This window comes from Centropristis striata, chromosome 17 (assembly GCF_030273125.1).
Source record: "Centropristis striata isolate RG_2023a ecotype Rhode Island chromosome 17, C.striata_1.0, whole genome shotgun sequence".
NCBI lineage: Eukaryota > Metazoa > Chordata > Actinopteri > Perciformes > Serranidae > Centropristis > Centropristis striata.
Genome location: NC_081533.1, coordinates 18,346,619 through 18,490,797, shown reverse-complemented (window position 1 = coordinate 18,490,797; position 144,179 = coordinate 18,346,619). Strand labels below are relative to the sequence as shown.

At 40.1% G+C, this 144,179-nt stretch overlaps 10 protein-coding genes, 1 long non-coding RNA gene, 2 other non-coding genes and 1 pseudogene across 18 annotated transcripts; 11 read left to right on the top strand and 3 right to left on the bottom strand.

The window, feature by feature from the left end:
* Positions 1–6,737: 6,737 nt before the first annotated feature.
* On the top strand, positions 6,738–8,758 carry LOC131989209 (keratin-associated protein 4-4-like; the record flags this gene model as incomplete). The annotated part of the gene is given in 3 exon segments (XM_059354407.1): positions 6,738–6,898; positions 7,301–8,067; positions 8,718–8,758. Coding segments are annotated over 3 exon segments (969 nt in total), but the record flags the coding sequence as incomplete, so codon positions are not given.
* Positions 8,759–14,033: 5,275 nt separating this feature from the next.
* On the top strand, positions 14,034–27,830 carry LOC131989208 (prestalk protein-like; annotated as a pseudogene).
* A 6-nt stretch (positions 27,831–27,836) lies between these two features.
* LOC131989207 (keratin-associated protein 4-6-like) lies at positions 27,837–30,336 on the top strand (the record flags this gene model as incomplete). The annotated part of the gene is made up of 2 exons (XM_059354406.1): positions 27,837–27,865; positions 29,373–30,336. Coding segments are annotated over exons 1-2 (993 nt in total), but the record flags the coding sequence as incomplete, so codon positions are not given.
* A 756-nt stretch (positions 30,337–31,092) lies between these two features.
* LOC131989206 (keratin-associated protein 4-9-like) lies at positions 31,093–33,162 on the top strand (the record flags this gene model as incomplete). The annotated part of the gene is made up of 4 exons (XM_059354405.1): positions 31,093–31,438; positions 31,514–31,989; positions 32,193–32,433; positions 33,122–33,162. Coding segments are annotated over 4 exons (1,104 nt in total), but the record flags the coding sequence as incomplete, so codon positions are not given.
* Positions 33,163–41,207: 8,045 nt separating this feature from the next.
* On the top strand, positions 41,208–42,718 carry LOC131989964 (uncharacterized). The gene is made up of 4 exons (XR_009396012.1): positions 41,208–41,307; positions 41,547–41,605; positions 41,695–41,843; positions 41,936–42,718. It is a non-coding gene; the product is annotated as an uncharacterized LOC131989964 (long non-coding RNA).
* A 15,228-nt stretch (positions 42,719–57,946) lies between these two features.
* LOC131989205 (integumentary mucin C.1-like) lies at positions 57,947–59,867 on the top strand. The gene is made up of 5 exons (XM_059354403.1): positions 57,947–57,974; positions 58,260–58,594; positions 58,979–59,040; positions 59,125–59,270; positions 59,368–59,867. The coding sequence occupies exons 1-5, from the start codon at positions 57,947–57,949 to the stop codon at positions 59,454–59,456; spliced, it is 660 nt and encodes a 219-aa protein (XP_059210386.1). The 3' UTR covers positions 59,457–59,867.
* Positions 59,868–61,904: 2,037 nt separating this feature from the next.
* Positions 61,905–67,192, top strand: LOC131989746 (claudin domain-containing protein 1-like). 2 transcript variants are annotated; one of them, XM_059355059.1, is made up of 4 exons: positions 61,905–62,762; positions 64,545–64,652; positions 65,453–65,590; positions 66,784–67,192. In XM_059355059.1, the coding sequence occupies exons 1-4, from the start codon at positions 62,471–62,473 to the stop codon at positions 67,002–67,004; spliced, it is 759 nt and encodes a 252-aa protein (XP_059211042.1). In that variant the 5' UTR covers positions 61,905–62,470; the 3' UTR covers positions 67,005–67,192. The 2 variants fall into 2 exon arrangements, with proteins under 2 accessions (XP_059211042.1, XP_059211043.1); XM_059355060.1 differs by lacking the exon at positions 61,905–62,762 and adding an exon at positions 63,061–63,112.
* A 3,023-nt stretch (positions 67,193–70,215) lies between these two features.
* Positions 70,216–76,829, bottom strand: LOC131989745 (N-acyl-aromatic-L-amino acid amidohydrolase (carboxylate-forming) B-like). Its single transcript, XM_059355058.1, has 7 exons — positions 76,626–76,829; positions 76,043–76,281; positions 75,766–75,961; positions 74,406–74,499; positions 74,202–74,309; positions 73,972–74,084; positions 70,216–70,514 (listed from the first exon to the last, which is right to left on the bottom strand). Exons 2-7 carry the CDS (start codon positions 76,279–76,281, stop codon positions 70,266–70,268), a joined length of 999 nt encoding a protein of 332 aa, XP_059211041.1. The 5' UTR covers positions 76,626–76,829; the 3' UTR covers positions 70,216–70,265.
* Positions 76,830–79,127: 2,298 nt separating this feature from the next.
* LOC131989827 (oxysterol-binding protein 1-like) lies at positions 79,128–94,516 on the bottom strand. Of its 2 annotated transcripts, XM_059355167.1 has the most exons (17): positions 94,167–94,516; positions 92,511–92,683; positions 92,057–92,265; positions 91,771–91,939; positions 90,910–91,021; positions 90,535–90,718; positions 89,458–89,575; positions 89,073–89,130; positions 88,224–88,388; positions 86,880–87,125; positions 85,522–85,642; positions 85,141–85,244; positions 82,910–83,005; positions 82,178–82,365; positions 81,199–81,434; positions 81,018–81,056; positions 79,128–80,898 (listed from the first exon to the last, which is right to left on the bottom strand). In XM_059355167.1, the coding sequence occupies exons 2-17, from the start codon at positions 92,645–92,647 to the stop codon at positions 80,756–80,758; spliced, it is 2,325 nt and encodes a 774-aa protein (XP_059211150.1). In that variant the 5' UTR covers positions 92,648–92,683; positions 94,167–94,516; the 3' UTR covers positions 79,128–80,755. The 2 variants fall into 2 exon arrangements, with proteins under 2 accessions (XP_059211150.1, XP_059211151.1); XM_059355168.1 differs by lacking the exon at positions 81,018–81,056 and having other exon boundaries at positions 94,167–94,515.
* A 1,039-nt stretch (positions 94,517–95,555) lies between these two features.
* trnar-ucu (transfer RNA arginine (anticodon UCU)) lies at positions 95,556–95,646 on the bottom strand. Its single transcript is given in 2 exon segments — positions 95,556–95,591; positions 95,610–95,646. It is a non-coding gene; the product is annotated as a tRNA-Arg (tRNA).
* A 953-nt stretch (positions 95,647–96,599) lies between these two features.
* Positions 96,600–111,453, top strand: coro1b (coronin, actin binding protein, 1B). Its single transcript, XM_059354971.1, has 12 exons — positions 96,600–96,773; positions 96,892–97,036; positions 100,717–100,921; positions 101,894–102,016; positions 103,944–104,073; positions 106,189–106,370; positions 106,481–106,600; positions 107,888–107,992; positions 108,101–108,246; positions 109,315–109,372; positions 109,482–109,799; positions 109,878–111,453. The coding sequence occupies exons 3-12, from the start codon at positions 100,718–100,720 to the stop codon at positions 109,998–110,000; spliced, it is 1,509 nt and encodes a 502-aa protein (XP_059210954.1). The 5' UTR covers positions 96,600–96,773; positions 96,892–97,036; position 100,717; the 3' UTR covers positions 110,001–111,453.
* Positions 111,454–114,875: 3,422 nt separating this feature from the next.
* si:ch211-119e14.1 (protein SDA1 homolog) lies at positions 114,876–118,789 on the top strand. Of its 3 annotated transcripts, none has more exons than XM_059354972.1 (4): positions 114,876–114,993; positions 115,380–115,477; positions 115,797–115,946; positions 118,074–118,789. In XM_059354972.1, exon 4 carries the CDS (start codon positions 118,076–118,078, stop codon positions 118,709–118,711), a length of 636 nt encoding a protein of 211 aa, XP_059210955.1. In that variant the 5' UTR covers positions 114,876–114,993; positions 115,380–115,477; positions 115,797–115,946; positions 118,074–118,075; the 3' UTR covers positions 118,712–118,789. The 3 variants fall into 3 exon arrangements, with proteins under 3 accessions (XP_059210955.1, XP_059210956.1, XP_059210957.1); XM_059354973.1 differs by having other exon boundaries at positions 114,904–114,989; XM_059354974.1 differs by lacking the exon at positions 114,876–114,993 and having other exon boundaries at positions 115,463–115,533.
* A 1,608-nt stretch (positions 118,790–120,397) lies between these two features.
* trnaa-cgc (transfer RNA alanine (anticodon CGC)) lies at positions 120,398–120,469 on the top strand. Its single transcript has one exon. It is a non-coding gene; the product is annotated as a tRNA-Ala (tRNA).
* Positions 120,470–120,817: 348 nt separating this feature from the next.
* dtx4a (deltex 4, E3 ubiquitin ligase a) lies at positions 120,818–141,172 on the top strand. Of its 2 annotated transcripts, none has more exons than XM_059355096.1 (9): positions 120,818–121,025; positions 121,603–121,817; positions 123,662–124,841; positions 136,567–136,628; positions 137,587–137,748; positions 137,838–137,899; positions 138,424–138,744; positions 138,827–138,916; positions 140,421–141,172. In XM_059355096.1, the coding sequence occupies exons 2-9, from the start codon at positions 121,610–121,612 to the stop codon at positions 140,649–140,651; spliced, it is 2,316 nt and encodes a 771-aa protein (XP_059211079.1). In that variant the 5' UTR covers positions 120,818–121,025; positions 121,603–121,609; the 3' UTR covers positions 140,652–141,172. The 2 variants fall into 2 exon arrangements, with proteins under 2 accessions (XP_059211079.1, XP_059211078.1); XM_059355095.1 differs by lacking the exon at positions 120,818–121,025 and adding an exon at positions 121,064–121,401.
* The last annotated feature ends 3,007 nt before the right edge of the window (positions 141,173–144,179 follow it).

Here is a 144,179-nt window from a genome sequence, read left to right as displayed (position 1 = left end):
GCAATCTCGTAAGTCTTCAATTTCCGCATGAATTGGTGATATTACTAGAATCCAGCTGCCGTGCAAGGAGATTCTTTGACTACATTCAGACACAAAGTCAAGCCTTTGTACGTTATCAATTTAGAGATATTACAAAGTTAAATTCAAGTGACCAAATGCTCAGGGTGCTATAAAAACACATTGCTCCATAGTTCTGACAATGACTGACATACTTTAAGTTTAAGACACACAAAAAAGCATTTTTTTACTGTATCAACTGGAGGATTTTCCTTAAAGAAACGTCTTCTTTTAGTATGCATGTAGTCAGAGATATCCTGAAGTCATATATATCAGATATTGTCAGGAATCTGGTCATTAATAAGGGGTATGGGTAATATGATTCATACTTTTTGCATGTAATAATATTTCCATTTATGCATGTTTCATGTACCCTTGTTAACACCTTATTTTGAATACCGTATGCAGTACATCACTGTCAGGTCGATCTGGGCCATTTGAATGCCATTAATATATTTTTTTTTAAATAGTGTAAGGAATTATTTTTTTAAGATAAGTAACTTCTTCGCTATTATCAATTTTTTTTATAGATGATATTATGTACCTGCGGTTTATTTGTATTCATAACAACAGTATGCAGCAATTTAAAAAGAAAAAAAAGCTTTTTCCATTTACAGTATTTTGAGGTTGAAGGAAAACTAAAGATTGACATTCACCATTTATTAAACATAGTGATTATAAACTGGAACATATTAACATCATGAACTTACACTCAGAAGAATATGAAAAATATTTTTTAACTTTTACTTTGTGTCCATATAAATATTTCGTTTTTTACAAAATAAGTACAAGAAAACGTTTTTCTTATTTGCCCCGAAAACTCCAAATGTCATATACAATTGTTATTCTTTGAATTTGTTATTTTTGTTTTTATAACCTTACATTTCTTCCCCAAGATAACCACGTCACTAGAAATCTATATTTATTCGCCTGACCTGACTTACTGTCATACTGGTGTACCTTCCCTCAGTGTGAACGTACATGGAATGCCTCTGCAACCTGTTTCACAGGTAAGAAGGGAGTATGCCATTAAACAGAGACAAACAACTGAAAAACAGACAGCAGGAAATCTATTCATCCCTAAGGTGGAGCAGAATTTCTCAATGATGTATCATCACTTAGTCACGTCAATATTTTTTATTCTGTTCCTCTATAAAGGCCTTAATCGTGTGAACTGACACTTTAGATGAAAGGTTTGACAGAGAGGAACTGGACAGAATTAAAAGGCATCAAGAAACTTTTAAACATTTAAAGTAGAGAGAGAGGGGACATTTATCACTCTTCATCTTGTATCATATTATTTTGGGTAAGTACTTCTTCAAGGATATAGTATATATTTATGCACTATATATGTTTATGACAGTGTACAACAGTGTTGTTATTTATTATAATAACATATTCCAAAAATAACCTCTGTTGTGTTTTTATGAAATATTTAGTATGAATGTATTTCATTATGAATTATTATTCAAAATTGTCAGATAAATAAAATGACAATAAGTGATAGTCACTTAGAGTTATTCTCTTTTCTCCATCATGGAAGCAGAGATCAGCATCAGCTTGAAGCATCTGGTACTTCAGGGCTTTGATCATAGATATTTCAGCCTGGCTGATGCCTTTGAACAGTTGCATGTATTAAGAGGTTCAGGTGGATAAAGAGCAATCTCCTCACTCAGTACATCTGTCTGTTCAAGTACTTTTCTTGGTAAGGCACAGCATACGGACATGTACAGACCATCAGCTCTAACCAGAATAAGAACTTGTAAAAACACTAGTGAAGATATACTATTGGAAGAAAAAACATGAGTCAATTAAATTAGTTCAGCAGGGAAATCGTCTTAGCAGAGAATTCTAAGAACATGATGTACTTTCTTGTTGCTTTTTAAAATTATTTGTATTGGGTTTATCAGACTGAAAGGGGGCCTTGTGTATAGAAATACACCTTCTTAAAAATATGTTATCTAGAAGAATAAGTAAGAAAGTGTTTGAAAAAAGTTTTCCATGCACCACCATACATTTTCTGAAGTTTCATGAACTTCAAAGCCATTATAGTGACTGCTGTATTTTATTTGGCTTTGTTGTGTTTTACAATAGCTTCAAAAGTAATTTATGTGTTTAAGGAAAGAGATTATTAGGTGGACAGAGACTGTTTATTTTTGTGATTGTGTTTTGTTCTGTGTATATTGAGACTTAGATTTTTTTCATTTTAAAGATTCAAAGGAAGACAAAATGGATGTGAGACGGATCCTATCAATTTTCCTGCTTCTCATAGGTAAGTTGACTGGTCCTAAAACAACTGCAATTCAAAAAAGGATAAAATCAATTGTTGGGTATGAAAAAGCAACATTAAATGAAGGTATAACTGTTGTCTCATAGAAACAAGTATGACACTATCACCTTTAGATAAAAATAAATTAATGAAAGCAAACAAAAAACTTTTTTTTCTATAATCTTGATTCTTTGTACTTTTAAGCTACAACAACAACTGCTGCACAAACAACTGCCGCACCCACAACCGCAGCAACAACTGCCGCACCTACAACTGCCGCACCTACAACTGCCGCACCTACAACTGCCGCACCAACAACTGCCGCACCCACGACCACAGCAGCAACAACTGTAGCATCCACTACTGCAGCACCCACAACCGCAGCAACAACAGCTGCACCCACTACTGCAGCACCTACAAGTGCTGCACCTACAACTGCTGCACCAACAACTGCAGCAACCACTACTGCAGCGCCTACAACTGCCGCGGCAACAACTGCCGCACCCACAACAGCAGCACCAACAACTGCTGCACCAACGACAGCAGCAGCAACAACTGCAGAACCTACAACTGCCCCACCCACAACTGCCGCACCCACAACCGCAGCAACAACAGCTGCACCCAATACTGCAGCACCTACAACTGCTGTACCTACAACTGCTGCACCTACAACTGCAGCACCTACAACTGCTGTACCTACAACTGCTGCACCTATAACTGCAGCACCTACAACTGCTGTACTTACAACTGCAGCACCTACAACTGCTGTACCCACAACTGCCGCACCCACAACCGCAGCAACAACAGCTGCACCCACTACTGCAGCACCTACAACTGCTGCACCCACAACTGCTGCACTAACATCTGCAGCACCCACTTCTGCAGCGCCTACAACTGCTGCACCAACGACAGCAGCAGCAACAACTGCAGCACCTACGACTGCCGCACCCACAACCGCAGCAGCAACAGCTGCACCCACTACTGCAGCACCTACAACTGCAGCACTTACAACTGCTGCACCTACAACTGCTGCTGCTACAACTGCTGGGGCTACAACTGCTGGGGCTTCAACTGCAGCTGCTACAACTGCTGGGGCTACAACTGCTGCGGCTACAACTGCTGGGGCTACAACTGCTGCACCTACAACTGCTGCACCAACAACTGCAGCACCCACTACTGCAGCGCCTACAACTGCCGCGGCAACAACTGCCGCACCCACAACAGCAGCACCAACAACTGCTGCACCAACGACAGCAGCAGCAACAACTGCAGCACCTACAACTGCCCCACCCACAACTGCCGCACCCACAACCGCAGCAACAACAGCTGCACCCAATACTGCAGCACCTACAACTGCTGTACCTACAACTGCTGCACCTACAACTGCAGCACCTACAACTGCTGTACCTACAACTGCTGCACCTATAACTGCAGCACCTACAACTGCTGTACTTACAACTGCAGCACCTACAACTGCTGTACCCACAACTGCCGCACCCACAACCGCAGCAACAACAGCTGCACCCACTACTGCAGCACCTACAACTGCTGCACCCACAACTGCTGCACTAACATCTGCAGCACCCACTTCTGCAGCGCCTACAACTGCTGCACCAACGACAGCAGCAGCAACAACTGCAGCACCTACGACTGCCGCACCCACAACCGCAGCAGCAACAGCTGCACCCACTACTGCAGCACCTACAACTGCAGCACTTACAACTGCTGCACCTACAACTGCTGCTGCTACAACTGCTGCTGCTACAACTGCTGGGGCTACAACTGCTGGGGCTTCAACTGCAGCTGCTACAACTGCTGGGGCTACAACTGCTGCGGCTACAACTGCTGGGGCTACAACTGCTGCTGCTACAACTGCTGCTGCTACAACTGCCGGGGCTACAACTGCTGGGGCTTCAACTGCAGCTGCTACAACTGCTGGGGCTACAACTGCTGCTGCTACAACTGCTGGGGCTACAACTGCAGCTGCTACAACTGCTGGGGCTACAACTGCTGCTGCTACAATTGCTGCTGCTACAACTGCTGGGGCTACAACTGCTACGGCTACAACTGCTGGGGCTACAACTGCAGCTGCTACAACTGCTGGGGCTCCAACTGCTGCTGCTGCTACAACTGCTGCGGCTACAACTGCTGGGGCTACAACTGCTGTGGCTACAACTGCTGCTGCTACAACTGCTGGGGCTACAACTGCTGCTGCTACAACTGCAGCTGCTACAACTGCTGCTGCTACAACTGCTGCTGCTACAACTGCAGCTGCTACAACTGCTGGGGCTACAACTGCTGCTGCTACAACTGCTGGGGCTACAACTGCAGCTGCTACAACTGCTGCGGCTACAACTGCTGCTGCTACAACTGCTGCGGCTACAACTGCAGCTGCTACAACTGCTAGGGCTACAACTGCTGCTGCTACAACTGCTACTGCTACAACTGCTGCGGCTACAACTGCTGCTGCTACATCTGCTGGGGCTACAACTGCTGGGGCTACAAGTGCTGCTGCTACAACTGCAGCTGCTACAACTGCTGCTGATACAACTGCTGCTGCTACAACTGCTGGGGCTACAACTGCTGGGGCTACAACTGCTGCTGCTACAACTGCTGGGGCTACAACTGCTGCTGCTACAACTGCTGGGGCTACAACTGCTGGGGCTACAACTGCAGCTGCTACAACTGCTGCGGCTACAACTGCTGGGGCTACAACTGCAGCTGCTACAACTGCAGCTGCTACAACTGCTGGTGCTACAACTGCTGCTGCTACAACTGCTGCTGCTACAACTGCTGGGGCTACAAGTGCTGCTGCTACAACTGCAGCTGCTACAACTGCTGCGGCTACAACTGCTGCGGCTACAACTGCTGGGGCTACAACTGCTGCTGCTTCAACTGCTGCTGCTACAACTGCTGGGGCTACAACTGCTCGGGCTACAAGTGCAGCACCCACAACTGCACCAGCAACAACTGCTGCACCAACAACTGCTGCGCCCACGACTGCCGCACCCACGACTGCCGCACCCATGACGTCAGCACCCACAACTGCAGCAGCGACAACTGCAGCAGCTACAACGGCTGCACTTACAACTGCAGCACCTACAACTGCTGTACCCACAACTGCCGCACCCACAACCGCAGCAACAACAGCTGCACCCACTACTGCAGCACCTACAACTGCTGCACCCACAACTGCTGCACTAACAACTGCAGCACCCACTACTGCAGCGCCTACAACTGCTGCACCAACGACAGCAGCAGCAACAACTGCAGCACCTACGACTGCCGCACCCACAACCGCAGCAACAACAGCTGCACCCACTACTGCAGCACCTACAACTGCAGCACTTACAACTGCTGCACCTACAACTGCTGCTGCTACAACTGCTGCTGCTACAACTGCTGGGGCTACAACTGCTGGGGCTTCAACTGCAGCTGCTACAACTGCTGGGGCTACAACTACTGCGGCTACAACTGCTGGGGCTACAACTGCTGCTGCTACAACTGCTGCTGCTACAACTACTGGGGCTACAACTGCTGGGGCTTCAACTACAGCTGCTACAACTGCTGGGGCTACAACTGCAGCTTCTACAACTGCAGCTGCTACAACTGCTGGGGCTACAACTGCTGCTGCTACAACTGCTGGGGCTACAACTGCTGCTGCTACAACTGCAGCTGCTACAACTGCAGCTGCTACAACTGCTGGGGCTACAACTGATGCTGCTACAACTGCTGCTGCTACAACTGCTGGGGCTACAACTGCTGGGGCTACAACTGCAGCTGCTACAACTGCTGGGGCTCCAACTGCTGCTGCTGCTACAACTGCTGCGGCTACAACTGCTGGGGCTACAACTGCTGTGGCTACAACTGCTGCGGCTACAACTGCTGGGGCTACAACTGCTGCTGCTACAACTGCTGGGGCTACAACTGCTGGGGCTACAAGTGCTGCTGCTACAACTGCAGCTGCTACAACTGCTGCTGATACAACTGCTGCTGCTACAACTGCTGGGGCTACAACTGCAGCTGCTACAACTGCTGGGGCTACAACTGCAGCTGCTACAACTGCTGGGGCTACAACTGCGGCTGCTACAACTGCTGGGGCTACAACTGCAGCTGCTACAACTGCTGCGGCTACAACTGCTGGGGCTACAACTGCAGCTGCTACAACTGCTGGGGCTACAACTGCTGCTGCCACAACTGCTGGGGCTACAACTGCTGGGGCTACAAGTGCTGCTGCTACAACTGCAGCTGCAACAACTGCTGCGGCTACAACTGCTGTGGCTACAACTGCTGCTGCTTCAACTGCTGCTGCTACAACTGCTGGGGCTACAACTGCTGATGCTACAAGTGCACCCACGACTGCCACACCCACAAGTGTAGCAGCAACAACTGCTGCACCTACGACTGCAGCACCCACAACTGCACCAGCAACAACTGCAGCACCTACAACTGCTGCACCAACAAATGCTGCACCCACAACTGAAGCACCCACAACTGCAGCAGCAACAACTGCTGCACCTACAACTGCAGCACCCACAACTGCACCAGCAACAACTGCTGCACCAACAACTGCTGCGCCCACGACTGCCGCACCCAAGACGTCAGCACCCACAACTGCTGCACCTACAACTGCAGCACCCACAACTGCACCAGCAAGAACTGCTGCACCAACAACTGCTGCGCCCACGACTGCCGCACCCATGACGTCAGCACCCACAACTGCAGCAGCGACAACTGCAGCAGCTACAACGGCTGCACCTACAACTGCTGCACCTACGACTGCTGCACCCACGACTGCCACACCCACAACTGAAGCACCTACGACTGCACCCACAACTGCACCAGCAACAACTGCAGCACCTACAACTGCTGCACCAACAACTGCCGCACCCACGACCTCAGCACCAACAACTGCACCGGTGACAACTGCGGCACCAACGGCCGCAGCAGAAACAACTGCTACACCCATGACGTCAGCACCCACAACTGTGGCAGCAGCAACTGCTGCACCTACAACTGCACCAGCAACAACTGCCGCACCCACGACAGCAGCAGCAACAACTGCAGCAGCAACAACGGCTGCACTTACACCTGTCGGACCTACGACCGCAGCAGCAACGTCTGCTGCACCCACTACGTCAGCACCCACAACTGCAGCAGAAACAACTGCTGCGGCCACAACTGCCGCACCCACAACGCCAGCACCCACAACTGCAGCAGTGACAACTGCTGCACCTACAACTGCTGCACCAACAACTGCTGCACCTACAACTGCTGCACAAACAACTGCTGCGCCCACAACTGCCGCGCCTACAACTGCCACACCAACGACGTCAGCACTCACAACTGCAGCAGCAACGACTGCCGCACCTACGAGTGCAGCACCCACAACTGAACCAGCAACAACTGCAGCACCTACAACTGCTGCACCAACGACTGCCGCACCCACGACCGTAGCAGCAACAACTGCACCGGCGACAACTGCAGCACCTACAACTGCTGCACCAACAACTGCAGCACTAACGGCCGCAGCAGAAACAACTGCTGCATCCACGATGTCAGCACCCACAACTGCGGCAGCAACAACTGCTGCACCTACAACTGCTGCACCAACAACCGCTGCACCCACGACTGCAGCAGCAACAACTGCAGCAGCTGCAACGGCTGCACTTACAACTGTCGGACCTACGACCGCAGCAGCAATGTCTGCTGCACCCACGACGTCAGCACCCACAACTGCAGTAGCAACAACTGCTGCACCAACAACTGCTGGGGCTACAACTGCTGCACCTACAACAGCAGCACCTGCAACTGCTGCACCTACAACAGCAGCACCAACAACTGCAACAACTGCTGCAACCAATTTGGCCCCTGAACATAAATATACTTTGGAAGTTGTAACAGAAGAACCTTACACAGATGCCCTCAGTGACCCCAGCAGCAGTGAATACAAAAATCTTGCAGAACGTGTGGAAGGTGTGGTGAGTACATTTTCAAATTATAAATTTTTCACTGACTTTGATAGTGTTTGAATGCACAGAATGTTTTGGCTTCAAGACAAATGTGTGAAGAGGAAAATTCATTATTTGAATATTTATTATCATAACCTTTAATATTATTTCAAGAAAAATGCATGCTTAAACCTACTTAAGGATTTTCAATATCATTTATTTCTGCAGTGTGCGAAAATATACAGGAAGAAACATCCTCTACACTTTCTACGCTGCACGGTGAAGGAGTTCAGGTAAGACAATTTTTGCTAACAGTGGTTCTCTGATTTTTTTAATCTATATTTCAAATTTGTGTCTTTTAATGTTGAAATTTTCATGTGTAACACATGGCAAGAAACTCACCTAATATCATGATTTATCAATTTCTTTGCATGATACAGAGCCGGACGTCTATCAAAAGAAACTTCTCCTGCTGAAGTAGAGATGGACGTTATCTTCAAGGGAACTACTCCTGTGAATGACCTCCCAACAAATGCAGCCGTTGTTGAAACCTTAGTTGATGCTGTCACCAATTCAAGCGGTAGCTTCAACGTAAGCTTCGTTCCTGCGTCAGCCACAGTAGTAGGTAAGTCAACACAACAGTTCACTTTATTAAAACATTTGGAATAACATGCAGCTATTGTTGGGTTTTTAAGTCGGTCAGTAACAAAATTATGTTGCTGCACAAGTCAATAATAGTAACAAACACTGAAAAAAAGTTTACACTTTTGTATGTTTTAAACAATATAGATATAACACAAATTATTCTTATTCCAAAAATATTTTTACAGCAAGTCCAGTTACAGATCCAACTACAGCCGCACCTACTACTGCAGCACCTGCAACCGCAGCACCTACAACCGCAGCACCTCCAACTGTAGCACTCACTACAATCAGGGTGACTTTCAGATCTCTTCAAAGCACATTCACAAGTGATTTGCTGGTCCCATCATCTACAGCTTATAAAAATCGAGCTGAAATGATAAAGAAAGAGGTGAGTCTCACACTTAGGATAAAATCTATTGGTACACCCACTGAATCATTTCATCACAGAGATGATACGATTTTAAAAATTGAATCATGCAATCATAGGAAGTCCTTGAGGATACAGTCATAAACATACACAAAAATATTAAGCTGATGGGTACAACACATGATCCTGCTCCAGGTTAATGCCTGGCAGGGATTGAAAAAATGATCATCTATTCTTTTAAAAACCTGTACTTGTGCCCATCAATTTATTCATGTCTGTTGTCTCCTTAATTGCATACATTTGTTTTCTTACAGAGAGTACAGAAAACAAAAGAAAAATACACAGAGACATTTTTGATTAATTGTTAGTCATTAAATGTTATTTATTTCCTGTTTCTGCAGCTGACACCAGTTTTCCAAAAGGCATTCCCTTCCTCCTTCGTCTCCTTGGAAGTGGTGGCATTCAGGTACTTTATTAAGATTCATTATGTTACTCCTTAATAATAGTGGCATATTGCTGATGTATCTTCAAATATATATTTTTTTTCTTCTGCAGTAATGGATCGGTCTATAACATAATGGACATTGTGTTTCAAAACCCATCTGCTCCTAATAACACTCAGATTGCAAGTGTTTTGATTAATGCAGCTTCATCTGTCACTGGTTTCGACATTGAAACCAGCAACATCATCGTGAATGGCATATGTAAGCAATACTAAGTGCTACTTGATTCAAAATTTTCAAAAGTTGCATGACTGTTTGGTAAACTAAAGTTTTGTTTTGTTTCTTTTCTCCTTATTTACAGCTTCAAGTGGAATAAGCCACAGTATCAGCCTCGTCACTGCATTCTGCCTGGTTCTGCTGTCATGGCTACTGTCAAACCAACAGTAACATCAGAGCTGAATCACCATCAGTACATCACTGCCATCACGGACATAGAACAAGGACTATGTAGTCAGATTCACTCATACGCTTAAATCTTGTACAGCTTCCAATTATCAGACTCAAGTTTAGGCACCTAGTCCATTGAGTCATTGCTAGAATAATAGGCCAAATACAGCATTAAGACTTAAGACATGCAGATTGAAAATGCAGAATTCACACTGGAATTTTTGTCTTTTTGTAAAAGACGACAATATTTAAAATGATGACTTACTTTGAACTTAAAATGATCTTAACCTTGCTGTAATGTTCAAATGTATGTCAGATTGTCAAATGTTTCACTTTTTTCACTTTATACCATCGTGTGGCATCACAGGGAAAAGCGATAACAGAACATGAGTGTCTTAACTTAAATGAAGGAACACATGCAGGTCATGGTATGCATAATTTATAATATATGTAAAGTAAAGATGCTTTTCTTATTTATCTTTTTCTTATAATCCTTAACCATTTATCCGAACTCAGATATTTTCCTATTTATACAAAGTATATTTATTTCTTCATGCATAGCTGTATTCTGTGAGATTTCCTGCAGCTTGTACATTTTCTGTGAGAAACTTTACAATGATCAGAATACAAAATCACTCATTAAAATTGTCTCTTGTGTGATGTTTTGAAATTTTGGTGGGTAAAGGAAACATATCAGGGGACATTTAATGTCAAGAGCTTTAATTAAATCACAGGTCACATTGTTTTTTAACCAAGGACCCTTTACAAGATTAAGGAAATAGTGGGGACCCGCTCATGTGTTGTCGGAAGACTAAATAAAATGTGGATTTTGATTATTTTAATTTAAAATAATAAAACAGTCTCAAATATAATAGTTGGTGTAAATAAATGATAAAATCATCCTAAAATAAATGCAGGCTAAAACAAGTGTATATATTTACAAACGCACAAATACTGAACATTTTATATGAAAGAATTATTCAAACTACATTATGTGGAAATTTTACTTAAAAGCAACAGGATGGACAAAGATTGTATTTTCTTGGTTGAGTGGTTTTATTCATGGTGAAATTCCACCAATAGACCAACTCCAAACCTTTGTGTTGAACTTTTATAATATGGCACCAAAACAACATGATGTAAACCAAATGTTTTTGTGGAAAAAGGGGATTATATAAATTGATTGAAAATTGTAACTAACTTTTTGTTAACCTTCTGTCTATATCCCTGGTGTATATATTGTTTCTGTTAATGAGGACGAGAAAAATGTGTACCAGAGTACACTTAAAATCATCAACAGGGGGAGCCATCACACCAAACTACGAGTAAAGATTCATGGCTTGTCACATGATTTTAAATGGACAACTCATTTTCAGAGGCAACATTAACCATTCAAATAAGTCCAGAAGCAGAATTCATCATAGAGGATATAGTATGTGTAAATATCTTTAACTCAACATGCTGAGGTTTACTTGAAGTAGTAAAGCAGGAAAAATAATAAAAATAGGAAATCTCTCTTCTTCTTTTTCTCAAAGGAACTCTTGAATCTTTAATCTTTAACAAGACTTAGATAAAGTGTGTGGTCCATAACACTTTTTATTGTCTGAATCAACAATAAAACAACAATACTCCCTTCATTTGCTACAAACATGTTTAATTGTATTAGTAGTTCATTAGTAGTCTCTTATATTTTGTTGTTTCTTTTATATCTTTTTTTGTGTTCAATCATATTTCCAAATAAAAAAGTAAGACAATACGATACCTAAGACTTCTATTTTTATGTTCCTAAAAAAAGCCACCGTCTATTTTTAATTTTACTAGTAGTGATGCTTTTACATTATTGGCAAGGCTGATCAGATAGAAGTGAAAAGCAATACACAACATACAATTACAACAAAATACCTAATGCATCTGCAACCCTTAGGTTGTTGTTTATACAAGTTTTGAGCTTTATCATTGTTGTTGTCAAAACTAAACTGCCACAAATTCATACGTAAGTCACAGAACCATAACAACAGTTTGATTGACAGGTTATCTCTGGGAGGAGCAATACAGAACGTCATAGCATTAGATTACGTAGTTTAAGACGTCACTGAAACTAAGAGCTATGCATCCTATTTTTAACTTTGAAATAGAATAGCAGGATAGATAGTCACTGCTTATTCATGATGCTGACGAAAAAGCTTAAATTGAAGAACAGAGGTACGTTTTTCTTTTTCTGCCCTTTCCAACTGCCAGTCTAGTTGCACCACTGTAAAACATTTTGTTCACCATGTTCACAAGAAAAACACTCTTTGCAATCCATTCATACAACACAATATCGATTTGTAGTTCAACAAGCTAAAAGCACAAAAGTCCATTCATAAATATAAAGTAGTGCTGTTGCACTGAAAAAGCTTCACGACAGGTGATTATAGGCACAGTATCCTTCTGCCAGGTACAGAAGCTGAGAATGGCCATGTTTCCAATTCTTTGTCTTTTTTCATTATTTCCAGACCACAAAATAATTAACTTTTTGTCTTAAGAAAACAAGCAGTGTTATATTGAGATAACAAAAGGTCTTTTTTTTGTGAATATGAATTTAATGTTTCGCGAAAGCTTTTCTGAATAGGGTGTTAACGTTTGTATAAAATACATATATAGAAATAAGATTAAAAGTATTATATTTACAAGAAGTATCAAACAAAGTGGCCCCTATACATTAGAATGAAAATACCACATTATCTTGATTCTTGGAATTTTGGGGTTGCTGAAAAAAAACAACATAATTATTTGTGACAATGACATCTCTGACTAACCTTTTTAGATAAAAACAAGCAATCTCGTAAGTCTTCAATTTCCGCATGAATTGGTGATATTACTAGAATCCAGCTGCCGTGCAAGGAGATTCTTTGACTACATTCAGACACAAAGTCAAGCCTTTGTACGTTATCAATTTAGAGATATTACAAAGTTAAACTCAAGTGACCAAATGCTCAGGGTGCTATAAAAACACATTGCTCCATAGTTCTGACAATGACTGACATATTTCAGTTTAAGACACACAAAAAAGCATTTTTTTACTGTATCAACTGGAGGATTTTCCTTAAAGAAACGTCTTCTTTTAGTATGCATGTAGTCAGAGATATCCTGAAGTCATATATATCAGATATTGTCAGGAATCTGGTCATTAATAAGGGGTATGGGTAATATGATTCATACTTTTTGCATGTAATAATATTTCCATTTATGCATGTTTCATGTACCCTTGTTAACACCTTATTTTGAATACCGTATGCAGTACATCACTGTCAGGTTGATCTGGGCCATTTCAATGCAATTAATATTTTATTTTTTTTAAATAGTGTAAGGAATTATTTTTTTAAGATAAGTAACTTCTTCGCTATTATCAATTTTTTTATAGATAATATTATGTACCTGCGGTTTATTTGTATTCATAACAACAGTATGCAGCAATTTAAAAAGAAAAAAAAGCTTTTTCCATTTACAGTATTTTGAGGTTGAAGGAAAACTAAAGGTTGACATTCACCATTTATTAAACATAGTGATTATAAACTGGAACATATTAACATCATGAACTTACACTCAGAAGAATATGAAAAATATCTTTTAACTTTTACTTTGTGTCCATATAAATATTTCGTTTTTTACAAAATAAGTACAAGAAAACGTTTTTCTTATTTGCCCCGAAAACTCCAAATGTCATATACAATTGTTATTCTTTGAATTTGTTATTTTTGTTTTTATAACCTTACATTTCTTCCCCAAGATAACCACGTCACTAGAAATCTATATTTATTCGCCTGACCTGACTTGCTGGCATACTGGTGTACCTTCCCTCAGTGTGAACGTACATGGAATGCCTCTGCAACCTGTTTCACAGGTAAGAAGGGAGTATGCCATTAAACAGAGACAAACAACTGAAAAACAGACAGCAGGAAATCTATTCATCCAGAATCAGAATCAGAATCAGAATCAGGATCACTTTTATTGTCACTGTACCAGGATACAATGAAATTAATAAACACCACCAAGTCAGTGCGAGAGACAATGTCTCAGAAATAATAATAATAATAATATACAAATAATATACAAACAGACATAAGGTGCACACTTTGAATTTCAGCAGTGAAAAATAAATATGGTCCATATACATGTGAGATATTGCACTTGTTTGGAGGTATTGCACAAGAGGGAAGATCAGTTCATACTGCAGTTAAGGGTGATTATGGCCTTGGGAAAGAAGCTGTTCTTGAGTCTGTTTGTTCTGGCCTTAATACACCTGTAGCGCCTCCCTGAGGGTAGCAGGTCGAACAGGGCGGAGCCAGGGTGGGAGCTGTCCTATTTTTTTTTTTATTTTTATTTTTTTTTCATCCCTAAGGTGGAGCAGAATTTCCCAATGATGTATCATCACTTAGTCACGTCAATATTTTTTATTCTGTTCCTCTATAAAGGCCTTAATCGTGTGAACTGACACTTTAGATGAAAGGTTTGACAGATCACTGAGAGGAACTGGACAGAATTAAAAGGCATCAAGACAGTTTTAAACATTAAAAGTAGAGAGAGGGGGGACATTAGTTAGTATGCACCAGCAACAACTGCAGCTACAACGGCTGCACCTACAACTGCTGCACCCACGACTGCCACACCCACAACTGCTGCACCTACAACTGCAGCACCCACAACTGCACCAGCAAAAACTGCAGCACTTACAACTGCTGCACCAACAACTGCAGCAACAACGACCGCAGCAGAAACAACTGCTGCACCTACAACTGCTGCACCAACAACTGCAGCAACCACCACATCAGAACTCACACCTGCAGCAGCAACAACTGCTGGACGTACGTCTGCAGCACCCACAACTGCACCAGCAACAACTGCAGAAGCTACAACTGCAGCAGCCACAACGGCTGCACCTACGACTGCTGCATCCACAACTGCAACAGCAACAACTGCAGCACCTACAACTGCAGCACCTACAACTGCAGAACCCACAACTGCACCAGCAACAACTGCTGCACCTACAACTGATGCACCAACAACTGTCGCACCCACGACCGCAGCACCCACAACTGCAGCAGCGACAACTGCTGCACCAACAACTGCTGAACCCACGACTGCCGGACCCACGACATCAGCACTCACAACTGCAGCAGCAACAACTGCCACACTTATGACTGCAGCACCCACAACTGCACCAGCAACAACTGCAGCAGCTACAACGGCTGCACCTACGACTGCTGCACCCACGACTGCCACACCCACGACTGCCACACCCACAACTGAAGCACCCACAACTGCAGCAGCAACAACTGCTGCACCTACGACTGCAGCACAAACAACTGCTGCACCTACAACTGCTGCACAAACAACTGCTGGACCCACAACTGCCGCGCCTACAACTGCCGCATCAACGACGTCAGCACTCACAACTGCAGCAGCAACACCTGCCGCACCTACGAGTGCAGCACCCACAACTGAACCAGCAACAACTGCAGCACCTACAACTGCTGCACCAACAACTGCCGCACCCACGACCGTAGCAGCAACAACTGCACCGGCGACAATTGCAGCACCTACAACTGCTGCACCAACAACCGCTGCACCCACGACTGCAGCAGCAACAACTGCTGCACCTACAACTGCTGCACCTACAACTGCAGCTGCCACAACTGCACCAGCAACAACTGCAGCAACAACGACCGCAGCAGAAACAACTGCTGCACCTACAACTGCTGCACCTACAACTGCTGCACCAACAACTGCAGCAACCACGACATCAGCACTCACACCTGCAGCAGCAACAACTGCCGGACTTACAACTGCAGCACCCACAACTGCACCAGCAACAACTGCAGCAGCTACAACTGTAGCAGCCACAACGGCTGCACCTACGACTGCTGCATCCACAACTGCACCAGCAACAACTGCAGCACCTACAACTGCAGCACCCACAACTGCACCAGCAACAACTGCAGCAGCTACAACTGCTGCACCAACAACTGCTGCACCCACAACTGCAGCAGCAACAACTGCTGGAGCTACGAGTGCAGCACCCACAACTGCACCAGCAACAACTGCTGCACCAACAACTGCTGCGCCCACGACTGCTCCACCCACGACGTCAGCACCCACAACTGCAGCAGCGACAACTGCAGCAGCTACAACGGCTGCACTTACAACTGCTGCACCTACGACTGCTGCACCCACGACTGCCACACCCACAAGTGCAGCAGCAACAACTGCTGCACCAACAACTGCTGCACCCACAACTGAAGCACCCACAACTGCAGCAGCAACAACTGCTGGACCTACGACTTTCGCACCCACGACCGCAGCACCCACAACTGCAGCAGCAACAACTGCTGCACCAACAACTGCTGAACCCACGACTGCCGGACCCAAGACATCAGCACTCACAACTGCAGCAGCAACAACTGCCACACTTATGACTGCAGCACCCACAACTGCACCAGCAACAACTGCAGCAGCTACAACGGCTGCACCTACGACTGCTGCACCCATGACTGCCACAGCCACAACTGAAGCACCCACAACTGCAGCAGCAACAACTGCTGCACCTACGACTGCAGCACCCACAACTTCACCAGCAATAACTGCATCACCTACAACTGCTGCACCAACAACTGCTGCACCCACAACTGCAGCAGCAACAACTGCTGGAGCTACGAGTGCAGCACCCACAACTGCACCAGCAACAACTGCTGCACCAACAACTGCTGCGCCCACGACTGCTCCACCCACGACGTCAGCACCCACAACTGCAGCAGCGACAACTGCAGCAGCTACAACGGCTGCACTTACAACTGCTGCACCTACGACTGCTGCACCCACGACTGCCACACCCACAAGTGCAGCAGCAACAACTGCTGCACCAACAACTGCTGCACCCACAACTGAAGCACCCACAACTGCAGCAGCAACAACTGCTGGACCTACGACTGCAGCACCCACAACTGCACCAGCAACAACTGCTGCACCAACAACTGCTGCGCCCACGACTGCCGCACCCACGACGTCAGCACCCACAACTGCAGCAGCGACAACTGCAGCAGCTACAATGGCTGCACCTACAACTGCTGCACCTACGACTGCTGCACCCACGACTGCCACACCCACAACTGAAGCACCTACGACTGCACCCACAACTGCACCAGCAACAACTGCAGCACCTACAACTGCTGCACCAACAACTGCCGCACCCACGACCTCAGCACCAACAACTGCACCGGTGACAACTGCAGCACCAACGGCCACAGCAGAAACAACTGTTACACCCATGACATAAGCACCCACAACTGTGGCAGCAACAACTGCTGCACCTACAACTGCTGCACCAACAACTGCTGCACCAACAACTACTGCACCTACAACTGCTGCACAAACAACTGCTGCACCCACAACTGCCGCGCCTACAACTGCCGCACCAACGACGTCAGCACTCACAACTGCAGCAGCAACAACTGCCGCACCTACGAGTGCAGCACCCACAACTGAACCAGTAACAACTGCAGCACCTACAACTACTGCACCAACAACTGCCGCACCCACGACCATAGCAGCAACAACTGCACCAGCGACAACTGCAGCACCTACAACTGCTGCACCAACAACTGCAGCACCAACGGCCGCAGCAGAAACAACTGCTGCATCCACGACGTCAGCACCCACAACTGCGGCAGCAACAACTGCTGCACCTACAACTGCTGCACCAACAACCGCTGCACCCACGACTGCAGCAGTAACAACTGCTGCACCTACATCTGCTGCACCAACAACTGCCGCACCCACGACGGCAGCAGCAACAACTGCAGCAGCTGCAACGGCTACACTTACAACTGTCGGACCTACGACCGCAGCACCCACAACTGCAGTAGCAACAACTGCTGCACCAACAACTGCTGGGGCTACAACTGCTGCACCTACAACAGCAGCACCTGCAACTGCTGCACCTACAACAGCAACACCAACAACTGCAACAACTGCTGCAACCAATTTGGCCCCTGAACATGAATATACTTTGAAAGTTGTAACAGAAAAACCTTACACAGATGCCCTCAGTGACCCCAGCAGCAGTGAATACAAAAATCTTGCAGAACGAGTGGAAGGTGTGGTGAGTACATTTTCAAATTATACATTTTTCACTGACTTTGATAGTGTTTGACTGCACAGAATGTTTTGGCTTCAAGACAAATGTGTGAAGAGGAAAATTCATTATTTGAATATTTATTATTATAACCTTTAATATTATTTTAAGAAAAATGCATGCTTAAAACCTACTTAAGGATTTTCAATATCATTTATTTCTGCAGTGTGCGAAAATATACAGGAAGAAACATCCTCTACACTTTCTACGCTGCACGGTGAAGGCGTTCAGGTAAGACAATTTTTGCTAACAGTGGTTCTCTGATTTTTTTAATCTATATTTCAAATTTGTGTCTTTTAATGTTGAAATTTTCATGTGTAACACATGGCAAGAAACTCACCTAATATCATGATTTATCAATTTCTTTGCATGATACAGAGCCCGAAGTCTATCAAAAGAAACTTCTCCTGCTGAAGTAGAGATGGACGTTATCTTCAAGGGAACTACTCCTGTGAATGACCTCCCAACAAATGCAGCCGTTGTTGAAACCTTAGTTGATGCTGTCACCAATTCAAGCGGTAGCTTCAACGTAAGCTTCGTTCCAGCGTCAGCCACAGTAAGTGAGTCAACACAACAGTTCACTTTATTAAAACATTTGGAATAACATGCAGCTATTGTTTTTAAGTCGGTCAGTAACAAAATTATGTTGCTGCACAAGACAATAATAGAAACAAACACTGAAAAAAAGTTTACACTTTTGTATGTTTTAAGCAATATAGATATAATGCAAATAATTCTCTTTCCAAAAATATTTTTACGGCAAGTCCAGTCACAAATCCAACCACAGCTGCACCTGCAACCGCAGCACCTGCAACCGCAGCACCTACAACTGCTAAACCTGCAACTGCTAAACCTGCAACTGCTAAACCTACAACTGCTAAACCTGCAACTGCTAAACCTGCAACTGCTAAACCTCCAACTGTAGCACTCACTACAATCAGGGTGACTTTCAGATCTCTTCAAAGCACATTCACAAGTGATTTGCTGGTCCCATCATCTACAGCTTATAAAAATCGAGCTGAAATGATAAAGAAAGAGGTGAGTCTCACACTTAGGATAAAATCTATTGGTACACCCACTGAATCATTTCATCACAGAGATGATAAGATTTTAAAAATTGAATCATGCAATCATAGGAAGTCCTTGAGGATACAGTCATAAACATACACAAAAATATTAAGCTGATGGGTACAACACATGATCCTGCTCCAGGTTAATGCCTGGCAGGGATTGAAAAAATGATCATCTATTCTTTTAAAAACCTGTACTTGTGCCCATCAATTTATTCATGTCTGTTGTCTCCTTAATTGCATACATTTGTTTTCTTCACCACAGAGAGTACAGAAAACAAAAGAAAAATACACAGAGACATTTTTGATTAATTGTTAGTCATTAAATGTTATTTATTTCCTGTTTCTGCAGCTGACACCAGTTTTCCAAAAGGCATTCCCTTCCTCCTTCGTCTCCTTGGAAGTGGTGGCATTCAGGTACTTTATTAAGATTCATTATGTTACTCCTTAATAATAGTGGCATATTGCTGATGTATTTTCAAATATATATATTTTTTCTTCTGCAGTAATGGATCGGTCTATAACACGATCGACATACAGTTTCAAAACCCATCTGCTCCTAATAACACTCAGATTGCAAGTGTTTTGATTAACGCAGCTTCATCTGTCATTGGTTTCGACATTGAAACCAGCAACATCATCGTGAATGGCATATGTAAGCAATACTAAGTGCTACTTGATTCAAAATTTTCAAAAGTTGCATGACTGTTTGGTACATCACTGCCATCACGGACATAGAACAAGGACTATGTAGTCAGATTCACTCATACACTTAAATCTTGTACAGCTTCCAATTATCAGACTCAAGTTTAGGCACCTAGTCCATTGAGTCATTGCTAGAATAATAGGCCAAATACAGCATTAAGACTTAAGACATGCAGATTGAGAATGCAGAATTCACACTGGAATTTTTGTCTTTTTGTAAAAGACGACAATATTTAAAATGATGACTTACTTTGAACTTAAAATGATCTTAACCTTGCTGTAATGTTCAAATGTATGTCAGATTGTCAAATGTTTCACTTTTATCCCTTTATACCATCGTGTGGCATCACAGGGAAAAGCGATAACAGAACATGAGTGTCTTAACTTAAATGAAGGAACACATGCAGGTCATGGTATGCATAATTTATAATATATGTAAAGTAAAGATGCTTTTCTTATTTATCTTTTTCTTATAATCCTTAACCATTTATCCGAACTCAGATATTTTCCTATTTATACAAAGTATATTTATTTCTTCATGCATAGCTGTATTCTGTGAGATTTCCTGCAGCTTGTACATTTTCTGTGAGAAACTTTACAATGATCAGAATACAAAATCAGTCATTAAAATTGTCTCTTGTGTGATGTTTTGAAATTTTGGTGGGTAAAGGAAACATATCAGGGGACGTTTAATGTCAAGAGCTTTAATTAAATCACAGGTCACATTGTTTTTTAACCAAGGACCCTTTACAAGATTAAGGAAATAGTGGGGACCCGCTCATGTGTTGTCGGAAGACTAAATAAAATGTGGATTTTGATTATTTTAATTTAAAATAATAAAACAGTCTCAAATATGATAGTTGGTGTAAATAAATGATAAAATCATCCTAAAATAAATGCAGGCTAAAACAAGTGTATATATTTACAAACGCACAAATACTGAACATTTTATATGAAAGAATTATTCAAACTACATTATGTGGAAATTTTACTTAAAAGCAACAGGATGGACAAAGATTGTATTTTCTTGGTTGAGTAGTTTTATTCATGGTGAAATTCCACCAATAGACCAACTCCAAACCTTTGTGTTGAACTTTTATAATATGGCACCAAAACAACAAGATGTAAACCAAATGTTTTTGTGTAAAAAGGGGATTATATAAATTGATTGAAAATTGTAACTAACTTTTTGTTAACCTTCTGTCTATATCCCTGGTGTATCTATTGTTTCTGTTAATGAGGAGGAGAACAATGCGTACCAGAGTACACTTAAAATCATCAACAGTGGGAGCCATCACACCAAACTACGAGTAAAGATTCATGGCTTGTCACATGATTTTAAATGGACAACTCATTTTCAGAGGCAACATTAACCATTTCAAATAAGTCCAGAAGCAGAATTCATCATAGAGGATATAGTATGTGTAAATATCTTTAACTCAACATGCTGAGGTTTACTTGAAGTGGTAAAGCAGGAAAAAATAATAAAAATAGGAAATCTCTCTTCTTCTTTTTCTCAAAGGAACTCTTGAATCTTTAATCTTTAACAAGACTTGTTAAAGCTAGACAAGAAGTGTGTGGTCCATAACACTTTTTATTGTCTGAATCAACAATAAAACAACAATACTCCCTTCATTTGCTACAAACATGTTTAATTGTATTAGTAGTTCATTAGAAGTCTCTTGTATTTTGTTGTTTCTTTTATATCTTTTTTTCTGTTCAATAATATTTCCAAATAAAAAAGTAAGACAATACAATACCTAAGACTTGTATTTTTATGTTCCTAAAAAAAGCCGCCGTCTATTTTTAATTTTACTAGTAGTGATGTTTTTACATTATTGGCAAGGCTGATCAGATAGAAGTGAAAAGCAATACACAACATACAATAACAATAAAATACCTAATGCATCTGCAACCCTTAGGTTGTTGTTTATACAAGTTTTGAGCTTTATCATTGTTGTTGTCAAAACTAAACTGCCACAAATTCATACGTAAGTCACAGAACCATTACAACAGTTTGATTGACAGGTTATCTCTGGGAGGAGCAATACAGAACGTCATAGCATTAGATTACGTAGTTTAAGACGTCACTGAAACTAAGAGCTATGCATCCTATTTTTAACTTTGAAATAGAATAGCAGGATAGATAGTCACTGCTTATTCATGATGCTGACGAAAAAGCTTAAATTGAAGAACAGAGGTACGTTTTTCTTTTTCTGCCCTTTCCAACTGCCAGTCTAGTTGCACCACTGTAAAACATTTTGTTCACCATGTTCACAAGAAAAACACTCTTTGCAATCCATTCATACAACACAATATCGATTTGTAGTTCAACAAGCTAAAAGCACAAAAGTCTATTCATAAATATAAAGTAGTGCTGTTGCACTGAAAAAGCTTCACGACAGGTGATTATAGGCACAGTATCCTTCTGCCAGGTACAGAAGCTGAGAATGGCCATGTTTCCAATTCTTTGTCTTTTTTCATTATTTCCAGACCACAAAATAATTAACTTGTTGTCTTAAGAAAACAAGCAGTGTTATATCGAGATAACAAAAGGTCTTTTTTTTTGTGAATATGAATTTAATGTTTAGTGAAAGCTTTTCTGAATAGGGTGTTAACGTTTGTATAAAATACATATATAGAAATAAGATTAAAAGGATTATATTTACAAGAAGTATCAAACGAAGTGGCCCTTATACATTAGAATGAAAATACCACATTATCTTGATTCTTGGAATTTTGGGGTTGCTGAATAAAAATAACATAATTATTTGTGACAATGACATCTCTGACTAACCTTTTTAGATAAAAACAAGCAATCTCGTAAGTCTTCAATTTCCGCATGAATTGGTGATATTACTAGAATCCAGCTGCCGTGCAAGGAGATTCTTTGACTTCATTCAGACACAAAGTCAAGCCTTTGTACGTTATCAATTTAGAGATATTACAAAGTTAAATTCAAGTGACCAAATGCTCAGGGTGCTATAAAAACACATTGCTCCATAGTTCTGACAATGACTGACATATTTCAGTTTAAGACATACAAAAAAGCATTTTTTTACTGTATCAATTGGAGGATTTTCCTTAAAGAAACGTCTTCTTTTAGTATGCATGTACTCAGAGATATCCTGAAGTCATATATATCAGATATTGTCAGGAATCTGGTCATTAATAAGGGGTATGGGTAATATGATTCATACTTTTTGCATGTAATAATATTTCCATTTATGCATGTTTCATGTACCCTTGTTAACACCTTATTTTGAATACCGTATGCAGTACATCACTGTCAGGTCGATCTGGGCCATTTGAATGCAATTAATATATATTTTTTTTAAATAGTGTAAGGAATTATTTTTTTAAGATAAGTAACTTCTTCGCTATTATCAATTTTTTTATAGATAATATTATGTACCTGCGGTTTATTTGTATTCATACCTTTCCCTCGCACTGACTATCATCACCAAATCATCCGCACCTGGTCAGCGCAGGTCACCACAGGAAAGCCTCCCCCTCCCCCTCCCCAACCTCCCCACACGGGGGAGCTAGCCCATACAGAGCTGGCTCCCCCGTGTGGCGAGGCGGGCTTACTACTGCTCTGCCCAAACTCCCTGTTATTTCTCCCCTACCCATTCCAGTCAGGATAACAAACAGGCGCTCAGGCCCTCTCAATAACACTCTGAGCAACTTGACCTGCCTCCTGCAGGTCCCCATCACCACACCTTGTGAGCGCACATTCGGCACGAACATCAATCTGGCCGTGCTGAATGTGCGCTCTCTCTCCAATAAAACCTACATCATAAATGACTTAATTACAGATCATAACCTGGACATTTTTTCTTCTGACAGAGACATGGCTTGGCACCGATGCACCAGCTGTTCTCACTGAGGCCTGCCCACCTAATTTTAATTTTTTATTTTCCACAAGGGGGGTTAGGAGGGGAGGCGGTACTGCGTCACTTTTAAGGGAAACGCTGAACTCAAAAGAGGTTTCTTTTAACAGTTACATATCATTTGAATACCACGCCTTTGTTTTTAGCAGCCCTCCAATTATCTGCATCACAGTTTACAGACCACCCCAATATTCTTCGTCTTTTATCAGTGAATTTTCTGAATTTTTATCAATCATCCACACAACTTATAACAGAGTTTTAATAGCTGGTGATTTTAATCTACATGTTGACAACATCTCGGACACAATGTCCAGAGAATTTTTAAACCTTTTAAGCTGCCTAGATTTTAAACAGCACGTCGCACAGCCAACTCACAACAGAGGACACACCCTGGACCTGGTCATAACCTACGGCCTGTCCGCTGGTGTGTCCTCTGTTGTGGACCTGGCTGTGTCTGACCACTACTGTGTGTATTTTAACATCGCCAGTTTTAACCTTCAGGAGGCCCCGGTGAGAACAGTGAGGAAACGTTACCTGACTTCTGAAGTGGCTGCAAATTTTATCGAGATTTTACAGAGCACCCCTGCTGAGGTTTTACCTGCACCCTGTGATTTTATTGTTGACAATTTTAATTCCAAACTAAAATCAACACTGGACTTAGTGGCTCCACTTTTAACTAAAACTGTAAGAACAAAACCTGTACCACCCTGGAGAACCGCTAACGTCAAAAAACTAAAAAGAAATTGCAGGAGTGCAGAGAGAAGGTGGAGAAAAACTAAATTAACAGTCCATTATGAAATACTACGTGAACAACTCAAAACCTACAATAACGCAGTCAAACAAGCAAGAATTTCCCATTTCTCGAAACTCATCACAGACAATAAAAACAACCCCAGGTTTCTTTTCTCCACCTTCGATCTTTTAACCAACACTAGTTTTAATAAAGCTCACATGACACCATCAGAGGTCCTCTGCGAGGACTTTGCAGACCACTTCAGAAGTAAGATCGATGGTATCAGATCCAGTCTTTTATCCCAGAATGTAACTTTTTACACACCTGAACCATCGCTCTTATCTGAGGAAACACTGGAGAGTTTTGCCCTGGTTGATGCAAGGACACTTGGTCGAGTTTTCTCCCAAGCAAACCCAACAACCTGCCAACTAGATCCTATTCCCACATCGCTCTTAAAATCATTTTATGCTTTCTTTGAGGAACAGATTTTAAATGTTGTAAATTGCTCTCTTCAGACGGGTGTCTTCCCCGCTGCCTACAAAACGGCAGTGGTGAAGCCCCTTCTGAAGAAGAGTAATTTAGACTCCAACATTTTAAATAACTACCGGCCTGTATCCAACTTATCGTTTTTAAGTAAAATTTTAGAAAAACTGGTTTTTAACCAGTTAAATTATTTTTTAAATAGAAACAACATTTTAGAGAAATATCAATCTGGTTTTAGAATGAACCACAGTACCGAGACAGCTCTTTTAAAGATTTTAAATGACTTCAGGTGTTATTTAGATTCACAGAAATTAACAGTCTTGGTTCTACTGGATCTCAGCGCCGCCTTTGATACAGTAGACCATCACATTTTATTAAACAGACTCCGAACCCTGGTCGGCCTCTCTGGTACTGTTTTTAACTGGTTCAGTTCTTATCTCTCAGATCGAAGTTTCTTTGTAAGTATGGATACATGCTCCTCCAGAACACATGAAATCAAGTGTGGGGTTCCCCAAGGGTCAATTTTAGGTCCAATTCTTTTTAATCTGTATATGCTTCCCCTTGGGGACGTCATCAGGAGACACGGCATCAGCTTCCACAGCTACGCTGATGACACACAACTGTACATCGCCGTGTCTCCTGATGACACTGAGCCAATTGATTCCCTTTTAAACTGTATTTTAGATATCAAGTCATGGATGGCAGTGAACTTCCTACAGCTCAACCAGGACAAAACAGAGGTTTTAGTCATCGGTCCTGAAGGCAAGAGAGAGAAACTACGAGATTTTAAAACCTCACAATGTGTAAAGAACCTGGGCGTCATTTTTGACTCTGAGCTAAGTTTTATTCCTCATATTAAAAATACAACAAAGATAGGTTTTTACCATCTTAAGAACATAGCCAGAGTCCGCCCGTTTCTCTCTCAGGCCAACACGGAGGTGCTGATGCATGCTTTTATCTCCTGTCGTTTAGACTATTGTAATGCCCTGCTCTCTGGTCTTCCCAAAAACAGCATCCACAACCTACAATTATTACAAAACTCAGCCGCACGCGTGCTGACGAGGACCAGAGGGCGGGAGCACATTACACCGGTTTTAAAATCACTGCATTGGCTCCCCGTGTGTTTCAGGATTGATTTTAAGGTTCTTTTACTAGTTTTTAAATGTCTTAACGGTCTTGGGCCATCTTATCTATCTGATATGCTTTTATCATATCAACCCTCGCGGGTCCTGAGGTCCTCTGGCACTGGCCTTTTAATTATTCCAAGAGTAAAAACTAAAACCTACGGGGAGGCTGCATTCAGCCATTATGGCCCGCGCCTATGGAACAGCCTGCCAGAGGACATCAGGACCGCAGAGACTGTTGATGTTTTTAAAAGGAGGCTCAAGACCCACCTGTTTGGTCTAGCTTTTAACTGATTATTTTACTATTTATTTATTTATTTATTCCCGTTGTATTTTAGTTTTTATCTTTTATTTTCTATCCTGTTGTCTTTTAGTCTTTTAGTTTTTATCTTGTCCTGTTGTCTTTTTGTTGTCTTTTAGTCTTTTAGTTTTTTATCCTGTTGTCTTCTAGTCTTTTAGTTTTTATCCTGTCCTGTTGTCTTTTAGTTTTTATCCTGATGTCTTTTAGTCTTTTAGTTTTTATCCTGTTGTCTTTTAGTCTTTTAGTCTTTTAGTCTTTAGCTCCAGTGTTTCCTCATGGGGGCCTCCTCACTGGGGGGGGGTGTTGGGTCTGCCCGTGGGGATGTGGTCTTGGGGACTCCCTGGGCCCGGGGGGCTGGGCGGCTCTCACCATGTGTGGAGTCCGCCTCGGTCTCCCCGGGTCCTTGTGGTCTCTGTGATGGCGTCCTCTATGGCTGTGGGCTCTGCCACCTCTCAGTGTGGAGGCTCCCACAGGTTGCTTTTTCCTCATCTGGATCCTCGGTGCCTTGCCATGTCTCTACACTGTCAATCAATATGTGCTGTGTGTGAGTCTGAGTGTGTTTGTGTGCGTGCGTGACTAAATGCGTGTGTGCATGTTTGTGTATGTATACTTACAGATGTGTATGTGGGGGAGGGAGGGGTGGGTTTTGTCATTTGTATTATTTATTGTTTGTTTTTTCTTATTTTTTGTAAAGCACTTTGTGTTGCATTTTTATGTATGAAAAGCGCTATATAAATAAAGTTTGATTTGATTTGATTTGATAACAACAGTATGCAGCAATTTAAAAAGAAAAAAAAGCTTTTTCCATTTACAATATTTTGAGGTTGAAGGAAAACTAAAGGTTGACATTCACCATTTATTAAACATAGTGATTATAAACTGGAACATATTAACATCATGAACTTACACTCAGAAGAATATGAAAAATATTTTTTAACTTTTACTTTGTGTCCATATAAATATTTCGTTTTTTACAAAATAAGTACAAGAAAACGTTTTTCTTATTTGCCCCGAAAACTCCAAATGTCATATACAATTGTTATTCTTTGAATTTGTTATTTTTGTTTTTATAACCTTACATTTCTTCCCCAAGATAACCACATCACTAGAAATCTATATTTATTCGCCTGACCTGACTTACTGTCATACTGGTGTACCTTCCCTCAGTGTGAACGTACATGGAATGCCTCTGCAACCTGTTTCACAGGTAAGAAGGGAGTATGCCATTAAACTGAGACAAACAACTGAAAAACAGACAGCAGGAAATCTATTCATCCCTAAGGTGGAGCAGAATTTCTCAATGATGTATCATCACTTCGTCACGTCAATATTTTTTATTCTGTTCCTCTATAAAGGCCTTAATCGTGTGAACTGACACTTTAGATGAAAGGTTTGACAGATCACTGAGAGGAACTGGACAGAATTAAAAGGCATCAAGAAACTTTTAAACATTTAAAGTAGAGAGAGACGGCACATTTATCACTCTTCATCTTGTATCATATTATTTTGGGTAAGTACTTCTTCAAGGATATAGTATATATTTATACACTATATATGTTTATGACAGTGTAAGCATATGTCTATTTAATTATTTAGTTTTGTTTTTATTGTAATAACATATTCCAAAAATAACCTCTGTTGTGTTTTTATGAAATATTTAGTATGAATGTATTCATGTATATGTATATGTATATGTAATCATGTATATTCAAAATTGTCAGATATATAAAATGACAATAAGTGATAGTCACTTAGAGTTATTCTCTTTTCTCCATCATGGAAGCAGAGATCAGCATCAGCTTGAAGCATCTGGTACTTCAGGGCTTTGATCATTGATATTTCAGCCTGGCTGATGCCTTTGAACAGTTGCATGTATTAAGAGGTTCAGGTGGATAAAGAGCAATCTCCTCACTCAGTACATCTGTCTGTTCAAGTACTTTTCTTGGTAAGGCACAGCATACGGTCATGTACAGACCATCAGCTCTAACCAGAATAAGAACTTGTAAAAACACTAGTGAAGATATACTATTGGAAGAAAAAACATGAGTCAATTAAATTAGTTCAGCAGGGAAATCGTCTTAGCAGAGAATTCTAAGAACATGATGTACTTTCTTGTTGCTTTTTAAAATTATTTGTATTGGGTTTATCAGACTGAAAGGGGGCCTTGTGTATAGAAATACACCTTCTTAAAAATATGTTACCTACAAGAATAAGTAAGAAAGTTTTTGAAAAAAGTTTTCCATGCACCACCATACATTTTCTGAAGTTTCATGAACTTCAAAGCCATTATAGTGACTGCTGTATTTTATTTGGCTTTGTTGTGTTTTACAATAGATTCAAAAGTAATTTATGTGTTTAAGGAAAGAGATTATTAGGTGGACAGAGACTGTTTATTTTTGTGATTGTGTTTTGTTCTGTGTATATTGAGACTTAGATTTTTTTTTATTTTAAAGATTCAAAGGAAGACAAAATGGATGTGAGACGGATCCTATCAATTTTCCTGCTTCTCATAGGTAAGTTGACTGGTCCTAAAACAACTGCAATTCAAAAAAGGATAAAATCAATTGTTGGGTATGAAAAAGCAACATTAAACGAAGGTATAACTGTTGTCTCATAGAAACAAATATGACACTATCACCTTTAGATAAAAATAAATTAATAAAAACAAACCAAAAACTTTTTTTTCAATAATCTTGATTCTTTGTACTTTTAAGCTACAACAACAACTGCTGCACAAACAACTGCCGCACCCACAACCGCAAGAACAACAGTTGCACCCACGACCGCAGCAACAACTGCCTCACCTACAACTGCCTCACCTACAACTGCCGCACCCACGACCACAGCAGCAACAACTGCAGCATCCACTACTGCAGCACCCACAACCGCAGCAACAACAGCTGCACCTACTACTGCTGCACCTACAACTGCTGCAGCAACAACTGCCGCACCCACGACTGCAGCAGCAACAACTGCCTCACCCACGACTGCAACAGCAACAACTGCCGCACCCACAACCGCAGCAACAACAGCTGCACCCACTACTGTAGCACCTACAAGTGCTGCACCTACAACTGCTGCACCAACAACTGCAGCACCCACTACTGCAGCGCCTACAACTGCCGCGGCAACAACTGCCGCACCCACAACAGCAGCACCAACAACTGCTGCACCAACGACAGCAGCAGCAACAACTGCAGCACCTACAACTGCCGCACCCACAACCGCAGCAACAACAGCTGCACCCAATACTGCAGCACCTACAACTGCTGTACCTACAACTGCTGCACCTACAACTGCAGCGCCTACAACTGCTGTACCTACAACTGCTGCTCCTACAACTGCAGCACCTACAACTGCTGTACTTACAACTGCAGCACCTACAACTGCTGTACCCACAACTGCCGCACCCACAACCGCAGCAACAACAGCTGCACCCACTACTGCAGCACCTACAACTGCTGCACCCACAACTGCTGCACGAACAACTGCAGCACCCACTACTGCAGCACCCACTACTGCAGCGCCTACAACTGCTGCACCAACGACAGCAGCAGCAACAACTGCAGCACCTACGACTGCCGCACCCACAACCGCAGCAACAACAGCTGCACCCACTACTGCAGCACCTACAACTGCAGCACTTACAACTGCTGCACCTACAACTGCTGCTGCTACAACTGCTGCTGCTACAACTGCTGCGGCTACAACTGCTGGGGCTTCAACTGCAGCTGCTACATCTGCTGGGGCTACAACTGCTGCGGCTACAACTGCTGGGGCTACAACTGCTGCTGCTACAACTGCTGCTGCTACAACTGCTGGGGCTACAACTGCTGGGGCTACAACTGCAGCTGCTACAACTGCTGCTGCTACAACTGCTGGGGCTACAACTGCTGGGGCTACAACTGCTGCGGCTACAACTGCAGCTGCTACAACTGCTGGGGCTACAACTGCTGCTGCTACAACTGCTACTGCTACAACTGCTGCGGCTACAACTGCTGGGGCTACAACTGCTGGGGCTACAACTGCTGCTGCTACAACTGCTGGGGCTACAACTGCTGGGGATACAAGTGCTGCTGCTACAACTGCAGCTGCTACAACTGCTGCTGCTACAACTGCTGGGGCTACAACTGCAGCTGCTACAACTGCTGGGGCTACAACTGCTGGGGCTACAACTGCAGCTGCTACAACTGCTGCGGCTACAACTGCTGGGGCTACAACTGCAGCTGCTACAACTGCAGCTGCTACAACTGCTGGGGCTACAACTGCTGCTGCTACAACTGCTGCTGCTACAAGTGCTGGGGCTACAACTGCTGGGGCTACAAGTGCTGCTGCTACAAGTGCAGCTGCAACAACTGCTGCGGCTACAACTGCTGGGGCTACAACTGTTGCTGCTTCAACTGCTGCTGCTACAACTGCTGGGGCTACAACTGCTGGGGCTACAAGTGCAGCACCCACAACTGCACCAGCAACAACTGCTGCACCAACAACTGCTGCGCCCACGACTGCCGCACCCACGACGTCAGCACCCACAACTGCAGCAGCGACAACTGCAGCAGCTACAATGGCTGCACTTACAACTGCTGCACCTACGACTGCTGCACCCACGACTGCCACACCCACAAGTGCAGCAGCAACAACTGCTGCACCTACGACTGCAGCACCCACAACTGCACCAGCAACAACTGCAGCACCTACAACTGCTACACCAACGACTGCCGCACCCACGACCGTAGCAGCAACAACTGCAGCACCTACAACTGCTGCGGCTACAACTGCTGGGGCTACAACTGCTGCTGCTTCAACTGCTGCTGCTACAACTGCTGGGGCTACAACTGCTGGGGCTACAAGTGCAGCACCCACAACTGCACCAGCAACAACTGCTGCACCAACAACTGCTGCGCCCACGACTGCCGCACCCACGACTGCCGCACCCATGACGTCAGCACCCACAACTGCAGCAGCGACAACTGCAGCAGCTACAATGGCTGCACTTACAACTGCTGCACCTACGACTGCTGCACCCACGACTGCCACACCCACAAGTGCAGCAGCAACAACTGCTGCACCTACGACTGCAGCACCCACAACTGCACCAGCAACAACTGCAGCACCTACAACTGCTGCACCAACAAATGCTGCACCCACAACTGCCACACCCACAAGTGCAGCAGCAACAACTGCTGCACCTACGACTGCAGCACCCACAACTGCAGCAGCAACAACTGCTGCACCTACAACTGCAGCACACACAACTGCACCAGCAACAACTGCTGCACCAACAACTGCTGCACCAACAACTGCTGCGCCCACGACTGCCGCACCCACGACGTCAGCACCCACAACTGCTGCACCTACAACTGCAGCACCCACAACTGCACCAGCAACAACTGCTGCACCAACAACTGCTGCGCCCACGACTGCCGCACCCACGACGTCAGCACCCACAACTGCAGCAGCGACAACTGCAGCAGCTACAACGGCTGCACCTACAACTGCTGCACCTACGACTGCTGCACCCACGACTGCCACAGCCACAACTGAAGCACCTACGACTGCACCCACAACTGCACCAGCAACAACTGCAGCACCTACAACTGCTGCACCAACAACTGCCGCACCCACGACCTCAGCACCAACAACTGCAGCACCTACAACTGCTGCACCAACGGCCGCAGCAGAAACAACTGCGGCACCCACGACAGCAGCAGCAACAACTGCAGCAGCTACAACGGCTGCACTTACACCTGTCGGACCTACGACCGCAGCAGCAACGTCTGCTGCACCCACTATGTCAGCACCCACAACTGCAGCAGAAACAACTACTGCACCAACAACTGCTGGGGCTACAACTGCTGCACCGACAACAGCAGCACCTGCAACTGCTGCACCTACAACAGCAGCACCAACAACTGCAACAACTGCTGCAACCAATTTGGCCCCTGAACATGAATATACTTTGAAAGTTGTAACAGAAGAACCTTACACAGATGCCCTCAGTGACCCCAGCAGCAGTGAATACAAAAATCTTGCAGAACGAGTGGAAGGTGTGGTGAGTACATTTTCAAATTATACATTTTTCACTGACTTTGATAGTGTTTGACTGCACAGAATGTTTTGGCTTCAAGACAAATGTGTGAAGAGGAAAATTCATTATTTGAATATTTATTATTATAACCTTTAATATTATTTCAAGAAAAATGCATGCTTAAAACCTACTTAAGGATTTTCAATGTCATTTATTTCTGCAGTGTGCGAAAATATACAGGAAGAAACATCCTCTACATTTTCTACGCTGCAAGGTGAAGGCGTTCAGGTAAGACAATTTTTGCTAACAGTGGTTCTCTGATTTTTTTAATCTATATTTCAAATTTGTGTCTTTTAATGTTGAAATTTTCATGTGTAACACATGGCAAGAAACTCACCTAATATCATGATTTATCAATTTCTTTGCATGATACAGAGCCCGACGTCTATCAAAAGAAACTTCTCCTGCTGAAGTAGAGATGGACGTTATCTTCAAGGGAACTACTCCTGTGAATGACCTCCCAACAAATGCAGCCGTTGTTGAAACCTTAGTTGATGCTGTCACCAATTCAAGCGGTAGCTTCAACGTAAGCTTCGTTCCTGCGTCAGCCACAGTAGTAGGTAAGTCAACACAACAGTTCACTTTATTAAAACATTTTGAATAACATGCAGCTATTGTTGGGTTTTTAAGTCGGTCAGTAACAAAATTATGTTGCTGCACAAGTCAATAATAGTAACAAACACTGAAAAAAAGTTTACACTTTTGTATGTTTTAAACAATATAGATATAATACAAATTATTCTTATTCCAAAAATATTTTTACAGCAAGTCCAGTTACAGATCCAACTACAGCCGCACCTACTACTGCAGCACCTGCAACCGCAGCACCTACAACCGCAGCACCTCCAACTGTAGCACTCACTACAATCAGGGTGACTTTCAGATCTCTTCAAAGCACATTCACAAGTGATTTGCTGGTCCCATCATCTACAGCTTATAAAAATCGAGCTGAAATGATAAAGAAAGAGGTGAGTCTCACACTTAAAATCTATTGGTACACCCACTGAATCATTTCATCACAGAGATGATACGATTTTAAAAATTGAATCATGCAATCATAGGAAGTCCTTGAGGATACAGTCATAAACATACACAAAAATATTAAGCTGATGGGTACAACACATGATCCTGCTCCAGGTTAATGCCTGGCAGGGATTGAAAAAATGATCATCTATTCTTTTAAAAACCTGTACTTGTGCCCATCAATTTATTCATGTCTGTTGTCTCCTTAATTGCATACATTTGTTTTCTTCACCACAGAGAGTACAGAAAACAAAAGAAAAATACACAGAGACATTTTTGATTAATTGTTAGTCATTAAATGTTATTTATTTCCTGTTTCTGCAGCTGACACCAGTTTTCCAAAAGGCATTCCCTTCCTCCTTCGTCTCCTTGGAAGTGGTGGCATTCAGGTACTTTATTAAGATTCATTATGTTACTCCTTAATAATAGTGGCATATTGCTGATGTATTTTCAAAAATATATATTTTTCTTCTGCAGTAATGGATCGGTCTATAACACGATCGACATACAGTTTCAAAACCCATCTGCTCCTAATAACACTCAGGTTGCAAGTGTTTTGATTAACGCAGCTTCATCTGTCACTGGTTTCGACATTGAAACCAGCAACATCATCGTGAATGGCATATGTAAGCAATACTAAGTGCTACTTGATTCAAAATTTTCAAAAGTTGCATGACTGTTTGGTAAACTAAAGTTTTGTTTTGTTTCTTTTCTCCTTATTTACAGCTTCAAGTGGAATAAGCCACAGTATCAGCCTCGTCACTGCATTCTGCCTGGTTCTGCTGTCATGGCTACTGTCAAACCAACAGTAACATCAGAGCTGAATCACCATCAGTACATCACTGCCATCACGGACATAGAACAAGGACTATGTAGTCAGATTCACTCATACACTTAAATCTTGTACAGCTTCCAATTATCTGGCTATCAGACTCAAGTTTAGGCACCTGGTCCACTGAGTCATTGCTAGAATAATAAGCCAAATACAGCATTAAGACTTAAGACATGCAGATTGAGAATGCAGAATTCACACTGGAATTTTTGTCTTTTTGTAAAAGACGACAATATTCTAAAAAATGATTTACTTTGAACTTAAAATGATCTTAACCTTGCTGTAGTGTTCAAATGTATGTCAGATTGTCAAAGGTTTCACTTTTATCACTTTATACCATCGTGTGGCATCACAGGGAAAAGCGATAACAGAACATGAGTGTCTTAACTTAAATGAAGGAACACATGCAGGTCATGGTATGCATCGTTTATTATATATGTAAAGTAAAGATGCTTTTCTTATTTATCTTTTTCTTATTAGCCATAACCATTTATCTGAACTCAGATATTTTCCTATTCATACAAAGTATATTTATTTCTTCATGCATAGCTGTATTCTGTGAGATTTCCTGCAGCTTGTACATTTTCTGTGAGAAACTTTACAATGATCAGAATACAAAATCAGTCATCAAAATTGTCTCTTGTGTGATGTTTTGAAATTTTGGCGGGTAAAGGAAACATATCAGGGGACGTTTAATGTCAGGAGTTTTATCTAAATCACAGGTTCAATCGTTTTTTAACCAAGGACCCTTTAGAAGATTAAGGAAATAGTGGGGACCCGCTCATGTGTTATATTAAATAAATGATAAAATCATCCTAAAATAAATGCAGGCTATAACAAACTTTACAATCACACCACCCTGACTCCAATGAAGTTGGGACACTGTAAACGTAAATGAAAACAGAATGCATCAAATTCAGAATTCAGAATGTATATATTTACAAACGCACAAATTTTATATGAAAGAATTATTCAAACTACAATATATGGAAATTTCACTTCAAGGCAACAGGATGGACAAAGATTGTACTTGGTTGAGTGGTTTTATTCATGGTGAAATTCCACCAAGAGACCAACTCCAAACCTTTGTGTAAAACTTTGGTAATATGTCACCAAAACAACATGCTAAAACTGTATAAACCAAATGTTTTTGTGGAAAAAGGGTATTATATAAATTTGTTTACATGCTATGCTTATAACTGACTTTTTTTTCTTTCTTTTTTGTTAACCCTTTGGCTACATCCCTGGTGTATATATTGTTTCTGTAAATGAGGAGGAAAAAAATGTGTATCAGAGTACATTAATAATCATGAAAAGGAGGAGCCGTCACACCAAACTATGATTAAAGTTTCATGGTTTGGCTTGTCACATGATTTTAACTGGACAACTCATTTTCAGAGGCAACATTAACCATTTCAAATAAGTCCTGAACCAAAATTCATCATAGAGGATATAGTATGTGTAAATATCTTTAACTCAACATGCTGAGGTTTACTTGCAGTGGTGAAGCAGGAAAAATACTTTAAAAAAAATAAAAAAAATTATAATTTACACTCTAAAAGCTAAATTTTTAGAAAAGGAACTTTTACTTTGTACTTTTGTAACTTCTATTACAAAATTATCAACTTTTTACTTATTTGCCCAGATAACTCCAAATGTCATATATAATATTCATTCTTTGAATTTGTTATTCTTGTTTTATCGCTACATTACCAAATCACTAGGAATCTACATTTATTCGCCTGACCTGACTTACTGTCATACTGGTGTACCTTCCCTCAGTGTGAACGTATGGAATGCCTCTGCAACCTGTTTCACAGGTAAGAAGGGAGTATGCCATTAAACTGGCAAGCAACTGAAAAACAAACAGCGGGAAATTCATCCCTGAGGTGGAGCAGAATTCCTCAATAATGTATCATCACTTAGTCACGCCAATACCTTTTATTCTGTTCCTTTATAAAGTCTGTGATAGTGTGAACTGACACTTTAGGTGAAAGGTTTGACAGATCACTGAGAAGAACTGAACTGAATTAAAAGACACCAAGAAACTTTTAAACATTTAAAGTAGAGAGAGAGGGCACATTTATCACTCTTCATCTTGCATCATATTATTTTGGGTAAGTACTTCTTCAAGGATATAGTATATATTTATACACTATATATGTTTATGACAGTGTAAGCATATGTCTATCTAATTATTTAGTTTTGTTATTTATTGTAATAACATATTCCAAAAATAACCTCTGTTGTGTTTTTATGAAATATTTAGTATGAATGTATTTCATTATGAATTATTATTCAAAATTGTCAGATATATAAAATGACAATAATTGATAGTCACTTAGAGTTATTCTCTTTTCTCCATCATGGAAGCAGAGATCAGCATCAGCTTGAAGCATCTGGTACTTCAGGGCTTTGACCATAGATATTTCAGCCTGGCTGATGCCTTTGAACAGTAGCATGTATTAAGAGGTTCAGGTGGATAAAGAGCAATCTCCTCACTCAGTACATCTGTCTGTTCAAGTACTTTTCTTGGTAAGGCACAGCATACGGACATGTACAGACCATCAGCTCTAACCAGAATAAGAACTTGTAAAAACACTAGTGAAGATATACTATTGGAAGAAAAAACATAAGTCAATTAAATTAGTTCAGCAGGGAAATCGTTTTAGCAGAGAATTCTAAGAACATGATGTACTTTCTTGTTGCTTTTTAAAATTATTTGTATTGGGTTTATCAGACTGAAAGGGGGCCTTGTGTATAGAAATACACCTTCTTAAAAATATGTTACCTACAAGAATAAGTAAGAAAGTGTTTGAAAAAAGTTTTCCATGCACCACCATACATTTTCTGAAGTTTCATGAACTTCAAAGCCATTATAGTGACTGCTGTATTTTATCTGGCTTTGTTGTGTTTTACAATAGCTTCAAAAGTAATTTATGTGTTTAAGGAAAGAGATTATTAGGTGGACAGAGACTGTTTATTTTTGTGATTGTGTTTTGTTCTGTGTATATTGAGACTTAGATTTTTTTCATTTTAAAGATTCAAAGGAAGACAAAATGGATGTGAGACGGATCCTATCAATTTTCCTGCTTCTCATAGGTAAGTTGACTGGTCCTAAAACAACTGCAATTCAAAAAAGGATCAAATCAATTGTTGGGTATGAAAAAGCAACATTAAATGAAGGTATAACTGTTGCCTGCACCTCATGCAATATGTCTCATAGAAACAAATGTGACACTATCACCTTTAGATAAAAATAAATGAATGAAAGCAAACCAAAAACTTTTTTTTCCATAATCTTGATTCTTTGTACTTTTAAGCTACAACAACAACTGCTGCACAAACAACTGCCGCACCCACAACTGCCGCACCAACAACTGCTGCACCCACGACCACAGCACCAACAACTGAAGCACCTACAACAGCTGCACCACCTACTGCCACACAGACGACCACAGCAGCAACAACTGCAGCATCCACTACTGCAGCACCCACAACCGCAGCAACAACAGCTGCACCTACTACTGCAGCACCTACAACTGCTGCAGCAACAACTGCCGCACCCACAACCGCAGCAACAACAGCTGCACCCACTACTGCAGCACCTACAAGTGCTGCACCTACAACTGCTGCACCAACAACTGCAGCACCCACTACTGCAGCGCCTACAACTGCCGCGGCAACAACTGCCGCACCCACAACAGCAGCACCAACAACTGCTGCACCAACGACAGCAGCAGCAACAACTGCAGCACCTACAACTGCCCCACCCACAACTGCCGCACCCACAACCGCAGCAACAACAGCTGCACCCAATACTGCAGCACCTACAACTGCTGCACCTACAACTGCAGCACCTACAACTGCTGTACCTACAACTGCTGCACCTACAACTGCAGCACCTACAACTGCTGTACTTACAACTGCAGCACCTACAACTGCTGTACCCACAACTGCCGCACCCACAACCGCAGCAACAACAGCTGCACCCACTACTGCAGCACCTACAACTGCTACACCTACAACTGCTGCACCAACAACTGCAGCACCCACTACTGCAGCGCCTACAACTGCCGCGGCAACAACTGCCGCACCCACAACAGCAGCACCAACAACTGCTGCACCAACGACAGCAGCAGCAACAACTGCAGCACCTACAACTGCCCCACCCACAACTGCCGCACCCACAACCGCAGCAACAACAGCTGCACCCAATACTGCAGCACCTACAACTGCTGCACCTACAACTGCAGCACCTACAACTGCTGTACCTACAACTGCTGCACCTACAACTGCAGCACCTACAACTGCTGTACTTACAACTGCAGCACCTACAACTGCTGTACCCACAACTGCCGCACCCACAACCGCAGCAACAACAGCTGCACCCACTACTGCAGCACCTACAACTGCTACACCCACAACTGCTGCACTAACAACTGCAGCACCCACTACTGCAGCGCCTACAACTGCTGCACCAACGACAGCAGCAGCAACAACTGCAGCACCTACGACTGCCGCACCCACAATCGCAGCAACAACAGCTGCACCCACTACTGCAGCACCTACAACTGCAGCATTTACAACTGCTGCACCTACAACTGCTGCTGCTACAACTGCTGCTGCTACAACTGCTGGGGCTACAACTGCTGGGGCTACAACTGCTGGGGCTTCAACTGCAGCTGCTACAACTGCTGGGGCTACAACTGCTGCGGCTACAACTGCTGGGGCTACAACTGCTGCTGCTACAACTGCTGCTGCTACAACTGCTGGGGCTACAACAGCTGGGGCTTCAACTGCAGCTGCTACAACTGCTGGGGCTACAACTGCTGGGGCTACAACTGCTGCGGCTACAACTGCTGGGGCTACAACTGCAGCTGCTACAACTGCTGGGGCTACAACTGCTGCTGCTGCTACAACTGCTGCGGCTACAACTGCTGGGGCTACAACAGCTGGGGCTTCAACTGCAGCTGCTACAACTGCTGGGGCTACAACTGCTGGGGCTACAACTGCTGCGGCTACAACTGCTGGGGCTACAACTGCAGCTGCTACAACTGCTGGGGCTACAACTGCAGCTGCTACAACTGCTGGGGCTACAACTGCTGCTGCTACAACTGCTGGGGCTACAACTGCAGCTGCTACAACTGCTGGGGCTACAACTGCTGCTGCTACAACTGCTGCTGCTACAACTGCTGCGGCTACAACTGCTGGGGCTACAACTGCTGCTGTTACAACTGCTGGGGCTACAACTGCTGCTGCTACAACTGCTGCTGCTACAACTGCAGCTGCTACAACTGCAGCTGCTACAACTGCTGGGGCTCCAACTGCTTCTGCTGCTACAACTGCTGCGGCTACAACTGCTGTGGCTACAACTGCTGCTGCTACAACTGCTGGGGCTACAACTGCTGCTGCTACAACTGCTGCTGATACAACTGCTGCTGCTACAACTGCTGGGGCTACAACTACAGCTGCTACAACTGCTGGGGCTACAACTGCTGCTGCTACAACTGCTGGGGCTACAACTGCTGGGGCTACAACTGCTGGGGCTACAACTGCAGCTGCTACAACTGCTGGGGCTACAACTGCTGCTGCTACAACTGCTGCGGCTACAACTGCAGCTGCTACAACTGCTGGGGCTACAACTGCTGCGGCTACAACTGCTGTGGCTACAACTGCTGCTGCTACAACTGCTGGGGCTACAACTGCTGGGGCTACAAGTGCTGCTGCTACAACTGCAGCTGCTACAACTGCTGCTGCTACAACTGCTGGGGCTACAACTGCAGCTGCTACAACTGCTGGGGTTACAACTGCTGCTGCTACAACTGCTGGGGCTACAACTGCTGCTGCTACAACTGCTGGGGCTACAACTGCTGGGGCTACAACTGCAGCTGCTACAACTGCTGTGGCTACAACTGCTGGGGCTACAACCGCAGCTGCTACAACTGCTGGGGCTACAACTGCTGCTGCTACAACTGCTGCTGCTACAACTGCTGCGGCTACAACTGCTGCTGCTACAACTGCTGGGGCTACAACTGCAGCTGCTACAACTGCTGCGGCTACAACTGCAGGGGCTACAACTGCAGCTGCTACAACTGCTGGGGCTACAACTGCTGCTGCTACAACTGCTGCGGCTACAACTGCTGGGGCTACAACTGCTGCTGCTACAACTGCTGGGGCTACAACTGCTGGGGCTACAACTGCTGCGGCTACAACTGCTGGGGCTACAACTGCTGCTGCTACAACTGCTGGGGCTACAGCTGCTGCTGCTACAACTGCTGCGGCTACAACTGCTGGGGCTACAACTGCAGCTGCTACAACTGCTGGGGCTACAACTGCTGCTGCTACAACTGCAGCTGCTACAACTGCTGGGGCTACAACTGCAGCTGCTACAACTGCTGGAGCTACAAATGCTGGGGCTACAACTGCAGCTGCTACAACTGCTGGAGCTACAAATGCTGGGGCTACAACTGCTGCTGCAGCTACAACTGCTGCAGCTGCTACAACTGCTGGAGCTACAAATGCTGGGGCTACAACTGCTGCTGCAGCTACAACTACTGCAGCTGCTACAACTACTGTGGCTGCACCTGTTGCAACCACAACAGCAAAGGTGTCTTTCAGATCCATTCAAGCCACATATACACCTGACTTGGCTGATCCATCAAGTCAAGCTTTCCAAGCTCGAGCTAAACTGGTAGAAGAGCAGGTAAGTCTTACCCTTTAAGTAAAATCTACATTATGAGCTAAACTACCCACTCAAAGAATTGAACACTTACTTAGCAGACTACACAATGAATATAAAAAGGCATCTTATTCATATTTCCAGAGGAATACATTTTGACAGATAAAGCGACTGCTTCAAAAACAATCCACTATTAAATGTATCTCATTAGCACACAGTTAAGTTAAAAGAGTCTAAATATAATTTATTTTCTGTTTCTGCAGCTGACACCACTTTTTCGTCCCCTTCCCTCCTTCCTATCACTGAAGGTCGACGAATTCAGGTAATTTGTTCAGACATATTAGTTATAATTTCAGATTATAGGCATGCATCGGATATTAATTAATTTATTTATTTTTTCTCTGTCTGCAGGAATGGATCGATCATCCAATTTATGACACTTACGTTTGCTGGCACATCTCCTCCAAATAACACCCAGATTGCAAATGTTTTGATCAGTGCAGCTTCAAATGTCACTGGCTTTGACATTGAAAGTGCTTCCATCACCATAAACGGCATAGGTAAGTAATACAGAGAGTGCTACTCAATCAAAACTTTAGAAAGTTGTCCAACTGTTCGTTAAGTTTAATTTTCTTTGTTTCCTTATTAACAGCTTCAAGTGGAGTAAGCCACAGTATCAGTCTCATCACCGCATCCTGCCTGGTACTGCTGTCATGGCTACTGTCAAGCCAGCAATAGTGCTGATGACAGCCATGACTGGAATGAAAAAAGGACTTTATCCATAAAAATCTAAGATCCATGACACTCTTAAGTCTTGTGCAGCTTTGGATGGGCTTGCTTTCAAATGTAACTTTAAGCACTTGGTCCATTGAGCCATTGCTAGAATAATAAGCCAAACAATACAACCTCAAGCCTTGGGATTTAAGAAAAAATACACTAATACTGTCCAAATGAATCTTGCTTGAATGACTACTGTCCTGAGACAATAATTAACTTAGTGACAGGTACTAATGCTGTCTTATTTTCTCTTGTTCTACAAACAGTTAAAACCAGCCACGCTGGAAAGCAACAGAGTAAAATCACTCTCCTCATTGTCTGAATGCAGTTGAGAACATGTGAGCATACTTTAAAGGGAACGTGTCTTAAATTAATGAAGGAACACATGCAGGTCATGGTATTAATGATATACATGTAAGCACAATGCAATGTCAGTTTTAATATTTATGTTTATGTAATCATGCATAGCTGTATTCTGTGAGATTGTTTGTAGTACAGTTTCTGTTAGAAGCTTATCAGTTATCAGAATACAAAATCTTTAAATCATCTCTTATGTGATATTTTTGCAGTTTTTAGTGGTTAATTTAGAAAGTGTATGAGGGTGTGTTAAATGTCAAGAGCTTTAATTAAAGCACCACAGATGTTTACAGACAATCAACCCCAGCTGTGTGATTTCCAATACTTTCCATTACAGTAGCATCTTCCAATCAGACCTAGTTGTGTCAGTGAATCAGGTTTGTTTTGAAAGAGAGAACTGGAAGTGGTAGCTTACTTTGCCTATGAGATTCTTATTTATTCTACTGCTACTGAGAAATATATTGTTCTTGGATCACCTCAAACTCAGAGTAACCACCAGTATCAACTATTGTCTGAATTGTCTGACAAAAAAGAAGCAACACACTTACATTGCAAAAGGCTACCACGGTAAGAACAATGTTTACTTTACATTTTCTTAGAAACCATTTCTTTATTATTCGTGCGAAGCTCTTTTTTTCAAGTTTTTCTAATTTATCTTAAAAGCAAAACTAAAAGGGCTTTAAAGAAGGTTGCAGTGGTCAATAAAGAAAAAAAAGGTGACTTTTAGAGGTGGGTTCAACAACATTCTATCATCAAATCAAATCTCACAAACTGATGGCGTTGCAGACACGTTCAGATTTACGCTGAAGGTTGTGTCATTATTACTGCACTGGCAGAACCTGTATCATTGTGTGCACCGTACTTATTTACGTGTATTTCTGTTATCATATGTATTCTGAGAGCTTACCTTTACTTTTGTACATTTTTTGTTAGAAATACTAAGTTTTCCTGATTAATTGTTTTCTACAACAATTACATCATAATCAATGATATTTATCTGAAGTTGGTGATCAATCATGAAGTTCAGGTATGTGGATGATGATGTGGATTTATTGACACATTAAAGATACTTACAAATCATCAAACCATGTCTCATCACTTACTAAAACATGTTATCTTACACTAGCAACTTACACTAGCAACATTCTCAACCACAGTAAAATAATTGATTGGATGACTGAATTGACCCAACAACAATTCTCTTAATCAGGAAATTGTTTAAACACCAAAACATCATTTTGCTCATGCTTCCCAAATATGAACATTTGCTAAATTAAAATGTTTTCTATGATACGTAAATTAGGGTCATTCTGTTTGGACTGTTGGTCAAACAAAGCAAGCAATTTTGATGGCGTCAATTTGGGTTTTGAAAGTTCTAATTTTTTGCTTTTTCATAACATGTTATACAATATATAAATAATATAATTGATTCATTCAATTAAATAAAAGTCTGGTAAATCAATAGACAAAATATGTAGATGCAACCCTATTGCACAGTATTCTGAATATGTGGAATTACCACCATTATGACCCTCAAGGACAAAACACATAAAAAATAAATAAATAAATAATAAAAAAAAGTGAACCATGCCAATGCTTTGCAACATTAACCTACCATAAAACAATTGAAAGAACTTCCATTTGTAGTTATTTTTCAATTACATATAATGTTAAATCCAGCCATTTCACTGTGGCATTAGAGCTCACCTGAGACTTTACAACTCCATCTGTGTGTGTTGGCGTCAATAGCTGCTGCCAACGGGAAACAGATGTTTTGTCATACTTTGGTTTTGCTGAAGAATTTTTTTTTTATTATTTGCATATCGTCACACTTTTAAAAAGTCATTTTTTGTCAAAATTGTTGTTATTTGTTTTTCCTAAATCATCTCCCCATGACGCCAGCCACCTATGGTAAAATCTCCTCCATCCTCAGTTGATCACATCATGTGATTTTACCACTTTAAGATAGTGGCCAATGGCAAGTGTGTGACATAGTGGATTTATTAAGTCAAAATAAAATGTGACAATTTTTGAACATGCCTTTGTGACTCAAGCAAGACATGGTAACACTTTACTCTAAGGTGTCTACATAAGAGTCACATTAGCATGTCATAAACATGACATGGGATGTGTCATGAGCATTAATGACACTTTGAAGTAACATTAATGCTCATGATACTTGTCATGTCATGTTTCTGACAGGCTTGTGTGTAAATAGACAAAGCATGAGCAAATGTCTGTCTCTTTTAAAATAACATGAACTCAGTATATATATATATATATATATATATATATATATATATATATATATATATATATATATATATACACACACACACACACACACACAAAATATTCTGGATGGATATTGAGTTTCTATAAGGGATAATTGTATTTTGCTGCATTTTAAAGCAACAGAGTGGACAAAGACCTTATTTTCTTCATAAAATTAGTTTTATTTAGGAACAAATTCCAAAAAATTGATGGATGAACTCCAACCCTTTGTAATGTCGCACTAATTTAACATGTGTTAAAGCAAAATAATTTTGTTGTGGTTGTGACATACAGTAATGTGAAATGGGCTGCTCCTCTTCACATGTTAATGTCTTTGAATTTATCTTATATGATGTTTTTAAATGTCTACTAAATTTTAACTTAACATATCTATTTTCCCATTGGAATAGGCGTAAAAGAAAAACATATATATATATATATATATATATATGGTATGATACACAGACATTATTAGCATGTCTGAGGGTCTGAGGCCAGAAATGAACTACTCCAGCACATGCAACAAACTTTCCAAATCCACAGCAGAATAGTAGTTATTTTTTTCAAATTTTCACTAAGTATTCCCACAGTACAGACAAATTTTACCTCAGAAGCAGAAGTCAGACATTAAGAAAATAAAATGGAGTAAAACATGTTCCACAATGCATCTTATAATTAGATTGTACTCCCAACACAATATACCTAATGTACCAGGAATTTTCTTCTTGGTGTGAGAACAAGTTATGTGCCTATAATAAGCACTTTAAACTCATGTTAGAAATTATCTGCATCATTGCTGTGGTTTTATTTGAGTCATATGATTACTACCTTATGTTTGGATTATAAAAGCCTACAATGCGGTGACGCACAGTGGCCTTTATGTGATGGAGGCGCACGTCCACATTATAAAAGTTTTGAGCTGTATCATTGTGCGTTGAGGTTTTTGTTGTTGTTGTTGTTCTGTTCAGCAAATGTTTATTCCAGACAAACTAATCTGCCATGAACTGATGCATAAGCCACACGATCATCGACACCATTTGATGGACGCAGGGATATTTTACGTAGCCAAAACGTCACCCAAACAATGCATCCTGAAAATAAACTTCAAAACAGAGCAATAGTGTAGATGCTCACTACATTTTGCAGAAATACTGTTAGTAGAAACAAAGCAAAAGTCAACATAAACAAAGTATTTAAATGGTTAAAGGAACTTGATAACCAACTCTGAAAACTGATCTGATCAACCTGTTCCACTGCCACTGTGTAGAAAGACTGTTTAGATGAATTTGCCTGGATACAAATCAGTGGCTTTGTATCAAAATTGAGGTCGAAAATACACTGCACCCACTTGCAACGTGTTCAAGGAAGTATAACATTGTATATGTGGGGGGGTTTTCTCTTCTTCAACATTTTTTTTGTTTGGCTATGCTCCATATACCTTGACAAAACATGTCAAACTTAAGTTGTTGTTGTCATGTATTATCTGATTATATCTGACATCCGTAGTCCAAAACCCTCTAAACAGTTCTATGAAGAATTATTGTCCCATGTCAGAGGGTTAGCCGATAGTTTTTAGTCCTAAAATGATTTTGTATCCAATTGTGAGCTGTCACATGATGTGACACACTCTGAAAGTTCACAAAAACTGAAACACACACACATAAAAAACACTCTTGCTACAGCCACAGCAGGAAGCTCAATGAATCATAATGGGAAAGTTTAAATTCAAGCAAAGGCTTTCTTCATTTTACTTTGGCTTATGTATTTCCTGGGGGCTATTAATTTAATTAATTTTATATCGTAAAAAAAAAATATCATATAGGTCCCCAACTCCCAAAAAGTTGGGATGCCATGTAAAACAAACAAGAAACAAACAATTTTTCCTATATATATATATATATATATAAATCTGGGTGTACTGAAAAGTGTGATAATTTCACATATTTTTAGACTCCTCCTGGCTGTTTTTTGCATCATAATTTCCCACTTTGCCAGTATAGTCATAAAACAGGTATTACAACAGGGGTGACAGATATAGGGTCCCACATTCTTTTCAAGTTGTGAATCACTGTATCCTTGCAAGTACCCATATTGCAACACTTGTGGTAAACAGAGGTTTAAATCATTCTTGTCCATCATTTTTATCTGCTTTCAATCATTACTGATAAGATAAAGCAGTGTTACAGGCATTTAGCATACATTAAACAAATCAAAACAGTCAAATAAACCAAAACTCCAACATTAATATCTTTACACCCCTTTTGTCCACAACTCTATTGGAGCCTTAACATTCACCATTTATTAAATGTAAGGGTTTCAGACTTGAACATACTGAGGTCATCAAATTGTTGCAAGTCAGATAAATATGAGGAAGTGAAACAAGATTCTTTTGATTGGCACATACACTACCGGTCAAAAGTTTTAGAACACCTCAACTTTTCCAGAATTTTATTGAAAATGATGCAGTTTAATGTCTCAGTGTACTCTGAAATTAATGCATAGAACAAATAAACAATTGAAGTTAAAAAAGAAATCATAGAATCAATCTAGAAACAAAAATATATTCTAAACTTTTGACTCATCAAAGTACCCACCCTTGGCAGATATAACAGCTGAACACACTCGTGACTTACTTTCTACAATGGAAATCAAATATTCTTCAGAAAGTTCTTCCCAACTCTGTTGCAGAAGTTCCCATATATGTGTAGCACTTGTAGGTTTCTTTGCTTTCACTCTTCTGTCCAGTTCATCCCAAACCAGCTCCATGGGGTTTAAGTCTGGAGACTGTGCTGGCCACTCCATGTTTTCAAGCTTACCATCTTGTTCTTTTTTCTTAAGGTAGTTCTGGCATAGCTTGGACTTATGTTTCAGGTCATTATCTTGCTGTAGGATGAACCCCTGACCAACTAGGCGCATCCCAGAGGGTACTGCATGGCGCTGCAGAATGCTGTGGTAGCCGTTTTGGTTCATGGTGCCTTTCACTCTGTACAAGTCACCGACCCTGGATCCAGTAAAACAGCCCCAGACCATCACACTCCCTCCTCCATGTTTAACAGTTGATGTCACACACTGAGGAAGCATCCTTTCGCCTACTCGACGGCGTACAAAGATCCTGCGTGATGAACCGAAGATTTCAAATTTTCCATTGGCGGTGTTTCATGGCCGAGGCAAGCCTCTTTTTCTTATTCTGAAGTCTCAGCAATGGCTTTCTTGCGTCAACTCGACCCATCAAACCTGTAACTTGAAGTCTTTTCCTCTTGGTTGAAACTGAGACTTGCTTACTGCGACCACTATTAAGCTGTACTTGAAGCTGTTGTCCTGTGAGCCGCCTGTTGACTCTCAGAAACTTGTCTTCTGATGCTGTTATGGCTTTGGCTCTGCCAGACCTCTGCCTGTCAGTGTCTGCGTGCCTTTTGATGGAAAGGAAACTGTACTCACTGACACCTTGACCTTCTTGGCAATTTCTCCGTAGGAAAGAGCTACATTTTTAAATGTTATGATGGTCTGTCTCTCTTCTATCATTAATTGCCTTTTCTTCGCCATTTTTATAGTAACACACTACTTCTCCAGTAAAATACTGTTCAAACAGTGCTCACAACCGTATGGTACCGCAGTATGTTCCAACACTACTTTTATGCAGACAGAGGGGGTTGTAAGTGATCAAGAAAAGTTGGAACACCTTTCGGAATTGGTAGCACCAACTTTCAAGGCTTGATCAACCTCCATTGCTGCAGAATTGCTTTAAGTTGTTAACCCATTTCTTGTTCCCTGAAAAGGGCCTTTTTGTATAATTCTGAAAACTACATTATTTTTCAGTTTTGGTTAACCTTACCTTTTTTATTTACCTCTGGCAGTTCATCACTTAATCTTGTACCCTTTTAAGCTGTTCATTGGACTTGAACTGCTTGAATTTCAATAAAAAACTGAAAAAATTGGGGTGTTCTAAAACTTTTGACCGGTAGTGTATATATTATTGTTTGGTCACTAACTATTTTGTATCATCTATTTAGATATTTCCTTTAACTCATATCTCATATCATACAATCTTTGTTCAGTTGGCGATGTTTAAGAATGCAGTTCTGTTATCTGGCATTTCTTCCAACTCCATAACGTCAGTACACATCTTTATTTATTTGTTTGTTTGTCATACTGGTGAAACGTCCTTCAGCTTTAACCCAGCTGGAATGCAACACCAACCTGTTTCTCAAGAAAGAAGGGAGTATGCCATGATGCTGAGCCAAGCAACTGACAGATTGACAGCTGGCAGGCTTTATCTCATTGGGTTTTGTTTAGCGCTCAGGTGTGACAACAATTCTACAGAAGCTAATCGCCAATGAGTCACGTCATTACTCCGTTCCAATATAAAAGCCTTAATAGATGTGGATTGTCATACGGGATGAAAGGTTTGAGATGTCACAGATGACAACTGGGTTGAATTAAAAGAACCAGTGTGAGACAGTTATTTACAAGTTTTCATCAAGTTTTTCATCTTATACTGTTTCTTTCAGGGTAAGTACATTTTTATGTAGACTTTTATGCACTGTGCATCTGTGTGAATGTGTATGTGTCTTTTTAATGTTTGTGTGTTACTTTTATTGTACCAATTTATTTCAAGAGTAACCTCTGTCATGCTTTTAGCATATGTTTATGCATTGCTATTTTATTATTCATTGTCATTATCACCTATTTAAAGTGACGATAAGAGATTTTAACATGTAGTTATTAAATTTACCTTTTTTTTTAATTTTCAAAATCTGTTGCAGTCAATTAGGCAATATTTTAGGTTCTTGCAAAACTCATTTTTCAAGTAAAATTTGGAAATTAAATGAAAAATAAAGTTAAATTAGTGTAATTTTTGCAGTGATCTCTTTGTCCTTTGAGAAGTTCAATGCGTTGCTCAATAATATTAGCTTTGTGCTTGTTTAGTTACTGCACATAGATGTGTTCATTTTCTTAGGTCTAACATGGATGAAGAAATTTTGAAAAGTAAAAGAAGAGTGTAAAGACACAAAACATTTATTTCAGTGAGATGTGAAGGAAAAGGTGGAATCTGGAAGCCAGGGTTTTAGTTTTCGCACCAAATTCTGATAAAAATCTTCTGTTTTTGCAAAAAAAATTTATTGGCTTTAACTAACCACTTCTACCAGGGAAATGGACCCACAGCAAAAGTGTCTTTAAAAGTTGTGGAATATTTTGAAAAGTGTTTGCATGAAGGTTTTCTAACTTGATCTGACAACCTCAATTTCTTAACATTCAACAAATTTGAATTGATTATTATGATGTATTTTTCTTTTAAAATGCCATATTAGCAAAAAAAAATGTCCAGTATACTGACACACAGATGTGTTTCCCAATACTGATTATTAGATTGACAGACACTATTATTATTTCCCGATTAATAATTTGTGTACACTGAGTTAAAACCAGTCCAAAGGCTGCTATAATGAGTACTGTCATTTGTAGATAGTGAAGTGTGCAAAACTTAATGCAGTTTAATAATTTTGGTACAAACTGCAAGAAAAAAAGCCTGTGACATACTGCCTTTGTCAGTAAGTCCTTGTATTTGTGATTTTACAGAGTTCAAAGGAAGGCAAGATGGGTGTCCAACAACTAATATCGATTTCCCTGATTTTATTAGGTAAGTGAGTGATGATAAATTGACTTCTTGATGTAACAAATAAAAGAAAAGGTGTTGAGAACAGCACAAAAATAATTAACCATCGAGTTCAGTGTCATCATTAGATCATAATTATTTATTGCCAGGAAAATGTGAGATTTGTTTTGAAGATTGAATTACATTTTTGGTACATTTTAGCGACAACAACTACAACTGTAGCACCGACAACTACAGCAGCTACAACACCTGCACCAACTACCACAGCAGCTACAACTGTAGCACCAACAACAACAGCAGCTACAACTGTAGCACCGACAACTACAGCAGCTACAACACCTGCACCAACTACCACAGCAGCTACAACTGTAGCACCAACAACAACAGCAGCTACAACTGTAGCACCTACGACCACAGCAGCTACAACTGTGGAACCTACGACCACAGCGGCTACAACTGTAGCACCAACAACAACAGCAGCTACAACTGTAGCACCTACGACCACAGCAGCTACAACTGTGGAACCTACGACCACAGCAGCTACAACTGTAGCACCAACAACAACAGCAGCTACAACTGTAGCACCTACGACCACAGCAGCTACAACTGTAGAACCTACGACCACAGCAGCTACAACTGTAGCACAGACAACCACAGCAGCTACAACTGTAGCACCAACGACAACAGCGGCTACAACTGTAGCACCGACAACTACAGCAGCTACAACACCTGCACCAACTACCACAGCAGCAACAACTGTAGCACCTACGACCACAGCAGCTACAACTGTAGCACCGACAACCACAGCAGCTACAACTGTAGCACCAACAACAACAGCAGCTACAACAGCAGCTACAACCGTAGCGCCGACAACCACAGCAGCTACAACTGTAGCACCGACAACCACAGCAGCTACAACTTTAGAACCTACGACCACAGCAGCTACAACTGTAGCACCAACAACAACAGCAGCTACAACTGTAGAACCTACGACCACAGCAGCTACAACTGTAGCACCGACAACCACAGCAGCTACAACCGTAGCACCTACGACCACAGCAGCTACAACTTTAGAACCTACGACCACAGCAGCTACAACTGTAGAACCTACGACCACAGCAGCTACAACTGTAGCACCAACAACAACAGCAGCTACAACTGTAGCACCTACGACCACAGCAGCTACAACTGTAGAACCTACGACCACAGCAGCTACAACTGTAGCACCAACAACCACAGCAGCTACAACTGTAGCACCGACAACCACAGCAGCTACAACTTTAGAACCTACGACCACAGCAGCTACAACTGTAGCACCGACAACCACAGCAGCTACAACTGTAGAACCTACGACCACAGCAGCTACAACTGTAGCACCGACGACCACAGCAGCTACAACTGTGGCACCTACGACCACAGCAGCTACAACTGTAGCACCTACGACCACAGCAGCTACAACTGTAGCACCTACGACCACAGCAGCTACAACTGTAGCACCTACGACCACAGCAGCTACAACCGTAGCACCAACGACCACAGCAGCTACAACCGTAGCACCTACGACCACAGCAGCTACAACTGTAGCACCGACAACCACAGCAGCTACAACTGTAGCACCGACAACCACAGCAGCTACAACTGTAGCACCTACGACCACAGCAGCTACAACTGTAGCACCTACGACCACAGTAGCTACAACCGTAGCACCTACGACCACAGCAGCTACAACCGTAGCACCTACGACCACAGCAGCTACAACCGTAGCACCTACGACCACAGCAGCTACAACTGTAGCACCTACGACCACAGCAGCTACAACTTTAGAACCTACGACCACAGTAGCTACAACTGTAGCACCAACAACCACAGCAGCTACAACTGTAGAACCTACAACCACAGCAGCTACAACTGTAGAACCTACGACCACAGCAGCTACAACTGTAGCACCGACAACCACAGCAGCTACAACTGTAGCACCGACAACCACAGCAGCTACAACTGTAGCACCTACGACCACAGAAGCTACAACCGTAGCACGTACGACCACAGCAGCTACAACTGTAGCACCGACAACCACAGCAGCTACAACCATAGCACCAACAACCACAGCAGCTACAACCGTAGCACCTACGACCACAGCAGCTACAACTTTAGAACCTACGACCACAGCAGCTACAACTTTAGAACCTACGACAACAGCAGCTACAACTGTAGCACCAACAACCACAGCAGCTACAACTGTAGAACCTACGACCACAGCAGCTACAACTGTAGAACCTACGACCACAGCAGCTACAACTGTAGCACCGACGACCACAGCAGCTACAACTGTAGCACCGACGACCACAGCAGCTACAACTGTAGCACCTACGACCACAGAAGGTACAACTGTAGCACCTACGACCACAGCAGCTACAACTGTAGCACCGACGACCACAGCAGGTACAACTGTAGCACCTACGACCACAGCAGCTACAACTGTAGCACCTACGACCACAGCAGCTACAACCGTAGCACCGACAACCACAGCAGCTACAACTGTAGCACCGACAACCACAGCAGCTACAACTGTAGAACCTACGACCACAGCAGCTACAACCGTAGCACCAACAACCACAGCAGCTACAACCGTAGCACCTACGACCACAGCAGCTACAACTGTAGCACTGACAACCACAGCAGCTACAACCATAGCACCAACAACCACAGCAGCTACAACCGTAGCACCTACGACAACAGCATCTACAACTTTAGAACCTACAACCACAACAGCTACAACTGTAGCACCAACAACAACAGCAGCTACAACTTTAGCACCGACAACCACAGCAGCTACAACTGTAGCACCTACGACCACAGCAGCTACAACTGTAGCACCGACAACCACAGCAGCTACAACTGTAGAACCTACGACCACAGCAGCTACAACTGTAGAACCTACGACCACAGCAGCTACAACTGTAGCACCGACGACCACAGCAGCTACAACTGTAGCACCTACGACCACAGAAGGTACAACTGTAGCACCTACGACCACAGCAGCTACAACTGTAGCACCGACGACCACAGCAGGTACAACTGTAGCACCTACGACCACAGCAGCTACAACTGTAGCACCTACGACCACAGCAGCTACAACCGTAGCACCGACAACCACAGCAGCTACAACTGTAGAACCTACGACCACAGCAGCTACAACCGTAGCACCAACAACCACAGCAGCTACAACCGTAGCACCTACGACCACAGCAGCTACAACTGTAGCACTGACAACCACAGCAGCTACAACCATAGCACCAACAACCACAGCAGCTACAACCGTAGCACCTACGACAACAGCATCTACAACTTTAGAACCTACGACCACAACAGCTACAACTGTAGCACCAACAACAACAGCAGCTACAACTTTAGCACCGACAACCACAGCAGCTACAACTGTAGCACCTACGACCACAGCAGCTACAACCGTAGCACCGACAACCACAGCAGCTACAACTTTAGAACCTACGACCACAGCAGCTACAACTGTAGCACCAACAACAACAGCAGCTACAACCGTAGCACCGACAACCACAGCAGCTACAACTTTAGAACCTACGACCACAGCAGCTACAACTGTAGCACCAACAACAACAGCAGCTACAACCGTAGCACCGACAACCACAGCAGCTACAACTGTAGCACCGACAACCACAGCAGCTACAACTGTAGCACCTACAACCACAGCAGCTACAACTGTAGCACCTACGACCACAGCAGCTACAACTGTAGCACCGACAACCACAGCAGCTACAACTTTAGAACCTACGACCACAGCAGCTACAACTGTAGCACCAACAACAACAGCAGCTACAACCTTAGCACCGACAACCACAGCAGCTACAACCGTAGCACCTACGACCACAGCAGCTACAACTGTAGCACCGACAACCACAGCAGCTACAACCATAGCACCAACAACCACAGCAGCTACAACCGTAGCACCTACGACCACAGCATCTACAACTTTAGAACCTACGACCACAACAGCTACAACTGTAGCACCAACAACAACAGCAGCTACAACTTTAGCACCGACAACCACAGCAGCTACAACTGTAGCACCTACGACCACAGCAGCTACAACTGCAGCACCGACAACCACAGCAGCTACAACTTTAGAACCTACGACCACAGCAGCTACAACTGTAGCACCAACAACAACAGCAGCTACAACCGTAGCACCGACAACCACAGCAGCTACAACTGTAGCACCTACGACCACAGCAGCTACAACTGTAGCACCAACAACAACAGCAGCTACAACTGTAGAACCTACGACCACAGCAGCTACAACTGTAGCACCTACGACCACAGCAGCTACAACTGTAGCACCGACGACCACAGCAGCTACAACTGTAGCACCTACGACCACAGCAGTTACAACTGTAGCACCTACGACCACAGCAGCTACAACTGTAGCACCTACGACCACAGCAGCTACAACTGTAGCACCAACAACAACAGCAGCTACAACCGTAGCACCGACAACCACAGCAGCTACAACTGTAGCACCGACAACCACAGCAGCTACAACCATAGCACCAACAACCACAGCAGCTACAACCGTAGCACCAACAACAACAGCAGCTACAACTGTAGAACCTACGACCACAGCAGCTACAACTGTAGCACCTACGACCACAGCAGCTACAACTGTAGCACCAACAACAACAGCAGCTACAACTGTAGCACCAACAACAACAGCAGCTACAACTGTAGAACCTACGACCACAGCAGCTACAACTGTAGCACCGACAACCACAGCAGTTACAACTGTAGCACCTACGACCACAGCAGTTACAACTGCAGCATCTACGACCACAGCAGCTACAACTGTAGCACCTACGACCACAGCAGCTACAACTGTAGCACCAACAACAACAGCAGCTACAACTGTAGCACCGACAACCACAGCAGCTACAACTGTAGCACCGACAACCACAGCAGCTACAACCATAGCACCAACAACCACAGCAGCTACAACCACAGCAGCTACAACCACAGCAGCTACAACCGTAGCACCTACGACCACAGCAGCTACAACTGTAGCACCGACAACCACAGCAGCTACAACTGTAGCACCACCAACAACAGCAGCTACAACTGTAGCACCTACGAACACAGCAGCTACAACTGTAGCACCAACAACAACAGCAGCTACAACCGTAGCACCGACAACCACAGCAGCTACAACTGTAGCACCGACAACCACAGCAGCTACAACCATAGCACCAACAACCACAGCAGCTACAACCGTAGCACCAACAACCACAGCAGCTACAACCACAGCAGCTACAACCGTAGCACCTACGACCACAGCAGCTACAACTGTAGCACCGACAACCACAGCAGCTACAACTGTAGCACCACCAACAACAGCAGCTACAACTGTAGAACCTACGACCACAGCAGCTACAACTGTAGCACCGACAACCACAGCAGCTACAACTGTAGCACCTACAACCACAGCAGCTACAACTGTAGCACCAACAACAACAGCAGCTACAACCGTAGCACCGACAACCACAGCAGCTACAACTGTAGCACCGACAACCACAGCAGCTACAACCATAGCACCAACAACCACAGCAGCTACAACCGTAGCACCTATGACCACAGCAGCTACAACTGTAGCACCGACAACCACAGCAGCTACAACTTTAGAACCTACGACCACAGCAGCTACAACTGTAGCACCAACAACAACAGCAGCTACAACCGTAGCACCAACAACCACAGCAGCTACAACTGTAGCACCGACAACCACAGCAGCTACAACTGTAGCACCTACGATCACAGCAGCTACAACTTTAGAACCTACGACCACAGCAGCTACAACTGTAGAACCTACGACCACAGCAGCTACAACTGTAGCACTTACGACCACAGCAGCTACAACTGTAGCACCAACAACAGCAGCAGCTACAACCGTAGCACCGACAACCACAGCAGCTACAACTGTAGCACCGACAACCACAGCAGCTACAACCATAGCACCAACAACCACAGCAGCTACAACTGTAGCACCAACAACCACAGCAGCTACAACCGTAGCAGCTACGACCACAGCAGCTACAACTGTAGCACCGACAACCACAGCAGCTACAACTGTAGAACCTACGACCACAGCAGCTACAACTGTAGCACCAACAACCACAGCAGCTACAACTGTAGAACCTATGACCACAGCAGCTACAACACCTGTACCAACAACAACAGCAACTACAACTGTAGCACCTATGACCACAGTACCCACGACAACAACAGCCCCTACAACAACAGCACCTATGACAACAACAGCAGCTACAACCACAGTGTCTACAACACCAAGAACAACAGCACCTACGACAACTACAGCACCTACAACAACAGCCCGTACAACAACACGAGCAACCACAACAACAGCACCTACTACCACAGCATCTACACCAACAACAGCACCTACAACCACAACATCAATGACAACAACAGCAACTGCTACAACAGCGCCTAAAACAACATCACCAACAACAACATCATCCACGACAACAACAGCATCTACGAAAACAACAGCACCAACAACCACATCAACTCCAACCATGGCAGCTACGACCACAGTACCCACGACAACAACAGCCCCTACAACAACAGCACCTATGACAACAACAGCAGCTACAATCACAGTGTCTACAACACCAACAAAAACAGCACCTACGACAACTACAGCACCTACAACAACAGCCCCAACAACCACAGCAGCTACAACTGTAGCACAAAAGACCACAGCAGAGACAACAACAGCAGTTACCACTGTTACACCTACACCAATAGCACCAACACCTGCCCAACCTGTTTTTAAACTGGAAACTGAATTGCCTGATGAAGTTTTTACAGAAGAACTCGAAGACCGCAACTCCACTAAATACAAAACGCTTGAGAAATTTGTCGTCGACGCAGTAAGAGCATTTTTAAATCATGCATTGAATAATGAAGGAAATTTGCATTTTGTTTTACATAAACTGTGCTTGACATCTACTGAAGTTCTTTTAATGTTTCTTTCTTTTGCAGTGTAATGATATTTACGGAAAGAAATATCCATTGATCTTTGACAGCTGCAAAGTGCTAAACTTCAGGTAAAAAAAATGTTTCTTTTAAATGATGAGTTCAATGACTTATGCAACATTTTGGTTCTAACATTAGGATTCTCTATCTATCATGTCAAAAGTGTTTTATGTAAATCACACCTTACACAGTGCAATGGATACTTTCATATCATTATTTAACACTTGTCCTATTTTTGTCCTGTTTTTTGATACAGCCGTGGACCAACAAGAGTGGCATCAGTAAGAGCAGAAATGGAGGTTGGTTTCCAAAAAAATGTTTCAACTGCAGAGCTCCCACGGAATGCTGAAATTGCTCAAACCTTAGTTGAAGCTGCGAATGATACCAGCAATAACTTCAGCGTGACCTTTAATCCATCCTCAGTCGTAGTAGTAGGTAAGTAAACATTCATGTTTCACTCTAATCTGTTTGTATAACTTCTGGAATAACATGAGCTGTTCTGCTAAATTTTTAAAGTCAGCCACAAAATTGAATTGTGACACAAGAAATTAAGACATGGACAAGATTGCTAAAGAAAACTCATGTACAACTAGTGTTGTACAGTTAAATCCATGCTGGATGGCCCATTCTCTAAGCTACTTTATATTCACTAAGAATGCTTTGTATGTAAAGGGTTTTTACCATCAATGATTTTATACATTAGCCACTTCATAACTGAAAAATGCTGACATGACTGAAAGGGACAACTTTTGTCAGCCTTTATGATGGAAAGGAATAGGGATAAAGAAGTAATTTTGATTGTGGTTACCCATGCTTTACATGTTGTTATGCATATTTACATATTTTTTCAATATATGTTTTTTTCCAGATAGCCCATTACCTGCTACTACTACTACTGCACCTACTACTGCTGCACCTACTACTGCTGCACCTACAAATGCTGCCACGAAAACTGCTGCACCTACAACCGCTGCACCTGCTACTGCTGCACCTACTACTGCTGCACCTGCTACTGCTGCACCTACAAATGCTGCCACGAAAACTGCTGCACCTACAACCGCTGCACCTGCTACTGCTGTACCTACAACTCAAGGACGCATAACAAGAATTGTGATATTCAAATCTAACGAGACATTTAAATCGGACTTGGAGAATTCACAATCTGCAGCTTTCAAAGAACGAGCTGCTAAGATAAAATCAGAGGTATGTCTCAAAAAATCAGCTAGAACCCCCACAGAATTATTTTATCTCATTATTAATTTATTTGTATTCATTTTAGTATCAGAGAGCTCAAGCACCCACTCATTAAATTGAACATTTATTAGACAGATTACATCGTATATCTAAAATGGTAACTTCCAGAAAGAATGATGACAGAGACATCAATGGGAATGTGTCAAGACAAGGAGAATTTACCCATTTAGCTCATTGTATAGCAAATATCATATACACACAGTTCAGTGTTCTGTTTCTTCAGCTTAAACCTCTAAATATAGATAAAATCTATTCCTTCAAGTTCTTGACCATTGACTCATTGAAGTTGATTTGTTCAGCCTCATTGAACTAACTTGTTTTCTGTTTCTGCAGCTTGAACCAAAATTCAAGCAGGATCATCCAAACTTCGAGTCCTTGGAGGCAATACAATTCAGGTAATTTAATCAGATTTACCCATTATAATTTCATAATAGTGGCCTACATCTGATACTTTAAACAATTTATTTCTCCGTCTTCAGAAATGGATCAATTTTCAACGTCCTGGCAATCATCTTTACAAGCTTACCTGTGAACGATACTCTGATTGGGCAGACTTTGATCAATGCAGCTGCAACTGTCAGTGGCTTTGACATTGACACCACCTCCATCATTTTGGATGGCATGGGTAAGTAATACTGAGTGTGACTTGATCGAAATTTCAAAAGTTACACAACTTTTTGTGCTTTTTGTTTAATTGGTTTTCCTTTCCTCTTCATCAACAGTTTTAAATTCTGGAGTGAGCCACAACATCAGTCTTGTGACTGCATCCTTTCTGGTACTGTTCTCATGGATACTGTCAAGCCAGCAATAATGTCACTGCTGATTTCCATTTGAACCACTATCAGTATATGACTGCCATCACCGGTATGAAAAAGGACGTTGTTGTCAGTGGAAATCCAAGATTCTTGTTGTACTGTTTCTAGTCATGTACACCTCTGTAAACTCAGTGTAATGTAATATGAAATGTAATTGTCCACCACTAGCACACATTCATGACAGTGCATTAGGTATGTCACGTATCTCTGTGAGAATGTCCAGGCCGGACAGAATGACACAGCCAGCTTTATGCAACTGGTCCACTGAATCAGGTCTAGAATAATAAGCCAAACAACTCTAAGACCTAGGACTTTGAAAAATATTGTCCTAAACAGAAGATTTTACCTACTGATACTTGCTAATGCTGTGCCGTTTGGCCACATCAAAAAAGTACAAGTAAACTTAAAACCAGCCACAATGCAACATAGCACCTTAAAATCACACTCATCGGTCTGAATGCAGTTGTAGCTTTATTTTAAACATGCAAATTGGACTTTTTTATGAAGTTACGTTTTCACTTTATTTTATTCACTTATTATTCACTTTACTTTTCATTTTTATGCTTTGTTTTCACTTTATATCATAGTTTAGCATAGCATGGCAATGCAATAACAGAGAACAAGTGTTAAATTAAATGAAGGAACACATGCAGGTCATGGTATATATGATATATACATACATATATATATATATAAATAACGATACACTGCCAATTTTCTATTTATACAAAGTGTATTAATATACTCGTGCATAGCTGTATTCTGTGAGATACCTTATACTTTCCTTGTAATTTCTGTGAGAAACTTTACAATGATCAGAATACAACACCTTTGAGGAACTGGAATTGTCTCTTGTGTGATGCTTTTTTTTCCCAGGGCCTTTTAAATGATAGGAGCTTTAGTTAAAGCACCAGTGATGTTGAGAGACAATCAAACCCTGCCGTGTGATTTCCTATATTTAAATTTCACAATAGCGTCTTACAATCAGTCAGTCTCAGTGTCTGTTATGCCAGTGAATCAAGTTTGTTCAGAAAGAGAGAACAGGGAGTGGTGCATAGTTTATTTTGGCAACCTTTATGCAGATACTCACAGACAGTCTGAGAGATCCATTGTTCTTAAATCACCTCAAACTCAGAGAGATTACCAGCATCAACTATTGTCTGACTTAATTTTTTATAATGATTTTCTCACAATACTGAAGGCTTCAACAGTAAGAATATTCCCATAAATCTTTTTATGGTAAAGCAATTTTCTCATTATTTGCAATGCTCTCCTTTTTAAGTCGACAAAGAAGCCAATTTTGTTGTTGGTTGCAAACCTAAACAGACTTTTAAGACTTTTAAGTCGAAAAAAATGTTGCAGTGTTTAATTGAGGAGAAATTAAGTTGGAGATAATCTAATTATGAAACTGTAGTTAATCCTTACAGTCTTAACTGTCATAGAAATAGTAGACTCTTCCTTTCACCCACAAAACAGCCTTAACAATCCAAAAGACTATTTCTTTTTTTTTTTTTCAATTACTGCTAGGGGGAAAAGGGACCAATATCACAAAAAAAATTATTTGGCCCGTCAAAGGTGTCAGGTCACCGATGTGTGTAGTTGTACTGTCATAAAGCAAGTCTTTGTAACGTCATGCTGAAGCATAACATAGCAGTAGAATATGATATGATATGATATAATATGATATGATATGATATGATATGATATGATATGATATGATATGATATGAGTCAAAGAGCCAGCAACATCTATCCCAGCCTTGGGACCCTAACCCTGTTCTTTTTTCCTAACCAAACTAACCAAGTTTCACAATGTGTAAAAGAGTGATCGTCACATATTTAAAAAACCAAATCGGTCATATTTTGTAGATGGTAATATGAACTACAGTGTATAAGTTTTCGTAAGAAATCCTATGAACCAGTTTGTGAGAATACGCTGAGCAGCCAAACTCTTGTTGCTACCATTGTGTACACTTACATCATATCCTGTTTCTGATCATTTTTAGTTGAGTTTTAACAACCTGGGGGAATTTTACGAGCAAATCTCACTCATGGATGTATGTGGTTATTGCCAGTAATTTTAGATTCAATACATATTATTTGAATATTGAAACAAAAAATACGGACAATTTAAATAATGCATTTTTAGAGAGGTTTCTTTTGGTGTGTGGTCAACATTTTCTGAGGGTGGATGGGATGTGCTGTCAGAACTGTTGTTGGGATAAAACAGGTTACAGGCTACTACTCTTTTCATTTAATTAAAAAAACAATTAGTCAAAAGGGAAAATAATAATCATTGATCACAGAGCAGCTTTAATGTGTTGTTTTTTGTTAAATCAAAAGATTCAAATAATTATATTGACAGCCTTAATAATTCTTTGCCAAGATTTGTTTTTGATAAAGCTGCTCTGTTGCTCCCCCCCTGTGTCTCTAAGTAACGTCGATGGAATAAAGCAACACAGACTTAGAAAAGGTTATTTTTATATCTGCTGAGCAGCGGAACCGGAAGAGGAAAACGCATGGATTAGTGTGTTTACATCTCATACCACCCTGGGTGCACCCGGCCGGCATCACCCCGCTGTCCAAAATAGACCCATGCAATTTATTTTTTTAGGCTGGTGCTGCCTAGGACATAATACAGGCCTGTTTCACTCTCTTGCTGAGGAATAGGGTTGTTGTTTTTTCTATTATTGCGGACTAACTGTGTGATATCTGTCGCAGCGTCGGGCCACCCACCATCTGTGGAAGTGGGACAAGGGAACAGATGGCGCATCGGAGCCGGCCTGCAGGGCTGCTGACGGTTAGGACAGCACTCAAGATGAGTATCATTCATTAAAATAAAAGGCCGTCGTTGGCTATTGCGCGGTATATTTTGCGGACTTGGCGATGTCACAGTGACTTGGATCAGAGTGTTTGACAGGAAGCATTGCAGATTGACCAGATTGATGCGCGGAGACTCGACCACTGGCATCAACTTAATCCCTTTTGACGTGTTTGTGGATCGGTGAACAATGGTTGATAACCGCTACGCTACAGCTCTGGTCATCGCCTGTGTGCTGAGCATACTGGCCACTGTGTATCTGTCGGTGGCCATTGGGACGCAGCACTGGTACCAGTACAGCAGCCCCACCGTGCGCGGAGAGGCCAACGTGTCCGAGCTGCGCTCCCTGTATGAGGAGTTCATGGATGGGGAGTTTGATGAGAAAACCTACAGCGACACCCTGTTCCGCCTCAACGGGACCGTGGGCCTCTGGTGGCGGTGTGTGCTCGCTCCTGCCAACGCTCAGTGGTACAAAGAGCCAGGTATGTTTATAACCAACCCAACCTGCCCAGTAAAGCTGTATTTCACTCCGATCACGAGTGTATGTCTCAGACGTGTCAAACAGCAGAGCTCTGAAATATGAGCCCCACCTTGTCTCAGGTAGATTCCACCAGGTGCGGCTCATTCCCCAACAGGCTGCACCTGTATCACTCTTGCGATGTAGATGGCATTCACTTTGTGCCTCTCGTGTACTATGATTGCATAAGAGATAAGAGATGATTTTTATTTCTTATTTTTGAAATTGGTATGATTATTTTTTTTTTTTTTTGTTTTTTTTTTTGGGGGGGGGGTAAATATTTGTCTATGGTAAACCCCAGAAGATGCTCTGGAGGTATAGGCTATTGGATGTGTTCAAAGGGAAAGGTTTAATAGTTTAGTGTAGATCAGAGATGGGTAACTTAAATGCTGGAGCAGGCCACAGTTTTTCATGTTCACTACCACAGGGCCACATATAGGATCGTGCACTTAACCAGATATGATGAAACTGCTATTTTAAATATGTTTACAGTGCAATAACTTAACACATTTCATGCTCAAATGCATGTATAACAGTATAAATAGGAACACAAAAGGTTTGAAGCAAATCAAAAATAACCACTTACTGTGATTTATTTTTATTTTTTCAGTGCAAGAACAGCTGACCAACATAATTTGCAGGAAGTAATTTTGTGCATTTTTACACTGCACTTTTAAGATTTCATGCTCAAATGCATTTAGTTGTACTGAGGGCCGTATGTGGCCCCCGGGCCTCCAGTTGCCCACCCCTGGTGTAGATAGTATCTGTCATTAGTTGCCATTTGTGAAGGGTCCTCCATCAGGAGGCCCTGGTGTGGAAGATGGACCATGTGTCAGAAATTTAAGACATTTCAGTGTTTAGTTGTAAGTCATTTTTGTGTTTGTTTGTAACGTGCTCATGTTATCAAATTGCTTTATTAAGATAGTATTATTAAATCATTGGAGTACTGAATAAACTGCAAACCACAGTTACTTTCAATTATAGTTATTTTTCTATAAAGTGAATTTAGTGTTCAATGTTTGTGTAAAATGACAATTTACTCTAAAACTCAAGCTAACATATTCAAATATATTTGTCTGTTTTGTTTACTCTCATTGTAAACTAGCAAAGGTTCAATTTTGACAAACTGTTACGAGTTATTTTTGTTATTTATTCATTTATTTATGTATGTATTTATTGCTGCCATTTTTTATTCAAAATGACTTTAAGGATTAATCAGTTTGTTGCCAATCAACTTTCTCTCATTCCACAAACCAACTGATCAATAATAACTACCTCATCCTCAACCTTGTTCGCAGCCTAAATTACATTGAAATCTGTGCCTCCATGAATTAACCCATATTATTCATTAAACTTTTACTTTCTAAGCTGTAATATTTTAATTAGGAATCCCCTTTGATTTAATTGAGTCATAATGTCAATTAGATGATAAAAGAATGAGTTTTGGTTGCAGTAAATGATACATTTTTAGCTGTTAGCACAGATTTTTTTAAACTGACTGTTCCCTCTATGCACAGGGCTATAGCAGTGAAATCAAGACAAATATTGATATCAATATAGAAAATGGTCATTCCCCATCTCGTTCCCTTAAAATTGCTCATAGAGAGGAATTTCTTCTCAGCACTACAATCAAATAATTAACATTTTCAGTGTTTTGACATACTAGGTCTCTGCAAGTTTTTTTTAAAAAGCTGATTTGTGTATGTGTGATTTGGAGTCAATAACTTCTGTAAATGTCGTCTTTCAGATGCCAAGATGATGCTGGAGTGTCGAAGCTTCACACTACCTGAGCAGTTCACTCCCAAGTATAAAGAACCAGGCAATCACAACAGTGGAGAGGACATGCTGCGCACCTGTAAGTGCACGATTATCTAAATCAGGGATTCCCAAAGTGTGGTGCGTGGACCCCCAGGGGTGCGCGAGCTGCCGCTAGGGGGTGTGCGTGATGAAAAATGTAATGGCGGTCTGATAATTACACAAGTACATTTTTTCCCCCCACACAATAAAGAAGTGTAAATAAACATTTCCTTTGTAAAATGTAAAATCAAAAACTGTAATCTTAATTAATTAATAAATGCAGGCTATTCAAAATGCACTTCATCTTAAAATGAAGCGTAAAAGTTATCTTCTTCCATTTTTCCAGCCTGTGTTATGATGACGGGTTGTTTAGCTCCACGCTCATTTAAACTTGCTGCAATTTTTGTTCAACGCGGCTCAAAATATTATAACATTTTTCCAACTTATGTGCTCTCTGCCTCTGATCCTGAGCCTGTCATCATTAACTTTGCTCTTCAAAGTGTAAGCTTACACATAACTTTGTTGCATTATATTGAAACAGCGTTCAGATTATTTCAAATGCGAGAGTGCATTGTTGTGATGGTGATTATTTTATTATATGTGTGTTCTCATTTGAGCATGATTAAACATGTCGCCTTTAATATGGCTATAAAAAAGCTTATTGCATTTTGTTTTTTTGAAGGTGTGGGGGATTGGGGGTGCGTCAACACGGTTGGGACGTAGAAGGGGGTGCACAGCTAAAAACGTTTGGGAACCGCTGATCTAAATGTTATGTGTTGCATGCAGCTGTTAAAACCAGATTTAGCCTCTTCTCTGTGTAGGGCATTCATGAAGACGTCTGTGTTCATGTGTGTGTAGACTTGTGGAGGTGCCAGTTCCTGCTGCCTCTGGTGTCGTTGGGTCTGGTGGTGTTGGCAGCCATGACTGGCTTCTGTGCCTGCCTCTGCAGAAGCCTCAGCCCCACACTGGGCATCGGAGTGCTTCACCTGCTGGCTGGTAAGACTTGTTCGGGTGGCATCAAACCACTTAGCCATAATTGGCAGGTTTTAATGTATGATTCACCCAAGTGGTAAATGAAACTTGTAACTTGTAATCAGTGTGCCCTGACCTACATGTGAAAACCGGGAATTGTAATTGTGTTTTTATAAATAGAGCTTGAACTGAACCGATTGGTGTTCCAGTCCGAGTCACAGGCTCCAATTTGAATCTTGAAAAGTTAAATTGCCACAAAAATAAAAAAGCCTATTCAAAATTTAACTCATTTAGATTATGTTTGAGCTTTTAAGTATTTCTAAAAGTTCTTTGAGTTAAAGAGAAAACAGGACCAAGGGCCCTGTCTTAAGACTAATACATACTCCGCAAGAAAATAATGGCGTCATTCTGTTCTTGCAGCCCTGGGAGATAGAACAAATTGCTCTGTTCTCGGCACATTATCTGGGCAGAACTTTTTTCTTGTGTGGTGTCCAACAATTAGACAGATGGACAGACAGACAGACAGACAGACAGACAGACAGACAGACAGACAGACAGATAGATAGATAGATAGATAGATAGATAGATAGATAGAGTACAATAAAGTACAATAGAATAAAATACTGAGGTAATTATTGTGTGATTGGTCAGAATTGAGGTGTGCTGCAGTAGTAGGTGAGTTTTTCGTGAACTAGCTTTGTTCTTGCCACCTCAAGAAAACAAATTCCTCTGTTCGTGCGGATTTACGTATTAGCCTTTACTCGTGGCGCTACCTCACATTCTCAAATAACGACGCTATCATGCTAACAGTAAGCAGATCTAGTGTTTAAAAATCATGTAACTGAATTTTACTAATCAGTAATAAACAGAAACTAAGGCTGATTGGTACTATGTCAATAACCAATGTATGAGAGGGATTGGCAACTCATCAGATAGCTGTCATTAGTTTAGTCTGGAAGAGGTGGACCGTCAAATGGTTGGGCCATTCATCTGCGTGGCAAACAAAGCAAAGCTCTTGGCTGCATGAGTATGTTTTAATTAACATGTTTTGGCACGAGCCATTCTTCAGTGCCAGTGGAACCGCACCTTAAGTTACTATTTATGGTGCAAGGGAGGACGCTTTGACAATCAGCTTAACAGAGTGTTTTAATGTCCTTTTAGCTTAAAATAATATCCATAAAAAAAGAGAACCTATGTTTTCATTTTGTGCCCTGCAGGCCTCTGCACCTTAGCCACAGTGTGCTGCTACCTGGCGGGGATGGACCTGCTTCACAGAGTGTCGATGCTGCCTGATAAAGTAGATGGCTCTCTTGGCTGGTCCCTCTACTTGGCGCTCATTTCCTCACCGCTCCACATGATGGCCGCCGCGCTGCTGGTGTGGGCGGCACGCAGCCACAGTCAGAACTACTACCGCATGACCGCCTACCGGGTTGCATAGACTGAGATTCAGCTCTGGATCTCTGCCCTGTTTGAATTCATAACACACTCTGTCACCAAGATGCATTTTCTAATGATCTCAGAGGAATGGGATGTAGGTTAATCTGCGCGTTTTGCCCTCTGATGGATTAAAGTGCATGTACTCCGTAGTAATGACCCTATCTGCTGCATTAAAAGATTTGATTTTTATCTCTCTGTGGGTTAACGAATTGGTTTGAGAAAGGTCAACCAGAAGATTGATGTACGGTACAACATATGCTTCAGAGTAACCCAACACCAAGCTGGAAAGCATTAGCTGTGTCCTAGTTTCATATTAAACATAATTAATGCAAGGTTCTACATATGCCATGCATTCACACTGGAAGAGAGACAGAAATCTGAATGTTATTGCTTTTTAAATGATTTACAAATGCAGTGAAATTTCCTTTTAAAATCCGAGTTTTAAACCAGGAAGTTAGCATGTTAGCGCCCTGGGGTCTATCCTCTGAAACTCAATGAGGATGTGGAATTGTTGTTTTGTGTTTAAATGTCTGAAATAAGGTCTGTGGTTAACACAAGCTGAAGAGATGTTCACGTTTTGTTGTACGACATAAAATACGTTAGTTAATACCCCCACTTGTGAATTTTGATGCTTTTACGTGGCGGTTGCTAACAAGTGGCTAAATGAGACTAAAGTGGTTGTCGGAGATATTGAGCGTCATCACGCCGGACAGGAACTCTCTCTAGTCTGCCTTCCAGCCTCTAGTCGTGTTTTTCACTGCTTTTGCAAACTCTTAGTAGATTGGATTATATTAATAATGAATTTATTAGACTACAGTTCCGCTAGCTTATAAAAACGCTAGTTAGCTTGTCTGAAGCATAACGGTTTGATGTTGAAGTCATGCAACTTTGGAGTAGTTCACTAGAGCATAATGTTAGCTTTTTACTTTCATCGTCTGCATTAACACTTCAAACATAATTAAAGTGGTGTTCATTTGTGGAATTTATCCTGCTGAACAAAACGTGTAAGCATCAGAAACATGCATTTGCCACAGAGCTTATTTTCTGCAATGATGCAAAATCCAATGCAAAAATCCCATAGACGAGTTCTCAATAGACCCGATGGTGATGCCTCTTCTGGTTTGGCCTACAAAAATATGTCATTTAGTTAGCTCTCTACAGGCAAATTTATGTTAAAGAGAAAATTAAGTGGTTAAAGGGAAATTACTCCCATTTTTAAAATTCATACGTTATTCCGATTGTCTAAAATAGTCAAAGAATATTAGTAAACTCTCTCCCAAATCAAAAAAACAGGTTGCTAAAACTCAAACTTGTGAAGTCATCAAGCATAAAGTCTGCTCCTTTCAAGTCTTACTTCTCTGGTTGCTTTGAGAGAGAGCAGCTCATAAATGTTATAGCTCAAATATTGATTGAACCTTCCCAGGCCATGGAAGTAACATACAGGAAATCTTAATAAAGGCGGGGTTTCCCTTTAAATGATGACTGGAACGGATACAATTTGACCTCCCTCATTATTCGACCCAGCCGTACTGTAAGTGATCATTATGGACTTATTTGTTGCAGCTAGTTTATTGTCCTGTCTAGTTAGATTATAGTTTCTGTGTGGCCATTGTTCCTGAACATGATTGTAATAGCAGAAGTATAATACAAGCGTCCTGTTTTATCACCATTTGACCTATTGAAATCCTGACCTAAATTGCAACATTGTCTATTTAAAACCTTTGTTTGGAGTTTAATCCATCTGATAGAAATGACTCAAATTGTATCGTTTCAGTATAGTAAAAAGATTTTTAGTATGCATGTTAAATTTGAATTTAATTGTCTTCTGATGTACTGAACAGAGCGAACGGAAAAGACGGTCAGAACGGGAAAGAAAAATGAAATTCTGGACACAAAAACAAAAATAAATATAAATAAATAAAACAAATAATTTAAAACAGAGCTATCAAAGTGGCAGACGCTTTTTGATCCATCTGATACATTAGAGAGTGATCTTTACAGAAGAACAATGTAAACTATGTTAAACTTGTGGTATGGAGTCAGGACACACCTTTTGGCTTCAGTGAACCCCTTCTGGTTGACATTTTCATCTGCAATCACACGCTGGAGAGCTAGGTGTGGCCACATTTCCCCATCGTTGCCCTTACAAAAACACCCGGCGGAACAGGTGCACCAGACACACCCTGGGTACGGCTTTTCTTCTGGCACGGCACTGAGACAAAAACGTTGTACGCATCTATAAAAAAATATTGTTGTGCAATTAGTCTTCTATTTCAGCTGTTTCAAAACAAGGTCAGGGAATGTGATCATCAATGAAGAGTACAGCGAGAAAGACAATGACTATTGTGTATAAGTGTTTCCAGCTATTACACAAGATTTACTGCCCAACATTTATTTATTTATTCATGGCCATTATTAAGATCAGACTGTGTTTATGTTCATCATTTGTTAATCCTATTGTTTTCTTTCTTATTTCAACCATTTTTTTAAAACATTTTGACTTATTTTGTAGGCTTTTGTAGAAAACATAAAAAAATGATTATTATTTCAATATAGTAGTGTATTAGCATTATTTTGTGTTTTGTGTGTATATATTTATATATATATATATACATTGCTTTCCCTTTGTGAATTCAGTTATTTATTTGATTTATATATGTTGATGCATTTTTTTAATAGATTTTTTTCCCCATCATTTCAATTCAACAGGATTTAAGGGAAACAGTGTTTCCCTGTTAGGCATTATGAATGTAATTTAAAGGCCATATTGTGATAAAGCTACAGTATTCCTTTGCACTTAAATTATTTTTGAACATATCCTGAATATTGCTGTAGTGTTCAGTAGTGAATTTCTATTTTCTGAAGTGTTCCAAAAATAAATAAAATAATAAACCCTTTATCCTAAAAACTATGCTCTATGTTTGCAGAAATCTATAAATTCAGTCACACAGTTTCATTGAACTCACAATGAAATGTGTGGTCTGATGGGCCTCGTGATGAATCAGATTGTATTTTGCATATTCAGCCTTTTAATTCAAGAAATTGTTCTATCCCCGAATCCACTGTAGCGTAAATATAACAGCAAACGTTCATGTACGACTGTGCTTTTGTGAATGTGTTCACTGAAATAATAATAATTCATTTAAATATCGTGTGTGAGTGTAAGCGAGTGTTCCAAGCAGCTACTGTTGTTTCAATAAAAGCTTTTTGTAAAATTTATTTCACAGTCACGTCAGTCTCATCGTGTGTTAAAAGTCCATCCTCACTCTTCTTCCTCTGATGTGAATTCCTCTTCGTTGTGAGCTTGTTGCTCTTGTTCCGCCTGCACCCGGACTGCAGGAATCACCACACGCCTTTTTCTCGCCAGGGAGAGAGCGATGCCCTTCTCGTAATAAGCACATTCATTGATGAAGAAAGGATAGAGAGGTTCGTTGCCTTTATACCTCAGAGTTTCACCTGAGAAAGTTTGGAAAAGAGGGTCTTCAGGGTGGAGCAGACAGAAGTCTCGGTCCTGTGGGGAAGCACAGCCGGTTAGGTTGATCAGGCTGATGAGCAACACCTGTAAAATGAAGCAACAACTCAAAAAAACAGCTGAATCATTTCAGTTTTTCTCCTTTGCTTGAGCACATTTGTCTGTAAAGATGTTGCATTGTTGTAACAGTTCACACACAGACCCGAACTAAAAGCAAGCATGTCACAGCATAACATATTCTTAAGCCAAATAGAATTTTTAACAAACCCTGCTGCACCCTGCACCTGCAAAAAAAATCTACAGTCATGTTCATTTTAATGCCTGGTACAACTAAAGGTACATTTGTTTGGACAAATATACTGATAACAACAAAAATAGCTCATCAGAGTTTAATTTAAGAGCTGATATCTAGACATTTAACATGGTTTTCTGGATAATAACCAAAAACATTATCAAGAAAATAAACTCTCATGAGCTATTTTTGTTGTTATCATTATATTTGTCCAAACAAATGTACCTTTAGTTGTACCAGGCATTAAAATGAACAAGAAATTAGAGAAAACAAGTGTGGTCTAATATTTTTTCCATGACTGACAGAGACACATTTGGACAATCACCATAGGTACAGCTTTTGAAGTGTACCAACTGTAGCAAGGAACCGCTAAAGAATTTCAGCCAAGCTATAAAAACATATTTCTATTTTTCTAACATGTTTTTTGTTCTGTATCCGATTTTTGTTTTTTTGGCTGGGCTGCAACAGCAATATATACTAAACTCTGACATAGTCTAGGACTGATTGCTTATTGAATCTCTAGTTGCTTAAGATATTTGCAATTATTCAAGTCAGTATCAGCTGTGAATTACTTTTTTTAATCCTCTGAAACCCAAGCATTGATTTTATTTCTGCAGATTTTTCTTCTCCTTTCCAAAACCTCCAGTCAAGCAAAATACATGTCTTTTTTTCCTCACTTTAATTTTAACAAAGCCCAGATATTATTAGGCCTTCATGGTTCAGTGAATTCAAAAAGAAGTGTCTTTTATTGACAAAAAAAAAACACTTTTTGACACAGCACAATAAAGAGCAAATTAATTTGATGAGTTGGACTTTGGCTACTGGAAGCAAAATTGGATATTAATTTATCAGCTGCCTCTTCATCTTAGTTTAGCATAAAACAGCTAGTGTGGGTTTGTATAAGTGCCGTTGATGTGAATTAATTTATATTATCTTAAAAAGTTAAAAAATGCTGTCAAACCCATTACACTTCACCACTACAAGTGATTTGTTATTGCATTTAGTAAACCTGAAAAAACGATTTTAAAACAGGGTCAATGTTTTCTGTTTGGTGAACACACAACCAGCTCTTTGAAATCAATAATGAGTTAGTGATGGCCTGAAGGTCCTTCACAGCTCTGTGTCCTGATTAAAAATGGACACACTGCAGTGACTCACATGATCGCTGCCAAACACCACAGACCTGCTGAGAGAGGTCACGTGTCATTTTGAGGTACTTTACTTACTTTAAGTTAACGCACTTTACTTGAGCCATCTTCTGTTCACCACTTTCAGCAGGAAATATTGTACTTTTTACTTCAATAAATTATCAAACGTGATTTCTGATTTTTCCTTTTATTTATTTGAGTGGGGTTTTTTTTACAATTTTGAATTTTTACTGTTAGTTTTCCAAGGTGTCTGGGGCTGACAAACCAAACAATCAATTGATTAAAAGTTTAAATAATCAGCAGATTAATCGATAATGAATATAAATGAGCTCCAACTCAGCCAACTACAACAGCAAAATCCTGCTTTTACATTAATGCCTGATTAATAGTAATCAAATAATATAATATATTATATACTGTACATCTTGAAAATCAAATTTCACACAATTTTTAAGCACATGGCTTATTCTTTCCTATCGTCACCTTCCTAAAATAATGGCATTTTTGCCCCAAAAAATGTTTTGCCTATATATTTCATGATGAAAAACCTGGAAAAAATGACATCGGCCATTATTTTAAGAGGGTGTCACTATCCTATACCATCCAAGGAGACCCCAGAATATCAGCAATAGAAAAAAAAATTACTACATAATGGTCAAATTATTATATTATATAATCCTTGATTGTCTTAGATGTTAACTAGTTTACATTAAAATCAATCATTATTTTACATATTCCTGATTATACCTAGAATTTTACTTAAGTAACATTTCGCAGGACTTTTATTTGTAGAAGAGTATTTTGCAGTGTGGTTAAGAATCAGTTGAGGATCTGAATATTTTCTCCAACTGAACAATCCTAAATATAGCCTCAGATCTCAAGCAGTCATTATGTTAATATGTTACAGTTTCAACAGAAAGGCATTCTGAAGATCACAAAGAGGAGAGGCTGTTTCTGGTGCCATTACAGACAAAGGCAAAGCTAATTATCAGGCACTATTAACTCAAGCCACCTGTTCCTGTTTTCTACAGTAGCAGCTTATAAGCCATCAGCCTGTCTTATTTTTCTAATTTATTATTTATTCATAATGTAACTTTCTGTTCTTGTAAATCTGTAATATTTCTAATTTTGTGCACAGATGTTTTACGTACAAACATTTTGCACCTGTCTCCTGCTTGATCATCTGGTTGCACAACAGAGAAAACCATGAAAAAGGAACAAAAAACCTAAATGATTGTGAATAAAAATCATATATTAAATCGCAGATGACCAACGTTTTTCAACTCTTCATCAGGGACAATCAGAGTGCCTTGGATACAAATCGCTTTTTTATTTATTCTTAACATTTTGCATGTTGATCAAACCTGCTGTGCACTGATTTAGATTTAGTTAATGACTTGGAAGTGAAGCAATGAAACACTTTTTTAAAATTTAGTTTTAATAACATTAAAACTAAATTACCGGATTCTTTCTATAACCCTTTCACGGAAATGAGTCAAAAATTCAAAGTACAGACGGGAAAGTGTTGATGACAAGAAAGAGAACGATTTGATGAGACATTCTTCAGAAACTTCTCTGCTGAGTGTATAAAAGGATTTACGGTTGGCATGAATCAAGTAAATAGCGAAATGATAATTACAGTAAATCTGTGCTGGTATGAAAATCATGTTGTGGACGTCACACGGTTTAATAATTGCTCTTTGGTATGAAGCCATTTTACAGGAAAAGGCCCCACCCTTTGCTATAAAAGCTAACCGGTATGTAGTTTTATATAATACAATTATAATGCCAGACACACACACACACACACACACACACACACACTTGATTATGTTTCTGAAGACAAAAGGCCTTGCCTCTTTAGATGCCTTTAGCTGTCCGGTACTTTATTGTTTTTATTTATTTATATAGATAATTATAGTTGTCTAGTTATTTTATCCACTCCCTGGTCTATTCAAACTTACATAATTAAGGTCAATAGCGGTTAATTCCAACAAAAGGCCACTTCTTTCTCTTTCATAACAGCTTGAAGCCACAAATATCTTTCAGTCCGTACCTGGAGCTGAGGATGAATGGCTGCTGTGATGTTGTGAGTCTCACTGTCTCTTGGGTAGTCGATGTGGTTGATCATGGTGTACACATCCACAAATCCTCCTTCGAAAATAGTACCTGAAAATACATTTTAAAAAAGCTTTAAAACAAGACCAAAAAAGATGCACAAAGTTTGCAAGCCTTGTGCCATTTTGAGACAGAAATATTCAAATGGTAACCGGAGCTTAAATGCACCTGAGTTGAAGAAACGGACCCAATCGAGCATGTGCTGCACGCCAACTTTCATCGCCGTATAGATGTTTGACCTCACCACGCCGTGGGGCTGCGGGCCGATCTCCATGGCTGCAGAAAATGGATTTTAGATTACTAATTTGCCAGATTATCCCGTATTCCAATGCTTTTAATAAACTAGTGTTGTAGAAAAAGTGAGAAACTTACCAAAACCATGTTTCCCAACTGAATCAAGGGAATAAGACTCTTTATTGGAGACATCAAAGTGGATGTACCTCATTGGTATATCTGGCATCTGCCGCTGAAAATGACATGCCACTTTTAACTTCAGATTTATAGAATTAATATTTTCAGTGTTCCAGTTAAAGTGTTTGTATTTCTTAGGGTTGTATTAGGTACCTAAGATAAGATAAGATATACTTTATTCATCCCAGCAGATAAATTTAGGTGTTCCAGCAGCCAACATACACACAACACAACACAACACAACACAACACAACACAACACATGTATACATACATATTCCACCTATACAAAACATGAGCCCACAATACATAGCCCAGGACAGAAACAGTGGAATGGATGGCCCATGTGCATTAGTAGCTGTTACTCATAGAGAACAGTTACAGCAACTGTGCAAATATACATTTGCAAAAATACAGTTTGATACATACAGTATAAGCAGTTTAAGCTAATGTTTAAATAAATATTCTTCTCTCCTTACTAAAAGGGGAGTCATTATAAAGTGCAATTGCAGTAGGTAAAAAAGTATTCTGAATCTGTCCTTTTTTACTAAAAACACTCTTACCTACAGTGTTACCCCAGTGACCAGGAGCAGCAAAACATATTTCAGCCAAAAAAGGCCCAACAAAACAAAAGATCAACATCATTTTAAGTGTACGCTATATTAGTAATATTTTCACTGCTGTGCCGTCAGACAGCCCTGTTTGTGTTTCCACATGCAGGGAACAAAAGCCGTTTTCTCCACTCTTCAATGCCACCAGACTCCACTGACAAAAACAGTAATTTTACCTCACACAACGCAGGAATGGCTGGTCTACTGCTGCCCCAGTCTGTGAATTTATGTGTGTTATTGTGTGACTTTGATGAATCCAAATTAACTCTTTGAAAAACAAGAAATAAAAATGTAATTATCAAAGCAGCGGTGGACCAGCAAATCTCCTCTTCTCTAAGATAAAATAACTGTTTTTGTCAGCTTTGAAAAAAAGAGCGTAGATAAAGGCTGTCTCATGCAGTGAAAATATTCTAAATATGCCATACACTTAAACAAACAATGTTTTTTGTTGTTTAGGTGGGCCTTTTTATGTTTTGGTGCTGCCCCCTTGCACAGCAGTACATTGCTTTGCATATGTGCCTGCCCTCCTGTCTGCTTCTCCACTGGGGGCGTTTCAGCCACCAGAACAAACTGACTGAGGATAAGCACCTCATACAACCTTACTTCACAAAAACCCAAACTACCCCTTCAAGTGAGCCCGAATCTGGAAGGTTTTTAAACATGCAGGGGTGAACTGATTCTACATGAGTGCATGGAACTGTTTGTGCTTGCCTGCAGGTGTTTGAATATGTGCAGGCTGATCCAGTCGCAGTCAGAGTACGCGATGAGGCACAGGCCCATGTTGGCAGTGGTGTTGTGGAGGTCGCAAACCAGATCCACCGCCTCAGGACTTCCTTTGGGACCCAGCTTGGCGTTAAGTTCTCTGGATCGGATCATCTCATAGGGGGCAGCATCTGACACGGGGCCACTGGGACACAGAGAAACAATGTAGGGTTGCAACTCATCATCAGAAGTGTTATCAGGGCATCATCGACTGTCCTCGCCTTACGTGAGGGTGGCGTGGGTGAAGCAGCGGTTGAGGTCGGTGTCGATGTATCTGCGGCACTGCTGCATGGCCCGCGGGTTGGACAGCACCAGCAGCGCTGGCAGAGGCTCCTTCTCCTCGCCCTTCTCCACCTTCAGGAGCTCTCTCACCAAGTACACCCCAGACAGCTCGTTGCCATGGGTACCGCCACACACAGCGACCCGGTGCAACCGTGGCAAACACACCACCTCGTCTACCTCCATCTGAGAGAGCAGGGTGGAGAAACAGTGGAAAGAGTGCAAAAATGTGAGGATGTACACACCAACAAATGAATCTTTTTCAGACCTCCTGTATTACTGTATATTTACATCCAGTCTCAACAGCACATGCACCGACTGGTTTACATTTTCTCTCTCAATACACGATTTGTACCGCTTTTTATTCCACACGCATCAATGTCAATTGATATCAAATTACACATGTATGTTTGCTTTCCCTCTTGTTTCACTCAGTGGGAGGTATCAGTTACTCCAGTGTTGATGTCACTGGGCATACTGTAGACAACAACTGCAACACAAAGCAGAGATATTGATTTGTGAAACCTTACCTCGCTGTTCTGGCTTGCTGGAAACTGTAAAGGGGCAGTTCCGGCTTTAAACCCTAGAAATGTTCTCTAAAGCAGCACTGAGATGAAAAGTCTGTTTACAGTCTCTTTACCCGAGGGAAAACAGGGCCAACTGTCAGCTCCACATTCACAAATAAGAGATGAAATGAATGACAAGGAATGGTACTGTACATCTTACCCAGTCTACCCTGTCCCTACCCTTCCTCTTGCCTCTCCCCTGCCGTTTACCCTCTTCCACCCTCTCCCAGGCTTTCATGCGGTTTCACTGATTCAGCATTCCCATTCCCTCTCCCTCTGTACAGGCTGTCTGCCTGTTATGCAAACTCTCACCGTCTCTCTACCACCTCTTGTCCACTGCACTGCACTGTACTACACTGTATCGTAGGCAGGGTGTGTCCTGAGTGTGATGTGGTGCATCGCTTTGCTTCCTTTGGTCCCCAACAGCTGTGAGGTCCACTAAACTATAAGCCCCTCCCCAACTCCCCATTTCTCTCTGCCCCATGTATAGGATGGTAGGTTCCAGTCTGCCTTTCAGAAAATTGGCTAAAAATAAATCTGCTGGCATGACACAGCAAGAGAATCGCCTGTGGTGTGTACAGTGAAAGAAACAGCTCTTCTCGCAGGGAAAATAAATAGAGAACCAGCTGGTGATTTAAAGAGAACACAGATTGAATCTTCAACTGTAAATACAAGGAGGTTGATAATAGCAGGTTTAATTCAATGGAAATACATTTTCTTTCTTTTATTGTCAAATGGCATTTTAAACGTGATCTGGTTCTTTTATTCAGAGTTTACATGTTTTCTTCTATGTTGTATACAGCGTGTGGCTGGTGTTGTTTTTTCGCCTTGTGGGCATTTTGTGTTTGTCATTATGACGTAACAGGGTCCTGGAGACACCTGCTGTAGAAGTGGATCTGGTCCAGTTGTTTTTATGCCTGTGAAAAAATTTAGGATCACAACTTTGAAAGATGCAGACATGAAACATCACAGAATTACATCCAAGTTTGAAAAATGGGTAAAGTCTGGGCAGTAAAGTCACTGGAAGGAGAGGGGTGGGGAGTCAGGAAGAGGACAAGACCAACAAGATCTCTCGTCTGTTTTTATTTTTTATTTTGCTGTGTTCAGGATATTCTGGATGTGGCCTGGCTGATACTGTCATTATGTAATGGGTAATGTGATAGACTGAGCTTTTAGTTTAAAAGTGATGCTATGACTGTCATCATAGCATCAAAGTATCCCCGTATTTATACAATGAGCACCTTAGTGTAAATACATGGTACAGCATCCCAGGGATCATCATTTACAACCTGAACATCATGTTTATACTGAAGAAGACTTGAAGCTAATGACTGAGACCATAAACTTATGAGAATGTTTACTGAGGTAATTAAATATGAGAAGTGGGGTCATACTGTTGATTTTCCGGTGGTGCTCCCCCCTGCTGGCCATTAGTAAGAATGCAGGTTTAAGGCACCACTGTTCAGACAAATATCAGTCAAATTATTCAATGTAGGCACTTAATAAGAACATTCAAACTTACCAGCTTATCAATATATATATAAAAAAATATGATTCCTATGACTACAACCTGCAGTTTCTAGAAGGAACTAAGAATACTAATACGCTACATAACCTAGCACTAGCATAGCTTCCCCTTTAAAACACATTAATGATTTCTACACGGTGAATTGGCGAACATTTCTTTCTTTTACTCCACTTTGACCTCTCTTTCACTGTCATATTGTCATATCTGTAGATTCTGTGCTGTGGTATTTTTTCTTAATACGGTCTTTGGTTGAAAATGGCAGCGAGGCTAATTAGCAACTAATAGGCACCAGTCTGACTCAGCGGATACAGACTGTTCAGATAAGCCTGCGATTTGCCGCCTATTTCAGATTAAACTTCACATCTCCTTATTTTGTCTTTAACCTTTTTTTTCCCATTCAGTTTAAAAAAAAATTTAATTACATTTTCTTTAAAAAAAACACGATAGAATATAACTGTAATAAGCTAATATTGGTCGATAAACTGGCCTAGCCCAAAATAAATCAATCCAGGTATACTTTGGTCTTCTAACCCCAGAATTGGCAAAACTTTACCTTATGCAGCTTTATTTCCTGCAATCAACTATTATAAAATATGCAAAACATTTCCATGATAAATTTTGCAGTTTAACATTAAGGTCTGGCACAAATAAAATCAGATTTTAACAAAACATTTGCTTTAACATGAAATTTTGTTAATTTTAGTTTGTAAAAATGCCAAATCAGTATCAATAACAGTTGTACATATAAATAACCAAATAAACTGGAGCATGGACTTGTTTTCATTGGGTTTTATTATTTTATTGACAACATATGTTGTCCCATCTGGAGCTCCTACTGAACATGACGGCAGAAATTCCCAATGAATTGATTTGGCAAGTCTTTGTGTTACCTTATTGATAATTTATGTAAATGTTGGAACAAGATTAAAGGAAAAGCATTTGTTTGACATCACAGCATTTGTTTATTACAGATTCTTTTTCTTTGTTAATACAAAATACTGAACAATGTCATGTGTCCCCTCTCAGTTAAGTATGGAAACTCCCTTTTTTATCTGAAAATGAAGACAGTCCTCTTCCAATAATATGAGGAACCAAAAATACAAGAAAAAAACTACCTTACAGTTATCAATACTATATGAATTTCTTTACATTTATAAAATCATAGTTATTTGCAATGCTTTTAAATTCTTTGTTTCTTTATTCTTCATTTTTAAGTACACTTACAAACAAAATTATGAAATTCACACACCCCCGCACATACACATTATATCCCATGTTTTTGGTGTCAAAATGTTCTTGCATATGTATGAACTCTTCAGCAGATACACAAAGGTTTATTTTTACCACTGCATTTACTTTTGTTTTCTTTGCTCATTTGTCTGTGTTCTTCATAACACACGCAAAAAATATCACACCACATATCTCACACCATTTTTACTGCCATGTAACGTAGTTACCATTCACTTTACCTGCAAAATGGCTAAAATATTCCTCCAATATTGTGAAAAGGGGTCATTTCATTAATTGTTATTTTTATAAAACTGTACTAATGTGAGATTTTCCCAGCACCGGAAGAAGCTTTTTGCCATTTTGCAGCTCTGTAATCTTTTGTTCCCCTCAACTACTTATTTAAAGTTTTAATGTTTGTACAAGAAACTAGCTACAAATGTCAGCGTCAAATCCACTCAGGTGTGATGTAAATAAAGTGAGAGCAGGTTGCTCAGTTCTAAGGCCAAGAGAAACATGGTTTTGGCCTTTTGGCCACAACAATTTCCATCAGGCCTTTGTGAAGAAGAAAAACTCTTCTAATCATATAGTATGACAGTGTGGAGGTTCAACCAGTATTTTTTTTTTTATAACACAGTATACTGCACAGTGGCAGTGTTTTAAAGTGATGGAAGAGCAGATATGCAGTCATACACACAAGCACACTAGAACCTTCACTTTGTTACATTAAGACACTAAATCAGAGAGAAAAACAAGAAATCCTCGCTAACGTCTTGAAGGCCACCAGTCGACATTTTAATGAAATTATTTTTATCTTATTTATATATAAACGTATATATTAACCAGGTCTTACCGCCCATTTTATTAGAGTTATTACCAAAGCACACAATGCTGTTGATGACAACAGGAACACTACATTATCTCACAAGTTGTTATCAGCACGAAACCTCTTCTGCTCCTAATCCCAAAGATTTGAGCAGAGAGACTAAAAGAATGATCTACTATGATTGGAAGCACTGCCCATTTATTTTCCTCCCCCTTATGCTTAGCCTGACTCGAGTCAAAGCAGCACCAACAATTTTATTCCAGTCCCTTCGGTTGTGTGAAGGGGGGCGGGCGCTAAGACTCTAGGAGACAGGAACCAAAATGGGGCGAGGGAGGCCGGAGGAAAAAACCCTGCTCCCCTTCTGGATCAGAGCGCAGGGACCGTCCTGGAGATCTCTTAGAACAGAGAACCACTGGAGGGACGCAGCCGTCCAAGTGGGAGGGGGGGGGGGACAAGCCACCAGGCAGTTAGATGGATCAGTCTCTTCAGGGCACTTCGCAGTCAATGCCGAGGTCAAAATATGTCCGGACAGCCTTCCCAGGTGCCGCGGTCCTTAGCTTCCCAGTAGCCTCCCTTATAGATATGCACTTGCTCACCTGTGATCCGGTCCTCGCAGCGCTCGAACCAAAGTGCCTGGTAGCTGTCATGAGGCGCGCCTGGAAGAGGGAGAAACGGTGTTAACAGACAGAAAAAAATAAAAACAAACCAGACAGAAGATTCAAAAAGATCTGAAAGCATGTGGCGGTGGCAGAAAAGTAGTGAGAGATGTACTTGCTTTTTAAGGACGGATCAGTAAGAGAGTCCTCATCGACAGCTTTTGGAAGAGAAAAGGGGATCACAGAGAATTTTTTTTACCCCTTTATTCCATGATTTTCCCCATGCAAGGCAGAGAGGATTACAGACAAAGTAAAACACACACACACACACACACACACACACACACACACCTCTCTCACCTTCTTCTGACTGGCTGGAGGTGCGTTGGCTGGCAGCTTCCCTCTCTCTCTCCCGTCGAACGGTGCGCTGCTTCTCCTCCAGCCGCTGCTTCTCCGAGTTGGCCTCGTCCCAGCGGCCGTCCTCCATCAGGCGCTGGTCGGGCCGCCGCCGGCTGTCGGTGGGCGCCACGCCATCCTCTGACTCGTTTAGGGTCAGCGCCAAGGCGGTGAAGTAGTACATGGTCTCTGCTCCCTCACTGTGGTCGAGCAAAGAGTAGGAACTAAAGTCATGTTGTTACTGATGGGAACTACAAATCATTTATTCTGTTTTATCGCGTTTTACATTTTTTGTTTGCAGCCTTTTTAAATGTTTTCTATGTAAATCACCTCAAGCTGAATATTATGTATGAAAAATAAAGTTTATTGTTAATATTATTAAAAACAAGATTTTTTAACACTAAATTAGTAAACATGCAAAAACAAGCCCGAGAGGTAAATAAACTTGTGTCTGTGCAGCACTGCAGCTGCATTTTTTAATGTCTTTTCCTATTTAAGATTATATATATTCATGATTTATTTGGTACCGAAATGTAAGACAAGACTTTATTTATCCCGTAGTGGGGAAATTTAGTCGTCTGCTGACATGACGAAAAAATCAGCAATGTGTTATGAAATAAAATGTTCAGAGAAAAGAAGCTGATGTGCTATTTTAAACAGCAAATGCCCTAGAGTTAATGGGTTTGACTGGTGTTTACTCATCTACTGACAGAGATCTGGTTGCCTCGCAACCTCTGCTCAATTTTCTATCCTAAATTTAATTTCAGCCTCTTGCCTCTAAATGAACAGATTAGTGCTATATGATTCCTGGAAGAAACCAAAATATTGTACTTTTTATTGCTGCCAACAAATTCTAGCCAACATTGCGTGCAATTCTTTATGGTTAGAAGCTTTATTCTAAATGCTAGTCTGTCTTATATTATAAAGACCATAATGTACTTACGGTAGAGGGTTTCTTCTCCAAACCTCTCTGGCTTTGAGGGTTTGATAGACCGTCTTCTGTTTGCCCTCGGTGCCGTTCTCTCCTCCTCTGCTGCTCTGCATCACCCGGGAAAACTCCATCTTCTCATCCCACGTTCCTGACAGCACATAGTGGGCCTTGCCATCCTTGTCCATCACTACACCGGTCACCTGAAGAAAAGGAGGGAGAGAGAGACAGTAAAGCATCATGGGTCACTAAACCATAAGCAGGGTTCGTACACTTTAGCAGTGGTCAAATTCAAGCATTTTTCAAGGACTTGCAAGGTCAATTTTGAAGCTTTTCCAGTATCTTACACCTGTTGTAAACTGCATGTTTTAATGTTTTAGATGAGTACTTACATACTGAAAGGGGAGATTTCACTGAACCATACCAACAGAGATGGTATTACACTTTTAGGAGGAACGCTCTTCATTTCAGATAGGCTACTCATTATTTTTTATTTGGATATAGTCAGATTGCAAGAGAAATACAATAAGAATTTCAAGCATTTAATCCAAAATCCAAGCACTTTTTAAACCTTGAAAATACAACATTTGAATTCAAGCACTTTCAAGGCTTTCAAGCAGCCGTACCAACCCTGCGTAAGAGACGATCTTTATAGCCGCACAAGAGCATATTTTTCTTTCTTCAGAGAACATTAAAACATCAACACAGTAAAAACACAAGTAGAAAAAGTCTTTGCGTCACTCTCACCTTCCTGGCCACGTCTCTGGAGAAGTAGCTGTACGGAGCGAACTTCAAGTGGCAGCGGTCTCCGGTGGTGTGGTTCACCACGTCTATCTCTCCAGACTGGAAGAGAGAAAAGAAGAACACTTGAGTATTGCAACGTTTTGTTTTGTGATACTGCACTGTGTCTCAAAAACACACTGATTATTAGTTAATAGTTTCCATGCAAAAGAAATAGTAGCAGACTTTTAAGAGTAGGGAATGTTGTAGATGCAGATACAGATCTTACTGCTGAGTGTGTTAAAAAAAAAAAGTTGCCTTTCTATGGAAGAAATGGCTTATCAACTTGTTGTTTTTAGTAGCAAGTGGAAGAAAATATTGATTTATGACACAGTGTAAAATGCATATGGACAGACTGGATATGGATACTCCATGGCTGTTCATGCTATGTTTCATTTGTCTACTTTGTTCTATTTGTCTATCTAACCAGTTGGAAAAGAAAACAAGTTAAAGTGTTTAATGTATTGTATGTACAAACAAAAGTCAATAAACAAAACAATCTCAGTGTTATATGTACTTATCCACATGCATGTGTTCTTTCAGTGGTGGAAAAGGTTTTCAGGTCCCTTACTGAAGCAAAAGTATTAATAAAACACTGAAATTTCTTCCAAACTTGAAGTACAAAGATATTATTATTATTTGTACAATTTTGTAAAGATTGAGCTCATTTTAACTACTATTATTATGTCATGAGGTTTAATTAAAAAACTAATCTAATCACTTTAAATTGTTTTATGTTCAATCTTGACCTGAAAATTAACTAAAGCTGGTGACTAAATGTAGTGGAATAAAAAGTGCAATATTTGCCTCAGAATGTACTTTCTTTATAAAGAAAAAAAAAAGAAAAACATTGTATGCATTTAATCCAATAGAGTGTGTTAATAAGACAATAAGCAGTAATGATCATTCTTGACTTGGGTTGAGCTAAATGTGTGTGTGTTACAAGTAAGAGCTGTGTGCAAAGATGAGCAACCGCTGTAATGACTAATGTCAGAGTAAAATACACTCAAATCTTGATATGAGTTAAAAAGCTTGTAAAAGGATGTTTGTGAAAGTTATAATAATTAAAAGTATGATTTTTTTTTAAAAAGGAACTGAACTCTCATCCATATATATTGGTAGCAAAACACAGGAAGTCTTAGTTCCCAAATAAGGTAACATGGAAGGTAAAATTCTGACAGCAGTAGATATTGGAGCCTGGCACCAGAAGCACCAAACAGGCCTTCTGGAAAACCACCACCAGTAAAAACAGATGAGATCATACAAATCATCACCTAACTAACCCACAAAATACAAATATAAAATACGATGTTTTAGAACAGACACTTCAGTTTCCTGTGGCTGCAACCAAGGAACTCATTGAGTATTGATCTCTTGACCTTTGCAAGAATAAAACTCTACTGCTTCAAACTGAACCACTCTCCTGAAACTTTGTGCCTCTATCATTTTTGAGACTCAGATTTTGGTGCATGTGTTTTTGACACATGGTTGGCCCTCAGCCTGATTAATCTGGCCCAGGAGCTTTGAAGCTGCCTAACTTGCCACGGCACTATGAGTTTCCATATAATCTGATATTAAAAATTGCAGTAAATTGAATTGGAGCCCCTGTACCATGACACGTATTGTTTCGTCAGATTCTTGGAGAAACACAAACCTGCTCTACTGTTCCCTTAAATTAGGAAGAGTCATTAAATGTAGAGCAAGAAAAACAAAAAAAATGCCAAGCACTGTAGCAACCTATGATGTAATAATTTCCTGATAATGTAATAACACCTGAAAATGTAATAAAATTTGCACTTAACTCAATCAAAAATAAAATAAATATGCATATACAATATACAATATGCTGACTGATAGAATTCCAGCTCAGATAAGCTCCAGGTAAACATTCCTCTTCACAGATTTCTAACAAATCACTTCCTCATCAACACAATCACAAACCAACCAAACAACTTCCTGAAAATGGAATAAATTCCCAATACCGGTAAAAGTGTTATTACATACCAGTCAGGATATTTTCTTACATTATTGGTGAAGTTATTAAATCATATATATAAAATTATAAGTTTTATTACATTTTCGGGCGTAATTACATTATCAGGAATGATTGCATTATAGGGTGCTACAAACACTCATTAAGAGATGTCTATACATGATGTGATATGTGTTAATGTGGTGTTTTTAACTGTCCGTCTCACCTGATCGATCCACAGTTTTCCCACGATGATGTTGTGCACCGTGGTTGTCACTTTCTTCCAGGTGTAGTGATTGTTGCCCTTTTCAAAGATTGCATGAATAGTGCCTGCAAGGACAGACAGCACATACGTAAACAGATGAGTTTCATGTGACAATACAAGCCATTGTTTGTTATTCAAAGGTGTCCTTATGATAACCTGCCATTAAACAACAGGTGTAACTGCTACATTCCTTCACCTTTATTCACCGATCTCTCATAAGGACGCTCTAATCACAGGTTTGTGTTCAGGAAATAACTGAGATTTCCCCATCACACCCTCAACAGACGTCATCATCAGATTGCAAGGCATGATTAATATGTGCAGAACCGGACTGCCACTTACCCAAAGGCATGATGGAGAGGTATTTGCCCCTAAACTTGCTGGCAACAGTGATTTCCTGCCTCAGGGTCCAGCCACGATCAGAAATCACATGGTGTGCTGCTGCAGGGGGGTGGTGACTCACCTGAGAGAGAGAAATGTGACGCGCATTTGTTTAAAAATAGAACAAAAAGTGGTGTTGATGATTGTTCTTAACAGATATGAATCACATTTAGTGTAAGTATTCAGACACACTGACCTATCAAGTATAAAATACGCGGTCATTATCCTGCAGGGCATGAAATCCCCACTGTAAACCTCAAATCCAATTATAGCACTCATCTACAAAAGGATTTAATAGTTTCTCCCACTTGCTAAATCCCATTTAAAGCCTTTGTGACTGAATTAAACCAGTCATTACATATAGTGTATATATAAAGAAGCTCATGGCCTAAATATAGCCTTCTCCACAGCTGCATGATCACTGGATTTGCTGCCTGAAAGCACAATTTATTGGATTAGTTATTGGACTGGTTATATTTTCTTGGTCTTCAGGAATAGAAACCTTTCTGCCCGTCACTAAGCCTCCTTTCTGTGCCCTGAAAATGCCCCCACAAACCACTTCTCCGCTCTGCTTTTACCCTCTGAACCCAGCAGCTGAACAGCAGGGGGAAAGTTGTCTTTCAAAAAATAAAAAGAAACTCCACTGAACATAGCCAGAAAAAGGAAATGCAGAAAAAGATTTCTGCATTTCTTGAACTGATCATGCGTGATGAAAGCTTCTGTCAGAGTGAAAAACAGCGACATTTAATCAAAATCACTGTATCCTACATGTTCCCCTTTACAATATCCAAAAAAGAAACTTTTTACAGTAACAAGATCCTGTACAAAAACACGTAATTCATTCAGCCAGGAATGACATGACAACTATGAAAATAAAAGTTGCTTTTTCATCTTACATGCCCAAATATGGATTTTATTTAAAAATACTCTCTATACTTTCTTTTATTTCTTAGAGGTTAATGCCGCAACGCTGTGACCACAATACTTGTAATAAAGAGTTTCAATTGTTACCACATAAAAGTTGCAAACAATGATTTAATCACGCATGTTTAACCACTCGTCTAACCATTAATTATGATTAACTTGCTCATCTATTGCTATTTAATTGCTTATTTAGTTTACGCACATGAATGCTGCTTCTGTGCAACCTTTGCTCCCCAAATGCTTCAAAAAAGGAAGCAAAACACGGTCAAAATGCTGAGCCAATTGGATTTCTCAAGTCTTCCTTCCTGATATTCATTCCTGGTTCAGTTTCACATCCTCCTTCGTTGGAATCGCTCTATCTATCTCTCTCTCTCTTTGTGCCTTTGTTCTCTTACCTGCTCGCAGAGTGAGCGGTAGCCGCTCTCTCTCCGGCGGTCCAGCTCGTACGTCTCTCCCAGCAGAGGGTTGAAGGGTTTGCCCGTGCGGTACACGGTGGTGGAGTAGGACGACACGGAGAACGCCGCCACGTAGCACATTTGCTCCAGTGAACTCTGGCACTTGGAGGCTTTGTCCAGCAGCTCGTGGTACTCCAGGTCCTCCGACAATCGCTGCAGCATGGAGATGGGCTCGTTGAAGTTTACCTAGAGAGCGGAAAGATTCACATCAAACTTTGCATTCCTTCTCATTTAAAATTGAGTAAAGTTAATGTCTGCTATCATGGTCTTTCCAAGCAACATACCTACATACAGATATCGCAATAAAATAACACTTTAAACACATAAATTACATTATAAATTAAAATATAGCCTTGCCAATTTTGTATTTTCAAGGCCAATATTAATTTTTGAATGTTTATTACACATAATATAATCGATATTATATGAAATATTTATAAATACATATACAATCCATAAAGATATTAAAAAATATAAATACTCCTATGATAATATATATCAGCCATGTCCAATTTATCCATATAAAATGTTTGAATAATAAGAATACTGTAATATATTATGTATATTTATTATGAGTATTGTATTTTCAGTCCTTGTTATCATGATCATGGCAGACCAGGACCATGCTGATTATGTTTTTTTAATCTTTTTGTGAATTTTATCCAGCATAGATGCATTGTTTTTTTGTAAATACACAATCTTGATTAGTGAATTAGATGCTTTCTGTTGAATTTATGTCGTACGCGTCACAAATTCCTTGCAATCGAGGTTGTGTAATAAACAAAGGCTGTGACGTTTTTAACACGTGGTGTATGCATTAGAGAGCAGATAGCCGTGGTGGACAGACAAATAACAGCTAAATAAAGAAACCTAAATAAAGATCACAGACAATCTTTATGTAGATCTCCAGTGTGTCTTTTCAGTATAATAAACAGCCGCACCTTGTTTGCTACTGATCTGTAATTAACTCAATCAGAAGAGCTATTTTAGCCTCAGATGGCTTTTACAGAATGTTGTTGACCTGGTGGTGGAGACATGAAGGCGATCAGTGTTTTGGTTCAACCAGTGTCACAGGAGCAGCTGCTGCCAAAAGTCCATCATGTACTTGTGTGATCTTGACACGCTGTTGTTAGCTTATTCGCATAAAACATTTTTGTTGTAACCACACAAAGACAACAAGACAAAAGAGCAGCCAATGGCGTTAGAGAAGAGATGAAACCGCCTCAGGCCCACAAACAGACTTCCTCCTGGTCACGCTTGACGGGGAGCAAAGAAAACACTCACAGGCATTGGGATCTTGGACAGCTCTTTGCCAATACAGTTCTTCATGATGCTCCACAGGTTGAGGGAGTAGTTGGGTTTGTCTGGAATACGCGCCCGCCTCTTCTTCAGGGGTACCAGCTCCTGAGAGGGAGACTCTTGGTTCATCGCTAGAGGCTCCTCATTGAGCTAAAAGACAGAGCATTTAGTCAATAAACAGTTTCTGCAAGTAATAACGCTTTCAAATGTTGTCGTTTTTTGACGCGTTTCTGATCTGATTTATTATGACAGGAGCACAATCACACCTTTAACCCAAAACATATCACCAAAATTACATTAAATTGTCTGATTTTAAAATTTCCGTCAGCCCTTGAACAAAGCGTGTGTGTGTGTGTCAAACACCTCCATCGGGAAAAGTAGTGACATTTTATATAAAAATACATTATTAATATTATCTATTCTACATGAAAAAGCTGCACTAAACAGAGAAAAGCCATGAATGACTCAGCTGGAACCAGCAGTCATGTGACAAATACTCTGTGATTTGGTTACACAGAGCAGAGAGGAGAGGACAAGAAAGAGGCTGTAAGAAAAGGTTGTAAAAATGTAAATAGTTCAATATGTAGAGCATGTGGAGCCCCCATATTTTAATGTCTTTAACACTTGAAAAATGTTGTAAATATAGATTCAAGTTTCTAACCCCAATTTTTGTAACTTGAACTTAATTTAACTTTCAGTGTTTTTTCAGAGAGCTGATGTTACAGAATCGACCACCAGGCAACAGGTATGCAATTTCCAATAAAAAAACGATGATAAACCACAGCAGTGACGCAGTCTTCCAACAGTCATCTGAGAGGTCAGAATGAAACATACCGACTGATCATCAGGACAAATCTCACTGTTGAAACCGCTGACATTACTGCTTGATCTTCTGTAAAGACATAAAAAAAAACAAAGAGACTCTTGTCAGTGATCTGGAAGATATGTGGTTATGAGCCAGCTGATCAAACAAGGAAATGGAGCACAAACTGGTTCAACTGATACTTAAACTCAATCAATGACAGATGGGAAAGTTTGAAAGCTTCAACCCATATGACTTTATTACATCTGATGCCAGCAGTTCATACAAGGAAGTGGGTTGAAAAATAACCACACTGAGAAATAAATCTTGTGGGAATTTATTCTAGCAAATTATTTCCTGGTTTGACTGTTTGTGCTGTGAACATGTGTCTGTGGGGTGAATGACTTGTGCACTGACTTGTGGAACTGGGGGTCTGCAGGGACAGTGATGAACTCGGGAGCCTCTTCCATGGCATCAAAGAACTCATTGTCGTCGTCCTCGTCGCTCGCCTCACCTTTTCCAGGTCCTGTAGCACCTGAACAACAAACAGTTCAGTCAGTTTCTAATACAGAGACTGAAAACAGATTAACGGTTATAATTAAACCCTATTCATTAAACTTTGGAGTTTTTTCTCTCAAAGATGATTATCTTGGAAACTGCCCTACAAAGACTAACTGCAGTAACTCAAAATAAACTCCTTCATGTCTGATTTATCTTGTGACAAAGTCTTGGATTTCAATGTTGCTTTATTTCAGAGAAATTATGATGTGAAAATTGCACTAACTACAAAATCCAACTTAATACCAAAGCAGACCGCAGTAATTGCACTGTGTTGTATTTCTTCATTGTGTTGAATAGTGAAGACAAGAATAATAGAAATGATACGTTTATTTGATAGGGAAATTATTATCTAGATAGTGATTAAGTAATAAAGTGAGATATAATTATATTAAGACTAAAATATAACATTACTTTATAATATTAAGTCTAAAATACACAAATCCTTGAATATAGTTGTTAAACACTTTTAAATACACTTCTAACAAAATCAATTAGAATTTTTTTTTTCACTGAAAACAAAATATAAAAGCTGAAAGAAGACAACAACATTATAGTTACTGCACTCTGTTTTTGCATCACTATTAGAACCTTTTAGAGCAAAACCAGAGTGCAGTAACTACATTTTTGGGGTCAAAGGTCAAATAAATCGTCATGACTTTTGAGCATAAAAATGACATCATCAATACATGTAGAAATAAGAGTCATATCAATTACCTACATATGACCAATTTGGCTGGCCAGTTAAAACGTGTTAAAAAAACTTTAAAGCAGTTTTTCTCAGTTTTACCTTTTTTGCGTAGTAACTGCAGCTAGGCTTTGTAGGGCAGTATAGAGATTTAAACATCTAGACTGAGGAGGGCAGGAGTTCCCAGAGTGACAAGGAAACCTCTGACCGTATCCTTACTGTAACTTGGTAAGTGTTCAGCATCTCACTTTTATTGTCTGCTGTTGCATTAGACTGTGCAGCTCCTCTGAACGCTCGCTCCAGGTGGTTGTGCTGCTTGGCCAGTTGCTCTAAAGTCTCCTCCAGCCTGACCCGCTGCTCCCGCTCTGCTTGAAGGGCCTTCTGCCATCGCTTGCTGTGAGCCTGAGCCAGCGCAAGGAAGTCTCGGCACGCCTGAGAGGAAAAACATCAGACAGGGTCAGAGATTAAACCCAAAGATCAAATGAAATTGAGCAATTTTGACTATTTCATTTGGCCTCAAGACAGTCCAGGTTGTCTTCAGTGTAAATTCACAAGGCCCACTCTTATTAACATATTATGCATAAAGAGAAAGGCGACATGCTGAGAGAGGAGGAGGCACCTACATTAATCATGGCATTAGAGGTAATGCGGAACAGCGTGGCCCTCTCTGTCACCTGACGAATCTTATCCCCAGCCTCTCCAGTCAGACGCAAACTGTCCAGTTCTGATAAAGACCTGAAATAAATATGAAAATGTGCAACATGGATAACCAGTTGGGTTAACAGATCATACAATTACAACGTAAAAGGCCACAAGAGTCAAATTCAATAGGTTAATTTCTGAGTATTATATGGGTGTTTTATTCTACAAATCCACAATTGAATTAGACTTTCAATATTTACACGAAAATTTAATTGAGTATCTTTTTTATTTCCAGTGCTTATAGCTGTCCTATTGTGAGATAATCAGCTCTTGTTTCATAAAAATCAAGAGATCATTTGTTTTATGCCCCGAAAACACATTTTTAAGCGTGATATGACATATTTTTGAGCAATGTACCACACAAAGGTCAAATTTATCCGTCGCCTATCCTGCTTTAGAGCCCAATAATTAAAACTGAAGGCTCATTTCAATAGATTTTCAATTCAGAATTGAAATCACAACAACTCTAATTATAACTTGTGCTGTTTTGTCTGTCAACTGCAGTGTTTGTTTATCTACCTGCTCACCACACCTACACTTAGCACGTAAAGGTCAAAGCAGCAGTAACATGCAGTGATATGATATTCTGGACATAAGGATATCATTCCCAAAAAGGTTTTGCAATGGAGTTATCATGTCAAACATTAGCGTGTGCATATTTGAATTACTTTTGTGTTTTGGACTTTTCATTGCTAAGTAAAAGATAGAAGAGACAGGAGAGACTTTGGACTGAATAAGCAAGAGTGAAGCAAGAATAGAGCAAAAGAGTGTTAAAGCCTGACCTCTGGAGGGCAGAGCCATGCTTTGAAATAAGGTCGTTGCACGTGCTGAGATCCTCCACCTTGCTGCCTAGTGTTCTGAGAGCAGACTGAACTTCTGTATTCTGTGACCCCCCACCTTGTCCAGGTGCCACCGGCGGGGATGATGAGGAAAAGTCATCCCCCGAGTCATCTGTTAATAGCCAAAGCAACAAGAAAGCACAAAAACACGTTCACATGACCACAACTGCCACTCTCAGTGCACAGAGCAACTCCTTTTTTTCCATCTGCCTCTGTGTTTGTGTTTTACCTGACTCGGCCTGCATGCGGGCCGCCTTAGCTTTGGCCAGTTCTAGAGCAGTGATCCAGCGCTGACGTTCCACTTCACAGCTGGCCTTCAGGTGATAGGTCTGTGCCCCGCCGTTTGAGATGACAAAGTTGCAGGCGTCATCCACAGTGATAGTTGCTGTGGCCAAGTTGATTGTGCCTCGACACGTGTGGCCCATCTCTGCTTGGGTCCTAAAATAAATCACATGTGTTTTATTTGACATTTTGGGGAATATTTAACTAAACTGAAAAACTGTGTGTACTGTGATTATAATATTTCAACTAAATTACAAGGGAAACATTGATAAGCTGTCCTTTGCTTAATGGTCAACTGGTTGTTTTTATTAAACAGTAGTTCCAGCAGATAAAAACTGCAATTTTCTCTCATGACATAATCAATTCTTTCATCATTTTATCCGTTTTACAGGAACGCGTACCTGTAGTATGACAACAGTCCATTACTCAGGACAAACCACCTCCGCTGATAACCTTTGATGTAATTTGTCCACTTGAACACCCATCCTTTGTATGTGTCGCCAGCAGGAGTGGGAGTGGGGGTCTTGGGCTCCGACATCACAGCCCCCAAAATTAAAAGACAGATTTGAGGAACCTTAAAGAGAAAAGTTCATAATCTTAGAATTAGCATGACAAGACTTGTGCTCTCAGGAAGGGCTGATATTGCTAAAAAAAATATTAGTAGACTGTCCAAAGTTAACCAGTAAGTGTGTCAGTTCATTGTGTGACTCATTTTTAAAGCAAAAATACCCCAAATATAATTCTCCAGGTTTCTTAAATGTGGATAGTTGCTAGTTCCTGTTATATAAAACTGATTATCTTTGAATTCTGATCAGACATTTTAATACAATATATTGAGCATTGAGAAAATGCAATAGGCAATTCCTCCTATTTTCTGAAATTTTGAGGCTGAAATTATTAAATGGGAGAATAATCAGCAGATAATAAAAAGTGTTAGTCACAGCCATCACAACCTTTTATACAACCCCAGTATTACACCAGCATTACTGGTGGTTAATATTGACCTTTGAGAGTGGTGTGACAGGTCAAAGTTTAACCATGGAATCAATACAGAGTCACTGCTAACATATTTTAATGACAAAACTAGTGTCCATGCTGGAGAAAGATATGCATAAAAAAGGGACTGACTCTTGATTAAAACACCTTAATGCATATCGTGTCTCCACAATTGCTTATAAACTACATATTATTAACTGGCACATACCAATAATGTATTTTATTTTGTGTTATGTTATTATAATGATCAATTTGGATGCAACAGTTGTGCCATAATCACATGAGCGTGTCATAAACATGACATGGGATGTGTCATGAACATTAATGACACTTTGAAGTAACATTAATGCTCATGATACTTGTCATGTCATGTTTCTGACAGACTTGTGTGACTCTTATGTAGACACCTTCAAAATAAAGTGTTACCATATCTTGCTTAAGTCACAAAGGCATGTTCAAAAAATTGCCTAATTCATTTATTTATATTAAGTTACATAATTTACACACAGTGTTATTACTATGTCAATAGCCACCCTTTGTTACATAATTTGAGTGAAATGATCAATAAATGTCATATGTTACACTTTTGGTGAAGTTTTTTGTGTTTCCTGCAAAACTTGAAAAAAATGACTTAGGCGATTATTTTAACAGGGAGACGATATTATTAATTGGCACATATTATTAAAAAAATGTATGTTATTTTGTGTTATGTTATTATAATGATCAATTTGGATAAATGCAACAGTTGTGCCATAATCACACCAAAGAAAACAAAATGAAAACAACATATAATTGATAAAAACTTCTGACATATGGATGAGCTTGCAACAGAAGCTAACCGACGTTAGCCGCAGTTTGGGTAGTGGGAGTCACGGCAACAGCACGTAAGAACAAGAGCTAGAGTAAAAAGAAACAACAACAAAAAAACACCAATTTGACATGTCTTCTCGAAGTTTACCAGCTGACGTGCAGATTTATAATACGGCACAAGCAACATGCACCGCTAAACAATCGTTAGCTTGCTAGCTAGCTTTAAAACTCGCCGATGGCTAAATGTTTACCTTGACGTGTCCGAAATGTGAGATCAGGCAACCAGACACCCGGTGAAGTCACGGCTAACTTTGACACCCATAAGCTACTGTACCCAGTTAGCTGAGGAGGCTAACTAGCTAACAGACCAACACAGAACAGCTAACGATTAAAACAACTCAACTGAGGATGTCGTGGACAACAGCAGTGTGGCTGTAAAATAAAGTGACAGCAACGAGTTTCATTAGTATCCCTCAATAATCGTGTGTATAATGTTCATTCTACAGCTGCGTACGCCGACAAGAACCTAAAGCTAGCTAGCTACATCTAACTAGCCTAACGTTAGCTCGCTGGTTACACCCGCCCGGTGCAACACAATCTGCTCCCGTCTAGAAACACATAGCTAGAAACATTGTTTCCCGGTTGGCTGAGTTTTTTTTAATTTTTTAAAAATTATTTATTTAATTATTTTTTTCAATGCTTTATTGAAAATTGCAAAAATAAACATTTCTGGCACGTTTTTCACAGTACATACCTTGCATAAGTGCAGAAAAGAATGCTAGTTGAACATCAATCAACAGTAAAACGTATAATAATAACATCAATATTGTAAATTCAGAGCAGTTGAAATAAAATATAAATAAATACAAAAATAAATAGACAAAAATAAATACATATAAAACAATCTAAATGTTGTTTTCAATAAGGGGGATTCGAATTAGTTTTAACTAGTCATTTCAGTGGGGAAAAATGTTCAAGATATCATATAATTTTTCGGTTGGCTGAATCAAGCTTGCCAATTTCGATGCCTGGCCGGACGAAACCGGCATTTTTCCCTTCAACGTAATAGCACTTTGTGTCAATATTTGTGACATAAAAACAATTAATAATGTATGTCTCAATCAAATGCTACGGAAACATACATTCTGTAACTATCTATATGGTTATATATACATGTACGTGCGCTGCTAATGGTATATTATCAATAAATTAACCCACATAGCGTTTACGGCATTAGGTCTATAACGCGAATGTGTTTTATTTTGGAGGATACATTTGGGAACACATTTGATTGTATCTTGCTACCTTGACAAATTTAGTTACCGGTATTCATTTATTGGTAGTTTACCAAGCCAGCTAATGTTAATCTAACGTTATATATTGTCAAATACGTTTATATAAAATTACATTTAACCTGTAGTGCTACATTTAGTAGTGTTAATATTAATGACAGTACTCCGTTATGTTGACCTATGTTGCAGGTTAACTTGCTTAGGTTTACCTTCCGATGAAAAACAAAGTTTTTACCGATACTTAAGCTGTACTGTTAACGGATAATTTTTTGCTTGTTTAAAAAAAAGTTTGGTCGCGACTCAATATAAAATCCGATGGCTCTTCAAGATTAAAAAACTTCAAAAATGCGACTCCGGTGGGACTCGAACCCACAACCTTTGAATCACTTCACCAGTGAAGCCTAGAAGTCCAATGCGCTATCCATTGCGCCACGGAGCCACCTGTTGCACAGTGTTGACAACAAAGTATTTAAAGTACCTCTATGTCAATGCCTTAAGATTTATGAATTATGTTTGACCGTTAAGTTTCCTATGACTATCCTGCTAAAATTGTCATCGACTGCCATTCATTCCACCGTCTTCAGAACGATACTTACTTTAGGAACAGATAATCAACCTGAATTTCGCCATATTGAACACGAGGTGGCGCTAAAGGACCACTGACACGTTCATAACAGTCAGTGTGAACATCAGAAAATCTCCCCTAATAACACACTAGAAAAATGTACTATTGATATAGCTACACTAGATAAATAAAAAAAGACTAATAAAAAAGTACTTCTAATAAAAAAAAACATATTAAAAGAAAAAGTCTATATCAACAGGTGGTGTAATGTATTGTTCTGAGCACATTATACCTTTTTAAATCAATGTATTTGATGAAGTCATTTTGATCGAGTAAATATATAGGGAATAAATTAGAAAAGTTGTACACCATTCAGTCAATGGCATAGTTGCTATAACCCCAACCATGTCATAAAACACCCAAAAAGGGTGGTAAACAATCTGTAATAAAAATGTATTTAAGACATATTCAGGCTCGCACCATTTTTTATCCAAATGCTTGAGTCATATATGTTCAAAATTCTTAATTGTAATCGTTTAAAAGTTTACAAAAACTGGAATAGGACGCTCTTTCGTTTCACGCAGGCGCAGTGTGGTAAAACCGGACACTTGATAATATTTTTTACTTAATGTACTTGGTTTGCACATTAAATCACACCCATGCATTTAAACCAGCTGACATTTTATCCAGGCAATTAAAAAAAAGTTTTCGCAGTTGCGCCCACATCATAGACTGTGAGGTATAGATCCGGTCACGCAGACAGGGATGTGTATGCAGACGGAGGGTCTCCCTCTTGACTCCTGCGTGTCTTTGATACATCCTGCCATGAGCGGAAGTGTCTGGGATTCTGCATCTCTTCAAATCAGTCGTTTGTAAAGGGGAGACGGGGCGAGCACCGTCTGCGTTTCTTCCCACAGCATCACCGTTAGCTCCGGCTCCATTCAGCGTCGCTGTGCACCATTTATTGTAGCTACATATCAGCACGGGACATGCGCTATCAGGTTAGGCTTTTACTACCGCAGACATGCGTAATTACTGACAAAACCCACATGAGAATAGCTGCAAATGTGGCAGTAACACGAATGGCTTTTTAATGCTAATGGTGGTATTTTGTTATAGGTCTGCGCAATCGACGTGAACGCCTGCCTGGACACAGGAGAGGATTAAGTTACTGCTGCTGGCGGCGGATTATTTTATTGGCCTCGTCCTGTCACGCCCGAGTCTTTGGTGATCCTTCTTCCAATTAGGAAAGGTCGAAAGCCAGGTACGCTATTGTGCTCGAAAATAACAATCGGATTTGCTATTGTGCTGGAAAATAACAATCCTGCCGTTTCTTTGACATGTCTCATTTGGGGGTTTAACTACGCATTGCTGCACGTCTTTTGTTGCGTGTAGTTACTCTTTGCAAAAAGCCATATTCGCTCGCATTGTGTCCAGACAACAATAGAAACCTTAACGTGACACACTGTGTTGGTATTTTGTAACAGTATAACAGGAAATTAAACCCACATTTATGCAATAATGGTACAGTGTTATGCACATATCTTTAATTCCGATGGAAGTGGGGCGATAGAAAGCTGCAAGGATGTGGAGCAGTTTTATCCTCACTAGCTACTGGTGGAAATGCAGACGACAACCTGCATACCTGCTCAAATACAATTTGCTTTGACAACTGTGAAACATTAGGTAGATGGCATATAGAGTTACTGGCTCCCCTGCCTCAGCAGCTCTGACTGCCCAACCCCCTTCCCCTCTCTGCCTCAGCATGTTGTGGTTTCAGGCGGATCATGCCCTTTTGTCCACTGAAGCCTGACTGTACTTTTCAGGACAGACTCCCAGCACGGAAGAATTTCCCTGCTGTTTTGACAGCCCATTTTCTCTCTATCCAACAACCTAAATATGTTTGCTGAATAAATTGTGAAATTAATGAATGCACCGTGATCTTAATTAGCTGGAATCAGGTGCAGACAGACATAACAAAGTTAATTTTTTCCTCTTCTCAGGAATGGAAGTGACTTAAACCATCATTTAGCATGTTTATAGTCAGGTTTCATTTTTTAATTTTCATGTCAAACATAAAGAAAAACCTTTGTTTTAATAATATAAGAAGTGCTATGTACTTTCAAATATTCATCGGTACAATTCATTATAACATAAGTAAGAAATGCTTTAAACCAAAAGTTTAGGCTTCTTTTCCATTTTTAATGAAAAAAAGTATTGTGTGGTTGCAGTGAAACCGTTTTAGAAAATGTTCCATTCCATTAAGATGGCGCATTGAAGAAACCCACAACAGTGGCTGTAATTGTAAACGTAATGGCCTCAAAATGATGAACTATCCAAGTTAATGTTCCCAGAGCCCAGTTTGATCATAAAAATAACTTGGTTCTTTTTCAGCCAGTGGTTTAAAGAAAATAAAGTCCACAGATTTAAGTCCAAAATATTTATTCACAGTAATATTAACAAATAAAAACAGCATTTTGTCACATTTGCGAAGCCGAAAGGACATACATTTTTAAATAATAAATAATTATCAAAATAGCTGCTGGATAAATAAGCTGTCAGTATGGGAAGTATTGGTCGATTTAAGAATCAGTTTAATTATATCCTGCATTGTATTGTATCTTCAAAGCCACCAGACTTCAGTTAAAAAAATAAGCAATTTTACCTCCTGTTGCTGGTCTACTGCTGCCTCATTTGATACATTTGTTTGTGCTATTATGTGACTCTGGTGAATTGGAACAAACACTTTAAAACACCAAATCCCACAATAACACAAAAAACGGGCAGATTGAGGCAAAGGTAGACCAGCAGCTGCTCTGCACTGTAAAATTACTGTTTTTGTCAAAGGAGTCTGGTAGATGAGCCAATCCACTTCAGAACTATCACGATAAACGATAGTATCGTTGAGTACATCCTTTTCCACAGCAATTCATTTTTAAGAATATTTAACATTGAAATTGAAATGTGAAAAATAAATATTAAAATATCCTAGATAAATCAAACATAGATAAATGAAGTACAATCAAAACAAGTAAAATAGACTCTCAGGCTCTGTTAACAGAAATTGCTATATTTAATAATATAATAATAATATATATTATAAGTAATATATAAACAGCTGTTTCGGAGATCTACTGCCTGTCAAACATGTGCAGTAGTACTAAAAAAGCACAAAGTCTGCGTTATAATCATGAAGCGCGTTTCCATTAGGTACCTCTCCCTCTGGTGAGCCGCTATGGGTGTGGCTTTGGAGAGAGGATCCGCCCAACATCACCGGTTACCGGCTCAGAAAGTATCTACCTGCCTCAGGTAGATTTCGTGCGTGCGTGATTCATTTGCAGACTGGTGCAGACTGGACGCTGAGGTGTTAACATCTCCTGCTCTATCTGCAGCTGGGAGAGACTGCTGGGCCGCTTGTGAGTGCTTTGGGACAGCGCCTGCTACTTGTTAAGAAGAGTGGGAACGAGTCTCCAAAAGTCTCCAATAACACCAGAAAAAGTCGCTAGATTTGTTGTTCGTCGCTTTTTTGAGAAAGAGTCGTTAGAGGGGTCTGAATAGTCGCTAAATATAGCAACAAAGCAGCAAAGTTGGCAACACTGCTTGCTGCGTCGGTCTGTTGTCACATTCGAACTCAGTTGGTTAGCCGCTACTAAAGTACCTGTAACTAACTAGTGGGTGGAGCTAAAACACTCTCCGCTTTCCAAAAAGTACTCAAAACTCAGTGGAAACACACCTTATGCTTCAGCTGGCTGACGTCCACACTGTGTGTGTGTGTGTGTGTGTGTGTGTGTGTGTGTGTGTGTGTGTGTGTGTGTGTGTGTGTGTGTGTGTGTGTGTGTGTGTGTGTGTGTGTGTGTGTGTGTGTGTGTGAGCCACGCCTCCCACAGAGAGCAGGCTGAGCGACAAGGGAGGGACAGAAGCAGCGCGACTGGCAGATATAAACAAACACTGATGTTAACAATAATTATCGAGTCCAGAAAAAACTGTCGTGTCTTCATGTATTTTGAACGATAAGTCGATATAGTAATTATCTGACAGGCCTAACGAGGTGTGATGCTCTGATGACTGAAAGTCCACAGAACAAGGGCAAACAGTCTCCTAAAGTTTAGTTTGACATATTTCCTGACAAGATATATATGTAGAATTAAAAATGAACTTACCACAAAATGAAGATGAAAAGGTATAACCCCCCCTTCTGCCAACTTGTTTTGTTTCAAACTCATATTTTCCTTATTCCAGTTCAAGCCTTTCTTCTGATGGGCCAGCCCACATCTATCAGCCTTTATATTGGATTTTTAAAAAGTCTTGTGACGTTTAACAATGGTCATCAATTCGGCAGAAATGTTGTTACGCCTTAGCAGTTGACAAAACAATATCTCAGGATAGAGGTTGTCAGATGTCAAATTGTCAGTTTCTTGGCTCAGCATTAAAGCATACTTCCTTTTTGTTGTCCTGGTGCGTTCCACCTGTGTGAGTGTTGAAAGAAGTTCTTCCAGTGTGACAATAAGTTAGGACAAAGAAATGAATGTCTGGTGTAAGGGAGCAGCAAGAAAACAGAATTGTGTATTTAAACAAACTGAATATTGTATAAGATATTTTGAGTTTTCAATTCAAGCCTGTTCAAATCTACACAGGTAAACGTAAACAGGGATATCTGACAGGAAGGTAGAGCAGTGGAAATATTGTAAATATAGTGTACACTGATTTTTTATTTTATTTAGTTTTGCTGCTGCCCCTGTCCACAGCAGTACATTGCTCTGCTTCTGTGTCAGTACTCCTGCATGCTTCTCCAAACTGCTGGTGCTAGAACCTTCCTGTCCTGTTTGTAATGTTAGACTACGGTTAGCTCATACAGCCCCACTCCCAAAAATCTGAACTATCCCTTTAAGTGTTTTCAGCTTACTATGCCACATAATTCACTCAATGGTTTGTTTTTCTCCCTAGAATGTCTTTCCGGCGAGGTGTGGTCAGGCAGAGCAAGTTCCGCCACGTGTTCGCCCAGGCCTGGAAAGCCGAGCACTGCATCGATGACGTCAGAGTGTCCCGCGTGACGTGGGACACTTCCCTCGCCGCCGTCAACCCCAAATTCATCGCTGTGATCATCGAAGCCGGCGGAGGAGGAGCCTTCCTCGTTGTTCCCATCAGCAAGGTCCCCCTCCCTCCCCCTTCTGCATTACATTCAGCATCAAATAAACAGTGGATCAATATGCTTTAAAAGCCTCTATCTTGATTCCTACCGTCCACTCTGCTACTGAGAGCAACACGTCAGCAAGTCTTTGACGCCTCGCTCCATGTCTGGCTAATGCAAACACAGCATTTTTACAGCTCCGAGTCAAAGAGTGGACAAAGGTTCTACTCCTTTAGGCCTCGTTTACACCAGGACGCTTGCGGGTAAAAACGACAAAATATTTTATTCGAAGTGCCTTTCGTTTAGACGGTGACGGCGTTTTTGGGGCTTAAAAACGCAAAAATCTTAAACCACCCTCCAAAGTGTAAAACTGTAATCCGCTCCGCCGTAGCGTGTCCGTCTACACTGACAAGACACAAAACTCTGATCTGATCTGCTCACATCACGTACGCATTTACGTCACATCCATGCTCCAGTACAGGAAATAAAGAAACGTGGATTATTTCCATGGTGGGACCTTCAAGCTGCTCTGGCAGCTCTAATAAACTTACAGGAGTCTTTCCACCAAATGTACAGATAGTATTAGTGAACAGAGAAGGATCTGTAATTACCTCCATCACATTTAGGATGCACCGATTGGTCGGAGGCGAGCCAGACGGCTGTGAACGAGACCTGGGAGATCTAGTGATGGTGGAGAACTTTGTGGAAGGAGTAGCTGATGGAAATGTGTGGCGTGAAAACTTCCTCATGCCCAAAGATGCTCTTATGGCTTTAAGTGATGCCGCCTGAATGCATACCCAATCACATTCACACACTTTAGATCACCGTATGCAGCAGATTTCCTCCCGAAAACGCTCGTCTAAACGCGGAATAAAAAGTGAAGACGTGACGCCACTTTTGCGTCTTCTGTTGAGACCGTCATCATGTAAACGGAGACTTAATGTGTTAAAGTTTCTCCAGTCAGCTGTCACAGTGTCATGATTTCTCCCACAGAGCGGCAGGATTGATCAGTCCTGTCCCACGGTGTGCGGCCATGCGGCTCCGGTGCTGGACATCCAGTGGTCTCCTCATGACGACAACATCATTGCAAGTGCCTCCGAGGACTGCACCGTCAAGGTAAGATCACACCTTCAAGGCTTGTCAAGCTTGCAGCTGGTTTTGTGTCTCTTTGTGTCACACACAGGCCACCCTGACCGCAGGCTCGTAACGTCTGCAGTGAATTAATTTCTTCTGCAGTTGAATAAAATAACATATTGTTGTTGCTATTAACGATCTGAAGGCCAAGCAGTTTCAGGCTGGGTTTATTTACTCCTGTCACATTTTATTCACTGTGGTTTTTAACTACAATACAATGCCTATAAACAGTATTCACCCCCCCTTGATGTTTCACCCTTTTGTTGATTTTAATGAAAAATGGACTCTAACGTCAACAACGTAAACAGATTTTTACAAAATTATGTAAATTAATTAAAATATATTAGTTAAAGTAAATGATTGCATAACTATTCACCCCCTTTTATAGTAACTCACCTGATTCCACAATGTTCCAGCTAGTTGATGCCAGCAGTGTCACAGTTAGTGCAATTGATATGTGTCAAGTGATTAAAGTATAAAAACCATGTATCTGAGAGGGTCTCTGCCTCATCACTGTTACTACAATTGCAACATGAAGACAAAAGAACACTACAAGCAACTTGAACTTTGTTGAATTAGGTAAATTACTTTAAAGGGGGTGAATATTTATGCAATCATATATTTTACCATATGTATTTTTAATTAATTGACATGATTTTATAAAAAAATATATATGCTTTTCAAACTCATATTTTACTTATTCCAGTTCAAACCTTTCTTCTGATGTGCCAGTCCACATCTATCAGCCTTTATATTGGAATGAAAAAAAGGCTTGTGACGTATAACAAAGGTCATCAATTCTGCAGCAATGTTGTTACGCCTTAGCAGTTAACAAAACAACATCTCAGGATAGAAGCTGTCAGATGTCAAATTGTCAGTTTCTTGGCTCAGTATTCCCTTTTTGTTGTCCTGGTGCATTCCACCTGTGTGAGTGTTGAAAGAAGTTCTTCCAGCGTGGCAATAAGTTAGGACAAAGAATAATAATAATAAATGTCTGGTGTAAGGGAGCAGGAAGAAAAAACAAAATATGGTAACAGAATTGCAACATGAAGACAAAAGAACACTACAAGCAACTGGAACTTTGTTGAATTAGGTAAATTACTTTAAAGGGGGTGAATATTTATGCAATCATATATTTTACCATATATATTTTTAATTAATTGACATTATTTTGTAAAAAAAAAAAAAAAAAAAGTTTTTACTTTGATATTGAAGAGTTGTTTTTTTTTTTTTTTTGGCAAATTCCTGTCAAAAAAAGCCTAATTATATTAACCATGATTTCATGTGTAAAGCAACAAAAGGGTGAAACATCCAAGGGGCGCTGAACACTTTTTATGGGCATTGTTTATAAGTTGTGCACCTTAATGTAAATGGCACAATCATGATTAGAAGTAGAGATATCTCTGTTATTATTTTATATATATTAATTATTGTTGTCTTTGGAAAGAAAAAAAAGTCAAGGTGAATTGTTTTTGGTTCTTCAAGTGTTAGTTTGTGTTTTTACGAGCTGGTGGCTAGCTGCTAGCAGTGTTTATGCTAAACTAAGCTAACCGTCTCGTAGCTCTAGCTTCAATTAAAAAGACACACATTGAGTGATATCGATCTTCTCATCTAATTTCAAGAAAGCAAAGAAGAGTACTTCTCAAAAGTGTTCCAGAGCAAGGAAACACTTCTGTTAAAAGCCTCTGCTAAGTTGAGTGTGACGCTAGCTGTTTTCAAACCAACAGATGAGAAGTTAGAGACTAAAGAAAGCCTTAAAACATTTCATTTTTAAGTGCTTCCCGTTTCTGTCGCCAAAATAAAATTCAGCTGTTATTCTTCACTGCGTCCCATAAAACATCAGCAGCTCTTATGTACCTGAATGGGTCACATTTCCATGTTAATATGTGCTGTGCCTGCTGGTTTGAAGGTGTGGCAGATCCCAGACGGGGGCCTGACCAGCCCAATGACTGAGGCCATTGTGACACTGGAGGGACACAGTAAAAGAGTGGGAGTCCTGGCATGGCACCCAACTGCCTTCAACATCCTCCTGACTGCAGGTAACGTCATTTATTACAATCTGGTGCTGAATAATTGGCTGTAAAGATGACTGGGATTATATGTGACTGCTGAAATATGACTTGATGAGGCTATTTTACCTTTAGAGAGCAGGAAGTAAACTGCAGCACCATGCAACAAGACCTTTTATATGTTGTTTTACATACATTTACATAGAAACAAAAAAAAGGTTGTGTGCTGACCTGTATCGACTTTAGGACACGTTTCCACGCTCACTTTTAGTTTAAACATGGGTGCCAACAATACTTTAGTTATGTTATCAGTTTGCTAACACGTCACATTATCCAGTGAAAAGTGACCTTTCTGTGTGTAAATAGTGAGAGTTGAGGAACAGCTCTTGACTTACTGTGTTGGTGTTCTGTGACAAGCTACACAGTTCAAATACTACTGCATTATACAAGCAAGGAATTGGGTTCCCCCCCCCCCCCTTCAGCAATTCATAGTATTCAATGCAACTTTAAAAGAGAATGTGATAAACCTGAAGAAATAATTTGCTGCAAAGCAATATACTCCATGTGAGCATGAATATCCCAGAACATACACAAATATATTCATATGCAGAGAAAGTAGACTTCAATGTACAAGATTATATCTTATATCTCCAGGAGCCATGGAGAAACATTGTTGTAAAAATATGGGTTTAAAATTAGGTAAATAACCAACAAAAACTATGAAATTTGTAAGACTCTGTATAAGCTGAATAAATGAAAATTAAAGGAAAATTAAATTTAGGTAACTATTAGAGTTGGAGCTAGAAATCTTGAGGTGATAAAATATGATGAAATGCAGTAAAAATGTGTTACCTTTCAGCCAAATTGTGTAGAAGAGTTGTTTTTTTTAATTTGGGGTTACTTTATTGGTTAATATGACATTAATATATATTGTGACCTCACGTAACTTTAGATGATAACCATACATTGTATAAAATAGTGGACATAGCCATCGTGACATCACCTGTTTGATTACGGTTTGAAGCCTCGAGTTTTGCATTTTGGCCAACGCCATGTTTGATTTTTTTTCAACCAGTGCATGCACAGAATGGATCGGGAGCCAGAATGATGCTACGCTATCAGCTACTATTAGCTATCTTGGTTAGCAAGAGGCAAAAATGTATAGCTGACTCCTTAGAGTGTCATTTAATACACTGTAAAAAAAGAAAAACAATAGCTACTCAATAAAATTGAGGCAACAGATTGCACGCAATATTATTAATTAAATCTAACTAGGTTAAAAGTTGAGTCAATAACGACTTAACAGGAAGCGCCTGTCAATTAAAAACGGACTAATTCTATTGTGTTGGATTCATTCAAAATTCTCTTGATTTAGAATTACATACACATAAAGATTATATTTAATGTGGTCAGAATAAATAGGTTCTATCTCAAACATTTTAATGTTAAAGTTACTTAAACAACTGCCTCAAAATCAAGGACGCATTTATATTTAATACATTTGATCAAATATATTAAGTAAAATTAAATGACTACAGAATAATTTATTACAGTGTACTACCCCGATTCCAAAAAATGTGGGATGCTGTGTAAAACATGATTAAAACAAAATATATCATATTTAGAGTGTATATTTACAAAAAAAAGCATCTGCTTGAACAGTTTTCAATTGAATGTATGTCACAAAAGATTTACAAATTAAGTCATTATAAAGAGACCAAAATGTTCCAATGAAGTTTGAAGTAAAAAAACACAGGACAACACACTGTGAAGGCGACCTGTCAATCATAAGGTAGCCCCGCCCTAAAGCATAACCTGCTTTATCATCTATTTTATGGGACCATCATAAGTGAGTAACTGTGTCTCGCTCCACATCTGTAAAGGTTTATTCTTCTGTCTCAGACCGCACCTACAGTGTATGAACCACTTCCTGTTTCAGTACTAATGTACATCTAACATCTCTTTTTCAGATCCTCTTCCTCGCTATATAAAGCTCTTAATGGCGTCGCTCCACAGAAATCACATGCTCTTAGATTATAAACTCAGTAGACCTCTCAGATCACAAGGCACCAATCTCCTTTATGTTCCTGCATTTAGCGCTCCTGCACTAAAAGAAAGGCTGGATGCTGTGTCTTCTCTCTCCAGGCTGCGATAATGTGATGTGTGTGTGGAATGTGGGCACCGGGGAGCTGGTGTACCAGCTGGATGACGCCCATCCAGATCTGATCTACAGCGTGAGCTGGAACAAGGACGGCAGCGCCGTCTGTACCGTCTGCAAGGACAAGGCTCTGCGTGTCATCGACCCGCGGCGGGGCACTGTCCTCAAGGTTAATTCACATTTATTTCCCATAGAAAATAAGTTCTACTGCATGTACACACCCTGACCTACACTACTTTGATCCACATTAGTCCTTTACCACTCTCATTGTCCTCCTAGGTGAAAGAGAAGGTCCATGATGGCACCAGGCCGATGAGAGCTGTGTTCCTGTCAGATGGGAAGATCCTGACCACAGGCTTCAGCCGCATGAGTGAGAGACAAGTGGCATTGTGGGATACAGTAAGTCTTACCAATTATGTTCGGTCACGCTTTATATTAAGGTCCTTGTAATAACCATTAATTAACAAGTAATAAGTCCTTACAAGATGCTTATTAACATTATTGTGTGTTTATAAGCTTGTATAAGTGTTAATAATGGCATTACAAACACCCATGACCCACCCATTATGTCTTTGCCATGCCTTTATTAATCTTATTTTGTTTGCTTATTGATATTAAAATATACTTTATTGCTCATCTATTATAAGTTAACTATAAGTTAACTATGCTCTTTGCAACTACCGGATCTAAAGCGAGAACAATGCCTTATTACTTGTTAATTAATGGTTATTAAGGACCTTATTATAAAGCGTTACCTTATGTTCAAATTGAATGTCTGCAGTGTACAATTGTGTGAAGGCTGAAGACGAAGCTGTAGTGGAGAGATAGTAACACAAAAATATTAGCGTGGTTAGATAAGCTGAGTGTTAGTTTCAGATAAAGTTTGGAGTACATTTTTGCATTCCACAATGACTGTAAATGATATTCCACATCCATTAGGAGGGCTCTTTTAAAGAGTAGTGAGAACAGGATGACTGATTGTAGGATATAGACACCTGATTAATGTTTAAGTCTTTGAACCTATCCTTTTAAAGGGGACATATTGTACTCATTTCAGGTTCATACTTGTATTTTGAGTTTCCTCCATGACATGTTTACATGCTTTAATGTTGAAAAAATTGAATTTTTCTCATATTGTCTGTCTGAAAATACCTGTATTCACCCACGTTTTAGTGCCTGTCTCTTTAAGACCACCTCCTGAAAAGGCTTTGATCACAGCAGTGTAATAACTAAAACTGCCCCTTAGAGCCACTTTCTGACACTATATAGAATAGTTGTGACATCACAACCTTACTGAAGTCCTAACAGCTCATTTAAAGGCTGAGCACTTTATACTGTTACAGTAGCACCTTGACCTGCTTTATAATAATAAAAAAGACATCAAAATCTCACTTTTTCACCATATGGAGCCTTGAACGTAACATAGCCAGAGGTTATTTGCCATATTTGCCATAACTATACTGCCTTTTCATAACCATGTTTTTTATGCATAGAAACTTTAGAAAAGAAATGAAAAAATGCTGGAATTAATGTTGAACTGTTTTACTGTCACTGAACTTAATCAGGGTTTTGTAGTATTGTCCAATATTAGCATTTTGTGGGGTGGGTTGAATGTACATATTGTATGAAAACAATTTAAAGTAGTTTTAAATGTTAATGTTTTTGCTTTTCGTTTCTTTTTTACAGAAGGATCTCTCTGAGCCAATGGCAGTACAGGAGATGGATACCAGTAATGGGGTTCTTCTACCATTTTATGACCCAGACACCAACATGGTCTACCTTTGTGGAAAGGTGCAACCTCAGGATTTTACAGATTTACTCAAAAAATGTAGAATTTGTATCAATTCCCATTCATTTTCTGGTTGAGTCATCTTCATGAGATTATCTTGTGGCTTCCAGGGAGACTGCACCATCCGGTATTTTGAAGTGACAGACGAATCCCCATATGTTCACTTCCTGAGCTTATACAGCAGCAAGGAGCCCCAGAGAGGTGCAGGCTTTCTTAGTAAAAGAGGTGTCGATGTCAACAAGTGTGAAATTGCCAGGTAAATATATTTGGTCATGTTTTCCTCAATATTGTTTGAAACATTTTTTAAAGGGCTGGCTTGATTTCAATATCTTCCATGTAAAGGACTATAAACAACAACAGATTGATCCTACTACTGCATGTGCAGCCAAACCCTTAAATAGCTTATTAATCTGTTCTGTAGAGCTCCACTGTCCAAAAAATATTTAAAAAAACGCATAAATGAACCATGCCATTGTACTGGGTAACATGTTCTGTCATTACCCTTACTGATCTGGCCTACCGGGCACAAAGTGTTGGCCTTCAAAATGTCACTTGAGATACATAACAATCATGAATAAATGTCTGCAAAAAGGCCCAAAACAGCCACAACGATGCACAAAAAGACACCAAGAGACACAGAGCAGCCACAAAAATAAACCAAAAGACCTTCAGGAGACACAAATTAGCCAGAAAGATGCACAAAAAGACACCAAGAGACACAAAACAGCTAGAAAAGATTTGCAAAAAGACACCAAGAGACACAAAACAGCCACAAAGATACACAAAAAGACCTCAAGAGAAACAATTTAGCCAGAAAGATAAACAAAAAGACACCAAGAGACACAAAACAGCTAGAAAAGATTCACAAAAAGACACCAAGAGACACAAAACAGCAAGAAAAGATTCACAAAAAGACACCAAAAGACACAAAACGGCTACAAAGATGCACAAAAAGACCTCAACAGACATGAAACGACTATAAAACAACTATAAAGATGTGCATAGCAACTGCAAAGAGACACAAAAGGACCAAAAAAGAGGCAGAAGAATCTGAGGCCCACAGTCTCATAATCTGCCCATATTCATACGCACTGTCACACCAAGTGTGTATTAATCTGCAGATGAAAATAGCTCCCAACAAACACACTATTTACTCCTGTTTAAATAGAATTTGCTGCTGTGCCTGAGTTTTTATTTGAGCCTTTATTTAAAATGAAACTTAGGGTTGTAAACCACTCTTTTCATGTTGGTTTACAGTAAGAATAATGTAGAATATGCCAGCCTTATCCTTTAACAAGATTACTAATTTCCTGGTCTTCTGTAGATTCTACAAACTGCATGAAAGGAAAGTGGAACCCATTTCTATGACTGTACCACGAAAGGTAAGCCGTTTACAGCCTTTAAAAAAGTTCTATTACTTTAAAAGGGGAAGTGAAAGCTTTGTGAAGCCCAGGAAGTCTATCTCTAATGTTTAACACTTTGCCTCCCCAGTCAGATCTGTTCCAGGGAGACCTTTACCCCGACACAGCCAGCCTGGAGCCGGCTCTTCTGGCCGATGAGTGGATCGCCGGGCAGGATGCCCCGCCCCTGGTGGTGTCTCTGAGCGGCGGGTACTCCGCACCTCCATCCAAGCACAGAGACACCCTCAGAAGCAAACCTAAACTCGTCTCGCAGGACTCTGGGACCGGGGCGGCTCCGCCTTCAGCAGCTCCCACATCTACTGCCGCCAAGGAGACGGAAGAGGAGGTGCCACAGCCACGAGTAGCCACGAGGGAGACGGATGGGAACACAGAGAGGCCGAAGAGAGAGGTGAGTCAACAAAGTGAGACCTTACTGATGGTTTTAATGCTCAAATGAGTGTCTGACTTCTCTCCTGGCTTCTTCCAGGACGAGCTGTTGAACGAGTTGTTGGCAGAAATGAAGGCCCTGCGCGCTGTCGTCCTGGCCCAGAGCCAGAGGATCGAGCTGCTGGAGAGGCAGCTGGCTCGCATCGAGGATGGCGACGTATGAGCAAGGCGGAGACCCACTACATTCAGAGGGCATTCTTACTAAATCCATAGACCATAGCCTTACTAGAATCAACAGTACCTTAAGCTGTGTGAGTGGAAGAATGTAGTGTAGGGTAGCGACTAACTGTGCATCCCAGTGGCTTACAACCAGGTCAGCTGTGGTGATAAAACAAGACCACAATTTGTTTCCGTGTGTTTTCCAGACTGTGGCGGAGAATGGGGCGTCATCTGCATAGAGTGATATCTGACAATTTTTTTGTTTTTCATGTGAAGGAGTATAATAGCAGCTATTTGGTGGTGCATATAGTGCAGCTTTGAGCTTTGCAAAATTCCCATGCTAATTCTGAAGGGCTTTGAAGGCATTACAACGGCGCCATTGCCTCAAGTTAATGCACAAAGCGGTGATATAAAAAGCATTATATTAAAAAAGTTAATGAAGACTTTCTATAGCAAAGCGATGAAGTACCTCAAATATGATTTTCTTTCTCTAAAGCACTCACAAATATAACCATTAGGGCTATTTAATCAGGTAGTTAAAGCTGCTAAACTGTGATGTCATATCAGACCCCCAGTTGTTAACTCATTGTGTGACTTGTGCTTTGTTTTACTGCTTCATTATCAGACTCCCATGTGTAAGGTTAACAGTAGGAAAAGGTGGTACGCAAATCATGACCCTGACAGTGAGAATTATGTGACTGATAGCTGACGAGAGTGTAGTTGAATATTTATGTGTATCGTAATTCTGTGTAGTCTTTGCAGTCGATGAAAAGGTAACACTTGTGATTTTGTACCTCATGTTATCAGGAGAGGGCTGTGGCTTTGTGACATTTTCTGTAATATCACAAGGCGAGACATTTGTCCATGTTATCATGAAGATATAAATGCTCAGAAATTCCTTCTTTTGACACGTGGAAAGGCTGCAGTATCTTTTGCCCCTTTTCAAAGAACCAGGATCTCTGGTTTAGTCGTCACTTTTTCTAAGAATTTTGACAGAGCTGTAAGCTAAAAGGAGCTGTTTTGTGGACTGAATTGTACTATATACAGTACATGGAAAACAAAACCAACACTAGTTGCATTGCGGCCTCACTAAAAAGCACTAGATTTATTTAGAACGGCAGCAACAAGAAAGAGGAAGTTGCAGTGGAGTGGAACACATTTTCTTAAGTGTGCAATTGCGTTTATATTGATGTTAAAAGATGGAAAGATCTTTTTGATTTTTTTTTTAATTTTAGGTACGTTTTTGTTTTTTGTCATTACATTTAAAGACACTCTCCTGTTATCCTTTCCATCAGTTGATCATGTAACAATGGTACATTCCACATCAAGCTTCTCCCTTTATTACTTACTTTCTATTTCTTTATGCACTGACCTCTTAACACTAACTGTAAAACCCGTAGCTAGTAGGTTAAATGAGACTACATTGTGAAACTCAATAAACACTCATTCCTCCTTTGTATTAATGGAATGTCTTTTTATTTGCACTGAGAAATACTCTGATCTAGAGCACGTATCTGTGGTATTTGTGATAATTACAAGGTCAGGTTATGCTTTGATTTGTCACATATTGAATATGTTGGCTGTCAGCCAAGCCACTGCTGCTACTTCAACTGTTCAGACATATGCACACATAGAAAACACATTGGACCTGCACTTGTATAGCGCTTTTCTAGTCGATTTGTGTCTTGCTCAAGGATACTTCGACATGTAGGCTGCGACGGTCAGGGATCGAACCACCAACCCTTCGGTTGAGGGCCAACTAACTCTACCACTCATAAACAATGCAATACCTTGAGGGTTTCTCACATTTTATAGTAGCTCTTTTTGGCATTTGTTGTCTGACTTTCACATACTTTCTAAATATTCTTATATTCATATAAAACTGGGAAATCTGCTCCATTCAAATCCACCAGGATCCATTGACCAGGGCTGTCAGATAAAGCAGTGAAAATATTCTAAATATAGTGTTACTTACACTGAGCAAGGTCCAAGAAATGACAATGCATTGAAGCTCTCTGTGGACGTCAGAGAGACGTGATATAAAACACTAGATATAGAAACTGATATTTTTTTTAAAAATGCAGTGTAAACCTCCAGTAGCTCTGTACTTTATTTCACCCTCCTGTTATGTTGAGGGTCAAATTGACCCATTTCAAAGTTTAAAAATCTAAAAAAAATAGTTAAAAGTATTTTTTCGGGTTGAAACTTCTTCAGCTTGGCTTAATAAGTGTAAACTACATATAAAACGAAAATGGTTCATTTAATATATTTGCATGTTTATATTACATAGATGTCAATGGTCAGTCTGACCCTGAACAGAAGAGGTGACTCGTGGTAAAATATCAACTCACTCCATACAAGAAAAGAATTAGAAATGTAAAAATACATTTTCAGTAACTCACTGTCATGTAAAACCATTGTATTTTATATGTAGGTCTTTCCAATGTACATTAAAAAAATGTAACATGCATTTTTAATGAAAAACAAGTGAATTATCCTCATTGAACCATGATCTATGAGAGGTAAAGAACACCATAGCACTAAATCTTGATTGAGATGTTTAGTAATGCAGTTAATCATTAAATATAAACAATGTTTATTGGGATTTTTTTTTGTTTTTTACATTTTTGGATAATTAAACATGCCTGTCAAAGTGACCCAGGAACATTATTGCTGTTCCTGAGAAACGGACATAAAAGGAGGGTTAAGAAATACAGTGTGATTAGAAATACCTTTGCAGTATATAACTGTATTCTTGTATAGTTACAACAAAATACTGTTCACATTGTTTTAGTAAATATTATTTACATTACACTAAACATGTTGGTGTAAATTTACAGTAAGTTCCTGTAATAATGGCATTCTCTTAAAGTGTCATTCAAAAAGTATTACAATGGCTACAGTGGCTATTTTTCTCCTAGATTGTATTGCAATATGACAATGTATGACAGTAGAATACTGTTCAGATTTCACTATGCATGTATGTGTATGGTTTACAGTGTAGTGTATTTTGCAAATCTATTTCAATTCAAGTAATACACTATATATACTATATATACACTATATATATATATATATATATATATATATATATATATATATATATACTGGCATGTGAAACTGCTGCCAGTTAATGACTGTGATTTTACACTGAAAGGTTTTACAGTGTGTTGGGTTTCACGTTAGTGCAGCCTTCGCAGTAAGTATTTGTTGGGACTCTCTTCTTTCTCTTTAATAGGCCACTTATTGAGCAACCAGCCAAAAGGGAAAAATAAGAGCATTTTACAGTGTGACATAACAACAGAGCTGTGGCGTGTGAGAGACTGGCAGCTGGGGGTCAACAGAACAATCTGTGGTGGCTAAACTAAACTAAACTAAACTCAGCAGACAGAGTAACAAAGTGTAACTTTGAGCCACACAAGCCACCATCGGGCACAAGCAAAGCTGAGGGTGGTATTATGAGTGATAGCTGCAGTTCAGATGAATAATACAACAGGTAAGTAGCTATGTCCAGTAATCAACACTAAAAACAGCTTTAGAGAAACTCAGTCCACTTAAAAACTTGTTGAGTGTGACCTTAAAATAGATGGTTAAGCTTCTACAAGCTGCAGGGTTGTTTTTTTGTACTTAATTAACTGTGTTAAAGTCAGAAATACTTTGTTCATCCCCAGATGGAAAATGGAAATTTGGTTTTGGTCCAGTTACTCCAACAAGGAACCGAGATAAAAAGAAAGTATTAATATTTACACATGGTCACCCATAAATCTTAATATTAATATTCTTGACAAATAAAGTGTAAATCTTCTCAAAACATTATAAGTCAAACTCTTCTAAACATATCACAATGAAAATGGAACCACAGTTAACAGGATTGTGTCTGAAAACAAAATGATTCCAAATTTATGGGCGATTGGTATAAATATAAAGATGTCAGAAAATATACAAACTTGAAAAAAATATACACACTTAAGAAAAAAATGGTATTGCACAAGTAAGCAGGTTACAGGTGACAATAAATTGTGATAAATGAAGGAGTGTGTAAGGTGTAAGAAACATATTGTGAGCCTATGAAACAGAACAAAAAGCCACACACCATCTGTAAATTTAGTTTTCTTACCATTTCAAACAATGTGTATGTTCTTAATACATTGTGAAAGGATGACAGATTTGGTTTAGTCACTGTTGTGTGTTGGAGCTGTGGCCACTAGAGTGAAAACAGGATGTGGCCGACCCTCTACAGTCTATGACCTGTTCAACATTAACTGCTGTATGCAGCGTTTCTACTTGATCTGTTCTTTTCATGGGTTCATATCTGTTGTGTTAAATCATAATAAACTATATTTTTGCATAAAGAAGAATTGTCTGGATCTCAGTTTAGTTCCTGGGTAGCAGTTTTAGACTCCTCCTTTTCAGGGTAATGCCATAATAACATAACTTCTACTTTAAAAACTAAGATAAAGTTGATGGTTACTATGACATCATCCTCATCTCTGTTGCCCTTTGTGGACTTGAGTTGACATTTGTTTGTACAGTGTTCTGTCACAGGAAATAAACATATCGTCTCATATACATTTCCTGTGAATGTAGTCACTAAAGGGTGTGAATATTCTTCTTACACTTAATATTTTTTATGCAAACTGTAACCTGCACCTGTGCTGCAAGGCAAAACACTTTTTAAAAAGTCACTCAACTCTGTGAGGAAAAACTTCAAATATGTTTGTCTTCCTCTTTCCATAAATAACATAGAACATTTTCTTAACCACCACACCCTGCATGATTTTGTGTCTAATCTGTGCTCTCACACCCTTCAGCCTCCACCTTCCTCAAAGGGCTGCAGAGAGCATGCTTCACCACATTTCATGCATCACCCCCTCTCCTCCACACACACACACACACATGCAGTCACACGGCTTGAAAGTACTCTAAATGACACAGTCGGTTTCTTACCAGTGTTCGTGTGCTGGTACTGCAAACTTGATCTTCTGCTCACAACGTAGGTAAGTCTTTTACAGTTTATTTCCTTCCTCTTTTAATATTTGAAAAGCCTCTTTCTGCCTACATTTTTAATCAATCATAATATAAATACATGATGTTGTGTCTGTATCAAATTACAGCTCTTTATATATATGTATTTCTGCTTTTTGATGTGTAAATCTATCACTTAAATTGACTTTTTATTTAAAATAACTGTATAATTACAGTGTTGCAGCCATACATTTACCACCAGGGTCAATTATCCTGATGCATTTCAGCTTTTATTGCATGTTACTTATTATGCTTAAAGTTAAACATTAGTTGCTACACTTTATGACTAATCTCAAGGAGTCTGGTTAACTAAAGTTTCCTCCCATGACTGATGCTGTTCAATTATCATTTTCGACAGGAAACCAGCAAGAGTGCGAGCGGCCTGCTAGCTTCCTGTCACACAGCTTACAGTCAAACAAGATAAAGGCAATTCAGACTTCCTGTTCCATCTCCAGCGTACGTTTGTATACTACAATTATGAATACTTGGCTACATCTCAGCCGGCGTGGACGGTAACTTTCTTATTATAAATGTGTCAGGATTAGTTGTCAGCACTGAAAGACATGTAATGTTAAAATTAAGCAATTTCTGAACTGAATATCACCTTGTAGTGGATTTTTAAAGCAGAATTAATGTAATTTCTTGGCCAACCACTTCATTTTAGGAGAGCACTGCAAAACTGAACTGAATGGATAATCATTTAGATTAAGCTATCTAAAGATTTAGCTGAAAACAGCATGCGTTGTTATTTATTTCTAATTTTCTTTACTTCTAGATCCTGAATGTAAATTAACCAATGGATCTGCTTCTGATGAAAACTTCACAACTGCTTTGAAGTACGAGGAGTTTCACTGCAGCCTTCTGCCTCTAACTGTGACACCAAGCCAACAGGATTTTTACACTCAACTGGGATTTTTTTAAGCAGGTAAAGAACCTTTTTAAAATCTAATCTGTCTCAGTTTTGTGGGATTAGCAGCTTGATAACGCTAAGACAATTTCTGGTGTTCTTGGAAAGAAATAGCACAGAACCGGGGCTCGCATAATGTTCACAAGACATTGTTTTTTTTTATGACAAACCACACCCGTGTGGCGCCCAAGCGTGGGCTAAAGAAATCACACACACACACACAAATCCAGATCAAAAGTGGCGCTGTATTAAAATAATTATTTGACCCTTGTTGGAAATATACTCAATTTACTTTCTTGCTAAATGAGAAGCTTAATACCACTCTCATGTCTGTGCTGTAAATATGAAGCTAGCTATCTTAGCTTAGCATAAAAACTAGAAATGGGGCCGCCCTTTCGAGTGTCATCAGCCAGTTATCTGCTGTCAGTTGTTATCAGATTATAATGGTTCAGATGTACCAGTGACTGTTTATCCCTTATACCACATTCAGCATATTGTGACAATGCCCCACAGTTTGAAAATACTTAACTGGCTGCAGCCGATAGAAGGCAAGTTTCAGAGTTTTTGTGGGGTTTTTTTTGTGTGAAATGATGTACCAATCTATTGATGCATTCCTACTGAAATTGAAATTCTCTAAACTGAGATTCCTACTTCCTACTGCCAAATGACACACAGTTGAAATAACTACATGTAGTGTTTAACACTGTGAAGTACTCCCAATCTCACAAATTAGCAGATTGTGGAATCATTTTTACGGACTCTGAGATTGCAAGATTAATAATAAAATAGGAATTTGTCATGTGGTCGTGCAAAGCAGCATCCATCGTAGAAATGTTTTGGGGGTTTTTATTCGATAGACATGTTATAAATGCTAGACTACCCCTTGGCATTGATCACATGTCCCACATAAAATTTCTCTGACCCACATTTGATTTGTTGGGATCTGGTCTCTCTATTTCCAGCAGGTCAGAATGTGCACATCCAATGATATGAAATAGTTGCAGCTTTGTTTGGTTTGACTTTCACTTTTGTTGGGTTTAGGCGCCAAAGTGATTAGGTTTTGGTAAAGATCATGAGTTGGGTTAAAAAAAGAATGTTTGTAAAAAAATGTGACATAAAGTGTTACATGAAACAAATTAAGTATGTTGCATGACCTGATTTATGTTATTTATATGTTTTATTAGTTGAAAGAAGTCAACGTTGTGTTCTTCTGGGAGAAAGTCCTGTGTTTGTTTGACCCATTTATACTACATCACCTGGTCCCCTCCTTTACTCTGTCATTATTACTGCTGCTACTAGAGGTCTTCTTACAATAAACGTGAAAATAAGAGGTAGTTATCAAAGTCATCTCATTGTTGATCAACCTTGTCAATAGATGATGACAGGCTTTTGAACTGATGAGTAGGTGGAGCAGCCAGGGCTGGGCAACTCATTTTCTAAAGGGGCCACATGAGATACTGCGAATGTTGCAGAGGGTGGGACCAAAACTAAATGTGGCTCAATTATTAATTTATAAAATGCAATAAACTATATGGTTTTGAGCTGCTACTGGTAAGAATACATGTTATGATAAGACTATATTAATGTGGAGTAAGTCAAATAAAACAGTGAAAAAAGAGTAAAAATCCGATCATTATCTCACTTTTCTATTTATTTTAAACACAACAGACATTCAAACCACAAAAACAATAAAGAGCATGTATGTTATGCAGTAAACCAGCAATTTACTTTTATGCAACAACTGATTCACACAAGGTAACTTGTGTCATGCATGCAAGCACATATGTAAATCTCCTTCAAAATAAAAGCTTGCGGTTGTATTGATTTCTAATAACCTCACGCGGGCCTAATGGCTGCCTAATGCCCACGTCTGTTCTAACCCATACCTATAAGGCTGATAGCCCCCTTTAACCCCCATTCAATGGAGTTATAACATTTATAACAGGCCAAATTGTAAATTTTCTTTTTTTTTTTTATCCATTGTGCCGTAATATTTCTTGGAGCCTATTTTGACAGAGGCAGGCTATCTGTTTCTCTTTGTTTCCAGTCTTTATTTTTCCTTAAATGTGAAACTACTTCTTCTTAGAGACAGTGAATGCAACACCAATATATGACTATATCTCTTTCTTTCTCTCTTCATTCCAGGCATGACTGACGACAATACTGGAAAAAATGATGGTTTAACACCATCCTCTAAGATTGTGGTGGCCCTTTGCGTCCTCCTCGTCGTCTTAATTGTACTGCTGATCTTCTTGTACAAGAAGTTAAACCAAGAGGCCAATGGAGAATACACGGTGCGACGCATGGTGTATAAGGAGGGAGGGGTCAGGGACCGGGTGAGGGGTGCAGCCTTAGCTCTGGGGACACGTCTCGGGGTCCAGCTGTGGCCTCAAAGTGATTCAGATGAGGATGGAGAGGAAATGCAGGAAGTCCGAGATGAGGAGGGAGATGTGGAGGAGGGTGGGAGCCAGGGGAGTGACAGCGAAGGAGATGACCAAGAGGAGGAGCAGGATAGTGAGGAGGAGTCTGACCAGGCAAAGGGAAAAGGAGACAACACTTCAGATGAGGATGACTTGAGTCTGGAGGGTTCGGAGGCAGGGGAGCGAGCCAGGCTAACGGATCAGACCAAAGCGGAGACAGAGATAGAGGTGGATGGGGAGGGGAGAGGTGAAGCCAGTGGAGGAGCTGGGCTCTCGATAGATCTGAAGCAGTTCTCTGGAAGCGCCATCTGGTCTGAGGAAGAGGGAGGGGGGGGCAAGGACACAGATATGACCGCACTGTAAGGACAGAATTTATAAAAGGAGAGGAGCTGAAGATATAGTCTCAGTACTGACGTCACCCTTAATTAGCTGTTAACCCCTTATCAGGCAAAGAACTATATTTGGTAACTTCAGGTAATATTTCGAGAAAAAAGTTGCAAATTGACTAGATTAAAGTGGCAAATCTACAAGAAAAAAAGTTGCAGATTTAAGAGATTCAAAGTGGCAAATCTGTGCGAAAAAGGTTGCAGATTTATGAGAAAAAAGTGGGAAAAAAGCTACTTTTTTCTCCCAGATTCACCACTTTATATCTCATAAATCTACGCATATTTTTCTCGTAGATTTGCCACTTTAATCTCGTAAAATTTTTCTCAAAATATTATTTTCGTATGTTGTTTTTTTTACACATTCTGGCAGTATGTAATACCCTCCAATATTCTCTAGGGTGAAAATTTGGAATTTGCAAGTATTTCAATGAGTGCCCTATTAAGGGGTTAAAGTGGTGAATCTGGGAGAGAAAAGTTGCTTTTTCCCACTTTTTTCTTGTAAATCTGCGACTTTTTTTCTTGTAGATTTGCCACTTTAATCTAATAAATTTGCAACTTTTTTCTCGAAATATTACCTCAAGTTACCAAATATAGTTCTTTGCCTGATAAGGGGTTAAAATATATTTTCTATAAAATGTTATTTTCCAACATTAAGATCAAGTGCTGTTCCACGCCGCCAGGAAAAAGAAAACTCTTTGTGTTAGCTATAAGTCTAGGAATCACTCTCTAACACCCCATGAACTCTGCTGAATAAAAAACCCCACTGTATGTATGATGTTGTCCTCAATGGTGGCTATAGTAATTCTACTTCCTGTTGAGGCATCAGAATAAAAAATGGTTGATAAGTGAAGGTGTTATAAATATGTAGTAAACTGGATTGGATTTTGAATGTTTGTGTAAGAGTTTACATTTATAAAGTGAAACAAGTCAGTTAAAATGTTGTATTATTGTTTCAGCCTTATTGCATATTGCATATTGTATATTGTGGACTTTGGCATGCGTTTTTATTGCTTTTTAATTTTCGTTAAAAAAAATAAAAACAAAAATAGATTTAACTATGTTTGTACTGTACTTAATTTCAAATGAAACAATGTAAAAAAAAAAACATCAGTTAATTGACTGAGCAATGCAAAGAAAGATTAAGCCAGTTTTTAAGAAAACAAACTAAATTTTAATGATTTTAGCGTCTGATCTGAACTGATGTTATATTTTGGAGGGGCTTTGAATGATTGAGAAAACAGGTAGGAGTAAAACTTTCCATGAAGTGACATTTTATACTGTATGTAAGTTACACTGTGTTAACGAGATCAGAAATCATCATGTTGGATGTAGCCAACTTCAAAACTATAACAATATGTCTTTTATATCGTTGTTGTGATATTATGATGATACCATGAAATCAAACTACTAAGGTTAGACTACTACAAACTCAACACCATGTAAGTAGTTGACTTACTTCCCTGTTTAATGAATGTATTAAAAGCACATATTGTGTAAATAAAGGCAGTTCATGAATTCATTTTATTGACAAAGTGTCATAATTTTCCTCTTTCAGGTCTTGCATTGTAACAAATTAATAAAAAATTATTTTCTTTACAGTAATAGACAGTAAACTGTGGTATGATAGTATACTTAAAGTGTCATTGAATTCTTTTCGTCCAATGGGGATGTAGCTCAGTGGTAGAGCGCATGCTTCGCATGTATGAGGTCCCGGGTTCAATCCCCGGCATCTCCACTCCTTTTCACTTTTCAGTCGTGTTGCTCTCAACGATTAAAATAAAATATGTCACAAAAGAGGCGGATTTGTGTGCGTTGCAATACGAAAAGAAACAAACATTTTACACATTTTTTATTTGCGATTCAGTAAACGATGGAAACGTGTGGGAAGAGACAGCCTGTGATTGGACAGAGGGAGCACTTGCTAGAATCTGATTGGTTGTTTGAGGTCTTCGAGGAGTGCGAGTGTGGGAGTGTTCACGCACGCGAATGTCAAACATTTATTTTTCACCCACCAAATTATCTTCAGTGGTGGCAAAGAGAGAGAGAGAGAGAGAGAGAGAGAGAGAGAGAGAGATAGAGAGAGAGACGCTCTATAGGCATTATGGATGAAGTGAGCCTGAGTCAAAGTAATAATAACTGTAACGAGACATTATCACAGCAATTATGTAACCAGAAATCCGGGAGTTTAGACTGAAGAGTGAAGACGGTCTCACACTGACAGATGGATCATTACTAGAGAAAATGTTCTACAAAGCAGAGTTTTGACTGGACCCTGGGGTCGATCTAAGCCGGTAAATATTCATCTATTTGCTTTCAAGGAATCTGATCCTCCCTTACAGTCAGCACGGTTTTGGTAAAAAAAAAAAAAAAGAAAAAGGAAAAAAAAAAAAGAAAAGAAAAACCTTGCACTGCACGATCAGAGCCAGTCTGTCACAGTAACCTACTTCACGAATGCCGCACCACCGTGAGCATCCAAGTTGCATTTTCTCCTCTCACCCTAACTTGATTGTGCCGGAGAAATGATTTCAGTAGACGTCACTCATCTGCATAGGGAGTAAAATGCAACCATCCTGCAAGGCTTTTTGCGCCCTGAAACTCTCTGTTCCCTCGTCGTGTGATAAAAAGGACCTACTAATTGCTGCATAACCGAAACTACAAACATGGAAGGTACAGTCTGCATGTAGTGTCATGCCAAAATATATATTTATATCCATAGATAGGAAACACATCTGGGTTGCAAACTGTCCAAGATGGATGCAGCGCCGCTGTGCGCAGGGATGCACGGTGGAGGGTGTCTTTAAATGCCCACCATCCCCGCGGTTTCATTTATGCCTCCGTGTTGTCAGTGTTATTTTTTCACCTTTGCAGGAGTAGGATGTTACTAGCATCCGCCGTAGTGGTATGGGAATGGCTGAACGAGCACGGACGCTGGCGGCCCTACAGCCCGGCTGTCTGTCATCACATCGAGGCAGTCATCCGGAGCGACCCGCGGTGTGGTAGTGTTGTCCTCGGCCAGGTGGACTCTCGCCTCTCGCCCTACATCATCGATTTGCATTCCATGCACCAGTTCCGACAAGACACAGGTGAGGAGCAGGGAGGAGGGAGGCACACTGGGCGGAGGGTGTAGCGGTGTAGCGGCCTGGGCTGAGGTGGAGGCCTTTTTATTGCTCATGAGTGTTATCTTTGCAAGCCCTGGTGTTGCCAGAAGTTGATGCTCTGATGGGAGTGTTTTTGCTGCAAAGTGTTTCTGCAGCAAAGACATCAGTGCTATTATTTCTTATTTTAATACCCACATCCATCATGTGTTATGTTACATATCATTCAAAAGGACATGCTGTGATTTAGAAAGGTGTCAGTGAAATGAGTCATTCTGGTAAGACCCGTGTGTGTGTGTGTGTGTGTGTGTGTGTGCATGTGTCACCTAGGCCACAGTTGCAGCTGAAGTGTCCAGTCATAGCAACAGACACATTACTGCAAACTGCAATCAGTAGCCTACCACTGCCTTTCATGGCAGAATATGGGGGAAAAACACCTCGTCTTTGACAAGTCGAGGCTTCACAAAGAGAGGCGAGCAGAGCAGAGAGACAAAGCAGGCAATTGTCGGTTTTCAGATGTCTAACTTTGGCAGAGAACCCAACATTTCCCCCGTCTCTCTCAACATTGGCTGACAAAAGCCTTTGTGAAGTTTGTTTTCCAAACCCAGCAGAAGCTGAACTGGGGGAGGCAGGCAGGGTGCCCCAGTCTAAATAGGAGACAGGGAGGAGGAGGAGGAGGAGGAGGAGGAGGGTGGGGGAGAATTTCAGGAGTCTGAGGTCATTGATAAAATGGGGTCGATGGGAGCAGATCTCATGAATGAACTCCTTTGTTGTCATATATTCTGCATGATACAAGTTCTGTGTTTTGCTTTATGTTGGATCCAGTGGTAGAAAGTAACTAAGTACATTTACTCAAGTACAATTTGTAGGTACTTGAACTTTACTTTTTCATTTTGTGTTGATTTGCACTTATACTCCACTACATTTTAGAAGGAAATATTGTACCTGTTTACATTCATTTTTCTCTTCAAATCAATATCATCCATTTAAAACATTTGATCAACTTTGAAAATATCTATAAAAATAGTATATATATACTATATATATATATATATATATATATATATATATATATATATCTAATATAGATGTCAGTAAGTCTAGTGATCTAAATGGGGACAGCTTGCATAATGAGTACACTTACTTTGATACCTTTGAGTAGATTTGCTGTCAGTCTTTTAAGTAAGCTTTTGAGTGAAATACTTTTGTAATGGAGTATATTTACCGTGTTGTATTGCTAATTTTACTAAAGTAAAAGATCTCAGTATGTCTTCCACAGCTGGTTTGATCCTGCATTTATCTCAAATGCTTAATTTTACAGGATGCTGCCATGAGCTGTACAATGTTTGTGCACAAAAGGTTTCATCTCTCTCTTTTTTTAGATAAAAGCTCACTCATCTTGGAGAAGTCTTTGCACTCCTTTGTGTTTCTGCCACAGGATTTGATGTGTGAAGGTTTTACAGTATGAAGACTCTGTAGAGTTTCTCTGGACACCCTGGGAAAGCAAACACAGCCAGCTTTGGGTCGGATCAAGGCTGCCAGCCAATCAGAATTCAGAACACCGTGTGCTGTTACCAGGGGCAACCTGTTTGCCTAAATTCTTAGCAAGCAAACACAGACATGTTGAATTTGTTAGGGTTGCAATGTACGTGTCCACAGTAAATAGTAGCACAGTCAGGCACTTCCCTCCTATAGCAGATACCTCTCATCACCACGAATCAGCTGGAGGGAGAGATCAATTCATTAAGAAGCACTAAATCTGTCTCACTGACTTTATGTTCATTTTTTATAATATCTCTTGCAATGTTCTGACCCCCTGATCCCTGCCTCAGGTACCCTTCGACCGGTACGACGTAGCTTCTACGACCCCACCTCGGCGCCGGGCCAGGGCTGGTTGTGGGAGTGGGAGAACGACGCTGGCAGTTGGACGGCGTACGACACGGAGGTGGGCATCGCCATCCAGGCAGCACGTGATCGCCAGCAGCCCTGGCTGGACCTGGCGCCGCTGGGTTTCTGCTACCTCATTGACTTCGAAAGCATGACTCAAATCAACGGGCAGACGCAGCGCTGCCGGCGTATCCAGCGCCGCTCCGACCTAGCTTACCCGCTGGTGTCTGGACCCCTGCCCAAATCTCACCACGCCTGGGGGCCCATGTCCACAGCCAGCCACGGGGGACTGCTTGGCGTGGATGTGTCCGGAGTGGGCATGGGGATCCGGATGAGCAGCAGTGGGACTGGCAACGGGAGCGCGTACCCCAGTGGGGCACTCCCCGCCTCAGCCATCACCTCCTTGGGACAGCCCTGCGCCTGTCAGCAGTGCATGCTGGTGCTCAGTGTCAAAGCGGGCGCCATGTCTGCTCACACTCTGGGGCGGAGACCGCCACAGACCAAGCCGCCTAGTCCCAAGATCAGCAGTTACCCTGTCCCAGGGGGGTCGTACTCACTGACCCTGCCCCGGCCTCCGACCCTGGCGCGGTCCTTTTCCCCACACAGGACGTCCATAGTGGGGGCGACAGGTGGCTATAGTCTGAGTGGTATGGGTGGTGCAGGAGGTGTAGGAATGGTCGGGGGTAGCGGTGTTGGCGGTGCCAGCCTTGGTTATGGAGGAGGCTTCACCCACTCTCTGTCCCTCCTTGGCTCAGCTACCGCCGCCCTCTCCATCTCCTCCACCCGCCCCCCTCCTCCACCTCTCCCTCCTCCTCCCCCGCCTCCTCCTCCACCCTCCACCACACTCCCATCTGTTGCCACTTCTCCCCCTCACCCCTCCACGTCGTCCTCCCTCTCCGCCTCCTGTCCTGCCCCCACGGTGCCCGCTCCAGGCCCACCTCTAATCTCCACGGCCGCCTCCACCTGCACGCCGTCGCCTTCCGCCCGCGTCCTGGGTCCAGTGTCTTCATCGGGTGCTGCTGCCTGCGCCGCCCCTCTGCCCCCCCGGTCCAGCCTGGCAGGGCTGAGCCGACCTGCCCTGCAGCGTATCGCCATGGCTCAGTCACGTGCCCTTATCGCCTCTGGGTGAGTACACAACCGCTGGAGTAGCACATATAAATATACTTTTACTGTAAAAAGAAAAGCTCTAATATCCAAGAAAAGGTAAGGAAACCTCTAGAAAACACTCTAGAGTTAACAGGTTTGTATATTCATGTAAATGACAGGTGGGATATCCATCACCACTATAAACAGAAGGTGTAATGCTTATTGACTACAAGGCAATACTAAATTAGACACATGCAGTGGTGTCAGGTAGTAACCCCAGTGGGCCCCAGTCAGGCTAGTTACTAGGTATGAAGCACAGATACACAAAATTAGCTGTATATGTACTTAGCAACAAAGAAACTGGAGAACAAATTAAGACTTTACATTGGACAACATCCGGATACATATGACCCGGATATCATCATCAGATCATGCATGGCATATATGTATATGACAAAAACACTAAAGAAAAAAAAGAAGATATTCATTTAATTTAATAGTTTTTATTTATTTGTTTATTTAAAATTTACATTTGATACACTTTATGCAGAATGAGCATATCAGTTTGCTAAAGATTACTGCTGACTATTTAATCAAGAAAATAGAAACAAAGAAAACCATGACATGATTGGTTTTGCCTGTTCAAGGGCATATTATATATATTCAGTAGGTTTAGAATGGCACAAGTTCTTGGAATAATGAATAACTCAGATTGAGTTATGCGTAAAGGCCTGCATGCAGCCGTAAGCCACCTGTAACTCAAAGTAACCGTGCCCTTAATTATGCAGAACTTTAAGTCTTAAAATTCAAATTATGAGTGAGTTATAAAGTTTGTCATTTTAACATGGGGGTCTATGGGAATCGATTCGCTTTTGGAAACAGCCTCAAGTGGCCAGTTGAGGAATTGCAGATTTGAAAGTTTTTTTGCAGGATGTCTTCACTATTTAAAAAAAGTATATAAGCAGTGGGCAGGTTGAATGCCAGCTGATTTTAATGGGGACTTATTGTTTAACATTTGATGTGAAACCTCCTCCCTTATCACTGTATATGAGACTAAATGAGACCAGCGAAACCAGGAATGTAAGACAATCAATTTAGACAGGACTTTCTCATTTGTTTGAAGCCCTCATTACACAGTGTCTGACATCAGCGCTCATTAGCATTCATGAGCCTTTAATCTTTGTGACAAAGTCCATCGGGCTCGTTCATTTCCACAGTAAAACAATGGAGAGCATTCACACTGAACAAGCCGAGCTCTCACATTCCAGACATTTGTCATGCAACCGCTTAATGATGGATTTACTGTACAAACACACACACACACACACACACACACACACACACACACAGACACACAGACACACACACACACACAGCTCGTATATAGTGCAAAGAATTTGTCGCTCAAGGCCTCAAAAAATCAGAAACACCTAAACATACTTTGTGGTTATGTATGTTTAAGCAGTTGCAACCAGTATGACTTGTTTTTCAAAACAGGTTTGCCGAGTTATCTACATAACTTTCTATTTTAAACCTCAATTTGAAAAATGGGCTGACTGTAAATAGGCATGCTGCTGGTTTTATTGCGCAAACCACATCTGGAACAGGTCTATAACATCTGGGATGTCCCCATCATTTGGGAATGCTTGATATTTCCATTTCTCCTTGAGTAGGAGCTCTTTTCTCATGAGGTCTTGTGGGCCTTTAGTCTTGTGGCAGGTGTATCTTCATTCTATAAGCCGTGTTTCTATTAGATAATTTCCCCCTAGTGAGCCACGATGGGTGTGGCTGGGAGAGAGGTTCAGAAAATGACCTCCTAGAGGCAGGTTCTTTCTGAGCGGCGATTTCGTGCATGCGTGATTCATTTGCAGACTGGACGCTGACGGGTTAACATCTCCTGCTCTATCTGCAGCTGGGAGAGACTGCTGGGCCGCTTGTGAGTGCTTTGGGACAGCGCCTGCTACTTGTTAAGAAGAGTGGGAACGAGTCTCCAAAAGTCTCCAATAACACCAGAAAGAGTCGCTAGATTTGTTGCTAGTCGCTTTTTTGAGAAAGAGTCGCTAGAGGGGTCTGATTAGTCGCTAAATATAGCAACAAAGCAGCAAAGTTGGCAGGACTGCTTGCTGCGTCAGTCTGTTGTCACATTCGAACTCCGTTGGTTAGCCGCTACAAAAGTACCTGTATGGGAACAGACACCGAGGGGAACTAATTAGTGGGCGGAGCCAAACACTCAGCCGCTTTCCAAAAAGTACTCAGAAAGTACTCAGTGGAAACACGCCTATACACAGCAATGATAAGTGCTGCAAGTTGTGTCACAGCTTCATATACAACATATTGTTGCAATTATTATGACTATAATTTCTTAAATAAAATTCAGTTTACACAAGAGGAGAGCAGACGGCTCGGCTCTCTGAATAGTGTAAACAGAAAATTAGCATAATAATATTAAAGCCAGAGACTGAATAAAGGAAGAGGACGTGGCCATTGTGATGTCATCATTTTGCCCATTGCCATCCTGTTTTTTTGGAGCCAGAAGTGACCATGTTTGAAAAGTGAAGCTGAGAAGGTTGCACAGGTTACCAGCTCAGTTAGCATATGCAAAGTTACCAGCTAATTCACGTTAACTGTGATATTAATTGGGATGCTAATATTGGCTGGAGGTAAACAGACAGGCTTAAAACAAAATGTACCAACACCCAAAGGTCGAACAAACATTTTAGGCGACCAAAATGTTACAATGAACTTTCACAAGACTGTGAAGGGGTCAAACTAACACAAGAACTGGAGCATCACCAAAGTTCCTGGCTATTTAAATGTACACAGCACCATGGCTACACATTATATGCTTTACTCTAAATTGGTCCATTTGAAAAATTGAATATCATGCTGTATTAAATGGGACTTCATACTAGCAATTGGGCCCATTTACTCATTAGGAAAATGTTTAGTGAGGTAATAAATCCGCCCCCTGCTGGTCGTTCAAAAGAATGCAGGTTTAAGGCACTGGAGGTAGCTGCTTGATTAAAGCAAAGTGTCTTCCTTATTATCTCATTTGGATGTTTGAACTTCACTGTGCAGAATAATGTATGTGCAGAGTTTGACACTAACATTCACCTTAAATCAAAGTTTATAGGAGGAGCAGGTCTGTACAACTAGTTTGGAAGCCAGTATGCAACTAAAATAGGAAATAAACTTGTTTCTTGTAATTACTTATTGAAGTTTTCAAAAGTAATTTTGATAATTTATACTAGTAATTTAACTAAAACTTTTTCAAAATAAGACACAAATTATTATTCATAGTATTTTTATGTGCCATCTCAACATTTGACAGAATGAAGTGAAGGAAGTCACAGTGTCCAGGTTTCATAGCCAGAGGGCGCTGGTGAGCCAGATATCTGTGGTCAGTGTTGGTAACTATGGTTGGAAAGAGGTTCAGACCTTATTTATATACAGTCTGAGGTTCAGACAAGACCTTTGGAACGAGAGCACTGCTATTCCTTCTTGATTTATTTTTTCTTTCTCTCAGAATCTTACAGATCTTATCTAAGTCTTACTGAAATAGGTGTCTGTGAGTTGCTCTAGATTTAATTTGTCATGCAGCTGCCTCATATTTAACACGCTGGAATTTCCCACATTAATCAAACGCATTAAGTCACTTTATCTGTGTTTGACAGCAGGTCTGTGTGAAGCTGCTTGTACTGGGATTAAACACTGAAAAATGACCGCAAGCTGAGGAGAATTTTAATGTGAGCAGACCCAACAGAGAACCCCAACTTTCTGAATCCTTGCATTAAAAACCCAGCTAAGCCTCAGATTAATACCAAATCTCCCCAGGCTTAATATTCCTGCTTCAGTAATCTGTGTTTTGTGTCAGGTGAGCTGTGTGACTGACCTATTCTTACAGCCGAGCGGGTGAGAGCACCTGCTGCTGCAGTAAAACAGCCAACGTCACAGATCAGGAGTCTCTCTGATCCCATCAGCTGGTGATTCTTCTTCTCTCCTTCTGTTTGCTCTAAGCTCCTCTTAGCTCCTGCTGTCATCGTCTTATTGCTTTATCCCCAAATTCATAACCGAGTACTGGAGTAGTCGAGGAAAACACCTCCTTAAGCTGCTGCACCCAGTGGTAGAGTTTAATTATTTAAGTACATGTGGGTCATTAGGCTCACATTTATATACTGAGTCATAAAAAACAATTGAAAAAACTGGATTGTTGCCATTTTAAAGCTTTGCCTTTATCAGTTTACATAATGTTTTAGCAGTTTGCTCATTCTGAACTTCTCATTTGGTGTGACGAAAACAAGTTGTGCTTGTTCATTTTGTTAAACAAAGAATTGATCACATCCCTCAAAAATAAATAGCTCCCATCATTATATAAAAGGTCCTGTGAACGACATTTAGAACATTACTATGGCAGTAAGCAAATATTAAATAATTATATAATAGTGTCCTAACCAGAGAATGAAATAACACTCCCTCTGTGTGTGTGTGTGTTGTAATCTGAGCCTTTTTTTGTCTTTTGGCTACCAAGTACATTCAAAAGTGACGCCAAGGGTCCCAGTCAAGTGTCTGCATTTGAGTTGGGAATGAGAACGAGAAGCGTTCGGGGGCAACCCAAGCTCAGAACCTGAACCATAGATGTGGAGAAAGTGCAATTAGGAAAACAATTACAATCACATCTATTAGGGACGGGAAGAATTAATTGATAATCAATTATTGGTTGTTAAGAATTTGATCATGTAGAATTTTTAATCGATCTGTGTATTTTTTAATTTTATCTGTGACTGCGTATCAGTGAACTGAAACACGGCCGAGCATTCAGTTCTGCCACGTGAATAAGCCAATGAGCTGAGAATGAAGTTGAATAAAGCTGCAGCATTACTAGGTTTAACTTATTTATTTATTTTATTTAAACACAAAACACATTTAAATATGCAAGATTAATGTGAAAACTGCCCTCATGCCTCTTTTGGGGCTAAAGCATTGAAGTCATTGACGTTATCTTTACAGTATAATCTCAGCTGAGTAAGTTTTACGATTGACAGGACGATTGTCCTTTCAAAATAAAAGCGTCCGTTATCAAAACAGGCTTATGCGTGGTACTGTATATCTATCTTTTGTTTTGCCCATGTATGCATGTTTTTATACATACTGTGTTAATGTATAAAAACACAGAGATCAATCGATTAATTGATCGTTAACATTATAGATGCTGGAGTTGGCAGGCTTCGATCCCTAGCTTCTGTGGCGTGAAAGTGCCTCCTCTCTCCTTCCTTCTGCTAGAAAATCCCTAAAAGTTGTTGTTGGATGCACTAATAACAGGGTTCTCATAACTCAGGTTGTATCCAAACTTCCACACTAGCTTGCTATTTAGTTCTAAAACAGTATATGAGATTTTTGTTGCTGTTGTAAGAATCAAATCGTACGGTAACTGTTGTTTGTACCGGGTTGTTTATTTCTGCTGTAAAGTTCAGCATTTAACATGTAGTTCTATGGGGATTGACTCCCTTTTGGAGCTATCCTCAGGTGGCCAGTTGAGGAATTGCAGTTTTTTTTTTAATTCTATACTAGTTTACTATTAAGTATTCTAAGACAGTATGTGAGATTTTTTTGTATGTCCAAAACTGTTGTGTGAAACAAATAGGATGCAAATTGCATACTATATCTGGTGAAATATTACAGTATGCAAACTACTTCGGCATAAATATCCCACAATCCAACACAGTGGGGACGGAAATGTTCATAACAGACAATGGCAGACTGCGAGCAAGGAATACGTTATTTATCTCATTTACATTAGATTTGTTTCTGTTCTCTTTTTATATGTGGCACTGCTTTATGATTTTATTTTAGTTTATTTTGAAGACCTTATTTTAGGCATTTTACCAAAAACCCATTGACTTCAAAACGAGAGAACTGAAAGTGCTAAAATGCAAAATAATTTCAAGGGTTTAGGACTCATTCCTGTGGAACGATATACAGATAAAGTCAATCAACATTAGGCTGTACAGGTGTGCAGATAAGTAACCTTATAAAGCTAGAATACTTAATATTTTGACCATCTATGATCCACAAAATGAAGTGTATTTGTTTACATTTACATTTCATCATTTAGCAGACACTTTTATCCAAAGCCACTTACAGGAACAAAGGGGAACAATCAAGGTATAGTGAAAAAAAAAAGTTGTTAACTAAATAGATGAATATATTACATACAGTACAGGCCAAAAGTTTGGACACACCTTCTCATTCAATCCTTTATTTTCATGACTATTGACATTGTAAATTCATCAAAACTATTAATGAACACATGTTAAATTATGTACTTAACAAAAAAGTGTGAAATAACTGAAAACATGTCTTATATTCTAGTAAGCAAAGGGTGGTTACTTTGAGGAATCTAAAATACAAGACATGTTTTCAGTTATTTCACACTTTTTTTGTTAAGTACATAATTCCATATGTGTTCATTCATAGTTTTGATGCCTTCAGTGAGAATCTACATTGTAAATAGTCATGAAAATAAAGAAAAATGCATTGAATGAGAAGGTGTGTCCAAAATTTTGGCCTGTACTGTAAATAAATACATTTTAAAAAGAATAGAACATGTTCCGAGAGAGAGTTTTCCGGCAGTGAAATGGAGCAGATGGTTTCAAAGTGTTAAAGTCAGAGGGGTCGCGAGATTACAGATTATCACAGTGACGAAAGTTGCCTTTTGTCCACCCACCTGTCGGTTTCTGACTCCTCTCACTGCTCTCACCAGGTTTGACTTCCTCTTCTAAGTGTGTCACCGTTACAAACCTACACTGCTGAATGTGTATCAACGTGTGTGTGCTGCCATATGCTGCAGGCTGTGTGTTTCCATCATGCAGCGGTCCAGATGGAGGTTTCTTTAATGCCACTAGATTAGCCGGGATTAGAAAAACGTGACAAAGTGACACTCTTCTTCTTGCCCTCCTTGCCTTCACCTTTCTTTAATCAGTTTTTATTGTCTTAACTCACATTTTCCTGCCTGACACTCACATGTCCACTAGCTTGTTCATTTTCAGCTTTGACCCAGTGAGCCTGCAGGTTCTTGTAACTTTGTGAATGAGGTTTGGCACGCACACAGGAAGCTGCTACTACAGCTTGTTGGTAAACAAACACATATAGTAACAGAGTGCAGTGTTAGCAGATTGTAAGCAGGTACAGGAACTGTACACTTTGATAACTTTATCTGTGTCATAGTTGCATCATTTATGGACACAGAGAATCTTCCAGACAGTGAAAACACTGTGCAGAAGAGTGGAACAGGCTTCAACCTTAAAATCTACATTAACACATATTATGAGACAATGGACATTTGTTTTGTTTCGCTTTGAAGTGATTTTGCATCTCTTTGTAGTTGTTTTGTGTCTCTTTGTAGCTGTTTTGTGTCATACAGGGTTATGCTGTGTCTCTTTGTAGTTGTTTTGTGTCTCTATGAAGTATTTTTGCATCCATTCATAGTTGTTTTGTATCTCTTTGTAGTTTTTTTGTGATACAATGTCATATTGTGTCTCTTTGTAGTTGTTTTGTGTTGTATGTGGTCATGTTGTGTCTCTTTGTAGTTGTTTTGTGTCTTTTTGTAGTTGTTTTCTGTCATACTGGATCATGTTGTGTCTCTTTGTAGTCTTTCCATGTCTCTCTGTAGTTGTTCTGTGTCATAAAAGGTTATGTTGTGTCTATTTGTATATGTTTTGTCTCTCTTTGAAGTGATTTTGCATCTCTTTGTAGTTATTTTGTGTCTCTTTGTAGTTGTTTTGTGTCATACAGGGTTATGTTGTGTCTCTTTGTAGTTGTTTTGTGTCTCTATGAAGTATTTTTGCATCTATTCAAAGTTGTTTTGTATCTCTTTGTAGTTTTTTTTGTGTCATACGAGGTCATATTGTGTCTCTTTGTAGTTGTTTTGTGTTGTATGGGGCCATGCTGTGTCTCTTTGTAGTTGTTTTGTATCATACGGGGTCATGTTGTGTCTCTTTATAATTGTTTTGTGTCTCTCTGAAGTAATTTTGCATCTCTTTGGTCTGGTTTTGTGTCTATTTGTAGTTGTTTTTTGTCAGGGTTATGTTGTGTCTCTCTGTAGTTGTTTTGTTTCTCTTTGTAGATTGTCTTTTGTTGTCTTCCTGTTTGCTACATGTCTCTTTGAGTGACATGTTGTCAGTGAAAGCCAGGAAGGCCTCTGACACTTTGTCAAGTGATAATCCATCCATGCCGACAAGGTTATATTTTTATTATCATTTTTCAAGAACAAGGCCACTAAGATTAGATCTTCTATATCTGATTACTGATCAACTCTCCAATAATACCCCTCAGTGTGAATCTTTATCATTTTCAGTCAGTATGAGATTTGTTTTTAAAGAGACTTCATTTCACCATTGGTTCATTTAACCATTTTAATTTATTATTTCAAATGATGTTTTCTGTAGTTGAAATGTGGTGAATTGATTCACCATTAACAGGTTCCACTTAACAAGACCATTATCTGAAGATCTTTACCCTCTACTTTTAATTTAATTTATTTAAAAATATTTTTTAAAATAAGCCACGATTACCCTGCTAGCCATCATAAAGTTTTAGTTAGATACATCATCTATGGTAAATAGTTTTAACTATTGTAGTGCTTTTTACTATATAAAGGCTGACAAAAACATGGATGCATCAGGCTGAAATACAAAAAACAATATAAATAAATATATGTTTGTTTTTTTACAAAAAAGTATAAAACAAATTTCATAATATAAATTACTTATTTAATTGTAATTAAAATGTTAAAAAAACACAGAGAGAATAAAATTTCTATTGGATATGCATTTTATATATAATATAATATAATATAATATAAACCATATATATGTTTTACCATTTTAATGACTGAATCAATAGGAAAGACTAAAATGCTATAGAGGTAACAGTAACAAAAAGTGATATAAAATAGAGTAAAGGACAGAAAGAGAATAAAAATAGATTGATGTAAATACCTCCACAAGGTAGCTGAGTAGCATAAGTGTACTCGTTTCCATTTAAATGACAAAAAGTATCCAATTGTTTAATTTCTTAAATCTAAGGAGTGTAGGTTATAAAGCAATGGTTACAGTTACAGTCAAAGTGAGTTCAGAGGACAATAATGAATGAATGAATGAATGAATGAAGTATCTTTATATCGAACATGCGTAAAAACAAAACAAACCAATAAAAACATACAGGCCTTAGGAAGAACAAAAAAAAAGAAAAGAAAGGGAAAACCTGTGTGAAATCTTGATGTTAGTCTCAATAAAAAAAATTCTCCACACACTTAAACCTCAATATTTCATGTTCGAAAAGGAGCAGGAAGAAGTCAAAACTTATTTATTCCTACCCCTTTTTTATTTATATATACAGCCATGGAAAAAAATATTAGACCATTGTTTTCTTCAATTTCTTGTTAATTTTAATGCCTGGTACAACTAAAGGTCCGTTTGTTTGGACAAATACAATGATAACAACAACAATAGCAAGATTTACAAGACTTACAAGATTTACAAGACAAACAAGAGTTTAATTTAAGGGCTGATATCTAGACATTTTCCATGGTTTTCTTCAAAGTGATTTTGGTTATTATAATGATTTTGGTTATTATCAACTCTTATGAGCTATGTTTGTTGTTAGAATTATATTTGTCCAAACAAATGAACCTTTAGTTGTACCAGACATTAAAATGAACAAAAAATTGGAGAAAACAATGGTGGTCTAATCATTTTTCCATGACTGTATGTATAGAAATATTAAATTGTCTCTACAATATAGCAACTATCCCAGTTTTATGTACAACCCACTACAATAATGATTGATAACTTTGACTGATGTAACAACAAAGTTGTCAAGTCATACTGCCCAAACATGGTGTTGGATGTGAGTGTTTCAGCAGCAGGTGTGTGTTTCTGTCCAGTGGCAGCGTGTTGGACATCTCTAGCCGTATGTGCTCAGGTCTGTCAGCCTTATGGCTGCCTGGCAGGGTGACACGCTAGCTCTCAGCTAATCCCTCTAGTGATGGATCTCTGGCCCAGAGTTTAGTCAACAGATGGAAACAGGTGGATTAGCCTTATAAAAGCAGGAGGGAGACGTGACTCCGGCACACTGAGGACGAGAGAGACGGGGACAAGAACGACAAGGGGACGTTGTTGTTGGACTGTTTAGAGTTCTCTCTGTGGCTTTTGGTGCTCTCAAGCAGGAGAAATGACTATTATCAAAGTTGGCAGACCGTAAGTACACACCTCTGACTGGATAGGAATAGTGACTGTTATCGTGTTTTACCTGTTGATGAGCAGAGACACAAGTCATTTGTCTAATATTCTCATGATTTATTGATAACATCTCATAAAGTATCAGAAGAATGGGGGAAAAAATGACCTGAAACCCTTAGTTTTATGTTTAAACTGTTGGTTTTGTTCATCCGAGAGTCCAAAAACAAAATATATTCATTCAAATATTACAAAACTTATATAAAATCAGCAAATATCCACATTTAAGAAGCTGCAACTTGTCATTTGTTTTTATTTATTTTTTGCATTTTTGCTTAAAATCCATTTAAATTCTGTGATTATGGATATGAAGGGTTTAAGTAACACAAACATTTTCAATAAGGGGTAATTCAATTCAATGTGAATTGGAAAATAGAGCAATAAGTTTATCAAACAGTCTTGATATGATGAAAGCAGAGCCGTGTTTCATCATTTTGCCTTGAATGATGAATTCAAGGAATGCGGCCTCAAGGGTGGAAGCAACAAAAAGAATGAGTAATGAAATGTATACAAACTGAAAAATAGAGATTTCATAAACTTGACATTTTACAACAGTGTTGCTTTGAAAATTGCCTGGGTAGTGCTACTGACATTTATTGAATTGAATTGAACTGAATGCTTTATTTTGAGCATTAAAAATAAATACGTCCACAGTGAACATATAGATTTAATAAGCAACATTAACTGAGTAGGAAGAGTCCTTCGCCTATATAGTGTTGGCAGGAAGCATTTCTTCTTACTTTCACCCAAACTATAAATCAAAAATCAAAGTGATCCTGGAAAACTCTCTGCTGAATCAGCAAACTCACTGATGCTGCTGTTACACACAGGTTCAGTATTATAAAATCGGGGCTTTGAATTAACCAAATAATTTGATAATTTATCACTATTTTTCAATTCTTCCTTTCCTTCTTCCACCCCTCATATCAGGATGGTTTGATGTTTGAATATTTAAAAATAAGGGCATGTTTGCTGATGTTTAGCAGATTTTACTTTGTGTTCTTTAAAAATGAAATCAAAGGTGCTTTAATTAGTTTAATACGTTTTTCTTGAAATAGAGCATATCTGCATCGTGTGACAGTTGGTGCTGTCATCACTAACATTTTGTTTGGTATCATTTGTACCAAAAGAACAGAACATAATACGTCATTTGCAAAATGCCAGGTGTCTATGATGCGATACACATCTTAATCTTAAGCCTTTTCTACAGCAGGAAGTCTTACCTGGCGATTATAGACCGTATGTCAAGACGTGATGAGCAACGTCTGTTTATTTCTTTACATGACTCAGCAAAATCGGCTTAGCCTGTTTACATAGGGTGAGCTAGACGCAAGCATATGTGAGCCGGTCCACCTGTCTGCATGTGACTCATCAGACTGTGACGTCTTGAATCTGGGTCGAGGTGACCGGGCCAGTCACGTGTGTCAGACATCTGTAGACTCATATGAGTTTGTTTTCTTGTGTTTCAGAGTGCCAACTGTTCCAGTGAAGAACCTGAATGGATCCAGCCCTGTACACCCTGCACTGGCAGGTAATCCTTTAATTTTATTCTATTTCAAACAATCAGAAATAATTCCGTTCAAATAGGTCCGAAATAAACAGCTTTTAACCCTTTATCAGGCAAAGAACTATATTTGGTAACTTCAGGTAATATTTCGAGAAAAAAGTTGCAAATTTACTAGATTAAAGTGACAAATCTACAAGAAAAAAAGTCGCAGATTGAAGAGATTTAAAGTGGCAAATCTGCGCGAAAAAAGTTGCAGATTTAGTGTAAAAAAAAGTGTGATTTAAGTGTTAAAAAAGCAACTTTTTTCTTCCAGATTCACCACTTTAAATCTCATAAATCTGCACATTTTTTTCTCGTGGATTTGCCACTTTAATCTCGTAAACTTTTTCTCAAAATATTATTTCGTATGTTTTTTTTACACATTCTGGCTGTATGTAATATCCTCCAATATTCTCTAGGGTTGAAACTTGGAATTTGCAAGTATTTCAATGAGTGTCCTATTAAGGGTTAAAGTGGTGAATCTGGGAGAAAAAAGTTGTTTTTTTCCCAATTTTTTCTCGTAAATCTGCAACATTTTTTCACACAGATTTGTCACTTTAAATCTCTTAAATCTGCAACTTTTTGGCGCAGATTTGCCACTTTAAATCTCTTGAATCTTTGACTTTTTTTCTTGTAGATTTGCCACTTTAATCTAGTAAATTTGCAACTTTTTTCTCAAAATATTACCTGAAGTTACCAAATATAGTTCTTTGCCTGATAAAGGGTTAAGACTGCAAAATTAGCTTTCCAGCTCCTTTAATAAACTTTTACCTGTCACTTGTTTACTGACCTACAGACACAACAGCTGATGACATTTAGCCCATATTTAAATCCTATGACTAGACCTCACAAGCATGGTTAATAGATAATTCCCTGGATAAAGAGCTCATCAGAGTAAACTCCAAACACAGTGTCTGACTCCCCCTCTACTGGCTGTTTCCAGGCATTACAGGCATCCTGATGAGTGCAGCAGGGCTTCCTGTCTGCCTGACCCGCCCTCCCAAGCTGGTGCTGCATCCTCCACCTGTCAGCAAGAGTGACATCAAGCCCGTCCCCGGCCTGGGCCACTGCTGCCGCAAGACCACCAAGAAACAGGCTCGTAAAGGTCAGTCTGATGAATCTGTCTGCATGTGCTCTTGCGTCGTATACCTATCATCATGTGAATTAATTATAATCATACTTTCCATCTTGTAGGAAAAACCCCTGAGGAGGTGGTGAAGCGGTACCTCCAGAAAGTCCGCAATCCCCCAGAGGAGGTGAGTCTCCTTTATGCATACCATCATGGAAAAAGTATACAAGAAGTATATAAGAACAATTGCTTGTTCATTTTAATGCCTGGTACAACTAAAGGTTTATCTGTTTGGACAAATATAATGATAACAACAAAAATAGCTCATTAGAGTTTAATTTAAGAACTGATATTGAGCCATTTTCCTGGTTTTCTTGATAATAACCAAAATCATCATCAATTTTACCTCTCACATACACAATTTTACCTCTCATATTCACAATTTTATCTCTGTTTTGCTTGATAATAACCAAAGTTGTTATCAAGTTATCAAATGTCTAGATATCAGCTCTTAAATTAAACTCTCATGAGCTATTTTTGTTGTTATCATTATATTTGTCCAAACAGATGTACCTTTGGTTGTCCCAGGCATTAAAATGAACAAGAAATTGAAGAAAAAGGAACGGTCTAATAATTTTTTCCATGACTATAAAAAGTGATCCAACATAGGAGAACACATATTTGAATTGTTAACCTGTCCTCTTATCTCAGGACTGCACCATCTGTATGGAGGCCCTGGCTGGCCCGTCGGGCTACAAAGGCCCCGGCGTGGGCGGCATCTCCCGTGCCGAGTCCGTGGGTCGCCTGGCGCAGTGCGGCCACCAGTACCACCTCCAATGCCTCGTCGCCATGTACAACAACGGCAACAAGGACGGCAGCCTGCAGTGTCCCACCTGCAAGACCATCTACGGAGTGAAGACCGGCAACCAGCCCCCGGGCAAGATGGAGTACCACGTCATCCCACACTCACTACCCGGACACCCCGACTGCAAAACCATCCGCATCATTTATAACATCCCTCCTGGCATCCAGGTAGAGTCTACACCACACTTACACTGGCTTCTAAGTGTTGAATAAAGAATGTGGAATAATGTGATTGCTTTTGCTGTTTTAGGGCCCAGAGCACCCAAATCCAGGCAAACCCTTCACTGCCCGCGGGTTCCCCAGACACTGCTACCTCCCTGACAGCGAGAAGGGACGCAAGGTAAATAAATGAGAGCTCCTCCCTTCTGTCTCAAGGCCTGACCACACAAAAAAAACATAACTGTAAATATATCAGAAAAAAATCAAACTCAAGTGGATGAGCCAAACCACTACTATAGTAGTTTGACAGAAGCACTGAATGATATAAACACTGAGAGCCAATCAGAATCCATCCAGATGTATCGGGCGTAGATGACAGGAGCCGTGTTTCCATTAAAGCTGAAGGGAATTTAAAGTTACATTTTGAAATGACACATTAAAGAAAATGTGAGTGTGTCAAAAAAGACAAACCTCCTCAAGCGAACGTAAAAACTTTTAAGCTCTTCTCGTGCAAATCTTCAAAATGCACATAGAAATGCAAAGATGGATTATTGAGAGACTCATCACTGAGGTTAAAATAAACACTAAAGACGCTATCCCTCTATTCGCCTCCACACTACTTTTCAACATTTATTATTATTCACATTCTTATTAATAAGACTAATGATAAATAAAGGCTAAATCAAGTGCTTTATAAATGTTTTATCTGCCATTTTCTGACCATGTGCCTCAGTAGCAGGTCATCAGTGTAATGTTTGCATTATCATTCATGAGTGTGGATGCTCACATCATTGTCATTATAGTTATTGTAGTTATTATTCTTGGTTTGCCCTTAAAGGGACAGTTCACCCCAAAATTCCATTACAGGTGCATGTCAAAAATGTTTAATATCATAGAAAAGTTTATTTATGTCAGTAATTCAATTCAAAAAGTGGAAACAACACATTATATAGATCCATTACACACAGAATGAAACATTTCATGTCTTAATTCATTTAATTTATTCTAATTATAATGATTATGGCTTCAGTGTCTCAAAAAATTGTAATATTACAAAAGACCAATTTTAGAAAAAGTATGTTTAATATGGAAATGTTTTCCTCTGAAAAGTATGTCATCTATATGACTCACTACTTGGTTGGGGCTATCTGACTTGAACTAGTGGAAATGGACTTTTCCAGGTAACGCTTTATATTAAGGTCTTTGTAATAACCATTAATTAACAAATAATAAGGCCCTTGTAAGTCGTTACAAGATGCTTATTAACATTATTGTGTGTTTATAAGCTTATATAAGTGTTAATAATGGCATTACAAACACCCATGACCCACCCATTATGTCTTTGCCATGCCTTTATTAATCTTATTTTGTTTGCTTATTAATTAATTAATTAATGCAACTACCGGATCTAAAGCGAGAACAATGCCTTATTACTTGTTAATTAATGGTTATTAAGGACCTTATTATAAAGCATTACCCTTTTCCATCATATTCCAATGCATTGAGATGAACCTGTATATTCATCTCTTCGGCTGATATCTGCAAACACTCTGCAACTCAGACCGAAACAACCAAAATTGACAAATTTATATTTTTTATTTTGGGGTGAACTGTCCCTTTAACCTCTTGTTTGATTTCAAGTTGATCTGAATTGTGTGATAAAGCGTCAACTTTTCTCCTTCCAGGTTCTGAGGCTTCTTCTGGTGGCGTGGGACCGCCGGCTCATCTTCTCCGTGGGGACATCCAGCACCACCGGAGAGTCCGACACCGTCATCTGGAACGAGGTGCACCACAAGACGGAGTTCGGCTCCAACCTGACGGGCCACGGCTACCCCGACCCCGGCCACCTGGACAACGTTCTGGAGGAGCTGAAGGCTCAGGGCATCACGGAGGAGGAGTGCCTACCCAGAGACTGACACATCCAGGACGCTGGAGAGGATTAAACAACCATCCTGTGACGGGAATCCACAGCTGGACACATGAATTATTTTCAAGAATCTGATAAAAATGAACTTCAACCACCAGAGATGGGAAAACAACTCTTAAAACTCTTCGTTACAGAAATTGCTGAGAATAATATTTCTCTTACGACTGCATGAGTCGGTTTCGTTAACGTGGGAAATCATTTTTTTCTCCAGATGCAGTAACAGTGTCGAGATGGCAGACATTTAAGACCACTGTGCACATAAAAGTCAGTGTTAGATTAAAAAAAATCATTTATACTGTGAGACTTCATATCAAGAATGTAACTAAGTAAATTTTGCTGAACTGATGAAGTGTTTACCACTACTACTGCTGCTGTTATGTGGAACTGAAAGAGTTTAAAGTGGAAGTGGAGCTCTGTAAGTTTTTTCAAGTGTTAGTCCACAAGCAGAAGAAACTTGTCACTGCAGATAAATATTTCAAGTGTATAACTGGATATCTGAGCATGAATATTTGCTGACCTCTAGTGGTACTTTACAGAACTACATTCCTTTTTAGGTTTGATTTTTATTATTCAATTGTATTGTTGTAAATTATGAATACTTGATATATTATATGATATGGTTTCCATTCTATCATGTTTTTATAATTTAATTTTCTTTTATATATATGGTGTGTTTCTTTGCATTGTTTTTGGGTGTGGGGTGAAGTTAAGATAAGCTGCTGGTGTACCACAGTTTGCCTGACACTTTATATGCCATATACCAGCCCCCTTTCTTTAAAAAAAAAAAAAAATCCTTTTCAATATTTTCTATTTGATAGGTTCACAAACTGACATTCCTTAATTGTTCTGCCCTCAGAGCATGAGTGCATTTAATAGCTTTCTATGTCTTCTTGTATCTGCGTTAATGTTAAGGACTGATAGAGGAAAAGCTACGATGGATTACACCATCCCCCCCACGAGGAGTAAATTCCCAAAAAGATAGGATTGGACCTCCTGGCTGAGCTCAGACTTGCACAGAGCTCTCTACTTAGTATCAAAAGGAACGGGACAGCTTGTATCTACTGTATTCTTGTGTAGGACACACACACCAGCCTCAAATGCTCTAATCACTCTACAAAATGTGCTCATCGGTTGTTTTGGTCATATTTAGTTTTTGCCATGAACAGGTGCAGAAGACTATCTCCTGTCGTGGATCCAGCTTTGGCCAAAGTGGTCCAGTCAGTTTGCATTGGGTCCATTGTGGACCGGTTTATTATGAGGTACGATAGACGAGATGTACAAGAGTATGTGTTAACATACTAATGTAGGCCAACATTAAAAGCATTTATACTTTATGATACTTTATGTATGCACTGTACTGTATGTATGTGTTTTATGTGCACAAATTTGCATTAAACGTTTTTCTAAGGTTCAAAGAGATTACAGCTTTACTCTGGTTCATTCAGTCAATCAGTGGTCGACACGGCACTCCCACCCAGAGTAACATTCATTCACTGTTCTTATCCAAACACTGGACAGGTTGCCAGACTATCACAGGGCAGACATAGAGATAGACAACCATTTCGGCTCTCATTTACTCCTACGGGCAATTTAGAGTCACCAGTTAAATCTAAGCTGCATGGCTTTGGATTGTGGGAAACCAGATTGGTACCTGTGACCCTCTTACTGGGAGGCGACAGTGCTAACCACTAGCCCACCCATAGCCCGGTTTTACATACTTATTTTCTTCCAAACCACGCTTTTTTCCTAAACCTAACCAAGTAGTCCTTGTGCCTTGACCTTAGTTTTGGCCCTAAACCTAACCAAATTGTGACAGTTTGGAGGGCACGTTCCTCTTGTCCTGTGCACCTGCAGACCTGCCTTCAATGCAGAGATGGAAACTCATCCACAAATGGTACCCCACCATGGTGGTCACTCTTAAAAAATCTCTAAGCAGAGATGACAGGGAGGAGATGTTTTGAGTGAGTGACTTTTGGTCATACAGTACAGGCCAAAATGTCACACACCTGGACACACACCTTCTCATTCAATGCGTTTTCTTTATTTTCATGACTATTTACATTGTAGATTCTCACTGAAGGCATCAAAACTATGAATGAACACATATGGAATTATGTACTTAACAAAAAAGTGTGAAATAACTGAAAACATGTCTTGTATTTTAGATTCCTCAAAGTAACCACCCTTTGCTTACTAGAATATAAGACATGTTTTCAGTTATTTCACACTTTTTTGTTAAGTACATAATTCCACACGTGTTCATTAATAGTTTTGATGAATGTACAATGTAAATAGTCATGAAAATAAAGGAAACGCATTGAATGAGAAGGTGTGTCCAAACTTTTGGCCTGTACTGTATGTCATCATTGTCCAACGTCAACCTAAAAAGTAAAACCAAATAATAAAGGCAAGAGCATAACTGAGCACTGATTTAGCCGAATTGAGAGAGAGGTGACTGGAAATGTCCCTGCCTTCTTCCTTTTGTGTAAGTTGATAATGTAATGTTCATATAAGTCCTTAAATTGCAGCTTTTATGCAACTTCTGATAAAAAGCAGAAACTGCATGGCAAATACAAGATATAATAATAGCTAAAACATTGGGTACCAGTTGTACAAATAGAGAGGGTTGCTAACATTAGCCACCATATGCTAGTGCTCAAACCGGACCAAGTAAGACTAACAGCAAAGCCCCAAGTATCCTGAACTGAGCCACGCTGCATGAACGCATCACATTTTACTATGGCAACAAGCTAAAAGTGTATTGCAGTTTTTTTTTAAATCCGGTTAAGGCATGGGCTTAGTGCTTTTAGCTTTTTAAATCAATGTCTGTTCATGTATTGCTCTGTTGAGTTTAATTATATCATTTTTTTAAATAAATATTAATGGGGAAATAAACAGGTTCTAGAGTGAGAGAATATGGACGTTTGAAACACAAGCAACTTGCATTTACAGTCATGTGCAGAAGGAATATTAAAGTGGAAAAATCAGAGGGTTTTTTGTCTTGCATGTGTTTGTGTACTCTGTTTAGTTTATTTAAATTCATCATCCTGCAATAAAACACTGAGGTAATCTGTTTCAACTGACTTTATTACCATATGTATTACCATATATTTACAGAAAGGTAAAAATCATATTTTCTATCAAATCATGGCAGCGTAATGAAATGTTGCATTTTCTATAAAAGGAATACAAACATTTAGATATTAAAAAACATTATTTTGCTGTTTTAAAAACTGTACAGTGGCCACATTCACTTGTTGCAACCTGTGCTTTGCTGTGTTATAGATTCAGTTTGTTTTCTTTTTAAATAGCAATATCTTTCATTATAATAATGATTAAATTAGAAACCTGCAAAAGACTCCTGGAAAATTGTTTTGTCATATATTTGCAAGGTAGGGATATTTTATAGATCACACACGTTACTAACTTCTACCTCAGGAAATAAGCGGCGCCTGACCAGTTTATCTGTAGATTAGTCTGGCTCCTGGATTAGTAGTCTGGATTACTTCCATTTAAT

Coding starts and splice junctions, on each gene's coding strand:
- LOC131989205 (XM_059354403.1), top strand. CDS start 57,947: ATGGACAAGATTGCTAAAGAAAACTCAT. Junction 58,595..58,978: donor CTGCTAAGATAAAATCAGAG/GTATGTCTCAAA, acceptor CTGTTTCTGCAG/CTTGAACCAAAATTCAAGCA. Junction 59,271..59,367: donor CATCATTTTGGATGGCATGG/GTAAGTAATACT, acceptor CTTCATCAACAG/TTTTAAATTCTGGAGTGAGC.
- LOC131989827 (XM_059355167.1), bottom strand. CDS start 92,647: ATGTCGGAGCCCAAGACCCCCACTCCCACTCCTGCTGGCGACACATAC. Junction 85,245..85,521: donor CCTCTCCATCATGCCTTTGG/GTAAGTGGCAGT, acceptor CTGTCCTTGCAG/GCACTATTCATGCAATCTTT. Junction 82,366..82,909: donor CCAGAGACGTGGCCAGGAAG/GTGAGAGTGACG, acceptor CCTTTTCTTCAG/GTGACCGGTGTAGTGATGGA.
- si:ch211-119e14.1 (XM_059354972.1), top strand. CDS start 118,076: ATGACTGACGACAATACTGGAAAAAATGATGGTTTAACACCATCCTCT.
- coro1b (XM_059354971.1), top strand. CDS start 100,718: ATGTCTTTCCGGCGAGGTGTGGTCAGGCAGAGCAAGTTCCGCCACGTG. Junction 106,371..106,480: donor GGCGGGGCACTGTCCTCAAG/GTTAATTCACAT, acceptor TTGTCCTCCTAG/GTGAAAGAGAAGGTCCATGA. Junction 107,993..108,100: donor TGGTCTACCTTTGTGGAAAG/GTGCAACCTCAG, acceptor TGTGGCTTCCAG/GGAGACTGCACCATCCGGTA.
- dtx4a (XM_059355096.1), top strand. CDS start 121,610: ATGTTACTAGCATCCGCCGTAGTGGTATGGGAATGGCTGAACGAGCAC. Junction 121,818..123,661: donor CCAGTTCCGACAAGACACAG/GTGAGGAGCAGG, acceptor TCCCTGCCTCAG/GTACCCTTCGACCGGTACGA. Junction 137,900..138,423: donor TCCGCAATCCCCCAGAGGAG/GTGAGTCTCCTT, acceptor CTCTTATCTCAG/GACTGCACCATCTGTATGGA.
- LOC131989745 (XM_059355058.1), bottom strand. CDS start 76,281: ATGGAGGTAGACGAGGTGGTGTGTTTGCCACGGTTGCACCGGGTCGCT. Junction 75,962..76,042: donor TTCACCCACGCCACCCTCAC/GTAAGGCGAGGA, acceptor TCTGTGTCCCAG/TGGCCCCGTGTCAGATGCTG. Junction 70,515..73,971: donor CCATTCATCCTCAGCTCCAG/GTACGGACTGAA, acceptor GCTTCCCCACAG/GACCGAGACTTCTGTCTGCT.
- LOC131989746 (XM_059355059.1), top strand. CDS start 62,471: ATGGTTGATAACCGCTACGCTACAGCTCTGGTCATCGCCTGTGTGCTG. Junction 62,763..64,544: donor TCAGTGGTACAAAGAGCCAG/GTATGTTTATAA, acceptor GTCGTCTTTCAG/ATGCCAAGATGATGCTGGAG. Junction 65,591..66,783: donor AGTGCTTCACCTGCTGGCTG/GTAAGACTTGTT, acceptor TGTGCCCTGCAG/GCCTCTGCACCTTAGCCACA.